The following is a 144179-nucleotide window of genomic DNA, read 5'->3' as shown; positions in this document are numbered from 1 at the left end:
CGCTGCTATAGCATGATCCCAGGCCGCAGTGTGTATTGGCAGTGCGCATGTCCCAGCCCAGGAGCAGATATGGCATGCACAGGGGCACATCCTACGTTCTGGAGGCTTGCTCAGTGTTTTGCTGCACAGAGCCCTTGGCTGGACGCAATTTGCGTAGTGCTTTAGACTGTGTAGGGTAAGACTCTTTGTCACACTGGCGCTAGGTGAGTGAGGGGTTTTCACTGGTTATTTTTACATAAATTTCTACGAATTTCAGACACTTTGTTGTTTTATATCTTTGTGATTTTAATTGTGCAGTTCAGCCGATGTGGGTCTTTTACTAGCGTGTGGTAATTGCGAAACAGAGCAATGAGTGTTGGTATTGTTCTTTTGAATAGGGCCTTTTGTTGGATAATGACCTGAGAGGCCAAAGGTCTTCATTCAGAAGAGCAGACATGGCAATCTTTCGATGATCGTCGTGACTGCTCATCTGAATGCAGAGAATAATTAAAATCAGTGGACTGACTAATAAGACTGACCTACTGTGAGGGATCAGAAATGAGACACGTACACAAAGTTGTAGTTTCCTCAATGTTTGCCATTTTATTAAAAGTAAAGAGGGATGAGATAAATGCCCATCTGTTCCCATCCTAATAGGAATGTTCCTGCCTAGCAAACTAAAACTAAAGAAAGATGACCTTGTGTCCAAATGTATCTGACCCTCACACTAACACATATAACCAATGTGTACAAGGTAAATAGATCTGATTTGGATTTAACAAAACAGTGCAAAAGTTCAAACTCTTATAACCTGCTTGTGACCAGGGTTTGATTCCTTTCTCCTGGCTCAATTGAGGAAGACCCCTGAAAAAGTTCTGGTTCAACAAAGTTCTATTCAATTCAACACAAAATGTCTTTTCCATCCAATATGTTCTTCCACTTGGCAAAGCAAATATCTCCTTCACAAAAAAACACATTCAAAACCAAAGCAATTCTTTCCTCCACAAAGTATTCTTCCCGTGACGTAAAGCAGACATAAGACTATCACAATTGTGTTTCCATTGGAATATTTTTGTCAGGCAAACATATAAAATGTCTTTTGTGATACAGTCAATCAGGATGATCACATTAATTTCTTTCCACAAATGTTTTTTTCTACAACCACACTTCTTCAAAGCAACTGTTTCCTTGATGGTATACTCGTCTGCCAGGACTAACTACCACTGATGCCTTTCTTAGTGTACTCACCTGCCAGGAAGAATAGCTCCAATTCCAATTGGTCACTTCTGTTATTGGCAATGCTTGTTTGAAGATTCTCCACACCAGTATCCCATGTGAGGAGGGGTAAAGAATGGTTGCCTGTTTTTATAGTCTCTAGATTGTTGGCAATATGGGTTAAAGGTTTCCCCTTACTGGTATCTCAGGAAAGGAGAATTGCTCCAGTGTTACCCTTTTATCTCCTCGTTATAGTCTCTTAGCTGTTGGCAATGTGGGTCACAAATATCCCCAAGTTAACATCTCAGAAAAGGAAAATTGCACCATGTTTGCTCCTTTACTACTTCTTTATGGCTCCTTGGCTGTTGTCAATGTGGGTTACAGATTTCCCCAAGCTGATATCTCAGAAAAGGAAAATTTGCACCCTTTTTGCCCTTGTTCGGTATGGTTTAAGTTACTTACCTGTAACTCTTCTTCTCCAGCATGGCCCTGGCATGGATTCACATGCTCATGAATATTCCCTGTTGTCAGGCTGGGAATCCTTTGTAAAAGAAAAAACATTTTCACTTTCGCTTGAAAACTGTACTTCTCCTCAAAACCAATCACTGTGCTCTGGGCCATACTGCTCCCATCCAATGACAGTCCTCTCCTTAAGCTCCAACCCTGGTGGGCATCTTCCAATTTGGTAAGCAAGTAAAGTGGCAGTATGAACCAAGAAGAGCCACAGAGGGGAAGGAGGGAGGGTTTCGCATGGGAATCCATGCTGGAGAACATGAGTGACAGGTAAGTTACTTATACCTTCTCCAGCATGGGGTCTGCCATGGATTCACATGCTCATGAACAAAGATTACACAGCAGTACAATTACACAACCATGTGAGGTGGCAAGGCTCAACAGAAGCAACAACACTTACCCCTGGAACAGACTCATCTCAAGTGAACAAGTTGCGTAGCACCACTTGACCGACCCGGGACTCCTCCTTGGAATCCATGTCGATGCAGTAAAACCTCTGAAGGTTTTCCTGGACCTCCACATAGCAGCCCTGCAGATGTCTAGCAGGGGCACACCAGAGAGATAGTCTGTCATTATGATATAAGTCATTTATAACGTGCCTGTACACAAGTGTTTCTAGGCGCGACAAGACAAGGAGGGTAGAGACAAAGGGAGGACAAAACAAATGATCTTACTAGGCCTTCTGTCATTCAGATCGTGCAAGTGCTGCTGGGATGGCCGGCTCAAGTGAGTGCAAGGAGGCAGGGGACTGTAGGGATGCAGATACAGTCCTTTAGTGCGTGGGAGGCCCGAAGGCAGTGCAGGGGGCTGCTGGTCGTGAAGGAGCCAGGTGCCTGTTAAGGTTCAGAGGGTGGCTAGGTAACCAGTTAGTGCAGCAGACGGGGGTGAGGGGAGAGGGGAAGAGGGTGAGAGAGGGATAGAGGAAGAGAGAAAATGAAGGTCCTGAGTTGCTTAAGGAACCTTAGGTGGTCCTGTTCCAGTTTGAGAGAGGCAGGGAGGCTGTTCCAGAGGGGGGCCCCAGCCGAGGACAGAGATCTACTCCCTACTCTCTGCCTGGAGAAGCATATGACGCTCAGAGAGAGTTGATGGTGGATGAGCGGAGGGCTTGAGAAGGAAAAGGCTTAGGAAGAGAGTTGGATGTTGTATGTTCCCCAGCCACAAAAAGCTTTGTGGACAATGCAGAGGGTCTTGAACTTGATCCTTGCAGCCACCAAGCGCCAGTGGAGAGATTTCAGGGCTGGAGCGATACAGTCCCTGGGCTTTAGGCCAAGTACAAGCCTCACAGTCCTGTTCTGATTTAGTTCAAAAGGCGAAGAGTAGAGGCAGGCAGATTTAGAAAGAGGCTGTTGCAGTAGTCCAGCCTAGAGAGAACCAGGGCTCTGGAGACAGTGAGCTTCTGGGGGAAAGTGAGAAAGGGAAGAATACCTCTGAGGAGGTGCAGTTGGTAGTGGGACTTCTTGGAGATGTCTGATGAGGAGAGAAGGAGAAGGTGAAGTCGAAGAGGACACCAAGGTTTTTTGCCTCGCAGGAAAGTGCAGGTAGAGGGCCCAAGGAGGGTGGCCAGAGGAAAATGGGAGCAGGGGTCCCAATGAGAAAGACCTCAGTCTTACTGGCATTAAGGCAGAGATTGCTGGAGGCACACCATTCCTGAATCGTGGATAGACAGTCAAGAATGAGCGAGAGAGAGGAGGCGGCTGAAGGCAAGCAGTGTGCCATCCGCATAACACTGAAAGTTAGGAGAGAAGGTAGAGATGAGTTGGGCCAGAGGTGCCTAGTAAAGTTTGAAGAGCCAGGGTGAGAGGTTAGAATCCTGGGGAACACCACATGTGGAGCGAGAGGTGGTGGAGAGGAAGGATCACAATTGGACCTGGGAGGGTCAGAGAGGAAGGAGATCAACCTGCCCTGTGATACCCAGGTGATACCAGTGCCCTCTTTGCAGCTATGGCTCTGGTAGAGTGGGTTCTTGGACGGCCAGAAAGATTTCTGTGAGCCTTATGATGACATTGCATGATGCACCCAAAGAGCCACCTGGAGATGGAAGACTTAGACAAGGCCTTTCTGTGATTTATAGGTCCAAAGCTGACGAACAATTGAGAAGTCTTACAAAAACTCTTGCATGCCACATAAAGCTTCAAGGCACGAGCAATGCCCAGCGAATGCTTTTGGTGCTGCTGGAAGAGGCCCTTTCCGGGCGCGGCTTGGCGGTTGACCGAGCTGAGGAACGCTTGTCTTTGGGTCCTTTCTTCTAACCTTCTCAGAGTGCAATCTGGTTCCTCCAAATACTCTATGAATACAGAGCAGGTGAGGCGCGGGGTTGCACAGTGGAGTGGGGACGATTCTGTGCAATTGGAGCTGGTGACCGCACACCTCGAGGGCCATAGAAGTGCTTGGTAAGCAGGGTTAATCCGAGGCTCGACAGGTGTTTTGAGGGGCTGACTGAGTCGTTGCAGGGCTAAACTGTTTTTGCCTTGAGGAGTGTGTTGGGCCCGCACGTGTGCCTGGCGACGTTCAGTACTTTCGAAAACAGTAGGACACATTGTCCCTTATCTATACCCAATATGCCCACCACCAGAGCTAAATATAAAAGAAATTCCACTTTCACAGGGCATTAGACACAACTCCTCCCCCTAAAAATAACCTTTTAACGGTAGTGCTACCCCTGAGTGCCCCAAGAAAGCTGAGATTGCAAGTCATGCGATCTTGCTCTCCTCAAGATGAAGCAGATTCCAGTGGGTGCCCAGTTGTACCATTAATTAATGCAAAAGTGGTGGATGAGTCATTGGCTCATATTGGAGAGTTGGGATGCCCTTCTCAGAATGTTACCTTGGATAGTTTGGCATGTCACCCTTACACACAGTAAACGACTGTGAAGCTAATAGTGGAGGATCAATCCCTGGACAACAATAAATAGTGCTCAGTTACCCACTGAGCTGTCTGGCCCCTCTTGATGTTCATAAATCCCAAGGAGATGGCAAAGACATGAGTGTGGAGGAAACTGGTGATACTTCCTGTCATATGAATCTGGAGTTAGGAAATACAATAAAGCCCCCAAAGGATGATTCTATGGACTGTCGGAAAGCTTTACCTAAGCCTCATGTTTTAACCACAAATGCATACACGGTAAGGGAGCAGTCAGCCCAAGTTCCTAGGTTAATTTCTCAGGCTGACTCAGGAGACCCGGTCCAGTTTTTGGTTCATCATCTGAAACAGCAAAACATCAATACAAACTTTGTATCCCGAAATGTCTACATGTCAGCAAGGGTTCTATGCCTGTAATTGCTGAAGACTCTGTTAGGAAACCTGTTATGGATCACAGGAACTTTATTATTTCTAATGTGGAGTCCTGTGGAGGTTTTGAACCAAAAGACTATGCTCTTTAGGGGGGGTTGTTTCTGACTGAATAATGGACCCGATTATTGTACTGACTCTTGCCGTTCTATCAAATGTATTTGAATGGATTTAAACGGTTTTGTTTTTTTTTTGTTTTTATGTCTATGTTTTTTGTTTGTAGCACCTCGATGCCTGCTGGCTTTTGGCACACTAATATATATATATATATGTAAGGTCCTTTCTGCTGACGACGATGGATTCGGGAAGAAGACGGGCATCACCAAAGGCTCCTTGAGGTGGAACTCAGACGGCACCTTAACAGGATATGGCGATCCATCCAATCCCTCCACTCCATTCGATCTCTTCACTCCATCTGTTCTATCCACTTGGTTTGTTCCATCCGCTCTATTCGTTCCATCTGGTTTATCAGTTCTATCCACTTCACCTTTCTCTCCACTTCACCTGTTCAATCTACTCCATCTGTTCCATCCACTCCAGTCTGCTCTGTTCGTTTCATCTGCTCTATCCGTTCCATCAATTCCAATTTTTCGTTCTACTCCATCAGTTCCATCCACTCCTCCTGCTCCATAAACTCCATCTGTTCCATCATTTCTACCCGTCTCATCGACTCTACCTTTTCTATTCATTTCATCTACTCCATCAGATCGATCCACTAACTGTTCCCTCCGCTTCATCCACTGCATCTACTCTGTCTGTACTGTCTACTGTATCCGTTCATCCACTCTATCCTTTCAGTCCATTTGATCTGTTCCATTTGTTAAAGTTACTAATTTTTCCATTCGTTCAATCTGCTCGGTAGTCTCATCCATTCAATCCACTAATCCATTTTATCTGTTCGACTCCTACTATCCGTTCAGTCTGTTCCATCCATTCATTCATCCGTTCCACCCACTCCATCCGTTCTAACCCCTCTACGTTTTTTGTCTGTTCCATTCGCTCTGCTAGCCAGTACGTTTACTCTGTTCTATCTGATTCATCTGTTCCATCCACTTCATCCATTCGTTTTGACAAGTAGACTTATTCCTGTTACCTCTTTGTTCCATCCTTTGCATTCACTCTATCCGTTTGATTCATTCTGTGCCCTTCGATCTGCTCTATCCGTTGTCAACTCCATCGGTTCCATCTACCCCCTTCGCTAAATTCAGTCACCTTTTCCATCCATTTCATTCCTTTGTCCACTTTATCTGTCCACTCCATCCTTTCCACGCGCTTGATCTACTTTTCTGTTTTGTTTACTTGGTCGGTACTTTATATTTCATCCGTTCGTTACATTTCATCTCTTCAGGATACTTCTTTTAATCCCTTCATCAATTCTATTGAATTCTTCTTCCGTTCTGTCCACTTATCCCGTTCCAACCACTTCTCCCGTTCGGTTCCATCCATTTCCTTCCGTATCAATTAACTTGTACCGTTCCATCCACTTCGTCTGTTCCATACACTTCATTTGCTCCATCTATTTCATCCTTCCATCCACTTCTTCGGTTCCCTCCACTTCATCCGTGTAAAGACCGGAGGTGGGTGTGTGTACTTATGCTCTCTATATGGTAGATGAGAGGCACAGAGGACCCCAGCCAAGATTCTCTATTATTGGTACATGGCCAAGCAATCAAGGCCTAGCTTCGCAGGCTGGTTTTTAGGTACAGTGTAGTCCCCAAGCCCACACAAAGGAATGTCTGCACACTGTATTGGTTAAAACACGGTCTTTATATGATTAATATACAAGGTTATGTACAATATCACAATAACTCACTTTGTACTCGGTTATCTATACAGTTCTACACAGTACCACAATTACTATTCGATCTCTTTAAAGTGCATCAACTGTACGGTTAAATGTCACACAAATCAGTTCGTAAAGTAAACCAACAATAGATAAAAGAGGAAAGCAGTTGGTTAGAACAATTGGCAGAATACTGGCCCCGATACCTAGACACCATTCTGTGTGGATATCCCCCACCTGGGCAACCTGTAGAAGATATAACACAAGCCTAGTCCATATATCGTTTACAAGAGTCTTTCCAATAGTTCAACAACAGCAAAGTACCAGGTGTTGTCGAGTTCCTCGTCAGGAAATCGAAGTCCCTTCTTGAGTGCACTCCCTTTAAGGCAGGAGCCACGGGTAGTCGAACATCCAGCGATGAACACGGTGAACTACCGCAGTGAAGTGGCAGCTTCGTTCTTAGAGGTGCTCGTTGACGGGGAAGCGTAAACGTCCTACAAGGAAGAGGTGTGCGGGGCACCTCGATGTCGATGGTTCTAGACCGCAAAGACTTTGAAGAACTGTGGCCCAGCAAGGGCGGCGAGTCGTCAGAGTCCCTGTGGTCTTTGGGTGGTGGGAAACCCACCGGCGGATGCTCCTCGGCGTGTCGACAACCTGGCCTTCTCCAGCGGGATAAGGCGGGCTGTGGTGCAGGCGAAGAGTGCCTTTGGATCAAATGAAGTTCTTAGGCAACAGGAGCATGGCAGCTTTGGTCGGCGACGGCGCTCGGCGTTGGTGGCGGACAACAGTCCGGGTGCTTCTCTTTGGCATTCCATGGCAGTTCCCGTCTCCGGTCGGCAGCCTGTCGTAGGTCTGTCTACCAGGGAGCTTTGGCAAAGATAAACTGGTGCATGATGGTCCCTCGTAGCTCGGGAATAGGGCGCCTTACCAGGTCCTCTCTGGATCAGTCCTTGGAGACACAGCAGCTTTCAGATTGATGAAGAAGGGCAACAGCAATTCTTCTCTTCCAGCAAGGCTTCAAGGTCAAGCTTCAGTTTCACTCCAGTTACTCTTCGTAGTTTGGTCATCAGCTTCTGAACACGAATTCTAGCAGTGAGAAGCCCCCAAATATACTGTTGATCTCCCATTCATTCTGCTGGGTCATACTCAAGCATCCAATCACTGCGAAGGGCATTCATGGAGGCAGGCAGCCAATCAGGTGCATAGTGCATTCAGGCCATTCACTTCTCTCCTGACACTCATAACAAGTTATGTGTATTGGGAAAAGTACCCCGCCATTCAACACACTTCATTCATACCAGTTCCGGGCAGGGCTGTCTCAGTCATTGTGTCAAACACCAGATACTAGACATCCCCAACACAGAATGCGCATTCGTCACACACTCCGTTCACCCAGGTCCCACCCACTGGGTGTACCCACAACATACAGTCGTTAGGAAGGTTCCAGCCAGTCTGGTCGGCACTTCCCCACACTTCTATATATGGAACTTCCACCCAACAGCCAGTCAGGGGGAAGGGACAGAGTCAGGACTTCGGGAAGATCAAGGTAACAGGCGATGGAAGGCAAGAAGCCACGGGGGCCATCTTGTTTCCATCAGGAAGTTAGTGGCAGAGCCTGGGTATCCCATAATGGAGGATACTCAGAGCACCTGTCAAAATTCAGCATGGAGCTGCCACCAGCCCATACCCTGCTCTGTGGGCCACACACAGGTGCCCAAAAACATACACTAAGGGCAGAGGGTTGTGCCCCCACCCATAAGGGTATCCCATGGGTCTGTATACCAAACCAAAAATAGGAAGAGCTGCACAGACAGGAGTCCCACTTGGACTCCTGGGCAGAAAACAATACAGAACACAAATAAAAAAGGACTACACAACAAGGACAGGGAGGCCCTGTCCCTCCAATTCATTTCCAGCATCACAAGCATTTTGGTTTTGGGGTTGCCGAAGAGGGAGAGCAGCGCTTGGTGGTCCATGATGAGACTGAATTTCCAGCCAATGATGAAATGATGGAACTTTTCACACACCCTGACTGCTGCTAGGCTCTCCCTCTCTGCCTGGGAGCATGCCTGTTTGATAGTGGACAGCGCTCTGCTGGCATAGGCTACTATTTCGGTCTTGCCACAGTTGTTTGGGTCTATTTGAGCAAGTATAGCTCCAAGGCCAATGGGACTGGTGTCAACGGTGAATTCAGTGTCCCAGTCTGGGTTGAAGTACGCCAGGCGCCAGTTATTGGCCAGTTCTGCCTTGAAGGTGCAGAATGCATCTTGGCAGTGTTCGCCCCACTCAAATGGGGAGTCTTTTTTGAGGAGTTCCCTGAGGGGGTTTGCGAGGGTCACGCAGGCACAATATCCCGCCATTCCAAGGAATGAGCGCCGTTCGGCGATGTCGTTCCAAAAGAGAGAGCTGCACCGCCAAGAGTCCCACATGAACTCCTGCACGGAAAACATGACAGAACACAATAAAAAGCAGGAAAGGACAAGGATATGGAGGCCCTGTCCCTCTGATGCATTTCCAGCATCACAATCCGTTACACCTACAGCATCTGATTCACCCTCTTCATCCATTTCATCTGCTGTATCTATTTTATCTGTTTCATCCACTGCATTTGTTTCACCCACTGCATCTACTTCTTTCCTTTCATCCACTTCATTTGTTCTATTCAGTTTATCAGTTTTAATTTACCTTAGAAGTTTTAGTTTTCCATTTTCTCGATTGGGTCTCGATGCTGGATTATTTTTGATGCAGCAACCATGGGCTACTGTTTATTGTTGCGGTTATCCTGTTTGTGTTAATGTCGATTTTTAGGGGAAGAGCCACATTTTCAGTAATTTGCGGAAAGACATGAGGTCTTCGTGAGTCGGATTTGGGGGTGGAAGTGCGTTTCAGAGTGAGGGCCAGAGCTGAGAATGATGATCCACCTAACCTGACTGAGTTGGTTTTTGGTACCACTTGGAGGCGGGCAGAGCTTGATCTTAGAGTGCATGGTGGATGGTAGGGTTTTAATTTGTCCTGAAGATATTGAGGTCCGGTTTTATGAATTGCTCGGTGAGAAATGCATAAGGTTTTGAAGGTCACCCTTCGGGCAACCGGAAGCCAATGCAGAGTTTTGAGAGCTAGGGAGATGTGATCTCTTGGGCCAAGTGCCAGTAGCAGTTTGGCTGTAGGATTTTGTGATCTTTGACGTTTAGTCAGGTGGTACACATGGACTCCGAGGTAGAGGGGTTTAGCATAGTCCAGTCTTGACATAACAATTGATTGGACCACGGAGAGTCTGTTGGGAAAGGAGAGGTATGGAAAAATGCACCTAAGAATTTTGAGGTAGTAGTGGCAGGACTTGGAGACATTGTTGACTTGGAGTGAGAGGGTTAGGTCAGAGTCGAGAGTGCATCCAAGGTTTTTTACTGAGTTTGAGGTTGTCAGGGAATTGCCCATGGCAGATGGCCAGGGTAGGGGGTGCGGAATAAGTTCGGTGTTGCCATACACCATGATTTTAGTTTTGGAGGGGTTTAACAGGAGGTGGTTTGTGGTCATCCAATGATCTATGTCAAGGAGGCAGGCAGTGAGGTTGGGTTGGCAGTTGGGTTTTGAATTAAGGAGTTTTAGGATTAGTTGGGTGTCATCGGCGTAGTTGTAGCACAGTTTATTGTGCGAGCGGATTATTCGTGGGAGGGTGGACATATAGAGGTTGAACAGGAGGGCTGATAGGCATGCTCCTTGTGGAACTCCAGTATTGACTGGTCGGGCGGGGGAAGCATAGGAGGAGAGTAGGGCGATTTGGTTCCTATTGTCGAGGAAGGATGTTATCCATTTGAGAGAGTTTCCACAGATTCCTAGGGAGTGGAGGCGGTCGAGGAGGATTGAGTGGTTGATTGTGTGCATGAACCAGACCAGCATCGGTCAAGGAAAGCAGGTATTGTAGGTGTTGCAGGGCTTTAACAAGCAGATGATTAATCTTCTGAGTCTGGCAGCACATGGAGAAACGCTTCAATTTATGGCAGTAGCAAGTCAATGTTGAAGAGGCTCCGGCCTTGGCCTGGATGTCCTTACATTCAGCAGGCAAAGATTAATGTCCGAATTCTAAGACTGCAGGAGCCAGGTTCTGTGGTTAAGCGACTCCCGGTCGGGATGTAGAACCGTCCCTCGTCTCTGGCGAGAAGATCATGAAGTATTGATAGCCTGAATGACAAGGCCGCTAACAGCTGCAGTAGGTCTTGGTACTAGATTTGTCGCGGTGATGAGTATCATCTTGTGGTGACACAATCTGAGCATACAGGAAATGTCCCTCAAACGGAAACGAGAAAGCATCCCCAATGCTCCTCGGCTGTGGGAATCTGCTGGCTTACCTCTGGCACTCCGATTTCGCTGCCGTCACAAAGAGGTCGATCTGGGGTTGACCCCATTTGTGGAACGTAGTTCCCTGCTGAGCAAGTCTACAATGGTGTTCTTGGTGCCCGGCAGGTGAAAAGGGACGAGAAACAGGTCCTGATGAATGGCCCAGTGCCACAGATCCTGGGCCTCCCTGGAGCATGCAGGAGAGTGCGTCCCGCTCTGCTTCCGGATGTAGAACATGGTGGTGGTGTTGTCCGTGAAGATCCTCACCACCTTGCCCCTCAGCGATGGCAGGAAAGACTTTAGGGCCCAAAAGACAGCCCTGTAACGCTCACCTGATTCCCACGGAGGCGCGGGTCTTGGCAGGAAGCTGTCTGTGACTCGAAAAGTGATGTGCAGGACTCGATTGGCTTCTGGGGTCGAACCTCTTCGCACGGTGTGTCGGACTCGAAGAGTGAGATTTCTGCAGGTGAAAGAATATGGGGGTTAATGGCCTGGGTTGTTGAATGTCCCTCTCTCTCTCTCTCTCTCTCTCTCTCTTCCCAGCTTTTTCGTAGAGCCCCCAGGTCAACGTGCTCACCTTATATAGGTGAATGCTGGGCTCTCCATCTGCGTCTGGTGCAGGGTGCCGTTGCCAGTTCCTTCACTGGTGAAACACAGGCCTCTTGAATTCAGAGGATGATTACCGTCGTTATCTGCACGAGCGGCGAGTTTCTGGACACCTTTTGTCTTTATAGTCTTTACATGCGTGGCACGTTTATATGCAGACTCTGTATAATGCCTTTCCCTTATTAATTGCAGGGCTCTTGAGATGAAAGATGAAGTGAATCGCTTGGAAGTTCGTAAGTATGGCAAGCGCTCTAACTGTCTCTTCCCTTGCAGCTTAGTTCGTGTTAAGAGATGCCAGAGAATTCGCAGGCGTTTTATTGCGACGAGCGTGATGGACGTAAGTAAATACCTGCTTAATGTCTTTTCTTTTGCCTTTCAGATGTTGGGTTGCAGAGCCGGAGTCCGCGGAATGCCAGTAAGTTGTTAACGATACTTTGTCTTCACAGGCGGCGATGCAGAACGAAGAAATCCGGAATTCACAGCGTGCCGGTAAGTATGGCAATGCTTTTGTTCTTGCAGGTGGAGATGTGGCGTGAAGAAACGGCCGCAGCCGATGGATCAGGTAAGTAAGCACTGCGTGTAAAGTTCGCCTTGCTAACCTGTTGTTTCTGTTCTTTGCAGGTGCTGATGATGTCTGGATACTGAAATGGTAAGTAGGATTCTTGCAGGTCCAGGATCGGAAGAAGAAAGGCCGGAGCAGACTCGGTGAGCGTTCTGCTGAAGATGCAGAATAACGCGAAGCACGCTTCATCTATCGGGTGTGGTTTAAATAGCCTTGGAGTGATGAGGCATCTTCTTCCACGGCCCCGCCTAGGTAAGAAAAGAGTTCCAGTTTCCAGAAGAGTGCCAGTGCTGTATCCAGGGAGTGGAGCTGCCCCACCCAGGTAAGAAAGTAGTCCCTGTTCTCAGATGGCTTCTAAGTGGCTGGTAAGTAAGCAGCATGGTCTGCTGCAGGTAAATCCACCCAAGCATCTTCACACCTATTATGAGCCCGGCGCTTCCAGTGCCGGGACCCATGGTTTTGATGAGCCTGGTGCCACCGGCGCCAGGACATGGTCCAAAAGGTCCCAGTGGGGACCGGCTGGTGCTTAGGATTAGGGTTACGGGCCTGCTTCCAAGGACGTTGGGCTGGTCCTGGCTCCTTGGAAGCAGTGATCATGACAGTACCCCCCCCTCAAGGCCCCTCCTAAGCGTGTCTTCTCCGGGGGTTTTGGCTTGTCGGGGTGATTCAGATGGAATTTGACCAGACGAGGTGCGTGGACATATTCTGAAGGTTCCCAAGACCTTTCCTGGGGGCCGTAACCTTTCCAATCCACCAGATAATATAACTTAGATTTAGAGATCTTGGAGTCTAGGATGTTCTTAACTTCGAATTCAAGTTCTCCATCTACTAAAACCGGTTCTGGGAATTCAGTCAATCGGGTTTCTGGTTGTACTGGTTTTAATAAGGAGACATGGAATACTGGGTGTATTTTCATATGCGTAGGTAACTCCAATTTGACAGCCACTGGATTAATTATGGCAGATATGAGATAGGGTCCAAGGTATCTCGGGATGAAGGTGCGGGGTCCCTTTAGAGGCAGGTGCTTAGTGGATAGTCAGACCTGATCTCCTACAGCGTAGTGAGGAGCCTCTTTACGGTGTCGATCTGCTCCTTTTTTGAATTGAGCTTTAGCTCTTTGCAGATAGGCCGAGGCTTCCTTAAAAGCACGGGTGATCTCCGAGTGCAAGTGATCCACAGCAGGTGCTTCGAATTCTTGGGAAGGATCCAGGTTAGAGGTTCTAGGATGGTGTCCGTATAGTAGGAAGAATGGAGTCTTCCCTGTTCCAGAATGAATCGAATTATTGTAAGCGCATTCAGCGATCCAAAGAATATCCTTCCAGGGGTTTTCAGTTTGTTGGACCATGCAACGTAGATATTGCTCTAGAGTTTGATTTGTCCTTTCGGTTTGTCCGTCAGTTTGGGGATGGTGACTAGTTGAAAGTCTTACATCAATTTGGGCTAGACGACAGCAACTGCGCCAGAAGTGAGAGATGAATTGACTTTCCCTATCGGAGACTAAAACCGAGGGAAAACCGTGTAGCCGAACGATGTTTTCTAAGAATTCTCAGGCCAATACTGAGGCTGATGGTAGACCCTTCAGGGGAATGAAGTGAGCCATCTTGGAGAATAGATCCACGACTACAAAAATGGTAGTATACCCCGAGCATGGAGGTAAGTCCGTGATGAAATCCATGGACAGGGTATGCCATGGACAGGGAGGGATGTCTAGTGGCTGTAATAGGCCGGCTGGTTTCTCCTTCTGACTTTTATTCTGGGCACACACACCACAGGAGATTACAAAGTCTCTAATATCTTTTTTCTATGCTGCCACCAGAAGTGTCTTTTAATCTTTTCCATGGTTTTGGTAATGCCAGGGTGACCCTCCATTAGAGAGTCGTGATAACAGGAGATTACTTGTTTTTGTATTTTCTCACAGGGTAAATGCAATCGTCCTTGGAAATATGGTAGGTCTTGATCCACTGAGAATTCTTTCCCCTTTAATTGCCAATCTTGCAAATCGCCCGTAGTTAGGAGTGATTTAACCATGGTCTTGATGTCTTCAAAAGATTGAGCGCTGACCAAACCCAAAATTCTTTGTTCTGGGATTATGGGTATTGGTTCTGGATTGGTCAAATGTTCATCTACTCCCATCCGGGAGAGAGCATCTGCTTTTCCGTTTTTACTGCCTGGTCGATAAGTAATTATAAAGTCAAATTCTGCTAGAAACAGAGCCCAGCGAAGCTGTCTGGAAGACTGAGCTTTGGCTGTCTTTAGATATTGTAAATTGCGGTGATCAGTCATTACGGTGACTGTGTGTCTGGCTCCTAGAAGATAATGTCGCCAGGCTTTAAAGGCCGATCTGATGGCCAAAAGTTCCTTGTCTGTAATTGAATAGTTGATCTCGGGAGGCAAAAACTTGCGGGACCAAAAGGCAACGGGATGTAGTTGGTGTGTGACCGGATCTCTTTGTGATAAAACTGCCCCCATAGCAAGACTAGAAGCATCCGTTTCCACGATGTAGGGGAGTTCTGGGCGAGGATGTCTTAAAACAGGTGCAGAAATGAATTTAGCTTTTAAGTCCTGAAAAGCTTGTTCTGCTTCAGAAGACCACTCAAAACGTTTGTTTTTCTTCAACAGAGCGGTGATGGGCTGGACTATCCGAGAAAATTCAGGAATGAATCTGCGGTAAAAGTTAGCGAACCCTAACATGCTTTGAACTCCTTTTACCGAGGTTGGTGATGGCCACTTGATGATTGCATCAACTTTCTTTGAATCCATATGGACTCCGTTAGGTGACAATATGAATCCCAGGAACTCGACTTCCGTTACATTGAAAACGCATTTCTCAAGCTTAGCAAAAAGATTATGTTTGAGCAATCTCTCGAGAACCTTTTTAACGTGTCTCTGATGTTCCTCTTCAGATGATGAATAGACGAGGATGTCATCAATGTAGACAACACCACACACGTCTATGAGTTCTCTAAGGACATCGTTCATAAAATACTGGAAAGCAGCAGGAGCATTACACAGTCCAAAGGGCATCACTTGATACTCGAATAGCCCGTACTTGGTGCGGAAGGCCGTTTTCCATTCATCGCCCTCTTTTATCCATACCAAGTGGTAGGCTCCTCTCAGATCCAACTTTGTGTATATACATGCATCTTTGACTTGATCCAGGAGTTCAGGGATGAAAGGTAACGGGTATCTGTTTTTAACGGTGATCTGATTCAGGGCACGGTAATCTATGCAAGTCCTAAGGTCTCCTTCCTTTTTCGGAACGAAGAACAAAGCCGATGAAGCTGGAGATTTTGAAGGACGGACAAACCCGTTAGCTAGGTATTGGTCTAGGTATTGTCTGAGGTGAAGATTCTCTGGCTCGGTGAGGGCATAAATCCTGCTGCAAGGAGGAGTTGTTCCAGGTATCAGATCTATTTGACATTCGTAAGACCTACGAGGAGGCAGGGTGTTGGCTTGATCCTTCCGGAAGACGTCTTGGAATTCCTGGTATTCGGGAGGTAATTTGGGCACCTCCTCAGAAGAGATTGCCGCCAGTGAAACATCAGGCCGAGGATAACAAGTGGTAAAACACTCTGGAAACTGAACCGTCTTTGCTCGCCAATCGATCTGAGGATTGTGCTTCTCTAACCAAGGGATTCCCAGAATGATCTGGAACTGAGGGGCCTTGATTACATCGAACACTATTTTCTCCCGGTGTCCATCTTGACTCACTAGCGTCACTTCTTGGGTGGCATGCGTTACTGGTCCGGAGGCTATCTCCGTGCCATCCACAGTAGTGATGACGTCTTTCACTGCCTTAGGGACAAGGGGTAGATTCATCCTTGATACCATTTCACGGTCCACATAGTTACCGATTGCTCCGCTGTCAATGTAAGCTTCAATTGCATGCAAACGATCCGGACGTTCAGGACTAATGAGGACCATGGGTATCACGAAATGCGAGGTCACGGGACAGATCTTAACGCTCGGCAAGAGGACCTCTACTCTTGTCGGGCGAGGTCATTTCCCTGCTCAGAATTTGTGGTACAGGTATCCGCGGCTCCTACAGTCTTCTTAGCTGATTTCACTGGACAGTCCCGAAGAAAGTGGCCTGAGTTTCCGCAATAGAGGCATAATTGCAGCTGCCTTCTTCTTTCCCGCTCTTTCTGGGTTAAAGGTCCTTTCATGCCCCCTATTTGCATGGGTTCCACAGTGTCAGCTCCCTTATTCGAGGTCTGTGGTTTAGAAAACACTCGGGTATCAAATTTGGAACGATCTGCCTTCCTGTTCTGTAGTCTATGGTCCAATTGGACAACTAAGTCAATATAGTCAGAACATTCTTGTGGAGGATTCACAACTTGCGCGAACACATCTTTGAGCTCTCCACGCAGGCCTCTGTAGAAAAGCGTTATTCTCTTGTCCTCGGGCCATTGTGTTTCCACTATGAGTCTATTGAAGGAGGCTATATAAGTCAAGAGGTCTTGATTACCCTGTCGTAATGAGAGAAGCTCATTGTCCAAGGCCTGCCCTTGTGCATGTGAAGTGGGAGAATGGAAGACCAGGCTCCCGTCCTTCACCTCTCGCGCTTGGCCTAGAGGGTCACGGCCCAGACACCCGCCGCGAGAAGAGTTTGTCCATTTACCAGACGACCAGGTACCCTGGTACAGGAACATACGGATGTGTCCATCTGCCTGCCCAGCAGCCCGCACTGGCCATGCCGACACCTGCGGCTCGGATCAGCTAGACTAAAATCCACACGTCGTTAGAGATGCCATGACGACCTAGACAACGGGAAGCACATCTGTACAAATATACACACTGAACATTTCCACACCAATCTACACGAAGAACATACTCAGTGCTCTGACGTAGGCGACAGGCATATTCACGGACGTGCATCTTTATTATTTTTACATAGGCTTTCAGAATGCAGAAACGCAAGACGCATCATGAACTCATCTATAACGCTTTCTCACGCTTCTCTTGAAACCCGTTACCACCATGAGAGGTATAATGGAAACACGATACTGGTCATGGAAATATATGCTATTATAACCTAAAAGCACCTATGCACCAAACAGACTACTTAAGCACCAGGCCCGAGTAGGCCTCAAACAAGAGCTTCCGTGGACATTAACAAAGCAAGAGTCAGGTTGCTGATCCTGCAGAAAGAACCCGGTGGAGCAACCAGCCAAGGTCGCAATGTTGCAAACCCACATCCAAGAACAAATCATCAAAGGCACGATGTTGCAACCTCGCACTCCGCGCCTCAACGATAAAGGCACGCCGGCAAATTAAACCAGACGCGCAGTAGAAAAAACAATATTAATTGTGCAGAATTCTGCCTCTTTCACGGTCCCTCCCCACGTGACCAAGCCGAACCTGACGAGATGCCAAAACCCAGGAGAGAAAAGGCGTCTGGGTCCCTCACTACGAGACACAGGCCGATACACTTGAAAGGCTCAATGGACATCTGCTACAGTGGGAGCGGTCAGCCTTCCACCTATGAATAAATCCTCACATTGTCTGCACGTACCCATTTTGAAACATTGTTGCAATCACAGGTACACCGAGAGCTGGGAACAACGGTGGTCCCAGGCTGGGAAGCTCACGAGTGCACCAATCAGAACATGGGGCTCTTATCTCAGACGTCAGTAATATTAGCCAATCCTCAGGAGTCTTCATGTAACAATTCTTATGTATCTAATTGCAGGGACAACCCAGATATACCACCTGACTACACCTTGTCCACTAATATCATTCTCTATATGTGTACTATACTAACCCTACCACTCGAGCAACCAATTAAGAGTGGCGATAGGTTTTTTGTTTACTTTCTGAAGTGACGCAAGTAGCGCGTCATAATGCAGTAAAAAGGGCCTGCGAGCCCCACGATTGTGTGTGTGTCAGGACGAACGCGTACGCTCCTTGACCCATCCCTGCCGTTTTGTCTAAATAAACAGCAGAGTCACCTTGCTCCTTGTGTGTGTCTCATACTCTATCTCATCTGGGATATACGGGAGGAGTTGGGGCCTCCCTGCCCGGAGGTCTGCGGACGGCCCGGCCGACCCCGGCAGAATTTCCCCCCGACACATGTCTTGCGAACAGTTTCTCCATGCTGGACTGGAAGGCCTGAAAATCATGTAAAACCGGATCATCCTGGGTGACTAAAGGGATCGACCAATCTGCAGCGCTGCCACTGAGATAAGAAAGCACGAAAGCCACCTTGGTCTGGTCTGTTGGGAATGCAGCTGGTCGACATAAGAAGTGTAGGCAGCACTGATTGATGAACACTGCGAATTTCTTTGGATCACCAGAAAAGCGTTCGGGCAGAGCCAAGGGAACATTACCGGGCAGATTGATTTGCACTGGATTTAAAGATGACGCAGAAGGAGAACTTCCTCCTGGAACAGGCAAAGGTGTCTATCCTGCCTGCGTTTGTAACAACTGCCTAGCAAGGTCCTCTGTTCGCTCCTTGGAAAGTATCAATTCTCTTCTTAGAGAGTTCATTTCCTGACGAGCTGCATGTACTTCTGCTCTTAATTCCCCGAGCAACTGGGCTAGTTGATCAGTGTCTGAGGTTTCCATTGCGCCTGGGTAGGAGTTTTGTGGTGGGCTTCGCGTTCTGTAACGCTCACCTGATTCCCACGGAGGCACGGGTCTTGGCAGGAAGCTGTCTGTGACTCGAAAAGTGATGTGCAGGACTCGATTGGCTTCTCGGGTTGAACCTCTTTGCACGGTGTGTCGGACTCGAAGAGTGAGATTTCTGCAAGTGAAAGAATATGGGGGTTAATGGTCTGGGTTGTTGAATGTCCCCCTCTCTCTTCCCAGGTTTTTCGTAGAGCCCCCAGGTCAACGTGCTCACCTTATATAGGTGAATGCTGGGCTCTCCATCTGCGTCTGGTGCAGGGTGCCGTTGCCAGTTCCTTCACTGGTGAAACACAGGCCTCTTGAATTCAGAGGATGATTACCGTCGTTATCTGCACGAGCGGTGAGTTTCAGGACACCTTTTGTCTTTATAGTCTTTACATGCGTGGCACGTTTATATGCAGACTCTGTATAATGCCTTTCCCTTATGTATTGCAGGGCTCTTGAGATGAAAGATGAAGTGAAGCGCTTGGAAGTTCGTAAGTATGGCAAGCGCTCTAGCTGTCTCTTCCCTTGCAGCTTAGTTCGTGTTAAGAGACGCCGGAGAATTCGCAGGCGTTTTATTGCGACGAGCGTGATGGACGTAAGTAAATACCTGCTTAATGTCTTTTCTTTTGCCTTTCAGATGTTGGGTTGCAGAGCCGGAGTCCGCGGAATGCCAGTAAGTTGTTAAGGATACTTTGTCTTCACAGGCGGCGATGCAGAACGAAGAAATCCGGAATTCACAGCATGCTGGTAAGTATGGCAATGCTTTTGTTCTTGCAGGTGGAGATGTGGCATGAAGAAACGGCCGCAGCCGATGGATCAGGTAAGTAAGCACTGCGTGTAAAGTTCGCCTTGCTAACCTGTTGTTTCTGTTCTTTGCAGGTGCTGATGATGTCTGGATACTGAAATGGTAAGTAGGATTCTTGCAGGTCCAGGATCGGAAGAAAGGCCGGAGCAGACTCGGTGAGCGTTCTGCTGCAGATGCAGAATAACGCGAAGCACGCTTCATCTATCGGGTCTGGTTTAAATAGCCTTGGAGTGATGAGGCATCTTCTTCCACGGCCCCGCCTAGGTAAGAAAAGAGTTCCAGTTTCCAGAAGAGTTCCAGTGCTGTATCCAGGGAGTGGAGCTGCCCCAGCCAGGTAAGAAAGTAGTCCCTGTTCTCAGATGGCTTCTAAGTGGCTGGTAAGTAAGCAGCATGGTCTGCTGCAGGTAAGTCCACCCAAGCATCTTCACACCTATTATGAGCCCGGCGCTTCCAGTGCCGGGACTCATGGTTTTGATGAGCCTGGTGCCACCGGCGCCAGGACATGGTCCAAAAGGTCCCAGTGGGGACCGGCTGGTTCTTAGGATTAGGGTTAGGGGCCTGCTTCCAAGGACGTTGGGCTGGTCCTGGCTCCTTGGAAGCAGTGATCATGACAGCCCTGAGCTCCAGGACTTTGATATGAAGTTCCTTTTCTTCTAGCAGCCAGAGGCCTCTGGCTTGCAATTGTCCAGTGTGAGCTCACCAAGCTTCCGGGGAAGCATCCGTGGTGACTGTCTCCTGGTGAGGAGTGACTTCGAATGGGACCCCCTTGCATGAGATGAGAGCACGCGACCCACAACTGTATTGCACGCCAGAAACGCATCATTGAGGGTGATCTTGTCCGTGCAGCATCCCGAGACTTGCAGTCAACTTGCATCCAGAAAGTCCTGGGGAGGCCTCATCTGTAGTCTGCAAAGGATGATGCAGAAGGACATCATGCCCAACAGAGACTTGACGGCTCACACAGTAGCCGACCATGCAGATGACAAGCGCTGCACCTTCCCTCAGAGAGATGCCAGGAAAGTCACTTTGCTGAGTCGGGCTCCCAGAAACAAAGCATTCTGCGATGGCTCCAAGCAGGACTTTGGATAATTTATGGAGAATCCCAGATCCATTCGCAGATGCAGTCCTCACCCTGTGCAGCCTTGCCAGAGCACAGGAGCAAGATTGAACTAGCCAATAGTCCAGGCAAGGGTAGACGTGGATGCCTTCCAGACGAAGATGCGTTGCCACCGGAGCCAAGCACTTTGTGAAGACTCTCTTGGCCGATTCCAGGGCGAAGAGAAGTGCCTTGAACTGATAGTGTCACCCCTGGACCACGAACCGCAGGAACTTGCAGAGCTTCCGATGGATGGCGACGTGGAAGTGGGTGTCCTCCAAGTCCAGAGATGCAAGGAAGTCGCCTTCCTCCAGTTGGCCAAGCACATGCTGCACCGTGACCATCCTGAACTTCCGGGACTTCAAGTACTTGTTAAGGCGTCCCAGATCCAGGATCGGCCTCCACCCTCCGGTTTTCTTTCAGACCAGAAAGTATCTGGAGTACACTCGGAGCCCCGGAGGCACTGGGGGGGGTCGGGCTCTATTGTCCCCTTTTTTAACATGGAGTGGACCTCCTGCAGCAGCTACGCAATGTGTTCTTGTTGAGTCACAGGGGGAATATGAGGACACCTACATTGGAACTCCAAGGTGTGCCCCTGTCACAGAGCATCCAGTACCCATGTGTCGGTAGTGATGGTGTTCCACACGCCAACGAACCTTACCTGTCGGCCTCCAACTGGGGTGCACAAGTGGGGGCCTGAGTCCACGGCCAATTCACGCCTGTTTTCGTGTGAGGGCTCTGCACTGCGGGCGGTGCCGACATTATCCTCAGCTGTCTTATGCCTGTGAGCAGCCTCTGTATACCTCTTGCATCCTGGAGTGGGAGGGCTGCTGATAAGAGTTGGTGTAGCCCTTGGAGGATCTGCCAGACTTTTCCTCTTGAGGAACGAAAGGACAATGACCGATGTTGCTGCAGGGGACCCATCGAACGTGTGTCTCTGTCAGTTTTGATGATCTGAAGAGACTTGTCGACCGTCTTGCCAAACAGGTTTTCCCCATAAAATGGCATGTCCAACAATTTACAATGAACGTCTGGCCTGAAGTTGGTGGATTTGAGCCCTGCCGACAAAGACACTCCGTTTCCCATCTTACAGAATCCATGTTCACCGCCACTGTGATGGTGTGGTTGGAGGCCACTTCCCCCTCCTGGAACAGCTCAAGAGCTTCTGCCTTCTTGTCGGGAACGAAACCCAGAATAGGGCCAAGCTTGTACCATGGTTCCCGGTCGTAGCGGGCTAAAATGGCCTGGGCATTTGCAGCTTTAATGGTCCTGGCAGCCATATATATAGAACCTTTTTTCCCCCTATAGCGTCCAGCTTCTTCCCCTCTTCGTCTGGGGGGACAGGGGGGAGGGGGGGGAAGGGGACCATGGCCACGGACAACTGGTTTGCAGCGCATTTCCTGGCCATGGCAGAGACTACACAATCTGGTGAAGGCTGGGACCTGAGGCACTTGGGGGCAGAGTCTGGGACTCTATTTTTTGTTTTTGAGCCTCTCCCCCTTTGGTGGGTGGTGCTAGGATTCTCAGATGTCATCCAACAAGGGTACGGATAGGATGGTCTTCCTCCTGGACTCGCAGCGTTGATAAAGGAACCTGTCCTTTTTCATCTCCCCAGGTATCAGTTTAAAAAGCTCAGAGGTCCTGAATATCATAGAATGGAAGGAACTGACCTCATCCGGAGGAGGGGCTCTGTGTGGGTCATCCACACCTGCCTTTTCCCCATCCGCTGTCACAAAGTCATCAGCGTCTATAGCGGTGTCCTTGCCTGTGTCTATGTGCGTGGCCAGGTCCCCCTACGGGCTTAGTTCCCGGGGTGGGGGCGGCGGTGGTGGTTCTGGCTGGCGCCTTGGACCAGCCAGATCCTTTGACTTGCATCTGCGCCTAGAAGGACTTGCGGTCTTGGAGGACTTCTTGTCGGAGAATGGGCCTGTGTAGGTGGCAGTCGCTGCTGTATTTAAGATACCAGCGTGTGCAGGGTGGTCAGAAGTCACGTCCCTAGGCTGGGCGTTGGAGGGGTGAGAGGAGGAGGCTCTGTGCCAGTTACGCCTCCACTGGGGAGACAGACTATTGAGTTCACCTCACGGTGAATCACTTTCTGATAAGTATCCTTGTCCCTGGCCAGAATAGTAGCAGTTGGGTAGGTCCTCACATTCTTCAGAGCTAGCATAATCGTGTACCCGTACATTTGGCTCAGCTCCTTGTTCTGCACCCCCACTAGGAGTCATAGAAATCACACTCCTTCCCCTATCCTGATTCTTCTGATGGGGAACGGCTGCTTTCCCCTTCCCAGGGGTCTTTGCCAAAGTCACGGCTGGCACCTCACGCAGCCCTGCCAAGGCCATCCACGGAGAAGTTGTTGTTGCGACTGTGGGCACCACATTCATGGCCGCCCCCACCCCCCTCAGTAATAGGGGTCGTTGACGGAATGGTAACCGACGATGCAGACATAGCCTTTGATGAAGATGTTGAAGGTACCTTCTTGGCTGATTGAGACGCTGATGCCATCACCAAGGGGGACAGTAAAGGGCTGACCTTGGATCTCTTATTCATCATCTCGTCTGTCGATGGCATGCAGACCTTTGAAAGTGTCAAAGACTTTCTCTTAGAGGGAGCACCCCGACCGGTTGGCTCACCGAGGATGTGGCCAGTGATGGTGACCTTGTCAATCCTATGTTGGCACCTGCAGCAGCGTCGAACATAGTGGGATCAGGGGCGACCAGTTTTGCCTTCTTTTGGACCCTCACAGGTGGGGCATCCTCAAAGGACATCAACCTCTTCTCTGAGGGAGTTCGCTATTGGAACCGGCCGGTCCTTGAAGCAGCATGGCCATGCCGAGGGGACGAGACAGTGGCCTTACCCGATTTTAGCCATGCCGCCAGCCTGCTGTGGTGATCCTTCTTGGACTTTTTCAAAAAACCATGGCAGACCTCGCCTCCATCTTCATCCTGGTCCAGATGCAGGCAATGTAGGCTTTTATGGTGATGATCTTCAACCAAAACATTCTGCAGTCCACATTTTGCACAGAGTTTGAAGAAGCATCTCTTCTCCTCTGTCATGTTGGAAAGGTTAGAAGTAGGCCCAAGCCTAGGCCTGGTCAAAACTTCAATTAAAGATCCTTGATCGATGTAGGTTATCTTTGCCAACAGCAGCTCCCTACAGCCGGTAAACGACCTTCGGTTGAACAATTAAGCAAAAATCATCCACAAAGTCAAAATTCTTTCGAAAATATGAATATTAGCTCGGAGAGCAGGAAGAGGACTCCCAGCACTACAACTACAATAAATATAATTTGTAGATGGCCACCGGGGGGCGGGGGGAGGGCGAGGAGCTTAGGGAGAGGACTGTCATTGGATTGGGGCAGTATGACCCACAGGACAGTGATTGGTTTAGAGGAGAAATACAGTTTTCAAGCGAAAGTGAAACTTTTTTTCTTTTACCAAGGATTCCCAGCCTGACAACAGGGAATGTTCATGAGCATGTGAATCCATGCCAGAACCCATGCTGGAAAATCAAAATTGTCTCAACGCCCCAGGGTTACCTTTTCTTTCAGGCCAATTCACTGGCTTCTTTTGCCATCTGTGTCACTCCCTGCTGCTGCGACGGACTCTCTGTGGTTAGCCAATGCTGTTGAAAGCTCTCCTGTAACTTGCACCGCCTTCCCGCTCTTTCTCTGGAGCTCCACTGTCTCTGTCGAGTCTCTGTGTCCTCCAGCACACATAAGTGACTCACATCGGGTCAGGAGTAGGACTGCCACACATCTGGGCTTCTCTCCCCGCTGCCGTCCACGACTCTGCTTCGGGCTGCGCATACTCTTCAAAACCACACGCCTTCTGTTCCTGCGTCGGCTCCTGCTAGCGCTCTCAATCCAGCTTCAGCTCCAACCACTTCTTGGCCGCTGGTGACTGTCCGGACTTCCTCAACCTCTCTCCCATCTGCTTCTGCTACTCCCACATTTAAAATATCTTGCTTATGTGCCATGACTTGAAACAACTAGACCTCACAGTTCTTTTAGCAGCACCTTTGATCCTCATTAACTCTTTGTCCCGCTTCCTCGTCCCAGGACCACAGGAATTATGGATCTTGAGGTCCACAGTGGTCTTGATTACCCCCTCATGTCTATTTAGTTCTGATTGATTTGTGAACTAAATGTCAGAGTTAGGAGAGGTTATACGAATATGTGATTTAACACTGGTGTTAGAACTCCCAAAACAGAATCAGGATAATTATAGGATGTCACATCTAATTCATGAATTCCTGAAGTAGAACACTAATTCCGCCTAGGTGACTTATAATAGAATGTTCTTTGGGTTTTCTCATGGGAGGGATTTGAGCATAGATAACATGCCATTAGATATTTGGAAATTTTAGGATTCTCATACTCATAAGATGAAGAATACCGGGTCTCTCTGAAAGGAGTCATTACTTCCCCCTAACAGCCATCTCCTCCCATGTGATCCTCCCTCATGATGCCACTCCCAGGGTTAGGATCAGGTAGCGGTTGTCTTCCCCTGGCCATATAAGATTTTAGACTCGGGTTCAAGGATGACTCAGCAGGATTCATCACAATACATAGTGCTGATTAATACACAATTACTCCTAAAAGGCATCTTAATTATAACCTGCAGCTTATTCAGCAAAAAACAAGCGCTAAGTGACTGAACAATGGATGGTTGCTGAATGAATGAGGAATCGGTTGTTCTCGTAATGTCGAAATGTTATTTAAGTAAATACAGTCTTAATTTAAAAAAAAATAAAACTTGGAACTACATAAATCACCGCATTATTCAGAACAGTGAACGATTTCTCTTGATTCCATGAATCACATACACTGCTGGAAGAAATAAATGAATACGTTCTAAGAGACAATGTACTGATCACACAGATGCATTTACTGAAAGCTCAATAAACACAGAACAAATAATTCAGAAAAGATGTCAGAATATGGCAATGTCCAAATGGCAAAGCATAATCACAATCCTTGGCCCGATGACAGGATACTGAATCAGATACAAGAAAAAAGATTAACTTGGCAAAGCACAAATATATTGCATTCATATAGATCTAACCGGTGTGCACGGTCAACACGGTAGTGTCTTCTAGTAAACCACTTCTGATGCATTCAGTCTGAACCATCAGATAATTGCCTCATTTCCCAATTGGCCCTGTTACTAGTGTCATCTTCAGCCAGCCTCAGCCTTTAAGCAACAGTGCTCTGTATGATTGGACTTGTAGGCCCATACTTAGAAAACAGAAAAAAGAAAAATACAAATCCCAACATGCAAGGTGCTACTTAATACCATTACTCCCAACGTTCGTTTACTAATTAGGAAACTAATTAAATGTGTTCAGTTGAGAACAGTACATATAGGTGTGACTACCACATACAATAACATATCAGCAACAGTGAATTTTACTTAGATTTTACAACAAAACCGGACACAATTTCGTGAAGTAGAAGTATTTCAGTTCAGATCACAACATGGAGGTACACATTGTATAACAGTCCTTTCTACGCGGCCAGTTTTACAAAACGTATTAAGAAAAACACAATGCACTTTGATTACAAGATATTGTTTACTTCGATGGCAAAAGGAGGATATGGTGTGCATGAAGTGTCATGAAATCAGAGGTCAAAGCAAGGAAATGAACCCCGAAAACAAATATTTAAAAAAAACATTGTATATGCGAGCCTAGATAACTGTGCATACAAAAGTGAACTCAAGATAGCTCCTATAAAGCAAGGCACTGCTAAATTAGATGGGCCCTGGTGGATCTTTCAGAGAAACAGTGTTCCACAATCTGGACCAACAGTGCACAAGTAGTTGAAATGCATGAATTTGGGCAAAACCCCAATACCGTATATGTAATGTTGCAGGTAAACACATACCAGAGCGAGAAGACCCAGGCAACAGGAATTTTTAAAGTAGCCCCTTAAAATAAATACTTCAGAGTCACTACAATTTACCATTATTACCAACTGTTCTAAAAGATGTAACGCTAAAACAATTACTTGTCCTTTATCCTTGGCTTCTGTAACCTGAATGGATCACGGTGGTTCACATAAGCTTGATTTGAGACCAATTTCAGAAATCTAGGGGATTCTTTACGTAGAACCCACAGAAGTTATCCACCTTGTTTAAATGATCTCCAGAGTACAGCACATACACACCAATTTTACAATTTTCATGCCCCCCTCCCCCACCCCCCAGTAAACACTCACACCATTGAAGGTTTTTGCAATGTTTGTGTGCGTGGATATTGCAACAGTGTAATACCAGTCTCGGATTTCATTTGATTCCCAAATGGCAATCAAAAATTGGACGGAACAAAATAGACAGCAAAAGTGTATGTTCCCTGTGGCGGTCTGCAAATTTACGTCTTTGGCTTGTGCATTGTCACAGGGGGTCGAACCCCTGTGAATGCGAGTGGTGTAGACTGTCTGACCCATCCAGGATAATTTTCTTTTCTGCACACTATTTCAAACGTATTGTCATTAGCACATGGCGAACTTTGCCAATGGGAAGAGCATGTAGTAAATGGGTTATCACCAAAATGTACATAACTAGGGACTGAACAGACTATCACAATGTAGCCATGTACACTGGGTTAATCTGTATAATGACAAGAGTAAGAAAGGGAGGGGCAGAGAAAGAAATCAGACAAGCACATGCCATTGGGTGATGCACAAGCAAATTATCTAGTTTTTATTTTAAACCGAAGAGATAGTCTTTCGACTACATCGTCACAATGGTGGTGAAGCTAGTACAGAGGACCAGTTAATTTTGGACATGGGTCAGTGTATGCAAAAAACAAACTACCCCCGTAGGAGCCAAGCCCATTACACACACAGCTTATAACCCCCACCTCCCAACCCCAAAACAAAAATGCTGCACCACTGTATTATTCTCTCACAAGTATTAAAATGTAAAAAATTAATTAAATAATTCAAGCAAGGATCTCCATTCATTTGGTAGCTCAAAGTTCGGCGTAATTCAATGGCTGGCCCAAAAACAGTGTCAGATCCAGCCTACATGCCATTAACTCAACTGCACTATTGGGTTAGGTCAGCCAATAGTTCATTACCTTTGGCTAGACCAACATATGAACAAATAACTTAATCAGTAGCAGAATGCATTCCAAACCATTTAGTGCAATATTTGGTGACGTGCCAAAACAGGCACTCATTCAAAAGTGGACTGCCCATTGCCATGGATGGGCAGGCAATGCAGCCCTTTCACTGGCTGTGCAAGGAGTACATAGAAGTCTAATGAGAAGAGCACCAGTGTAGACCTGAAAATAGACTATGGTTCTGTCTGTGACCGATTAATTTGCAGTAGTGCTCAAGTCAATTTAGAGAACAGGGTCACATTATGTACTTGGTCAGGGCAATATCTAATTACAAAACACTACTATGCATAGCCATCATGCACATTGGCATCTAGAGGGGCTCACATTTCCTACTTAAATGACAGTGTTCTTGGAAGAACGCACTCAGTTACTGTATGCCGAATTTTGCAATACCTTTTAAAAAGAACAAAGTTCCAAATTCCAAGCCTGGAATACAGAACAAAAACATGAGGACAACACGGTATGGCCACCTGTGGATGCTGTATTCTTCTAAAGACATTAAAACTAGTGGTAGCGGTAGAGGGTTTACCATTGCATCGAAACAAGAGCTGTAAATAAAATAGGTTAAATCGTCTAAGGCCAAATCAAAATTATTGGAAAGGAATACACCCACAATTTTTAAAATGATCTTCCATGGGCCAGCTTCTACTTTTTGTAAGTTTTCCCAGAGCAAAATTTGATTTTGAAATGTTTCCAGCAATTAAAAGCTATGTCAAAAAGTGAACACGAAACACGTGTCAAAATAACCAGAGGGTAAATAATTTCTAGCCTGCATGCGTGATAAACTATTTTAAACACAGCAAACTCTGCTGTGATATTTTGATACTAGCTTTAAGCAGCACATCACTGGTTACAAGCATTTCAGAATCTTGCAAGTCAATGGTTTCATGTTTTGCTTTGGATAGCTGTCATTTTGAAGAATGTTTTCTGAAGAAAAAAAAAAGTAGTTCACCGGAGCACTTGCAACTGTACTGAATTTGTTATGTATGCATTTTCTAGGTGAAAGGTGTTGGGGCTTACAAACTCCTATGCATTAATCACTGTTTCTGTTTCTTCAGTGAAGGCGAGGCAGCTACAAGCACTGCACCTTAACACAGGGAAGAAGTGCCGGCAGACAATGCATCCGATTGGTCGTTTCTTTAAGCTCGTCTTTCTTTTTCCAGGTAGCATGGGATTTGGTCACCTTTTTTTAAAGAATCAAAGTTTTTCATTTAGTGGTTGTGGCAAGGCAGTTGGAGTGGATAAAATTGTATCTGCTGCAACAAGGTCCTGGGTGTCTGTATTGAGGACTTCTGACACAGGGTCTGTCTGAAACCAATAAGAGAAAAGAAAATCAGGATTTTTCTTTACATTTGTACAGTTCACAGAAATGGAGTGCTTCATATCATTAAATAAAAACAGTAACAATACAACAACGAACGAACAAAATAATGCTATATCTCTGGTCTTTATTAAATAAAGCAAACTTTAAGCAGAGCAAAACAGCAGAACAGATGGCTGGTGCGCATGCGTAGGTCCGCCTCTACTTCAAACGTACCCATAAGCTCCAGCATCCTCAGTCCTGTTATCAGAATACTTACTGGCAATCCTCTCTACATCCACTCATACTGAAGCTCTTATAGCAAGGTATTAAGCCAATGGTGGTGCAACATTGTATTGAGAGTATACAAAGTTTTGCCATACTTCAGGGAGTTTGTAAGCAGTCTGCCGCATAGTAAAACCAAAGCGTACAGTGTTTTTTTCATTCGTTTTAGTATACCTAGATTATTAGAAAGTAATTCAGCATGCATTTATTTTGAGTATGTAGAATGAGCTTTATTAAGTGTAGTTGTTAGTTGTGGTAATGAGCAAGAGTCTACCATGTTAAAATGGGCTACTGTTAAAGGCTGCCGATTTTGCCAATTAGGGCGTTTGGTCGCACTTTTGAGCTATGTTCATTTGATTGAATATTATTTTTGCTGTTGGGCAGAAGGCTGCAGGTAGTCAAGGTTAGGGTGAAAAGGGATGCATAATTGTTGTGAGGGAGAACGTACTCAGGGGCCTGAAATGAGACTAGACAGCAAGTGCCTTCCCAGAATATCGACAAATACATACTTAATGGTTGTAAAGGACACAGTGAGATACATTAGAATGCCAGACAGCAACATTGCTAAAATAAAGAAGTAGGATTTGAGCAGAGCACCCCCACTGAAAGTTAAGGCACTCGGTCCAGTGGTAAAATGCCTTGGCAAAACAAATACAAAGTAGAAATGCATTTCCAGGAGCAGGGCCTCAACCACATTGTTTCATGCAGTTATTCATTGTGGGAATGCAACTGGTAGGTTATGTCCAGAGTTGGCAACATGTATTGAGAGAGTTGCAGAGTGAGCAGGTGTTAGGGGCAGGACACAGAGAGCCAATTATGGGGAAGGGATTGTAGTGTTGCAACAAAGTTTTGACCTTGTTGATTTCCACTCACTATAGGATTGATCAGTCTCAGTGGGATGATAAATTATGAGCTGTCACAGGTGTTGCTGTCAATTAGGCTAGAGTTTTTTTAATGAATTATACCATGAAAAGTGCCAACCAATTAAAATGTTGTATTTTGTTCTGACTATTAAATGTCATATTCAAGGGGTGGTATTTTGATGGTCACGAGAAAGGAAACTTCAATTATATTGTTTGATACATAGGGCCTCATTACGAGTCTGGCGGTAGCCGTGCCGGAAAAACCGGCAGGCTTCACCCAGACCCATAAAACCATTCCGCCTCCGTGATTGCCGGAATCACTGGGGCATTACAACCCTGGTGAGCCAGTAATTCCGGAGGCATAATTCTGTAAATCCCCATTCCCGTGGAGTCCCATCAAATGCAGCTCACCATACTCTAAAGTGCTTAGGCGGGTGGGGCACTCTCGCCCCCTTCGCAACATCCTCTAGGTTTTGAAAAAAGTCTTCTGCTTGCCATCTTCATCCAGTGGTTCCTGCCAATAATCCTTTGTGAGATCCAATGTAAAATTGAACTTTGAATCCCCTGTGGTCTCTGCTAATTCGTCTAGTCAAGGCATGAGGTAGGAATTTAGCCTTGAAATTTCATTTAATCTTCTAAAATAGATGTAAAAGCACTAGCTATTGTCAGGTTTGGGTACCAGTACAATCTGGGAGGACCACTCATTATGGGATCTGTCGATTGAGCCAAGGTTCAACATTTCTTTTCAGTTCTCCGACTATCTACTTTCTGACCTAATATAGATGGTATGGCTTTAACCTCTTATCACTCTTCTGGGTGGTTTGTATTTGGATCTTTTACACCACACTTCATACAATTCCTGGATTTGGGAAGAACACATCGGGATAACTTTTGTTTACAGGGGATGATACTTTGCATGGCCGAAGACCTGAGGATTGAGTCTCTCTACAGTGTTTACACTCCCCTACCTGATAAACACGGCTAAATAGCCTGCCCACTCGTGGAGCAACACAGGAGTGTTGAGCTGTATTGCGCAGGGTTTGTGGACTCTGGACTTGCCTCCTCTTCGCATTCCTTTCCCAGCCAACCCACTCCAAATCCACTTGCACTAGAACGTTTATTTCTTTATACAGCCTCTGAAGGTGAGCTTTGCTTTGTAACCACAACTGTGAATCTGCGGCAGCCCTGAACTGCGACTACTTCTCGTGCCTGTTCTGCACGCTCCAGTGACTTTGGTGAATTTAGCTAAACTCAGTGCTGAAGCTGCACATTCCTTTTGCACCACTTCCCTGAAGCCCCTCCCTTCCTTCCCGAGCCCCCACTTGTTCTCCTTCGCTGGTCATGCCTGGCAAAACGGATTTGTTCCAAGGCTTCGGCTTACTGCATCAAAAAGTCTTATGGTCTCCACTCCAGAAAGCATCGCGGTGCAGACACACCGGCCTTGGAAGTTGCTGGACAGTGCACAGCGATTGCAGCCCCTGCAGTGGAGGCGCAGGCTGCCCAGAAAGGTCCTTTAGATGCCTACTTTCCCCACTAAATTTCCTGGTGCCCCAGCTGCATTGACAACAGTGGAGGAGCTCAACAGCTCGCAAGAGGGAGATATTAGCTCTTTAACCTCTTGATCGTGATAATGACTCTCCGCTGCAGCTGTGCTCCGCTCTCCAAGGTAGGGCCCTGTCTGATTTGGTCCCTACGAAACCGGGTCAGTGGCCCTTTCCTGTGGCGCCTGTAGTTAACTGACTTGAAGCATGCTGTGGCTTTGACCTGGCAGCGGTTGTTTCAGCAAATAAGGCTGGAGTTTTGCGCTCTCCCCCCCACTTTTGACTCCCCCCTCACTTCCCTACCCCCGACCCTGTTGCCACATCCAAGTCTGCTGGCTAACCAGAGACTATCGGCTAGCCCACACTTGCTTTATGCGTCTGGAACTGTGCACTCAGACTCCGCCCTTGATGCCTATAGCACACATGAAACCTCTGGAACCTTACAAAGTAACTGAGTATTACACTTCGCCGTCAAGATACTACTAAAACTTTGCGGGGAAATGCATGAGGATCTTAAACATATGTTGTACCCCTCAATACCTCAGGTGCAATTAAATCAAAAAACATTGCCACAGATTACATCTCCATCCGCCCCACCGTTTCAAATTCCTGATGATGCTCAGGTCCTTGACAGTGGATCCTTAAACATCAGTGATGTAGAGGAGAGCACTTCAAATTAGTTTACCTCTAGGAAACAACTCAGATTGGCTAAAAGATTACAAGCAAAAGCAATTAAGCAGACCAGGCGGAGACCTACATCGCCTGGACAGACTTTATCCATGGATGCCCAGCCTTTAAATTCTATGCCTAGAAATCAACACAATGTTGAAGAAACCAAGGAAAAGAGTGGCACAGCATAAGAGAATGTCTGCTCAGACTGTGGGAACATTAATTAGCTAGCTGGCGGCGGAGGCATCAGCAAAAGATCTTATGTTGCCTAATCTGCAAACTGTCCCTAGCAGCGTCAATATTAACCTGTCCGAAAACAAGATTACAAGTGAGGAACGCACCACACCTAACCTGGCCCGTTTGACTTTGGTCAACAGCAAAGCCCTAGAAAGGACCCATCAGTTATCTTGGATGCAAAAAAACTCACTGTTACCCGGTGGACGAAGCCAAAGTGTCTCGCCAACTCGATCGTTCCACGCTAATGGCACTGTTCAACAAGATACTATTACTGAACATTTTGAATTCAGGGGACTTTGATTTTGTTGAACCTCTCCGATATCAGCACCGGAAAATTACTCAGATCCACTGCTGTCTGCCGAAGACTGCAGCACTTATTCGGCTGCATCAGACATCCTTGGTCCAATTGGGCTTTCTACTGGACATTGCATTGATTACAGAAGAGAGGTCTTTGCACTGTACCGAGTGCAAGTGTACAGGGGCTGGTGTAAAATCACCAACTACACGAAACATCTCCCAAGTGGCTGCAAAGTTTGATGACACCCAAGGATGGGAATCGCTCCAACGAATGATTACCCAAAAGGGATTGACCCATGACCCAGTGAAACAACAACATGTTAAACTGGAACACTAGGGGTTTCAATCACTGGCTTAACCAGGGCGGGTCTCGGGACCTCCTTACAGCATGTGAAATCTTTGTACTGCAGGAGAACTGGGTAACTTTCAAAAACAGACAGATGTTATTTAATATTCCAAACACCAGCCATAAAGGAGCCCGTGGGTAACCAGACGGCAGCCTTTTGATTGGAGCTAAAAATAATCTCAATCCAAGAATAATATATCTGAGCCCACCGGGTGGTAACATACTGGCTGTGGCAGTATCTGTGGAAGTGGCTTAGTTTGCGCAGTGGCTACTACGCATCCCCCAGACCACACAGGGTTATTTACTCCTTAGTCACTCTGGTCTCGTTAGCTCCCAGACATTTCTGCCCTCACTGGCACATGGCTGAATTTACCACGTGTCAAGACCACGTTTTACAGACCACATGTGGTTTCACACCCATCAGCAACTCAGGTCTCGATTCTTGTGCATCTCGGGACAGAGATGCCCATTCGACCCTCTGGACCTATGGTTATAGATCTAGCACCCAAAGGTGGCCCACTGTTATTTACCCCTCAGTGGTTGATCTGAGTGCTCCAAGCTACACCCCAGCTGAACCGTCAACCATGGCCCCACCCTGGACAGTTCGGCACAGTGAGCCGGGCGATTTGGGATTATGTTTGTTTCCGATTATCTGTAACAGATCTTCCATATTTAGCATGAATAGTGATCACTTACACTTTCTCCTTATTGTACAGGGTAGATACATCACTGAACAACACAGTAAGAAACTGAAGGTCAGTGTACTTCTGTAGGTGACATGTTGTAGGTTGTATGTACATGGTTAACCACTACACTAAACTAGTTGACCTTTTCTTTTAGGTATATGGCCGAATATGTATTTATTTTAATAAGAAAAAGATTGGAACATTAAGCTTAAAAGCCCAGAGGATGGATCTGTAATCCGAAACGTGTTGGTAATTGTTGTTGTCTTTTCAACATTTGAGCTTTTTGGTTAATTTACCTTACGTTAAATTTGGCTTCTGGAAATTGAATCAATGTTGAAACACATTATGTATTTTTGATTACATGCAGGCAGATTGTATCAACACAAGAGAGAACATTGGTGAGATGTTAAATTGAGATGAATTGTTATAGGTCACCTCTGGATTTGTACAAAACGTTTTTGTTTTGATTATTAGCTACCACTGTTTTGAATATCTTTGTTTCTAATTGGTAATGTTGACTTAGGGTGGGTAACTCACCCAGACAACATTAAATTTCAAATTTTGAACTTTCGAGTGAATTTTCTGAACTGCATTACGGTTGTCTCCTTTATGTACATAAATTCAATGGTGTGTTGAGTGGAGCTCACGTAGCGGGAACCACTCACCGTCACCGACCAATCTCACTGGACATTGCTCCCTTTAGAGTGCATACAGGGTTACCTGTTGGCAACAACGGGTTTGGTATGATTGTAGGTTTGTTATTTAGTCTCTGGAGGACTTGACACTACACCCTGCTGCACCAGAAATTACGGTTATGTTGCTAAATGTACAATATTTATTACCATTAGGTAATTCTATTACTAAGGTGAATCGAACATGTGTAGTGCCCCTCACCATCCTAGTGGAAGAATCTGTCCAAGAGAGGGTGGGGGCACGGCCGAGCATGCTGGCAGTAAACATCTATGATCCACCTGATATCTGTACCCTCAGAGGCCATGTTTGATGACTTGGATTTGATACGATCATCTTGGTGTAACGCTTCGACTAGCAACCCAGTGGTTCTTAATGGAGACTGGAACGCTAAATGCGTAGACAAAGATGGGAGCAGGGTGTATGAAAATGTATTTGAACACTGCATCATGACGAACCAAAAATTTAATGACAGGGGAAGGCAGTGGTTGGACTTCCTAAAATAATGAAATCTGACTCTACTAAATGGTTGCACTACTGGGGACCAGCCCGGTTGTGCAACCTGGTCAGCAGACTCTAAAGAGGCCACCTTGAACTACATTGCTGGCAGGGACTGTTTGCTGGAACGTGTAGCGTGTCTAAAAGGGACCCCTAATGACTACAACAACCATGCAACTCTCTTGCTGGCCAAGTCATCTGCCGATACCACAGAGACCTGCATGTGTGGGGACGTGATACCTAATCACGCAGGGAACCGGAATTTGTTGCATCCAGAATAAAATCGATAGGATGTGTGCCTCAGCTTTCCCCTTGGGGTCTGTTGATTGGAGTAGCCTCAGTGGTAAAGACCCAGATCCCATCGAATCTTGGACCCATAGGCTAAGCCATTCCATCGGCAGCTTGGCTGGTAAAAGTGGGGTTGATCAACCCTTCGATATAAATATATATCTGAGATAGTAAGCGAAGGAAGATTAGAGCTCTTATGGTGTATAGCCAGCGCCAGGGCTCTGCATCCCTGGTGCACCTGGCAATTAAACCTGTAAGGGTAAAATTCTGCACCTGGTTAAAACATTATCAGCTGTCAGAACTGAGGTTTGCCTGGCAGTGCTTTGTCCAGGTGATGACAACTTGAGACAGTCGTAAAATATGGAAGATCTTGGTGACTGTCAGGGGTGACCGGTTGACCAAGATCTTAAACCCCATATCTGGTGCTGAATGGGTTGCACATGTGACTGCTAAATTCTTTAACAACAAAACATCTACTCCAATGGCCCACTCTTATGGACCGTGGCCTCTGCCCATGAGTCGTAGGATTTTGACAGATGTCATCTTGAAGCTTAAGTCTTCTAATGCGCTAGGCCCGAACGGTTGGACTAATACAGTGTTGAAGAAAGATCCCGCTGCCGACTGCTCCCAGGTCTTGTTGATCTTATTCTCTCGAGTCTGTAGAGAATTTATGATACCCGCCACATGGAAGCAGTCGGTGCTTATTCAGGTTTATAAAAGAAGGGGGACTGGACAAATAACTACCAACTGCTGTCCATGTTGGATGTGACCGGAATTTATTTTGCATCTGTGGTACTAAAGAAACTGCTAATCCGGGCATCTAATAAGAACGTCCTCAATCTTGCAGACTGGTTTTCGGCCTGTCTCTGGCACTTCCCACAATATTACAGTTGTGGATCAGCTTATCCAGACTACTCAGTGTGGAAGGGATGTACCATTGTAAATCGCCTTCATGGACTTCAGCAGTGCTTTTGACCGGGTTAACAGGGATATACTCTGGACTAATTTTAGGGATCTGAAGTGCCTATACTGGCTTGTACACATACAGACTCTCCTGCACAGTTATAACCATACCAGAGTAAGATTGGACAATGAGAGGGGGGGGGGGGGGTCAAAAGAGGGTCACTGACCCCATACCCATAAATATGGGAGTTAAACAAGGGTGCGTAGCAGCCCCAATGTTGTACAATTTATACATAGCTGCCCTTCTCCCCCGTTTGTTTGCAAAGGCTAATTTCCCTTAACATGATACTCTGTTCATTTCTCCTTAATTGTATCCACTGTCGGCCTTTTCCAACCAGATACAACCTTGGCTTCTTGGCATGGTTACCGTCAGCTGAGTTTCGCTCCGTCTTAATTCTTGATTTGCTTGCTGCGACACTCTCCTCTTGAGACATTTAATAACCTTTGTTTAATTCTCTATATTCTCCTGTATAAAGTGCTTTTGAGGATATATATATATATATATATATATATATATATATATACACACACACACACACACACACACACACACACACACATGCATGCATACATACAAGCTTCACGATTTCTTTGCTTCTTGCGATTTCTTGCATCTGTACATGCTTAAACTAACTGAATATCTTCATCGTGTATATGGCATAAGTTTCTTTATCTTGGGTCTAAGATGTAATTTATCCATAGCATCTCCTTTTGACTTCTTTTTTCCATCAGCATTCTCTTGTCTTACATCATCTATGTGTGTGTCAGTCCGATGTCTTATGATGTCACCATTCATCTTCCTTTATTATTTTCTTGGCTTTTTCGGGTATTCCATTCTGACAACCATCATTTTGTCTTGACTGTAGATCTGCTTTTCTCAATGGGTACCTTACTGTCCAGGTTTTCTTAGGTGTTGGTACTTCAATAGGTGCGGTTACTCTAATAGGCACTGGGCAGAGCCCAACCGCTGCTCTTTGCTGGTTTATTTGTTCTTTTACTTTGGCGTGAAAGTACCGGGTACTACGAAGGGGGTGTTTGGAGTGTGTATGACACTTGGTACTTCCTCTTCAGCCCCCTCCAGGATATGAGATCTGCCGGTGGTGGGTATGCTGTATGCTGATTCGATCAGACCTACAAAGGCATGAAGAACATGCTCAATGAGTTGTCTAACTATGCCCACCAACAAGGCCTGACTATCAATCTGGAGAAAAACAGTAATGCTTGTCACTAGGAATAAAGTCAATAGGACCAGGATGGATACTTTAATCGGTACTATCGACTATGCTCCGTCCTACTCCTACTTGGGCTTAGAGACTAATGCCCGAGCCGATTATAGCCACCTAATCAACACCGAAATTAGACGAGCGAAACATCTGACCCTCCAGGTGTGCAAGTTAGCCAGAGGTCAAGCAGGATTCTCTATATCTGGGATTATCATGCTGTTCAGGAAATGTTTTGTTCCCTCTATGCTGTATGGCCTTGAGGAACTTTTCTTGGCTAAAGGGACACTTCTGTCGCTAGACATTGGGCTTAGGACCATCTTGCTCAATGGAATATCTGCGCCTTGAAATGCGTTTAACTTCTCTAATTGGTATGGCACTCCGGGCCACAAGGTGCTCTTACCTAAAATCACAATCTGGTGCCGTATGTAAACTATTAGCAGCCCTGGGTCAGAACTTCGATGCGGAAAGGGTATTCAGGGGTTCCAACTTTAAGACCCTAAATGAGACACTTCATGGAGATAAGCTGGACTCCTGACTTTAGTAAAAATATGCCCTAAATTCACTTGACAAATGTTTAGAGAGAAAGTTTAACAAGAGGGATTGGTGCGGGAATTACAACCATCTCTCAAAATTAAAGAGGCATAAAGCAGTCTCGCATGTGGCACATCATTATAGGAAAACTCAACCTTACCTGCTTTTATGCCTCTATCAGACTATAAAACATTTCTTGCTGAGGCTGCGCACAAACCAATTGCTGGTTCGGTCTGTTACAGGACCTCGATCGGGCCAAGCTGTTGAGACCAGGTACTGGCATATATGCAGATGAAAAGAAAATCTGGAATCCGCTAGGCATGTGCTCACACAGAGTATTAAACTGGGGCCTCTGTACATGTGCAATCTGGGTGGTTTGGTACATAGCTAGGAGGGAATTTTAGCAGATTCTTTTTGGGATTACTGCTTGAATGCTGATACTACTGCTGCACAAATTGCCTTATATCGCATATGGTTGCATGTGAAAAGCCATACTTGTACCCCTTAAATACATTGTGTTAGGCAGAATCCTGTGCAGTGCCCTTAGGGACCACTACACACAATTAAGACCACAAGTGGTAATACAAGTTCACCTATGGTACAAGCCTGTACTACACTGTTAAAGTGGTAGCAGTAGCGGAGCAGCCAGACTTATCTCAGAGTAAATGAGCAGTAGTAGAGATTACACAAATGACCACAATTACTGTGACTCAAGAAAACACTAACTCAAGGTTTCAGGTAAAAAATATAAGTACATTTATTTTTAAACCCTCTGTTCGTAAACCACTTCACTTCTATATATTCAAAACTACACGTAAAAATACACCACACACAAACACTTCTACTTGTTCGAGCAATTCAAGGTAAGTACATTAGGTTTTGACAGACCGGTGTTGCGATGCCAACGCGTACCCGTGAATAGAAATGCTCACGAAGTTAAAACACGCTTTGCACTTTAGAATTTCAAACAAGGGAAAAATGGATAAAACCACAGGCAATACTTTTGTTTAGGCAAGGGAATCGTAGGACTCGTTCAAAGATGCCGATTAAAGTCAATAGGCCTGTGCCAGTGTCACTGGAGCAGATGCTCAGTTGCTGAGGATCACACGTTGAACAGTTAGAGATTCGAGATGCCAAGAGTACTTAGATATTGTCAGATGGAAAGAAAAGTAATAAGAGGGAGGGAAGAAAGTATAAATCTTCGTGGAGGAAAAGGGTTCACCCCGATTCTGGATGGTCAGTCGGAGAGAACAACCAAATGTGCACAGTACATTATTCCGTTGGAGAAAAGCTGGTGCCACAGCAGTTGTTCCCGGTAGTTCCTGCAGACTCACGGTTCCTGCGGCTTCAGTGGTGGGGACAAGGAGGATGTCTGGAGCGATCTGCACTACCCAGGGATGAGGCCAGCAGCAGCGAAAAAGACAATAACGAATAAAAGGTGTGCTCCTTTAAATCAGGAGAGGGTTATTTTGATAGCTATCCGGACCACTACAGCACAGCAGTGATTTCCACCCAGGAAAGGATTCTCTGAGTGAAGAAAGGGTGAGCTGGTTGATCCCACCAGACTCAAGGGAAGAAGACTCCGGACTGGATCTTCTCTTGTCGTTGAAGGGTAGATAGCTCAGGACTGCAGCAGGGCTTCACCGGGATCTGGGGTTGCAGCAGCCGTCTTCTTCTCCGCTTCTCTTCTGTTCTTTGCAGTTCCAGTGGTGACTCTGCCTTCTAGCCCAAGAGTCCTGCCTTTTATGCCAAAATCCCCCATTCACACAGCCTAGCTGTCAATCACTCAGCAGGGGGGGGGATGTCCAACCCGGACGACCACCTCAGCCAATCAACACAAAGTGCGACTTGGGTCTCCCTCACATTCAGCCCACCTAGACACCCAGACACCAAAGGAGGGCTTCTGGTCAGAAGCCCGCCAAAGGTCGGCGAACAAAGGAGGAAAACCTGGTTTGCCACGCAAAGAAAGACCCAAGAAGGAAGTTAACAAAAAGAAATGGCGATTAAACCCAACCGGAGCCGAAATAAAAAGTATTTGGGCAAGCAGGTTTAAAGTTCGAGGCTACTAAAATAACCTAAAACGTTACCACGTTATATAATATAACTGCGGTAGGGAAATTAGGGTAGGTACCACTGCCACCAGCCAAGCCTTAATGTTAAGGGAGCAAAACAATGCTCCAAGCGGCACAGAAAAAAAGGGCTAAGAATTAACCCTTTCCAATACTCCATATAAGATGGGGGTGGTGGGGTACTGGATCCGTGGTTACAAGTGACTATGTAAAGTTAATGGCAAATGTACCCTTTTCTGGAGGACAGTAGTCATCCCCAGAAAATGGAGTTGGTGGGAAGTCTAAGAGACAACCCTGTGTCACTGCACTGAAGGTACTGTGTAACACACAAAGAGGGGGGCTACTGAAGTGGTGTGGGGGCTACTGAAGTGGTGTACTCCAGAGTCCACAATCACAAAAACAGTCAAAATACACAGGTTAGAGTGGGGGGAAAAGCTCACACTCTTACCAGGAGGAAAAAATGAACTCCAGAAATCCAGCAACGCTGCTGAGGGACTCACTAGGTAAGGGAAATTAGCCATTGAATGAGAATTTTCCCTAACACACTGGGGTACCCCCTGATCACGCTCAAACCTGCGTAAATACACCCCTTTAGGGAATTAAGGCCATGAGTCCATCTTGCAAGAGATAACAAACTTTAATCTTTATAAAGATGAGGATTTGGGGAATAGCAGAGGACTCTGCCATTCTGGCCAGCATTCGATCTTACTTGGCTGGCTCCCAACTCCTGAAAATTGGTGCTGGGCCTGAGGCTTAAATATTCTTGACTTGGTTACTGGATACTGGCAGAGCTCACCCAAAACGGTTCTTCTTGCCATAGTAGACCAACCTACTTTAACATAGTGCTGCATCTGCAGGAATCCATTGTGCTCTTACTTAGCATCATTTGCTGTGATAAACATTCACACATAAACACATCTTCCCGCCATTCTCTCAACTCTTCATTCAATTAAATTATATTTTATCTGGTCCAGTAATTTCTACAAAAAAATCCTGTTTTCCCCATAGTATTCTGTATGTTGTGCTGAATCTTTTTTAGTCTCAATTGGCTTGTGATGGACAGGAACAGCTGCTGAGTTACCTCGTGCTTTCTGCTAGAGCTAGCCGGGCCCTAGGCAGTGCATGTAGTCTATTTTTAGCACAAGCTACATTCCTTCTGGCAGAGAGCCCGATTTGAGATTTGATTTTAAAACTACACAGAATAACATTTACACGCGTTTTCAACTAATGGTTATTTGCACCTTTTATTTTAAATACTACCTACCTTTATTTAGTGGCTGGCCATGCCTTCGCAGGATTATTTTTGCATGAAAAAAGCTCTCAGTGCTATAGTGCTTGGAGAAGTATTGCCTCATTGTAAAGCGCTTGAGGGCCACAGGAAGGCGCAAGCCAAAGCGCTAGCTCCTCCCCAACATACCCCACTTTCGTTACTTCTACAGTAACAAACTCATCCCCACCCGACATATCTACAACCCCAGAAATATTAGTTTGAGTTTTGCTGTTTATTGTAGGACAAGGTGTTTTAGATCCCCTAATTGATACCATCATCTTTGCAGTATTAGGGACTATCGAAATACATCATCGGAGACCCCATTGGCACGTGCAGAAGAGAACCAAGAAGAACACGATCACAGGAACCAGTATTTTTACTGCTACCTCCACCCATGACGAGACTCAATCAAAGGCAAGCGATAGCCAATCTGTGTTCTGTTTCTTCATTTGAACACCTAGACTGTGCACCGCCTCATTGACGTGGGATAGTGACCCATTCTCAGCATCCTATGGGGGTAAAAAAGTGCAGCAGCTGCTTGTACCCCAGGAGCCAAAAAGATGAAAAAGAAAGTCTCTGCTGACCTAAAAAGCTGATACTCATCAGGTATTCCTCTGAGCAGTGTGGAACAGAATTTTTAGACAGTTTGAGCTCTTCTTTCTTCCCCGCCATTGAAATTGTCCTTTTTCTGGCAGCATACCAAATTCTTGTGTGATCAGCAAGCTTCTTCCGGCTTCTTTAGGTGCTAGAGTGGCTGTTGGCATTTCTTCTCCCTTCAGGTGTTCTTCCAGGATTACTAGTAGCATTGAGTGCAAGGTGGCCAGTGAACACTTGCCCCTCCAAGATGGTAGGAGTTGCAGGTAGGCTTGTCGGCCACAAACCCAGTAGTAATCCATCACCGCTGCTGTATCTTTTGTCATACCAGGGATCACAAGAGTGTGGTTGCACTGTTTGCGCCACCAGGAACTGTTCCTTCGTTGCTAAAATAAAGTTAAACTTTTTGGCTCTATTCGCACTGGCTTCTTCGGTGTTGCAACTCGTGTCAGCCTTGTGATGTGTTAGGACCGTATTTGCGCACACATAGTCTCTACTTGGATATTGCATTTCCGCTGTACTCGATCAGCCCATCTGCCAGGCACATCACTGTGGTGCCCTGCAATTTGTCATTGTCATTTATTTGAGTAACCTCCCAAGGAGAAATATGGTCCTTGTAGACACTGGCGGTATTTTGGGTTACCATTACATAATGCTGGGTATAGATCAATGCTCCTCAACTGCACACTGCGTGCCTGGAATGTGCCCTTTATCCCTTATAGTGCAAGACGTACCAAGCATTGTGCCTCAATTGGGACTGGATGTGGAACTAAAACCTAAGAAGGCCCGGATGTGTGAGGATAAGTGCACGCACGTAACAGCTTTCTTTGATTATATTCTTTCCTACAATGTGCATATCAGAGTACCAGCTATTCAATGTTTCTTCATTCTGGACATCAGAAATAGTATCAAAGCGCAACCCCTCATGTACATCATACGTCATTCATACTTCCCGTTTCATAAGCGAGACATTTTGTGATTGTGTTTTTGTTTCATACATATATTTATACTAACATTATTTTCCAACTGTCCACCCCCCTTTATATGGCCACCCCATCTAACAAACATCCCTTCATCCACTCCAACAACCACAACCACATACATACAAAACATAGTAATTTATATAATACATAGTTACTAGAACAAATTACATTGGTCTTAATCTAATCCCTACATAAAAGAGAGGTCGGTCAGCCATCTTTCCTTATTCCTGGAGAGGAGAATAAAAGGTTATCGAGAGAGAGAGAAAGAAAGAAAAAAGAGAAGGAGAGAAAGGGAGAGAAAGGGAAAGGGAGAGAAAGGGAAAGGGAGAGAAAGGGAGAGCGACCCTTTTTCCACCTTGGCCGCCCGGATCCTGGACCTTCCCAAAAAAACCACAAGAAAATGAAAAATCAAATAAAGTTGACAAAAGAAAAAACAAGAAAAAATGAAAAAAGAAAAAAAAAAAGCAGGCGTGTGCCACTGCACACCACCTTGGCATAGATCATCAAAAGACTCTTCTTTGGCTATGGCCTTACTAAACGTTGCCTTGTCTCAGGTGTTCTTAGGACATACGAGAGATACACCCAATATCCAACTCTTTCATACAGATGGCGAAAGGAGTACAAAATACCACTGCATATGGACCTTTAAACCTGGGGCTGATCAGTTCCCCAGATAATAAATGGTCCAGGTGTAATATGGGCAATGCTGTGCATGGAACTATGTTCTTGCTTTCTGCAGAGGTCGTCACTATTTCTCCCCCCAACCCCTTTACTGTGTCCCACTACTGCCCCTGTGCGTTTCCATCACATCCCCTGGTCAATTATTTATGACCTATCAACATATAATATGTCTCCTTCCGTCAATGCATGAGCCATTCATCGGAGTGGGAAAATAAATAAAACTCATGCATATAATCCGGGGTTGCTAAAACAGGGGCCGTGCAAATAGCTTAAGTGCTCAAATTGTCTAGTCATTTTGTCAGTCCATTCAAATGTACTTTAAGTCCTCTGTCCTTCCCTGAGACTTTGTAACAGTGGCCTTGTGTAGACTGCATAGTCTAGGATCCATGCCCTAAAATAATTACATAAACCCAAAAAACTGCTACATTTCCTTCACAGTACTGGGCCTAGGGGCGGTGCTGCGTACTGCTGCCACCATATCTGAGAATATTTTGTCCCCCCATTACATTAAATGAGTTGTTCCAAGTACAGTTCCTCTTGTTGGCAGTATTGTAGCTTCTTTGGATCTGCCTTGTACCCTTTGTGAGCCAGCAATTACAATAAGGCAAAAGAACCCCTCATGCACTGATGTTTATATTCACTACATCCCAACCGAACATCCACATACTGGATGATTTGTGCTGAACAACTTGCTTCAATGTAATCTTTTACTGGGGTCACATCTCTCAGTAACCCAACATCATATAGATTAACAGTCCATAATTGTGTTGGCACATATCGCATGTCCTCCTAAAAAAAATAAAACATCTGAGTTACCACTGCCATCAGGGGGCACTGTACCTCCGTATACTGCACCATGATATCATAGGGGATGGAGATTCCCAAAATAATCTCCCCATTTTGTTCACTGTCCTCAAATAACGCCTCCTCAGTCATTTGCTTTAATTACACTGTTGGGTCTATATGCCGCTCGCACCCGTCCTGGTTGTTCCAATCAGGACTACTCTTTTGTCTGATACGATTAGTCCTTATAGATCTAATGACAATATTGTCCCTGCCACCATCTCGGGTGGCACCATGGGTCGGAAAATAAAATCTGTAGGTACTTGCCAACACTTTGTCAAAATTTGAGGCACTGGATTTACTAATACCTTCAATGCCATAACAAAAAATATATCTGGGACCACAGGAACCCCATGTACTACTGACTCCCTTGCTATTGCATCAATTATTACCATTGCTTGAGTTATACACATCCCTGGAGTGGAAAACACTACCACTTGATCTGTGAATAATACAATTATATTTATTGCACTGAGCAGAACCCTTCCCAACAAGTTCACATGGGAACTCTCTGAATATAACAAGGGGGAATCGTACTACCTCCCCTCCGACTTCTATATTCAGCTCCTCTGTGTATGGAACTGTAGAAATAGCCCCAGAGAATCCCTGCATGTAAAGAGTTTTACCCGATAATAAAGTTCCCCTCCATGATGTATGATTTAGTTGCACCTTAATCAACCATAAATATAAATTGCCCGTTTCCTATTTCCACCTCCACCAAGGGCTACTCTTCAGGGTTTGCGGTTATCAATAGAATTGGAAATGCGAGTGCTTTCTGTGGGCTGTCCTAATCAGAATATGTATTTGGCCTGGGAATGAAAAAGGGCCGTCCCATCATTGCAACTCCTTGGAATGGGGTGCCTGTTCCCCCTGCCATCCTGTTAAACTGTGTTCCCTCACCCTGCTGTAGTTGTTGCCCGTGCCTGTCTGCCCCATAAGGGGACTGATTGTGGCCCCCTCGCCCAAATTGTTGTCTTCTTCCTTGAGGCCCTTGGAATCAATGCCCTGAGGTGATGGCCCATAATTGAATCTCATCCCAGGCCTGTTCCTTCATTCCCTTGCGAAATGCCCTGATTTTCCGCAATACCAGCACTGTGATGTTCTCAATCCTGCTCCACGGGGCCCTTACCCTTCCCCCAAAGTCTCCTGCTCTTCGAAATCCTTCTTTTCCCATTGTTGTTCCTTCATACTGCCACTGTGGTTGGGGTACTGTCCCACCCACCCCATTGTCCCCGTCCTCCTTCACCACATAGTGCCGCAGTTGTGGCATTCCCAATTTGTTGAGTATCTCCTGTCCTTTCCCCCTGAGCTGGTGCCTACACGGGTGCTTGAATGACCACCTTAGTTTCTTTTCCTAGTTTTGCCTCATCAGTTTGCCGCTTTTGTGCCGTCTCCCTGTCCCGCTCCTTGATTTGCTTATAATTGTGGATTATAACTTGCATTTCTGCCCACCCTTTGGCATAAATTCCCACAATTTTATCTAGTGCCTTCTGGACCTCTTTTGGTAGTCCCCTCTTTACAATCAAATAGAAAAATGGTGCTGTCTCAACTCTCCACATTTCCTGTAACTTAAGAATAAACCTAAATGGGTCCTCATCATCACCCATTGTGCACTGCATTAAAGAATGTAAGTCAGCGGTATCTGGTTACATCCTTCGTAGGGCAGCCCATATCCTTGCCTCATCAAAGGCCGCTCCATCATGTTCATTATTTGCAAGACTTACTCTAGCCCTTGCCCATATGTCCCCAGTCTGGTCCCCAGCTATGGTGACCAGTAAACGCTTAAAGCCTCCTACTGCTAAGGCCACCTATGCGGTTTGTTTTTCAAATTCATAAGCTCTGTCAATAAACTGGGGGAGAGCTTTAGTCAAATAATTTTTGTCCTGTGTTATATCTACTTCTTTATGTATTAGATGCATCAGCGTAGCTATTTTGTTTTCTACCCCTTTAGTATTCTTCTGATGTTGAACTACCATGATTAAATCTGGTCTATTTCTTGGTCTGTCCCGCCCCACTGCCTCTTGTGGCAGGGACGCGTTTCTCACTGCCTCCTCTTCTTGATCTCCTTCTTGCCCTGCCTCTTCATTATTTCTACCACCTTGATCTTCCCATTCATTTTCCCTTGCATGTTTCTACTTCTTGTTCCAGGACCATCGATACCCTCACCCCATCATCTTTTTCAACACAAACATTTCTTATTGCCCCAGGGTTAAACCTAAACAAAAAAATCTCCTGACTTCCAATATCCTGTTTTCTGAACCGGTACCCTTATTTCTGGTGATACTACTTCAGGTTCTTGTAACCTGACCAACCTTTGCTGCAATGCTCTGAACTCGATGTCTAGCTCTACTTGTGGACCCTCTGGGTACACCAAGGCTACGGGCATATTAGAGCTTGTGGATGGGTTATATGGAGGTGCAAAAGCTCTCGAGTCCCCCCCCTCCTAGTTGCTAATCCTGTTGACACCCACTCTAACACTGGAGGGTTATAGATAGGGTTTTTATACCCTACTGCAGGTTTAGGTGTTAGAGTATATCCCCTTACATTGGATCTCTTTTTCACCTTCCTGATCTTCGATATCCTCAACTAATTGACATATATCTAGAATCTCTTCTCTTTTTTTGTACTTGTTCCACTCATATATTGCGGCTACAAAGATGGACATTTTTTCTAGCATGTTTCTATTATGGGAGCCTTGCTCTGGCCAGGAGCAGGACGTCCCCCCTTCCTTTGTTTCTACTATAAATTGTTTATTTGTTCTGTTACAACACAGTGGCAGAACCCTATGCATGCATTTTATAGAAGTTTCTTCCTCCATAATGTTGCGCACGTCCCTAATGCTCAACTTAAAACCCTATTGTTATGCATGCTTTTTTGCACAAAAATACAGATCAACCCACATTTTCTTCCCCACCCTCTTTGACACTTTCTCCACTTTGATTTCACACATACACACCGCGACTCATCCACCTTCCTTCCTTCTTAACCACAAAAGACAGCAAGAGAAAATATACAAAAAATAATTGACTAACATCCAGGCCCATTCCTTATACCAAGCCACTACTTTTGTATTACCACTTCTTGCTTTTATCGTCATAAGAAGAATAATGTGTGGTACTACCTTCTCAACTTGTTATGACTGAGGATCCCTTACCTCCGAGTCCTTATAAACTGGGGATCCCTTTAATCTCAGTATTTTATAATATATGCTGATGTTCCTTTTCCATTATAAAAAGTAGAAAAACTGAAATACGCAATATTTCAATACATGACCCACTTTTTATCCAATCTACTCCTTTACACATCACCTGAAATCCAATCCATCCCATCCCATCCAATCCAATCTTATTCCTCATCACCAAAACTCCTATTTCATACTGCATCACCAACACTACATCACCAAAAGTCCTATGCCATATTACATCACCAAGTCCCATATCATCTATTCCATTGACCTCTTACAACATCCACATCACCATAATACCTTTCACATCACCGTAATTCCACACATACATGTTCCCATTTTGTTATCACTTGCAAGTGTATACTCACATGGGCGTTGTTCACTCGTTTCCTCCGTTCCAAAGTCCCATGATGGCCCGTCTTTCTGGAGCCACGCCTTGCTTCAGTGAGCGGACTGTATTTCTTTTAAAATGGCTTCTACTAAAACTGCTCAGGAGACACATGTTTTTTTGATTTAGGGGACCTCCACTATAGTTGGGTGTGGCTGCCTTGACCTGGGGCTTCGCAAAGTATGGGGGAAGACTGAGGTCACGTCAAGGGGTCACCACTGAAAGGTAGGCAATAATTGTACCCCTTAAATACATTGGGGTACCCCTGATCACGCTGAAACCAGAGTAAATGCACCCCTCTAGGGAATTAAGGCCATGAGCCTATCTTGCAAGAGATAAACTTTAATCTTTACAAAGATGAGGATTTGGGGAATAGCATAGGACTCCGTCATTCTGGCCAGCATTCTGTCTTCCTTGGCTGGCTCCCAGGTCCTGAAGATTGGTACTGGGCCTGGGGCTTAAATACTCTTTACTTGGTTACTGGATACCGGCAGAGCTCATCCAAAACTGTTCTTCTTGCCATACAAGGGATGCTGTATTCGCCAGTGTTGCATGGCCAGGTTTACATTTAGACCAACCTACATTAACATAGTGCTGCATCTGCAGGAATACATTGTGCTCTTACTTAGCATCATTTGCTATGTTATAAACATTCATATATAAACACATCTTCCAGCCATTCCCCAAACTCTTCATTCAATTAAATGTTATTTTATATTTCATCTGGTCCAGTAATTCCTACAAAAGAAAACCCATTTTCCCCATAGTATTCTGTATGTCATGCTGAATCTTTTTTAGTCTCAATTGATTTGTGATGGACAGGAACACCTGCTGAGTTACCTCGTGCTTTCTGCTAGAGCTAGCCGGGCCCCACGCAATGCATTTAGTCTATTTTCAGCACAAGCTGCAGTCCTTCTGGCAAAGATCCTGCTTTGAGATTTGATTTTAAAACTACACAGAACAACATTTACACAGGTTTTCAACTAATGGTTATTTGCACCTTATATTTTAAATACTACTTATCTTTATTTAGTGACAGGCCACGCCTCTGTGAGATTATATTTGCATGATAAAAGCTCTCAGTGCTATAGTGCTTAGAGAACTCTTGCCTCATTGTAAAGCGCTTGAGGGGTGCAGGAAGGCGCTAGCTCCTCCCCAACACGTCAAACCTCTGTTGACCGAATGAGGCAGTTCACTCGCCAGTACTCTTGTCTGTATAGGCTTGGGGACAACTGAGATTTGTTTGTAAAAGCTGCAGTATTGGCTGGAAATTCTTCTGGGAAATAGGTTTGGAATTGCTGATAGGCTTTGGCATTGAGGCATCTTTTACTTCTCACAGCCTTTGGGCTGGAATTGTCATAGCGGAAGGGTGACAGAATTAAGAAAGAAAACCTGTTAGGTGGGGTTCTATATCCCCACACTAGAAATAGGTGTTTAGGCCTCTACAGGTTTCATACATTTTACAGATTTCTAAATGGATCCTATGGAATTTACGAACTTATGTACTTTGATGAACTTCCGATTTCAATTGATAATTTGATCCACATTTAGTTTAAATCATGATGAACTTGAAGCAAGTTGGGGTGCTGTTGTATGAACTGTTTCATGTACTAATTGTTTTATGAGCAAGTTGTTTTACATAGGATTTATCCTTTATTTATCGGTTGTTTATTTGTAATTATATTTAGATTTTTTGATTCTGTGTTTTGTGTAAAGTTCTAGATTGAACTAAATTTCAATGAAGAATTGTTATTATTAATTGCTGATGGATGTTTTGAACATTTAAGGAGAAAAATATGATACCAGTGACAGAGTGGTCTGGCACCACGTGGGTGCTCAATCAAAGGTCTCTGTAAGGTATCCAGCCAAGAAGTGTCAGAAACGAAAGTAAGAACATTGTGTGAAGTGAATCAAAGTGGTCCTGCGACGGTTTAAGCAAAACCTATACATTCCAATTCGATTTTTGATATCAAGAGGAAAACATAGAAAGTGAGATTAAATGGTCCGAGTGAGACCAATTATGAACATTGTTTAAAGGGCTCTGAGCCCGAACAAGCGAGATCCATGGTCCGAGCTCGATCGAGGGAGACCAATTGTGAATATTCTGGTAAAAATTGGGGTACGAGCATAAAGGAGGGAGAACCACGATGAACACTGAAAGCGAGAACTTGTGAATGTGAAATTGTGATAAGCAAGGAACTGTGGTTCTCGTTTGTTAGGACAGGACCTCTGCAGTAAGAGACTGTTATTGGAAAATACGCTTTGGCAGAAGGCGCCGATACCCATGCTTTGAACTGTATCCTCATGGCAGAAAAGCCAGAGTGTGTGCAAAGCTCGAACGTGCCGCCTCACCCTGTGCTGAAAACATGGAGAAGGGAAGTCAACTGTTCTACTTCCTGACATATTATTTCTTGAACACATCATTTTGCATACACTATTGTCTCGCATCATTTTGTATTTAGAAGTAAGAATTGGCAATATGTTTATTAGTATAGGCCCTTTTATTTTCACAGTGTCGACTAGGACTGCATTATTATTTGATGATTGTTGCTTTCTCTCACCCTTAGATTTAGGTTTAGATAGGCTTTCAACCAACCCATTGAAGTTCAATAAACACCCTTGAACTGTGATCACTAGTGTCTGTCTTAACTGTTTGATAAAAATATAGAAAAAGGCAAACCCCCAGAAGACAACCACTTCTGAGGGAAGTAGTCTTTCTACCTTGTGATTCGAGGGATATGTAAACAAAAATATATAGAGCAACAAGTAAAACCCACAAGTCTACAAGGTTTACAAAAAATATATATCAAATTTTATTCATAAAAAAACATAAAAATCAAACATTTATAAAAAAGACAAAGTGCTTGTGACAAAGAAACCTCAATTGCAACAATTCAATTCTGAGGTCAAAATGACTTCGGTATCCTACACCCCTCTATAAACATGAACATGTAAAGATGGAAACTGATCCAAAACCGGATCTCAATGCGAAAAACAAAGTACAATAAGTCACTAGTATACTGCCTCGACATGTTTCAGTTCTTAATCTTGCATATAGAACTTTCTTCAGAAGGAAAAATCTCAATTCGTCACTTCAACCTCGACATTAATTTTTAAGAACATCTGTACTGGAATGTGACCATGATGCTGCACTTCAGATTTGGATATACTGTTGGTGAACACAATAAAAACACAAAAGGCAAAATCAGCCCATTGCTTACTTTAAAAAGACAGTATAAATATGCCTAGCACGAGGGGCAGAAAACATTCTTTACCTCGTGTGTGAGTGGGTGAAGTCTTCAGAAGGCGCTGGAGTTAAATGTACTGCCAGTTCCGACCCTTCCCAAGATTAATTTGGAATGGTTATCTGTAAAAATACACAGATTTAATATCAGACTTCTTCACAAGAGCCCATTATCTCTTAATCATCAAAACTCCAACCTCTTTAGAATGCCTCGCTTAACCAATCATTATTTGATAAAAAGACATATTAACACCGACACATCTCTCTCGAGTTCTGTTCCTAAATGGAATTTAGCCTTTAGCTCTACCTGTTGGCCATTACACACCTCACATTATTATTATCACATACAACCCAAATGTGGCCTTTTTTACGATCAATACAGTCTTCATTCCGCGGCTCCATTAGCACAATTACTAATGTCAAGGATTGGGGACATACGGACAACTAGCCCCTCTTTCTGTTCTCCACACAGTGTTTAGGCACTCGAAATGTGCTTACCTAAAGACTTTTTAAGGGCCTCACATCCCGCGCAGATCCGCTAAATGCATGTTCTGGGACCAGGCTACTCGCTCAAATGTCACCGGATCCTAAAGCCAAGTCGGCACCTCTCCGCATCTAGAAACGAGTCGTCCGGTTTATCACATGACCGTTATCATTCTCTCTAACCCTGGGCAGTGAACTAAAACTTCACACCAAACTCAAGCGACTCACCAGACCAGGGAGCTTTACTGTATTATTCGGTCCGCGATCTGAGGAATTCTTTTCCGTGCTCTGGAAATTTTCTACGGTGGTCCTTCCTTCGCTCTCGAGTCCACTGTGGTTAAATTTCGCATTTCCTCCCCATTGACACTTGCAGGCGCCATCTTATTGGCAACAATTTGAAGACGTTCCAGAGTCCAGGTAAAAAAACGCTACAGTCCCCTTGCTATGTTTAATTATTATGAGCCGGCCGACTGACTAGGTTAGACAATGTCGGACGGAACCAGAATCCCCAGTTCTATTAAGAAGACTCCCCTCATGAGGGAAACACCTCCTCATGGACCAAAATGTATATATTCTCAACGCCAAGATTAAGAACCGTACTAATCCTCCAAACAGTTATCTAGCATTACTCGATAATATAAGACCAGATATCAAACACTTGAAGCATATCATTTCAACTTATGCCATTCAATAGAATCATTAAGCCCATGGAGATCACGCTGTGTCTTAAAAATTAGGCTTTTATTTTTAACACTTGGGTTGTCCCCTGTAACTACCAACAACACAGTCAACACAAAATTCTCTGCACCATGGTTTTTGTCCATAAAGTGCTTGGCCGTGGGTGCTTGCAGAACTTTGTTCTTTAGACAACTTTTATATTCCGTTATTCGGATTTTAATTATCCGATTTGTCTTACCAATGTAGTGTAGACCACAAGGACACACGATCATGTACACTACATATTCCGTGTTGCAGTTGGAAAAGGACTTCTGTGTCCATGGACACTCAAACCTACGTTCACTTCTTTGCTTTTCATAGTAAATTTACAAACTGAACAATGACCACATGGGTAATGCCCTACCACTGGGGGTAAACCCCATTGCTTTGTGATACTCATGGCTGGAACAGAAGGCACTTAATACCGACTTGAGCTCACACAGTTCCCTATTGATGTCGATTTTAGGCAAACAATGGCAACTCTGGGTTAGCTTTTGTTGTTCTTAACAATCTCCAGTGTTTGGAGACAATGTTTCGAATGGCTAAACTGTGCTGAGTAAATTTATTCACGCAAACCATTCTTTCGTCCAAAGGTTTTTTGGGTTTTTCTTCCAAGAGGGCTTCCCTATTGTTATTAAAGGCACGTTTTGCCACCTTTTTAATCAATTTTCTGGGGTACCCCCTCCTCTTAAATTTGGATTTCAGATGGTGTGCTTCTTCCTCATAAGCTTCTTTAGTTGAACTGTTCCGTTGAAGTCTGAGGAATTGCCCATAGGGCAAGTTATCCCTCAGGTGTTTTATATGGTGAGAATGATAATGTAAAAGAATTCTTCTCTGTACTCTTGTGAAATGGCTATACCAGGATAGTACCGTTCATATGGTACAACATGAGATCCAGAAAGTCACTGTTTGATACTGTTTGATACCATGCTTTCTTTATAATAATAAGGGCTCGGAGGATCGGACACCCGGCCATGGTCTGCAAACAACTAAGAAAGGTCCACCCCACAGTTAACCCAGCGAAATGTGACGTGGATTAATTTTCAATGAAATAACTTGGGTTCCAGGTGTGGAATAGATTGATGCTGCCCCATCAAAGCAAGGTGGAGGCCGTACAGTGTCCCTTGCCCCATGACGTAATCTGGGGCCAGGAAGCTCAAACAGCCTTTGGAAAACTAAAAGCCCAACTTATTAGGAACCCAGTGCCGACCATACTCCACTTTCCATGAGAATTCTTACTCCAGACCAATGCCTTCTAAGGAGGGCTGAGGGCAGTCATATCTAAGCTCTAAGGTGGGGGATGAGAATCCTAGCCTGTACATCCGCCATAAACTCTTTGTAGGGAGAAAAACTATCCAGCAGTAAAACTAGAATGTCTGGTTACAAAGTAGGCCATAATACTATACTACTCTCTGACTGGTTGCTGGTTCAAAATAATTACTGACCATGCCCCTTTGGTATGGATGGCCCGGACCAATTCCTTGCAGCCTGAGATGGTCCCTGGCCCTTTCATCATACTCATTCACAGTAGAGCACAGGGTTGCCAAGTAACAATCAAATGTAGACTTGCTTTCCTGGAACTGCCAGGAAGCTAGACGCCCCGGGGAAGAAGAGGGCCCCATAGATTAGGGGAGGGACCTAGTTTCTTATCCCCTACCCATTTGCCTGGATACAAGTTTGAGCATGAAATAACAGCCAACTATTGGCCAGTGTTTGAATAGTTAATAATGGCAGGAATAGGCTGGTGAAGTATGGAAAGGACGGTATACGGCTAAACAGGCTTCAAAGAGTGCCAGTGGATGCCTGATGCTGCATTGGCAAATAGGTGTAGCCCCTCGTTTTCCAGGTGTTCCTGTCGACTATAGATTGTCCCTCTGAGATAAAGTATCATAAGCGCTCTACATATACTCATGTCTTTGATGAGGAGACATGGGCCAAGAAAAGGGCTATGCTTAAAGCAGCAAGGGACTTGGGGAGCAGAAGACTGGAGTTAGAGGGTTATAAAGCAAAACTGGATCATCTTAAGAGGGATTATAGGAAACGGTGTTAGTGCCGTAAAGCTCTCAGTTTCCAAAAAGATGGAAAGTTGATGTTTGGGGCACTGAGAAATAATAACTCAAGCAATTTTGGGGCACTCCTGAACCAACCAGGACCCCCTCAAATCAGTCTACAAGGCAATGTGGTTGCAGAAGCAAGGTGGTGTAACCACTTCAATCTCTTGTACAAAAGGGTGCCCACAAAGTCCCAATTTAAGTTCCCTAATACACACTGGGTGCTAGATAACAGAATTTAATAGCTGAATTGAATGGTGGGTCCTCGGCTTCCTGGGCGGCACGGCCGAATGGCCTGACCCACCTGGTCCTTTAGGGAAATATAGACCTATGGCCAGGACTTTTGGCTCTGCTCTTTAAGGAGAGAAGATTTTTCTTCTGATCTCTTTGGGGATCTATGTAAAAGAGAACGTCTTGCTGATAAGCACAGAGAAGTCAAAAGTACTGGTATTTAAACAACCTGGTAGAAGATTAACAGACTATCTGTGAAATGTGGGAGATTGTACGATTCCCGTAGTAAAGCAGGTGTTATATTTGGGATTTACATTACATAACTCCCCAAGAGTAAGCCAAATCGACCTGGATTTTAATGGAAAGACTTCCCAATTATAATCACAAATGAGGAAAGTCCAAGTGGCATTTAGCAAATTTTCCATATTGCCCCTGATCAACTTTCATATTACTAAAGTTATACCTGTCATTCTCTATGGCCTAGAGATGAAATCTTTGGCCTGGGAAATGAATTGGCCAAGACTGGAGGGTCGGATATGGGAGAAGGTTCTTGGCTTCACAATGGCAAGTATAGGCCCAAGATCTCAGTCCTTTGCAGAGTGGAAGCTCATTTTCCTATATCAATTGATCAGGGTACCACAGGCTAATTCACTCAGAGGACATTAAAATGCATTTAGAACAGCCATCTCCATTCCTGTCCAAACTGAAGCAGCTCGTTTTAAGGGTATTGGCGGAATGCGGCAATGATCTATACACACTCATGTTTAACCAGATGAGGGTTAAGAAAGCCATTGTACGAAAAGATTTGATCCGCACAATTGAAAGTATCTGTAAGCTGTCTTTAACTGGATCACTGTCCCCTTTTGATAAAAAGAGTGGCCTTCTTCCTAAATATTTGAGGTATTTTCCCAGCTGTAGTTTGCTTAAATCTGGTCCATACAGGTGAACTGCTGCCTTGTTTGGGTTGAAGTGGTGAAGTAATAAAATGCTGTCCTCATTGCAAGGTTGCTTGCCTGCAGTCCCTTAGACATGGTCTGATGGAATGTAGGGGGAGGTTAGAGTGAGGTACTTCCTACAGTTTGTGGAAAGCGAAGATAGATGGTCAGCGGATATGTATTGGAACAGGCAAATACTTGGACAAGAGACTTCATTGAACATACATGTTGTCCAAGTTTGCAGGCTTGTGGCGTAATGTAACTTTAAAATCCTTTGAGTAGAGGATTTCTTGCTACTTCAGTTGGGTCTGAAAGACTACAAATGTGTTTGTTTTACCAAAGAAGCGTGATTATTCATATTTTCTATGCATTTTTGTCTTTTCTTACATATTTTTTGTAACTGTGAAAAGTTGTTACATGGCTGTATGACAATTAAAAAAAGAAAGAAAAAAAAAAAGAATTGGTCAGTGTTTTCCCTCTTCCCTCCTAGGACCACAAGAACCGGAGTTCTGTGAAGTGAAGCCAGCAAAGTGCTGTTCACTGGCGAGAGAAACAGCAGCACACAGCGAGCAGACAGAGGGGTCTCTGCTACAGAGGAGCAACCAGAACGGCCAGCAGCAACCCTCTGAAAGAAGCGGGTATCAGCTCACTATACCAGGCCACCATCCAAGAACGTTGGAGGACCCTTGGTGGTAAAGTGGGCAGGTCTAACAATGAAATGTATGCTTTCTGTAATATGTAACCTAGACCTTAGCAGAGAAGGATGGCCCCGGGAACCAAATGGGTGACGGGACCAATGGGAGGATGAGTGACAGTAAGATGGCCATTCGCGAGACCCTTGTTGAAAATTCAAATGAAAACCCTTGAACTGCCTTCGAGACTTGGTGTGTTCTTGAAACCATCTCTGACAGATAGCTGATGATTCTGGATACGTAGCAAGGATGTGCAGGGAGTGACCAAGCAATCGAGATGAGGTAACCCGGGAGACTCCTGATCCATACATGAATGGTTTGCAAAAGTAGCAAGCTCGTAACAGTAGGCTGTCTGCTCTACCGGTCTCGCAGTTATGCAGTGCTCCTGCCTCTGAGGCTTTTAACCCACCTGGTCCAGTCAGGCCTTCTGCTCAAGAGAAGGCTGGGATCCACTGTTCCCATGTCACAGGGAAGGAACAATATACTCAAAACATATACAAGGTGCAACACAATTTCCTTTTGTGCAGCAAATAATCAATCCTGTTTCCCTTGGCATGAAAGAACAGCTCAACTAAACCAAGGGATTGAGGCGACCTGAAAGGTACTCCTTTGGATAAATCCATTCTCTTGGCTCCCACCGCCCCCTCTCTCTCTCTCTCTGAGAATCCCCTATCCTCCTGGCCAGTGGATTCCTTCAACTGAGGTCAGGATCCGAACTTAGAGTTGAACAAACATCAATAGGTTCTGAAGTATACCATCTAAAACATAAAAATTAATTTAATGGGAAAAACAAGTCAGGATGTAGAGTAGCTTCAGGTTTGTGTAAAGGATACTAAACTAAAAAAGGAACTAATGTTAACATCCAGTTGTTAACCTGAGCCACACAATCCTGGGTCATCTACACCCAGGAATTAGTCCTTCAGTTCACAAGCAGCCTCGGGTGGTTTTAGGTATGCCAGCACACCTCTTCATTTCAACTTCTTTCATAGGCACAGCAATGAACAATCCTCTGGTTCCTCATTGTCCTGCAAGGTACGCGTAAACAAGGCAAGGCCTGTAACACCCTCCCTCTTGCCCAGGGGATTCTGTAGCTTCTTTTACTGAACTGCAACTGTCATCTTCTTTACATAGGGGTACTTCTCGGTAGGATTTCCTTCCCTCCCTTTCACTCAACAGTGTAGGTGTCAGATTGAAGTAACTACGGCACCTCAGCCAAGTGCAATCCTCCTGGAATAAGGTCTGGGTAGGTTCTTCTGGTTAAGGTCATTTACTCTTATGGCATTGCTGCAGCCACCAGGATATGGGACAGCACACACAACAGGCGATTCTCACTATTGCACCCCTGCCAGCTACTGGGGGTATGGGACACGGCAGGCTCTTTCCTTTTCAATCCCTTGGCCACTTGAGCTTTCTTACAGTATATTCTACTTGCCTTAGTCACATGGGCAGGTTAGATTGGCAACCAGATTTTCTTTCTTAATTCTACTTTTTTTATCGCCAGCCTGTCACCACATTGAAATGCATTCCTAACTCCCTCAAACTCTGGTGACGTCTGCATTCTTTTATAGTCTGGCTTTGTAGACAATTGCTCTAATGATGGAGCTGACTGGTGGATCAGTTTCCCCATTTGATTTTGGTGTCTCCAATGGTTCAATCTCCTCCAAAGGTGTATGCCCCTTCTCAACATTTAGGGTTATGCTTGTTCGGATAATCTAATTCGGCCTCACCCAGGTCACCAGAGTCCAAGGTCTCAACAGCCTTTCTATTGGTACCAGACACTTGTGGCGAGGGGCTGTCCAGCATTCATTTAGGAAATTCTGCAAGTTTTGTCAAGGAATGCGCATCCATAGACTGTGCTTTGACCTGCTATTCCTTGTGGTCTTTGCCAGGCTTGGGTTGTGCACCTACAGTGTGCTTTGTGCTTACTACAGTCCCATTGTAGATCAGCGATTGAGGTCAAACTTGTTGTGGCAATTCCTCAAGGTACAGTCAGTCAGGTCAAATATACAAGAAGGTTGATTTTCTTTTGGTGATCTGCTGTCAAGCTGCTATACCTCATGTAACGGTAGACTTAAACACCCTGCCCTCAATGCTCATAATTCTTGTGTGCACGGATGAATACATAGCACAAGATGAAGGTCCAGTCAGGGAACTACGGATGCTTTGAAGATTCTCCATTAACTACCTTGAGACGTTGCATCATGGAGATGGTGGCTTCCTGGTCCTTGCATATGCGACTGGCACACACAGCAGTGCTTTAAATATTTAGAGCATGACGCTGGGCAGTATGCAGTAGAGCTTCCACTGTGTCTTTTCTTCTGGGTTAGATTGCAGTTAGATACTTCAAGGCTTGTCACAGAATTTGAGAAAGGAGTAGGTATAGATTTTCAATTTTTGGGAATCCTGAAAGGAGAGTGCCAATTCAGCCTCCCATCCAAATTATACATTCAAACTTTAACATAACCATCACACCCGACAGTTTCAGCTTCAAGCTTCTTGGCATACATTTGCGTCTTCCCCTCTCCCCCCACTTTAAATCGAGCTTCCACCTCAGTTCTTCAGACTTCTCTACTCTTGGGGTTAATCCCCTTCGCTGTTCTCGGGCGTGTCATATTCACTGGAATTGGTATGGGAGGATTCCGACAATGTAGCTACCATTTGTCTCCCTGCTATCCAAGGTCCCACTTCATTATCTTGCCCTCTGTTGGCTGCCTCATACCATACTACTGTCAGCGTCTGCCCATTTCAGGAGATCGTTCCACCATACCCCTAATCTGGGTCTATGGGCTGCTTTCCAGCTCATGGCTATTCTCCTTTTGGCCAGAACGTAGGCCAGGTCCTTGGGTTTGCATACGTGTTTCAAGTTGCGTGGTCTGGTAAATCATCCCCCTACCCCCCGAATCAGGCATGCCCACACAAATTCCACATCCAGCTTGATTCCCTTTTCAGATAGTCGTATCTTGATTTCCTCCCAGAATATTCCTACCTCTGGGCACGGCCAAAACATATGGATCATCCCCGGCATCCACCTCCCCTCACTTGGGGCATTTTTGTACTTCTGTGCTCCCAAATCTGGCGATCTTTCGAGGGGTCATGTACGCCCTATTGGCGACGTATAACTGAATCTGCTGTAGTCTCGCTTTCCTAGACAACTTTTTATATCTGAGCTCTTTCCCACTGCCCGTCTTGCATGGGTTCTCCCGCTTCCTCCTCCCAGTCCCGTCTCAATTGGAGCAGCTCCTTACCCACTCTAGACATCACCAGTTCATAAATCCAGGATATTTCATGCCCCCTTCCCCCTCCGAGATATCATACATAATTTCTTTGGCTGTGTCGGGTTGTTCTGCTAGTGCTATTTCGGACCACGTTTCCTTCACCCGTTTAACTATTCTAGTGTATGCAATATATTGCCCCGTATGTATCCCAGCTTCGTCCACTATTGTTTGGAAGTCCAGTGCCTTCCCCCTCTTGCCATATATCTCCCAAGGTCGATATGCCTACCGGCTCCCAGTGTTTCCAGATCCCTTTCCTCAGTTGCTAATCCACCCTGCATAGCGCCACAAGTTGTGCCTGCGGGGAGCATGGGACCGGGTTTCCCATAGCCCGGCATGCCTTGTGCCATGTCTTCCAGCAATCTCGATCACCCATGCATCTCTGGTTTGGGTAGCCATTTCAGTTCTTTTAGGAAGTAAGGGTCACATTCACCCCTCAGCAATCTAGATTCTGCTGTCTCGTCTTCCGACAGCCACCTAGCGACATATTGTAGCTGCCCTGCCAAGTGGTACATCTCCAAGTTCGGTAGGTTTATGCCCCCTCGGTCATACGTATTCTGTAACTTCCATAGGGCCACTGTTTCTGGAGTTGTGCCACAGGAAACCTCTGCATAAACTCTGGAGTTTAATAAAAAAGCTCTTGGGAAACATGTGTGGGATATTTACAAAAAAATGTAACCTAGGCAGGACCACCATCTTGAGCAAGGCCGCCCTCCACAACATGGCTAGGGGGAGCTTTGCCCAGAACCCCATGCTGTTCTTGATACCTTCTACTGCCCTTTCTGTGTTATATTTGTGCTCGTCTATGATCGTGTGGTGTATGTTAATCCCGAGGTATCTGAATATTCTGGTCTGCCAGGCTATCTGCAAGATAGGCAAATTCTCCTGTGGGACTCCTCTGTACCTTCCCAAGGGGAACATGCACGATTTTTTGGGGTTCACTGCTATACCCAAGAGAGTCACGTAGCGCTCCATCACCTCCAAAATGTATTGCAAATTTTCCTCTGGGTATCTCAAGTATAGCAGCATATCATCCGCATGCAATGATATCAAGTGCGGTCCCCTATTTCTTCGTACTGCTGTCTCAGACAGATCGCTAGTGGTTCTAGAGCAAGGATGTACAGCATCGGGGACCATGGACAAACCTGTCTCGTGCCTCTACCAAGTTGCCACTTGTCTGAAATTATCGCTCCCGTTTTGACCATGGCTGTTATGCTACATACCATTTTCACCCACCGCAGGTACCCTGGTCCAATCCTGTATTCTTTCAAGGCCGCCATCATCCAAGGCCACCTTACAGATTCGAAGGCCTTCACTGTATCTAGCGAGACTACCGCTATTTCACTTGGATTGCCCTCTGCCTGTTTTATGATATGGTGGAGCCTCCTGTGGTTATCGGATATGCTTCTGCCTGGGACATAACCGGTTTGACCAGGATGTACAAGTTTATTACCCGCTTGAGTCTATTCGCCAGCACAGACGTGAGGATTTTATGGTCCTGGTTTAGAATGGATAGAGGTCTGTACGACCCACGTTCTGTGCTTGGCTTGTCAGGTTTGAGGAGTGGAATAGTAACTGCCTCCCTCACAGATTCCGGCAGCCTCCCTTTCTTGAAGGCCTCCTTTAGCATTGCCAGTAGCGGGGGAAGCACTTCTTTTCTGTATGTTTTATAGAATTCGCTGGGGAGCCCGTCTGTCCCAGCGGCTTTGCTCGTTGGCAGATGTATTATCACTGTCTCCAATTCCTCTATTGTAGGTTCTCCCCGTCTTCCTCACTCAATTTAGGTAATCCTATGTCTTGTAGCGTCTCCTTGGTCTCCTGCTCTGCCGTCTCTCCTGCATTTTCATAGAGGCGTTTATAGAATCTAAGGAAACCCTCATTCACACCCTCCCGAGTATTCCAGACTTGACCCGCTTCTCCCATTATCTCTCTAATTGCCGATCTTGGTGCCTCGTTCTTGTATAGCCATGCAAGCAGCCTTCCTGGTTTGTCTCCCCCTGCATGTTGTCTTTCAATGTATTATTTATAATTCATATTGCATATCCTCTCCCAGAGCCCACAACATGCCAATTGTAATTGGCTCACACGTTCGGCATCCTCCTGTGAGGTGCCCCCTCTGTTCATGATTGCTTCGAGTTCCTTTTTTGTCTCCTGTAACTCTCACACTATACCCCCTTGGAGCCCTCTAGATTTAGATATGGCCGCCCCCCTTACTACCACCTTAAAGGCCACCCATAGGGTACCCTGTGACTCCACACTTCCAGTATTATATTAGAAGTACCCAATTATCTCCTTCCTTAGATCCTCTTGGAATGCGGTGTCGTGCAATGCCTCAGCTCTAGGCCTCCATGTTGGGATCCTGTCCCTGGGGGGCTGATGTCCCCACTCCAGGACCAGAGGGGAGTGGTCCGATAATATTCTCGCCTTATATTCTGAGCCTGTCATTTCCCCAACAAGTTCCGGTGTGACAAACATGTAATCCAGTCTCGTGTACAGGTTGTGTGGGGCGGCATAGTGAGAGTAGTGCCTGTCATTCGGGTGTTACTGCCTCCATATGTCTTCCAGCCTAAGTTTCTCAGCAGGGCTTGTAGCATTTTCACTGCGGGGATGGGCTTATCCAGTTTCGCGTCTGATCTGTCCATTTTGGTGTTCAGCGTGCAATTGAAATCCCCTCTCCATATAACCGCTCCTCCTATGTGGGGACTGACCTTACTACATAAAGTCTTGAAGTAGGCCATTGTATCTTGGTTGGGGTATATGTGTTTATGATACACAGTTCTCTGTTCTCTAGCAGCCCCTGAATCACTACCATCCTCCCATCTGGCTCCACCGTGGCCTGTTGCATCTGGAAGGGCACATGTGTTGCGACTCAAATGATTACTCCCCTAGCGTATGCCAAATGTGTTGCTCCTATGGTGGTCCCTCTCCACTTTCTTTACTACCTCTTGTTTTGCTTTAGTGAGGTGGGTTTCTTGCAATAAAGCTATGTCCACTTTTTTCCTTCTCAGGTACATCATTACCTTATTTTTCTTCAGGTAGTTATGGAGTCCTCCGACATTCCAGGTTACTATTCTAAGGTCTCCCATTATCATCTATATCCTGTCCCTTCTCCCACCCTCTTTGTCCTTCACTCCGAGTGTACTTGGCATGGATCAAGCGCAAAGGTGCATGGGTGCAAGCTCGTTCCCTAACAACTACCACTACAAACTCCCCAACTCCCCTCCCACACCCCCTCCCTTCCAGGCCCCAACTGTTGCCCAGCTCCATACCTGGCTCTCAGGCAAACCCGCATTTGGTCCAATCAAGCCGATACTAGGAACCCAGCAGGGGGTTACCGCACTATTGGTAACCCGACTAACCCATCTAGTGGGGTGTAAGTTTGGGTACTCGGTGTTCCCCGATCATATGCAGCGGCACCTTTTACCCGCCATCCTCTTGCATCACAAGACTAAAATGAAGTCCCAATATTACAGCTTATACAGCACCTCGGCCTCCAGAGACTCTGCATCATTTCTCCATGCCTCTCTCGTTCTGGTCGTTTGTCCCTTCCGAACAGTTCTGTGCGTACAGCCACTCTGTGGCCTCCTCAGGGGTATCAAAAAATAATGTTTTGTCCCTGTAGAACACACTTCAGCCTCGCCAGGTACATCATCATGTATTTATGGCCCGTTTCGCATAGCCTCCTCTTTACTGTTCCAAAGTTGAGTCGCCGTCGCTGCACCTGAAGTGTGTAGTATGGGTATGCAGTGATTGACGCGGAAGACCTTTGGATCATGCCTCCCTTTCTAAAGTATTCCAGGATCTTTTCCCTGTCACAGTAATTTAATATCTTGGCTATAATCGGTCCTTTAAGGGCCCCTTGCCAGGGCTCTATGCACCCTGTCCACTGCAAAACCTTGAGTTAGTGCTCCCCCTTTGATTTCTGCAGCAGCATGGTTTCAATATACTTGGTGGGGTTCAAGCCTTCCGCTCCTTCCGGAAGTCCCACAATCCGTATATTGTTTCTTCGTGCCCGTCCTTCGGCTTCCTCAGCTCTGTTTTCCAGATTACTCACTGTAGCTGTGTTTGCCTTTACTTATTTTTCCAATTCGCCTGTGCGCTCCGCTATAGTCCTTATGTCCTGTCTCAAGAGGTTCATGTCTATTTGTACTGCGTCGATTTTGAATTCCAGCATCTCTTTGAGTGCAGTCATGGCGGCCTCCAGTTTCATTTTCCATGCCACTTTCAAGTCTGCAATGGCCTCCAGGATGTGCCGGTCCCCCCAGGCTGGGGAGGCGTCCACCTGGGCGCTTCTTTCTTTACTCCTGGCGCCCTCCGAGGGTTGCAGAGTTTTCGTGAAATCCTCCATCGTAGACTGTTTCCCCTTGTCTTGGTCCGCTTGGATGCTATTCCGCGTATGTTACAGGTGCGGTTGGGTGAGGCCCGGGCATCTAGTGTTGCGTCTATACGCTTCTGGCCGGCGCTGGGCTCAGTGTGGGGGGTTGTCCACTGTGTCGTGTCGTGCTTTCCTCCGAGTAGGTTATTTTTTTAAGTAGCCTTTAGTCTCTTGGATCTCGATGGGGCGGTGCCTTTGATTTCTCTGTCCCTCTACACCGATGTCGGACGCCACTCATACAATTTCCCTTGAGGGTGGTATTCTATTCTGCTTCCTGTGGGTTATGCCGGCTCCGGTCCCTTTATCTGTTCCGCAGTGTTTTGGTGCCCAGCCCCTGCCTGCCCTTCAGTTCAAGCGCCATCCGTGTAATTTCCCCAGGTGCTCTGGCCTCTTTATTCTCCCCCCCAAGTGGTGGTCCCCTTTGATCGCGTTCTATGTGGTGCTGCCTGGGTCAGAATGACTTGTTTATGGCTTGCACTGGGAGTAGCCTCAGCCAGTCTTGCGCGTACCTGCGCCGCCTCTTTGTGCTTTGGCCGGTGTTTTTTCCGGCGCGGCTCCGGTGGGGTTATCCTACTGTGGCGCGGTGTGTATTCCTCCTGACTGTGTGGTGGTGCGCTTCCTATGGTGCATTACGTCTTGGCAGACCATCCTCCTCACATACCATCAGGGGTGGGCATATCTGTTTGGTCCCCTGGTTTGACTGTTATGGCGGTCAGTCCGCAGGTGCCTTGACCTGTGCAATCCTGCATTAACCAGGCACAGCCTCATATGCGGCCCCGTGCAGTGCGTGTATTCTACCTGTTCCTTAGTCCAGGCGGGCCACAGTGAAAACTGGCACTCGTGTGCCACTAGCAAGTGCGCCTTTACTGCTGTGCCATATTAGCAGTCTGCCCTTATTCACAAGCATTTATCTCCCAGGGCAGCCCGCACTTGGAGTTGGATGTCAGCTTGATGTTACAGGATGCTGGGGCTTGCATTCCATGGGCGATTCTTCTTGCCCTGTGGGTGCACCAGAGACAAGATCGTAGCCGGAACGAAAGAGGTGAACAAAAAGCCGGCTCCCTCTGGGTCATGTAACAGGGTAACAGTATACATTGTGCGGGCGGACCACACTGGGAGCTGGATGTTTGCGTGTTAGTTCTAAATGATGGATCTCACACTCCGTATCCACATCGCCCACAGCACAAGCACAACGTGAGGAGGACTCTAGAGGGGACCATCATACTCCCCGACTTGGTTTTATCCTGACCGGGGCCTGCAGTAATGTGGATGGCGTCTCAGTATATGAGACTCCTCAGTGCAGGCGGATCACGGCGGGCACGCTCGGCCCCTCCTTGCTTAGGAGTACATCCAATCTTTCGTGCCTTCAGCGGCTGCCTCTCCCCACACCACCTGTCGTTTCAGCACAGCCCGCACCCCGCCAGAGCACCATCAGAGCCAGGCCCAGTGCGCTCTACGCTTCGATGCTCGAGGGCACTGCTCCGCCGCCCAGTGTTTGCCTGCCCCTTTGTTCTGCGCCATCCCTAGCGTCTCCGTGCTTGTAAGTAGAAGTCGGCTCGCTGTCCTTTCTGGCGTGCCTATCCTTCCGAGCACATCTAGTCCTGCTGCTGAGCTCTTTCCGATGCCGGGTCTGCTAATTCTTCCTGCAGGACTCTTCTTAGCATTGCGGCATCCAGTCCCCAGGTCCTTTGTTTGGTGGTAAGGCGGCCATTTTGATTGGAGTCTTCCGGAGCGCTACTTTACTTTCGTTCGAAATAACTTCTGCAGCATAGATCGGATTCAGCTCTGGTTTTGCACATTACACGCTGCTTGTTTACCTATGCATGTGCCTGCTTTTTGGGTGAGTGTACTGCAGTTTGGATGGCAGGTTTTCGCAGGATGGTTATAGGATCCTTGGGAGCTCCAGAGCAACCCAGCCTTCTACATGGCCAGTTAGCCACACCCTCCCCCCCTTTGATAGCCCTAGTAACGTGCAAACAAAAGGGGTGTGGATTCAATATTGAAGTGAGCCATTCTATTTGAACACTCACCAGATCTGGTCTTGGTCACCCTTGCCTCATCTTCCTGTGCCAAAATTCCCACTACTATATACGCCACAACCAATATACGCCACAACCACTTTAGTTTAGCTATGGAAGTCCTTCAACATTAGCAATACAAGATCAGCATTTGAGACTTTGTTCTATGGGGCAGGTGTGTAAATCAAAATGTATGGCAAGTGCTTGGGTGACTTGTGTGAGAAACTGGAAGGTATTGTACCCCTAAATCCCCTGAATCCTCCTCTCAAGTGATATGATAAAATAGTTTATTTATATAGCGCTTATACACAATGTGTTTCAAAGCACTTCAAGGCAAGGGAGGGAACAAGGGAAAATACAATAACATTCTTACAGGCCATGAACACCAAGCATTTACAAGCGGTGTGGGGGGGGGGGAGGAGGGGGAGAAGGAGGGAGAGTAACAAAACAAGCGACTATCGTACTAGGACTGATGAAATTTCAGATAGTGCTGAAGGAGGGAGTGGGGTGGGAGAACAAGTATGGGAAGGGGGAGGAGACAAACAAGTGTTGCCATCATACTATGTTCAGGGACAATTCTGATAGAATAAGTGCATAGAAAAAGTAAGGGAGGGTGGGAGTAGAGAGGGAGGAGGAGAGAGGGAGAAGAGGAGAGAACAAAGAATAAAGCAATGAAAAGAGCAGAGAAGCAGAGGGAAGAGCGAATACAGTGGCAGGGGTCAGTAAAACACAATGTAGCAGGGAGCAGAATGTAGGCAAGGAATCAAGAAGACAAACGGCACAGCATGATTCAGGGCCAACCCAAGTACGAGATCCAGGGTAGTTACAGCAGTTGAGAAGGTGATGCACCAAAGACAAAGTGTCCATAAATCAATCCAAGCGTAGACAACAGGTCGGTGATGGTGAAAACCATAGTGAATCAAGACAACTCGTGCAGTGAAAGATGTAAGGGGGATGGAAGTAGGGGGAAGGGGAAGAAGAAGAAGCTGACAAAGCTGGGGGAATGGAGAGGACAAAGAGGGGTCAAAGGGAGGGGGGGCTTGGGAGGGCAAACAACTTCATAGGGGACCAGGGAGTGAGTGGCGGGGGACAATGAACATCACGTGGGACCAGGGGGTGTGGGGGGCAACAATGACCATCAAGGGGGACCAGGGAGGGGGTGGGGGCAACAGCGTATGTCACAGGGGACCAGGGAGGGGGTGGGTGGGGCAACAAAAACACAGGGGACCGGGAGGGGGATGGGGGATACAATGAACATCATGGGGGAACCAGGGAAGGGGGGAATACAATGAACATCAAGGGGTGGCCAGGGAAAGGCCATCGTTCTTGGAACCTGACCCTGGTGGTGGAGAAGCGAGGGAGAATCACCTGGGTGGAAGGTCCTCAGAGATTGGCATGCCAGCAGGCGAGACATGGTATCCCCCTTTCCTATTGATGACCAACCTAACCCTTCCCAGACCTTTACGGGCTATTGCAGGACATCTCCCCTCGTTTAACATTTGAAAGTACTGGGACGGGGAAGAGGAAACGATAATGAAAACTACACCTTCATTTTACCACTCTGGTACTGGGACGAGGAAGATGCCTTCAGAGTATGGTGAGCATCAGGCATGTCCCCTTAATCATAGTCAGGCAATGACGAACTAAACTTTTGTCTGGGTGAGATTGATAAAATAACTGCAAACAGAGAAATTTCAGTATGGGGGGAGATTTTTATCGAAGGAGAAAAAACATCCATCAACTTGGCCCTGGTCAGACTGTTAATAATGATCTTTAAGAAAATTGAAGAATTGGCAGATCCGAAGAGACCAGAAGAGAAATTAAATTTTGGATTTTAACTATATTATGTTATTTTGTAATGGCTTGAGGTTTTCAATTGTAAAACCATAAGATGCCAATAAAAAAAAATGTCAGGCAAACCTAATGAAGGATTCACACCTGCAACCTGTTAATTGGTTGCAGGTGTATAAAATGAGAGCCAGAGAACAGTACAGGGAGAAACAGGGAGGCCTGCAGGGGAGAGACCACCAGGGGACCCTTTCCAGTAGGAGGCAGTCTTGGTGGGACCTGTGGAGGTCCCAGACGCCAACCAGCAGCCCAGTGAGGGAGCCTCTGTGTTGTGGAACATTGCAGGAGAAAGAAGGATGACGTGTGCGTCCACACAGCGGCAGCAGAGCTACCAGTGTGTGCGAGGTGGGCCACGATGTGCGAGCGGGGCTTGCCGGAGCGGGCCCTCCAACCTGCAAAGAGGAAAGAAGCAGCAAGAGCAGCTCAGGAACAACGCAGAGGACCGGTGAGTGTCGTGGAGCGGCACTCCACAACCGTTCCTATCAGGCTTCGAGTTCAGAACGCACCCTGTTTAAAGAGTAGGCAACTCTGAAGATGTGGAGAGGCTTCTCTACTCCCTTTTAATGCATATTAATTACCTCACTGAACAGAAACTTTAAAATGGACCATAAGGAATTATGAATACCAAACTGAATAGCAACTTGAAATTAAACCTATCGGGTGTGTATTGAATACTGTGGGATATATTTATCCACTCAGCTGTACTCGCTTTCAAGACCAAGCTCCACTTCAGCAGAAGCAGCAAAATGGCTGTGCTGGCTTTTATGAATACCATTGCCTCACACCAAAACTGCGTTTTCAGTTACAAAAAGATGGCTGCACCATCTTGCCAAGCATCTATTGGGTAGGGTGGAACAAGGGGGCACACTGAGAACGCCTGCCAGTGTGTTGTTACATGTACAAAGGAAGGTGAGTGAAAAAGCAGCGCTGCTTTGCTGAAAGCCCAAAGTTCCCATTGAAAAAGGGAAACATTTACATTTAAAAATGATGCCATATTTTTGCTCTTTTTCCTCTGTTCGTCATCACAATACTTTTATTAATGGGACATTGCCGTGCTTATCCAAATTCACATTATGCTCCAGCAGACAAGAGCAGTGTTCCTGAATGACAGGCTGTTGTTCAGATCTGAAGAAATCAAAAGAAGCTGTACTTCAGCTACACGAGAAACACTTTAATTTTGGGCTACAAAATGTCAAGGATCAATGCAGCAAAAAGGCCCTGGTTTCGGGGCCTATGTCAATTGCAGTGTATCTGTGTTTTCACCCATTGCTGCATACCAGAAGCTAACTATGGCTACAAAATAATGTGGGAATTCAGATGAAAGAGAAAAATTGAATTTGCACGGAAAACGTAGTCACCACACGTTTAAATGTACTTTTGCAAACTAAGAAAAATACTTGTGTAAATGTGTATGTTGGATAAGGTCCTGTCCTTATCTAGCAATGTGAAGGGGTTTTGTGCTGTGAAACATACATGGGAGATCTTATTCAACAGGCTTTATTCTGATTTATAACAAAAATAAATAAAATAAGCAATTAAATTGCATTGGTTGCAGTGGAGGAAATCAGCCCAAACAGGTTTCTGCTTGGGGGTTGCAAGCAACAGAAGGCCCCTCATAGTAGACGCTAGAACAAACAAGTGATAATTGCTACCTTGGCAGACTTTCGTCTGGGCTGAGGCCTCTCACAATGGAAGCTCCAGGACACCAACCTGTGAAGTGGAAGCAGCCATAAACCTTCCATCAAACTGGAAAAACCTCTCCCCACACTGAGCTCAAGTGACAGCTGTAGGTAGCTTAAGAGAAGAAAATGATCCCAGTGAATGACAAAGGATGCCCATTTGTTTCAAAACACTATTTTATTAAGAAACTTTGTTACCAGTTATTTTTGCAACAGAAGTTTGCAGGAATGTAAAAAGTTCAGTTTTAATATAATTTTGAGGGTTGTAATTTAAAACGTTGTAGCCTTCGCTGCCATATAGGGAACAGAAATGGCAGAGAATTGGGTATTCCACGGAAAGTGTACATGATGCCAATGAAAAAAATCAATACTGACATGCCTGATGATAATCCATACGCAAGTGTAAAGTTATAGAGTTTTAGGCCGAATATTTCATACTAAAAATGACTAAAAATTATCAGAAGGGCGAAACAATGTCTTACAAACTGGAGAGTTGGACTGGCATGTTCTGCATAAAATATGTAACCTGCCTATGTAATTTGGTAAGATGCTTCAACTGTACAAATGTGCCATTTAATGCCAAACGGGATTTTAGCTAAAGTAACTGTGGGTGGTTCTGGACATTGTAAAACTCACATCATAAATCTGACATCATGCCCTTGAAACCCAACCAGCTGGTAGGAAGGCAGCAACTATCCCCCCTGAACAATCCAGTTGTTTAGAGGCTTGATTAGCTAAGCCTGCCCTGCCGTATAATTCTATGATGTCACCATGCTCTATAAAAAGGGTGGCTGACAACTCTAGACAGACTCTTTCCTGAATTTCCTGCGCCTGCGTTCCTGATCTTCTACATTCATCTTGCCAGATTCCACATCCCACTGCAAAGTCAAAGCATAGCTGATTCCAGATCCCACTGCAAGGGCAAAGCACTGCGGACCATCCCAGCAAGGCCTCAATCCAGAGAGTCCACTAAAAAAACATCCCAATAACCAAAAAGGGAAAAGCTGTGGTGTTCTTTTGGGAAGCATCCTGAAACCAGACTGGCTTTTTGCCCACTAACTGCATGGCTGCTGCAACCCTGCCATCCAGCTGTCCTGATTATCCAGTGACCAGACAGGCCCAGCTGTTCTGCTAGAAGAGTCCACCACTACTTGGTGACCCAAGTCCTGGAGTCCAGAACGCGGTTGACTTTTCCTAATCCCAAATTTAAGAGTAGACTACGAGTATCCCACATCCCAAGACACATAGTCTACCCCATCTTGACTTTTTTCTTTGTTCGACTCCCTAAGCAACCCTATCCATACCCTGGTAACTTGTCTAGACTGTTTTAATTCTCTGTGCAGCCTGTTTTTGTTTCTTAGTGTTAGCGCAACTCTTTAACTCACCTCACCTTGTAATTCATTAGTGAGATTTGGAGATTTAGTTTAAGTAAAATTTTCCTTTCTTTTTTAAAACCGATTTTCTCTTTTTAACTGCTCCATTTAAAACTAACCCCATTCTACCTTCCAAATCTCTCTCAATTCTTCACCTATAGCCCTCCTTTCACCTCTATATTGTCCCTGGGCTGTGCATCTATACCCCTGCCCAAAAACCACATTCCAATTCAGTGTTTTTCACCTGTTTTTTGGAAAAAATGTTTTTACATTTAAAACTGCAAACTAGAAAAAATGCAACTTTTCCACGTGTGAATTCGGCTGCACTGGGTTTTCAATGTCAATCCGTTTTGTGAACTGTATACTCTTGTGATACCTTACTTTATGGTTGATAATGAGATAACATCCCTAATACTGTGATAAAACATATGTATACCATTATTTGAACATACATATAATTAATTATTTGTCCAAATCAGAGTGTCATTTTTGGCCTTTGCATCTTATTTTATGAGGGGAAAGTCGGATTTTGATTCTGTTTGCGGTCTCTTATTCCTGAATACCTGATTCCATCTATCCATTCAGATTCGATAATTTGTGGGCCGAGGGAATATTGCAGGAGGAAACCTTAACGGGGGTGCTATCTAGCCGAATTCAAAAAGTGCTCCTATTCAATAGTGCTTTGGATATGTCCTGGTAGAAGTTTAACCAAGTGTATTCAGTCATTTTTATTGTAATTATCACCCCATTGGTGATTGCTGCTCAATAATAAAATGTGCGATTCTTGTGAAATTTAAAATAAATAATTGTATTTTCACCAACCGGCCTGGTTTCTATTGTGACCCAGGTATTTGTAAAAGGGGGTGCTAGGCAGGTCAGGTATCGGCTCAATTTGAATTCATTGAAATTAAAGCACAAGCAGTCCTATTGAGCGCTACATCCCAGGATAAGGCCAAGTGTCCTGGACCGGTGTGTGACGCTCGATTGGAATCTTTAACAATACCGAATTAAAGGAAACCTTGAAATCAAGCATAACGAATGCACAATGAAAACCGAAGTGAATAGAAACGTGAAAATAAGCACATTTCATATCTGTTAAATGCCAAACTGAATGAAACCTTGCAATTCAGCTTATTGAATATGGAACTGAGTAAAACCTTTACAAGCAAAGCAAAGGACAGCCAAAGATAAAGTACCCATATGAAAACAACAGAGGAAAGAGCGCAAGTGTGAAAGAGTGCCATAGAAAGGTGGGACATGAACAAGACCACCACAAAGTGAACTTTATGAGTAAATGCAGTGCGACAAGGTCAAAGACTGGCAAGAAGTGTGTGACACGTTATGGCAGAGCCAAGAAGCTAACCAGGAGAAGCCAGATTAGTGCAAATACTGCACATAAGCCAAGAGGCCAATAAAGAGAAACTAAGAGAATGTGACTGTACACAGGGACAAGTCGAAAGAACCTGTGTGGGCTGAGGAGCCTAGGTATCCTGGTTGCGCGACCAGTGATGGGTGGACCGTGTGGTCCAACAACTGCATCTAGACAGTGAGCCTGGAACTGTGAATTAAACCGGAATGAAATAAGAACCAAAGACATTGTGTAAATAAATCAAGGAGAGGCACTGCAAGTGAACTGGAGAGAAAAATCCAGAAAGGGGGTCAGGTTGAGTTGTGTTAAACATTTTGAAAGACTGAAACAAGTACAAGTGGCTGAACTAAAGTTTTGGGGAAGGGCACCCTAAGGCCTGAGGAACTGCAAGTATTGGCTTGAGAACAAAGCCTCAAGACCCTTTTCTTTTGAACTGTGTTGCTTGGAACTTGGGGAAGAGAACCCCATGGATTATGTTGAACTGTATTACCTTGAACATGAGAGAGGTAATTATAAGACTTGAGGAACTTTCTTAAACTTGGGGAATGGGAGCTGAAAAGGCAGCTAAGAGCTGGAAGAAGCTCAGAATGTTATGTTAATCACATTCCTTTTATTATTGACATCCCTAAACATTGTTTAGCTTTAGTTGTGAGGGCAAGCATAGGTTTTGGACACAGACAGACTTTTGTTGAACTCTTTGACTCAGACATTCATTAGTTTTGTTCAGGTTAGCAAATCCCATTTTAGCATAGGGAAAGTTAGGCCTTCTACCATTCTAACATTTAAGTTAATAAACATCTTTTGTTTGAACTTTAAGTCTGTTGTCTGTGTCCTGCTTCATGATGCTTTCACACTTGCCACAAATCATCGCTGCGACAATACCGGATTCCCAAAAACCAAAGTAGGCATGTTTACTCGTCTGGGAAAACATAGGAGACCTTTTGGGTAACCCTACACTTCGGCCGAAGGTCACACAGGCGGCAAAATGTATAGAGTTGCACCCTTAGTGAGGTCTGGGATGAAGACTCACTAGGAAACAGTGAACCTTTCAGGACAAGCAATAAGATCAGGTGCTTGTGTTCAAATCAGAGTGACAGCGCACAACTTTTTGCTCCAACACGGATGACTCTGTGCCCTGGTCAAAGTTTAGAAGAATGATCCCAATTATTCTGCTCATGTGGCGCATGTAACAATCTGACAAGTATCTACATCCTGATCCTTCTTCCCCTGTGTATGACATGTGAGGGGATTGGAGACCAGACTCTGACAAGAGGGGATGGCGACCCCTCTCACCATAGGGTGGGCAGGCCTGCATCGTAGGCAGAGTGCAGGAGTTGGAAGGGCCCCAATCCCTTTCACATGTGCCTGCAGGTTTGAAGAAAGTGTTGTTGACCCATACCGGTGTTGCACAAAGCTGGACAATCTTTTACTGGTTTCCAAAAAGAACCCAGCAGGCCTCATAACAGACAAACGGGTGTGCAACCAAGGAGAGAGAGCTGGCAAGGAACTGCAGAAGCGCGGAGCGAATCACATCTCAAACCGGCAATACAGAGGCTCCATGCAATGAGAACTGCCATTAAGATGATGCATTCAGCATGACCGCAGAACACTCCTCGTCCCAAATAAAAAATCCAAATGTTCTGTACATTTTTGCCATGAACATGAGAGCTGGAAACAGGTTGGACAAACCGCCACCATTGTCCAATGCTGGCATGCATGTCAACTCTAAAAAAACTGAGCGGGTCACCATTACAATCACAAACAGACCCATATACCAAGAGGGGAAAGAGGCTTAATGACAGCGTTTTGGCTTGCAATGTTTGTAACCCGGCCTCTGTGGAGAAGCAAGCCCATCGGGAACCAGCAGACAGGGGGTGGGGGACTCAAATTAAGTGACCTCCTAGGTATCTTGTGGTTACTCCAAGGTTTATTACCAAGTTCTTAAGTTACATGTACAGGTAAGTTGCATAGGATATAAGTAAGATACTTAGGGCAGACAAACACTGCCACCCATCACCCAGGCAGGGGCTTCCTAACTGCCAGGACTAGGATCCTTCACAGACATTCTCTCATACACAACCAAACACTCCAGATGACATCACAGCCTTCCATCATGCAAAGTCAAGCACATCACAAACATCTCCTTCCCTTACAACGCTAACACATACATGCATGTGGGACAGGTATCGGTTCCAACATTATACACTCACAACACACCCTGTTTAAAGAGTAGGCAACTCTGAAGATATGGAGAGGCGTCCCTACTCCCTTTTTGACAGGTTTCACAACCCAGAAGGTGCCCCTCCCTCTCTAAAGCCACTTATTCTGACTGGCCTAACTCGCACACCATCAGACTAACAATACTATTCATTTGGTATGGCCCACACACACCATACATTCTGACCTGGCATGACACACACACCTCTCTGTTCTTTTCCAACTTACTTGTGGTGGAGACAAGACCGAGTTGCTGGTGGTTGGCTCGCCCCCCGATCCTTCACTTTGGGTGTCTTCCTTTTGGCCTTCCTCTCTGGGTCCTCTTCCAGTTCCATCTGCCAAGGTCAAGAACCTTGGTGTAGTCATCTCATCCTCTCTTTCCATGGAGGCTCAAGTGTGGACAGTCTGCCAGGCGGGTCATTTCCATTAAAAAATACAGAAGGTGCTTCCTTTCATCCCAGTTCACCATCGCCCACCTATGGTCGCTGCCTTGGTGCTACGTCGTCTAGACTATATGCAACTCGCTCCATCTGGACCAGCCTAAAGCACTCATTCAGAGATTGCAGCGTCTTCAGAACATGGCGGCCAGAGTTGCAACAGGCTCCCCTTACGGGGCCCATATTTCGCCTGTATTGCAGTTTCTACACTGGCTTCCGGTGCCTCAGCGCATCATCTTTAAGTCGCTCTGTCTGGTCCACCAGGAGTTGCCTGATAAGAGGGCCGAATATCTGCAGTCCAAGTTCTTACGCTACATCCCAAGACGACAGCCATGTTCTGTATCTGCTGGTCTTCTTGTTGTCCCTCTTTCGATGTGCCTAGATTGGAGGTAGAGCCTTCTCGGTTGCTGCCTCCCGATTATGGAATGATCTCCCCCTGGCCTTGAAACAGTCTGTTAATCATCTTGCCTTCAGGAAATTGTTGAAAACTTTCCCATTTCAATAAACGTGGTACTTCTTCTTATCCCTCCTCTATAGCCCGATGATACTAGGTGAACGTGCGCTCAATAAATTACATTAACATAACATCAGACTAACCACACTATTTACTGACCTGGCATATATCTCATATACCATTCAGCCTGACCAAATTCTTAAACTGGCGTGACTATCACACCATACATGCTGACCTGGCCAAAACCATATACCATCAGCCTAACCAAGCTTTTAACCTGGCATGACACATGCACACCATACATGCTGACCTGGCATAACTCACATACCATTCAGCCCTACATGCAATCAATGTTGCGAGACTCTTACACGCCATACTTATTGACCTGCCTCATCACGTACTAATTTTGTGAAACATAGCTTAAACTATGCAAAACAATGCTGACAATATTACATTCCAGCATGTAATGCTATGCCACATAGGCCACACCATCTATTGAGTAATGAAACATTGGTTATATCAAGGAAACCTAAAAGACCATAACCTGTTAAATTTCATAGCCTTTAAATTTCTTTAAATTGTACTAACAACTCAATACAACCTAACAGTCCATGTTGTACCCTTTGCAACCTAAATATTTAAATTACCTAAAAATCCATGTCGCTTTCCAGCAACCTAACAGCTGCAACTCCTCAAAAGGGTTATACCTAGTCTTCACATGTGACTCGCATATCCTTAAAACACCCATCCGGATTCCTACTTGCAGCCCATCCACTCTTAAATGCCCACATCCCGTGCAACATTTACCCCATGTTCTTATTTACTAACACCGTGTTATAAACATTACCCCAAACACATTTAGGCAATACTACCCCATTGACTAAATTTCTGATGCCATGAATTCCTGACACCCAGACACAGTAGCTTTTATGAAGACTTTATTCGTAAGATATAATTATCAAAGACCCCCAGCATTGCGAGACACGGCTACAGACAATATTGCTGGACTCCAACTGTCTCTCCCCAGAACCCCAGCAAACGTAAACACATAAACATTGGTACAACACAAAGAGGGGAAACACTCCACTTGACATCATCACATTCTGGCCAAGCTAACACTATAACAAGTCCACAGTCCAGTGATCCTGCAACTTCTGGAACAAATCAGAAATTCCTACTAATATATAATCTGCCAAACATAACCATACCCATGTTTATAAAGGAAAGGATACACTGTAAGGTGTCAAACCTCCTGACACCCTGCAGGATACTGAATCCATATCGTCACATCGGCATAAATCCTTTCTTGCGGTTCCACCTAATGCATTTTCACTGACGTGATGCTGTCTCTCAGTACCTTAGACCTCCACCGTTCCGTTTTCGGTGAGGTTAGCAGCTAGTCCCCATGTTCCGTCGCAGCAACTTGTAGAAGCTCATACGCGCTGACTTGGGCCTTCTGCATGCCGTTCATAGCACCACATCGCCCACGTTTCTCCTGACACCTGGGGAGTGCGCTGGCGGAGTGCATTGGCAGCAGTGCACGAGGACACAATGTACTTTCTCCTTGCTGTGTAAACAGCTCCCTGAATGTTCAAATGACAAGCATAGTGTCTCTTTGCGTGTACCGTACCCCTTCAACGTCACACGGCTCCGAAATCGCTGCGACACTCACTGCGTTTCCGAAACCGAAACCTCTGGTCACCGAAATGCTACTTCCTGATCATGTAGCATGACGCTTTGGGGTTCCTTACTCGAAAGTCCCTACTGCCTTTACAGTGCTGCGTAGTAACTGCAGCATTCAAAATAGCAGATAAGCGGCCCTCAAATTCAGTGAGCGTTCCACCCTTTCGTCAACTCCCTTCAAGACAATGACGTCACCATTTGTCATCCGACTTAAGGCCATGAAGAACTCTGCTTCCCCAACCGTCAACTGGTGCACCTGCACCACCAGCCCCTAATGCTACAGGATAACCAGGGAACACTATGTTCCTTTGAATCCAGGTCCAACTGGGGTCCTTCCTCTCCGACATCTTTTTCTCCACCTGTGGTGTCCCCCAGGGATCTAATCTCTCTCCCTGGCTGTTCAACCAGTATCTGGCACTCCTTGCCCACCGCATCGCCGCTCTCTGCCCTAATTTCCAGTGCTATGCGGACGATACCCAGCTCATTTTCAGGCTACCCTCAGCCTCCCCCTCTCCTTCCCTCATCTCTGACTGTCTGTCTGCTATCCAGGAATGGTGTGCCGCCAATGACCTCTGCCTTAATGCCAGTAAGACTGAGATTCTACTCATCGGTACACCCACTCCCTCCTTCCCTGCAGCTCTCTGGCCTGCCTCCCTTGGCCCCCTCCCTGCTCCTACCTGTAATGCAAAAAACCTTGGGGTCATCTTCGACTCCACACTCTCCTTCTCTCCTCATATTTCTGACGTCGCTAAGAAGTCACACTACCAGCTGCACCTCCTCAGAGGTATTCTTCCCTTCCTCTCCTTCCCCCAGAAGCTCACTGTCTCCCGAGCCCTGGTTCTCTCGAAGCTGGATTACTGTAACAGCCTCTATCTTAATCTGCCTGCCTCCACTCTCTGCCCTCTGCAACTCATCCAGAACAGAACTGCGAGACTTGTCCTTGGCCTCAAGCCCAGGGACCGTATCTCTCCAGGACTGAAATCTCTACACTGGCTCCCAGTGGCTGCGAGGATAAAGTTCAAAACCCTCTGCATTGTCCACAAGGCCTTCTGGGGCCTTGGTCCTAAATACCTTCAACTCTCTCTTCCCAAATATCTTCCTTCCCGAGCCCTTCGCTCATCCGCCTCCAACTCCCTCAGGGCAGCCGCTTCTCGAAGCAACGAGCTGGGGGTAGATCTCTCTCCGCGGCAGGGGCCTCCCTCTGGAACAGCATTCCGGCCTCCCTGAAACTTGAGGAGAACCATCTCCGGTTCCGGAAGCACCTCAAAACCTTCCTCTTTGCTTCTGCTTTCTTTCTCCCTCTCCCCTGCTGAACAGCTAATATTCTTCACTGAAACTGCACTGATTCTGCAACTGGACCACTCTTAACGGCCTCGGTCCTGGGCCCAGCCACTCTCCACTTGCACTGATGCCCTGGAACCCCTCTGCACTGCGGGACTGTCTCTGTATCCCTACAGCCCCCCCCTTTCCAGCACTTGTTCTGCACTTACCACCAGCTGGCCCTATTTATTTATTACTTTACGCCACTTACCTTGTACTGCACTTCCCCCCCCCCCTCCCCTTCCCCTTGCACTTTTCCCCCTCCCCCACCCCTGCACTTGCGCGATCTGAATGACACCTGGCCTAGTAGGATCGTTGTCTGTCTCCCCTTGTTCCTCCCCTCCCTGCCTCGTCGCGCCTTGAAACACCTGTGTATAGGCGCATTACAAATGCCATATCATATCTTATCATATCATATCATGAATAAAAAAAAAAAAAAACACTGGTCTATACGGAACAGAGGTTGGCACTTGCAAATCTTTCATTACCAGTATTTGCCAGCTAAAGACACTGATTCACATACATATGTCGCTCCAGCAGGATCCCGCTTGCATATGCGTTTTCCTCATTCAATCCAGTCAGACACTTATTTCCCGGATCCTATACATGTCCATCATGCTGGCGTTTCATTACTTCCTCCGTTAGGATATATTTTAGAGTTCATTTTCCCCTGCCCCGTCTCCTTTTTCACTTTAAGGGGCTTACTCCCAGCTTGGTCCTGAAGTCTGCCCCTCTATCCCCTGGGTGATGGGTCTTCCTTGGTTTAGGGGCAGTTTGTCCTATTGTCTTCTCCTTTCTGCACCCCCCGCAGCAGATTCGCCAGCTTATTTTCTTCTCCTTACATGCAGGTTTGCCAATAAAATGAAGTGCCCTCTTAGGTATCTTGTGGTTACTCCAAGGTTTATTACCACGTTCTTAAGTTACATTTACAGGTAAGTTACATAGGATATAAGTAAGATACTTAGGACAGACAAACACTGGCACCCATCAACCAGGCAGGGGCTTCCTAACTGCCTGAACTAGGAACCTTCACAGACATTCTCTCATACATACCCAAGCACTCCAGATGACATCACAGCCTTCCATCATCCAAAGACAAGTACTTCACAACAGGGACCAATGGCAGGGACAGCGGAAGGATAAGAATGAACAGGAAAGTCAAGGGAGAGGGGGCTGTTTTTGTGAGGTCTAGCGAAGAGGAGAAGGAGGACCAACAGACTAGGCGTGGAGAGGAATTGTAGCAGGAGTGTGGAAGGTGTACCATTGGTTGGTGGGGGCAAAGTAGTACTTGAGTTTGTGTGTGCGTGTAAGCATAAGGGAGGGGAGGAAGTAAATGAACAGGCGATAGAGTGATGGAGTGAAAGGAGAGGGACAGAAAAGGTGTGGTTGGAGAGCGATATTGAAAGGAGTAGTAGTGTGGAGAGAGGAGTAGCAGTGTAGAGCGAGTAAGAGGAATGGTAGAGGGGATGAAAGAGTGGTATTAGTAGTGGGGTGAGTACCAGTGCTGTGGAAAGGGGAGAATAGCAGTAGAGGGGAGAATGGAGACTAGTGGGAGACTGCAGAGTAGCAGTTCAGTGGAAAGGTGAGAGTAGTGGTAGAGTGAAGAAGGGATAGTACTACTGGTTGAAGGAGAGTGTAAGATTGGAAGTAGTGAGGGGGTCGGGTGAGGGGGTCGGGTGAGCGGAGGGGAAGACGGGAGAGAATCATGTGAGGGACAGGAGAGGAAGTGTGAGGAAGAGAAGAGGGAGGAGTAGTTGGAAGGAGAGAAGTAGGAAGGAGAACAGATCCGTGAGAGAAGTACAATGGTGTGTAGGGGAAGGTCTGGCACCTATCCTTCTACTGAAATTGCATTGGGAAACGTGGATAATGGGCCACCAAGATTGTTCCCAGAAGGAGTTCAATCATAACCAGCCAGATATCTTCTCAAGATAGTAGGGGGTTACCAATCTCCCGAGACCATCTTGGAAAGAGACGTCTGGGCTACGGCGGGCCTGGGCCATCCTAGATGAGATGGGGACGGCTCTTAGTGAGCACCTCTTCCAGTCCTCAAATAACAATGGAATGGTCTTCGATTACTGGTGTATTCCTGGAGCCATCTGTGACACATACTACAGAAAGCTTATGCTTATTAAAGTGAAAAGTCTCAAATAATCACTATATGATAACAGCTCCACTCCTTGCTTCTTAGGATAAATAAATGAAATGGAGCTGTTTATTAGTACTTCATGGAGGTTGTTTTTCTTTTCTGAACGAATAAAACAGGATCTTGCAGAGATAGCATCTTTCTTAGGTTCACTATGTTTGTCTTCTAGCTTTCAAGACGACGTGGGTCTTTTGCTCAGGCAGTAATAGAACAAATGAAACAGAACCTTCACTTAAAGGGAACAACAGTTTTGGTACAAGCAAATACAGGAAATGAAGAAATATGCTTTCATTTTATTGTGTGCAAAAGAGGAATAGAATTTGCCAGACAAAAGGAAATACTGTTGGGAAAATGCTATTAACATAATGGCTCAAAAGGAAAGCAAACTGTGTGAAAAGGGGCACGTTTATTATACAATGGGTCATAAAGTGCAGCTGCTCTGCACACAAATGAACTTCAAAAGCAGGCTATTAAGGTATGAATTGTCCTATTGCTACATCTCTTGCATATTAATGGTGATGCTCTTACTGGAAAGGACAAAAGGAATGATTGATCAACTTTAGAACCTGGAAACCGTCTTCATCTGGCCACAAGGGTGGGAGCTACAGTTATTTTTTTTCAGTTCGTCTTTTGTAGTGCTTGAAGTTAGCGGACAGTCAAAACATTAAACTTCAAGATGGTAGTGAGACAAAGTCCTAGTGATTATTTAACCCAGTTTCCATTGCTCCAGAGGCTTGTTTCATTTGAAATTCAACTGGTTTTCTGCCTCTCTGTAATTTTTATTTCCCATCAAAGATTAAGCCAATTCTTAATGTCGAGGCTTCCTCTCCCACCGCCACCACCAAACTTAAAATCTGTGGGTAATGCATATTCATACATGTTCTGAGTGTCTGTGCGATTTCACCAAAAAAGCAAATCCAAGGTGGCCATTTTGAGCATGTAATTAGGCGCTCCATAGTGTTGGATGCAAAAGCAAAAGAACCACATATTTTTGAAGACTTGTTTCTTTTTGATAGGTTGGCTTTGCCCTTTGATATGATTTGTAGACAGGTTTTACATTATTTTGGGACCATCTCCTGAAAGTGCAAGAAATGATATGACCTTTAAGAATAGAGCAACTCTTCGGGCAATCAAAGACCAGTGAAATCTGATGATGCGGACAACGGTTCCACGGCTAAGCTGAGAAGAACATGTGAATTTTGTGACCTGTTCAACATGCGAGGTTAAGACACTCCCCCGGAAGGTTTGTATTTTAGGCCCACCATGGAGAGACGGATGAATCAGGATAGGTATAAAAAGCTTTTTAAAATAATGCTTCAATGAAGAAAGATGGAGTTGCAAGATCCTCCTGATCAATCCCGCAGTGCAAACTGCATGAATACAGGAGATTCTAGTTTTAAAGTCTCTGAAACGGCCAAGCAAACATAATTTAGGGCCAGAAATGTATACTTGCAGACGAAAGCACATTCCCAAGGTTGTGCTTGTCAATTTTAGATGCTCATAACTTCACACCTGTATTCTTGGAACTCTCCACTAGCCACTGCTCACTCACATATGCTTAAACTACCTTTCACCTGATCTTACAACCACCCAAATCCAAAGTCTTTAGACAAAATCACAGACTTCCTCACTGCAGCGTCCGTCAACAATATAACTAACATCTTCCTCATAAACCTCAACTAGCCCTGCAGCCATGCCACCAAGAAAACTAGAGACACTACTCAACACCATTAACATCAAGTAACGCTTCACAAAACCAACCCATAACAAAGTCTACTCTCTGGTATTCACCATTTCAACAACCATCATTTGTCTTGGCCGCTACGTTTGGACTGGACAGAACATGCAGTCATACCCATCTTGCTCGGCCACACATCCCTCCCCAACCGAGCTAATACCAAACCAACCAAGACACGCCATTTAAGAACTTCCCCATGGCCATACTGGAAGAAATCCTCAATCACCTTGACCTCCATATTCAACACCATGGAGAAGGTCAACCCACAGCGTGCTCAACTACACCGTAACCGACAACACAAACACTGATGCACCACTGAAACTGTAACTCAACGCACATGCGGGACACGGAGCACCACAGCCAAAATAAACAGTAAACCAATGCATCAGCAGCAACTTCTTCACAGACAAGGTAAGGTACATTATTGACAGTTCCAAACAAACCCAGATGCCCCACCACTACCAGCCAGCAACATATCCAAATGGAATTCGTGACAATCACTCCAGAATAACTTGCCAACACTCCCGTTGCTGCCCCACTGTGAAGGTCATTACAGGTGAAGCACTCCTACCACTTCCCAACATTATCAACACTGTATTTTAGATTTAGCATTAGAGTAAGCATTTTTCTCAGCCATTTATACAGTTTAATAAACACCCCTGAACTGTGATAACGTGCGTCTGTCTTTATTGTTGCCACCATGAGTTCCTTATTGTCACCAATTAAATGCTCAATTTAGGAATATCGACCTCAGAATGATGAGGAGCAGAGCCGACCCAGCCAGGATTCAAGCTTGTGATATGCAGGCAGACACCATCGAAAAAGGCAAGCACTTAATATGTAAGCTGTCATGTCGATATCAGTACAATGAGAACCATTTCACTGGGTACCAGCAGGTAGTACAGCACTTCCAAGCAGGAGGAAACTGGCATAAGAGGTAGGGGCCACAGCTAAAATTAAGCCATTAAACTTAGGGTTATGCACATCTTCAGCAGATGCTCAAATGCACATTTCTTAGGGAATTCACACAGCCTGTTCTTGAGAAAAGATGAGAAAATCCTGTAAGAATGATACATGAATTCAGTGCCAGAGTATGGCAGATGGTAATAGCGGGAGGGGTGGTAGGACTATGGATTACACCAGCATGAAGCGCTCAGTGTCTATGAGAGAAAACGGGTGTGTAGGATCCCACTTAAGAATGAGAACATGTGCACTCTATGCTACACTTTCCTATTGTGTCTAGTCTGCATTTTAAATATAATTTTAAGTTTGTTTGGGGAGGGAGATTAGCTTGAAATGTGAAGTATTGAGGAACACTTGCAGCTGTTCACTGGGAAATGTCTAGCTATAGAAGTGATGCAGACTTCAAGTAGAAATACATCGTAAGTACATCTGATATCACTAAAAACAGTAAAATAATGTCAAGAAGGTGGTCCATTTGAAATAAAAACTTACCCTGTGTTTCAGGTATGAGAGATAGGTGTCCCACCCCAAAGTAATCACATTCACATATATCACTCGATACTTTGGAGGCAGGAAGTAGAAATTAATCATCTGAGCTGGTGGCCATACACACCAGTCTGCCTATAAAGAAGAATAAGACGGGAAAAATTAAAAACGTGTTTAATGCAAATCAGTTTCCTGGCCTCTCATATACCGCAGAACCTACTAAACCATCAAACTGCACACCAACATTTTGGAAGGTGATGCCAATCACAAGTCAGATGTGCTTGAATATCCCCAAAACTATGTGTGTTGGGTTCTCCTTCATCCCATTGCCTACAAGACAACCAACATAAGCCCTCTGCCCTACGGCCACTCCCACAAAGCACCCATGTGAAAAAAGAATAATTTTCAGTCTACAAAGGTCTTTTGAACTACAAGCCCTGATCGAAAAACGACTTATATTAACAGATAAATGGGATCGAGGGTGGGAGGAGAGAAGGAGTAGCTATATTTAGGAACTTATCCACACTCCCCCCTAGGACGCCTCAAAAGTTTACCACCATCTCAGCACTCCCACTACACAGAAAGAACGACTGATGTTGGTTGATTTGCTCTAAAAGCTTGGTGACTCAACACCCTCTTGCTGACCTACAGGCTGCTACCACCAATGCCATTCTTCATCCACCCCCCCCCTTCTTAATCATGTTTGTCAATTCTTTCATATACCCTTCACCCGTCTCAAAGTTTTCCTTTTTAATATACATGTCATTTAGGGAGCCCACTCGCCTAATTGTCCCCATTCTACGCAAATCCCATGGCCTGGGGTAGCAAGCTACAATAATTAGATAACTTCTTATATTATTCAATTGCATTAGCTGGTCTTCAATAAAAAATATGTTCAATGGCTCAACCAAAAGGTACTCTTTATCGCAAACAAAACTTAAGCGCACCTTGTAAAATTCCCAGAATTTTCTCTTAAATTCTTTACAGCTTTCTTTCAAAGTGTGTCCTTCCATTGATCCCATACCTGAAATCAAAAACAAAGAAACATTTCATTTATAACAATGTGAAGTTACAAGAGTTCTGCATATCCATGGAATGTAAGAAAAACAAATCATTCTTACCCAAGAAATACCATCCTCCCAAGAAGGGAGAGGCTATAAGCTGATCGATGACCACCTTCTTTGCAACCAATTTAACTCCCCTCCCTGGAAACGATCGGTCCAACCACAAGTACCAAAAATGCAATAAGGGGCCCATACTGCAACCGATTGCAAACATTCTTCCTGGAAGATGAAGGAAAAAAACATGATTTACATAGATTTATTATGTAGCGCATGCTAGGGCCACAGTCACAAACCAAATACAGGCCAAAGGATGAGACCGAAAATGTAAAACATTAAAAAGGTTCACCTTCTAGTTATATATAAAAAAAAAAATAGAATATTACATATGATGAACATTACTTACTTAGTAATCGTCTTTCAGGGACTTTGCCGGCTTCGAATCAAATGCTTTGCATAAGCCGCCATCTAGTGGTTTCTGCAGTGTGTTACATCTTAACTTTGTTTTTTCATTAGAAACGGGGCGTCAATAGGAGAATCCCTGTTACACTATCTCTTCTCTTTGTCTACCAATGATCTCTCATTCACGGAAGTCCTAAGATTGATTTTTTTTTGCCCTCGGGCAGGTGCATATGTTTTTTTTTTCTACAGTGTCTTCACTCACAAGTGGGGGATGGGTGGGTTTAGGATTCTGTGCAGATACAAGGCATAGAACACGATCACTAGGCAAGTCATGTTGATCTTCTGAGGTCTTGAAATCTGCTTAGATTCACTTGCTTTACAGCAAGTAGTACTTGATTAAGGTCATGGGAGAGTCAATGGAACAGTAGTCAATAAATGATGTAAAACTGATTGTACCACCTGTGTTTGTTATTGATTCTGTAGCTACACAACGCTGTGTTAACCTGTGCACTTAACTACATGTCGCTGCTTTACAAATAGCTTTGAGTTGTACATTAGCAATAAAAGCAAGTTTATATCTTGTACTTCATGTAGAATGTGCCTTTGGTGTAAAAGGAAGAGACTTGATAGAAAGTGTGTAACAATGCTGTACACATCTAACAATCCATCTGGCACTAGTAATTTCCTGCAACTGGATCTGCCGCACGGCCTGTTGCCATTGATGAGTTTTACAATTGTAATTGTAAATTTGTACAGCGCTTATACACTAGTGAAGTGCTTCAAAGCGATTCAAGGAGGGCAAGGGAATACAGTAGTCATTCTTAGGTTTCCAGATGATCTAACAAATAAGTAACTAGCGTACTAGGCCTGAATGCATTTCTCCTAGTGCAACTGCATGAAGTGTAACAGGCGTAACCAGATTAGGGAGGGGAGACACAGGGGGACAAGAAAGACTTACTAGGCCTAGTAAATTCAGGTCATGCAAGTGTACAGGCGGAAGTGCAAGGTAAGGGGGTAGGGAGAACAAGTGTGCCCAGTACAGCAGGGCTCTGGGTTAAGTGCAGAGCAGTTGCCTCTCACATGAAAGGTAAGCTGAAAGTGCAGTAGGGGTTACCCCTCTCTTGGAACGAATGCTGAAAGTGCAGTAGTGCTGAGACTAGGGCAGAGGCCCGGAGGCAAGTGCAAAGATTGTCGAGGGAGCCTGGGACTTATGAGGCTCTGGAGGTGAGCTAGGCGACCAGTCAGTAAATCTGAAAAGAGTTAGGGGAGAGATGGAGGAGTGACGCTGGAGGGAAAGAGAAAGGAGGTTAGCAAGGGAGAGAGAAGGAGGAAGAGAAAAGGAAGGTCTTGAGAAGTTTCAGAAACTTGGGAATCTCCGGCTCAAGGCGGAGAGAGGCAGGGAGGCTGTTCAGGAGGAAGGCACCTGCAGAGGATAGAGATCTACCCCCAAATCTCTGCTTGCAAAAACGGCTCACACACAGTTGGAGGAGGCTGAGGGAGGGCTCTATAAGGAGAGTATTTAAGTAGAGATCATTGTATATAGGGTGGGTCCCAGCCTCGGAAAGACTTGTGGACTATGCAGAGGGTCTTGAACTTGGCCCGACAGCCACAGGAACCCAGTGGGGAGATTTCAGTGCCGGAGAGATGAGGTCCCTGTGCTTGAGGCAAAGGATAAGTCTTGCGGTTCTGTTCTGGGTGAGTTGTAGCAGACAGAGAGTAGAAGTAGAAAGATTGAGAAAGAGGCTGTTACAGCAGTCCAGCCCAGAGAGAACCAGGGCTCTGGAGACGGTGAGCCTTTGGGGGAAGGTGAGAAAAGGTAAAATACCTATGAGGAGGTGCAGCTGGTATTGGGACTTTTTAGAGATATCCAAGATGTGAGAAGAGAAGGAGAGAGTGGAGTCGAAGATGAGCCCCGGATTTTTTGCCTCACTAGCAGGTGAGGGCAAAGGGCCAAGTGAGGCCGGCCAGTGGGAAATTGAGGCAGTGATGGTTGGCAGCACACCAAGACTGAATTGCGGACAGACATTCAGGAATGAGAGAGGAGGAAGAGGGTAGCCTGAAGGAGAGCTGCGTGTCATCTGCATAACACAAAGATCTTATGTTCTGTTGGGGTAGTACATGACTGCCTTACACAAGTCAAGCATATGGAGTACCCTCTAACACCAGTTTCATGGGTTTTGAAAAAGGACTAGCAGTTCTATATACTAAGTGACATGAAACTTTCAAATATATTTTCGTGAATATCTAGGATGTGCCCTTAAAACCACCTTATTCTTGTGCATCGAGACAAATGGTTCTGACATAAACAATGCCTCTAGTTCATGTATTCTTCTGATAGAAGTGATGGCAATAAGAAAAGCAACCTTGTATGTAAGATCTTTAAGTAGAACTTTGTGTATTGGTTCAAACGGTTTACCCAAAAGCTTATATAGCACAATGTTTGGATCCCAACCTGGTGTGGGTATGCCACTGATGGGTATATGCCCGCTACTCCTCTCATAACTGCTTTGACCACAGGAATTCTCCACCAAGTGAACTTGTGTTGAGAGGTTGTGTATGCAGACAATTCAGCTAAATACACTTTAAGTAAATGGTAAACTAGACCGGAGTCAAGTAGAAGTAAGCAAGAACGTTCGTTGGGGAGCAATCAATCGGACAGACTTGTTCTTTAGTACACCAAATGAGAAATACTTTCCATTTATTGAAGTAACAGTGCCCGTTAGGTTTACAAGCCTCCTTTGGTATTCCCATACATCATGTAGTCTCTCTTCACATCTGCAGGAGCAGGTGCTCCCTGCCTTACCTCGTGTTGCAGGTGCCCACCAGCAGGATCCATAGCAGAGAGGTCTGGGAATTAGAGGTAAGGCCAGGCAGTACACGTGCAGCCACGCAGCCCCTCTATACCCACTGCCTACCCCCCACCACTACCAGCCTCCGGATCTACAAGGGCCGCTTTGTCCCTCTCAACTCCTCACTGATTGCAGGCCGTTCTGCTCAGCGTACGATTCCTGAATGAAAATCCAAGATGGCCGCCGCTGTGATGCCCAGATCTGCCTGACCTTGTCCCCAAGGCTCCAGGCATCCAGGAATATCCCCATTGGTTGAGGCCATCCACATTACTCAGGCCCAATCACCGTCAGGCGGGAGCCGGCGGGCGGAGTAAGGCCTAGGAAGAAGGCCAACAGCTGACTGAGCTGACAGAGCGCTACAGGCGCTCAGGGGCGTCATGCTGCCCAGGCACGCTCCTCCACTCGCAAAGGAACGTAGGCGAGTCCTCCACACGCCACTACAAAACTTCTTTCCGCATGCAGCCTCCAGCTAGCCAATGTCCCCCCTGGCCCTCTCACATCTCAGGCGTAGCGTCTCACGCCACCTCTCCCGCACTGCACTGCCCGCAAGCTCAAGTCTAACTTTCAACAGCCCGACTACCATAATTGACTACCATGCTACATGGCCCTGATCTACTGTGTTCTACTGTGTTAACTCCCCACCCTTACCAACAGTGTTATTGCCCACCTACCTGTACATCTCCTGTCTACAAATGCAGTCCCTTGGCATACACCCCAAAGTGCCTACACACCTCCCTTCCTCTTTATCCATCTTCTTCACATCCCTCTCCTTTCTGGCCATCTGCAGCATGCCGCATGCGCACCCAGACCAGCATGCCCACCCATGCCTTACCCCACCATATGACCTCATGCACACCACACCATCGTCTGCACTCCATTCCACACTCAACTACCATACCAATCCGATCGGACATCACCCACTCCACCTCAGGCTCTGTAGACTAAGAACATGCACCAAACACCTCCTGACTCTCCGCAGCACTCCACACTCCTTAGGAACAGACTCAGCTCTCGCACCCATACATCAGCCGCCCAGACTTACCTCTCCGACCACGCTCACTACCCTAGCACCCATCACGCTGCATCTATCACGCCCCAGCCACACACCCCCAAATACGCACCGCCCACCCCCAACGCCAACACACACACTCTACGACCAGACTTAAGATGCGCTCATCAATGCGCGCTCTGTCCATGCCCATGCCATTGAAATCAATGACCTTATCACCACCCACAATCTTGACCTACTTGCCATATCCGAAACCTGGCTCCATGAAGCTTCCAGTCCATCCATCCATCCATCCACCTCGCTCTCCCTCAAAACAATGCCATTCTCAGACATGACCGTAAAAACTCCAAAAGGTGGTGGCGGCGTCGCCCTCATCTTTAAAGACACCCTCTCCATAAAAATGTGTAATCAACAATGGGACAACAACGCTGATCTCCTCACTGCTAAACTAGCCCTCTCACCTAACTGCACCATAAACTTCTTTATCACCTACAGACCACCCGGATCACCCTTTGACTACCAAAAGCAACTCCTACAAAACATAGGAAACAACCTCAAAAGCACCACCAAAAGCATCCTTCTAGGGGACATTAACCTTGGTTTAGCTGACCCGAAGGACAAAACAGCTGCAAATTTAGCCAAAGAACTATCAAACATGGGCTTCGAACACAAAATTACTGCCCCCACTCATAACAAAGGCAGATCCATTGACTGGCTAGCTGATCACAACTGCTCATCTGCAATTACCTCCATCTCGGCCCTCCCATGGACGGACCATTACCTCATTCAATTCTCCATTCCTACCACGCCCACTCATAAAACCTTAACTCATGCCCCACCCACTAAGGTAAGAAGCTCCAAAAAACTCACTGCTTCCAACCTCGCCCCTCTCCTCGATATCCCTGAACTCAAGCCTCCATTCATCCATGACTCTACCTCTCTAGCCAACATCTACTCCAGCACACTCACTCAACCCATCGATCTCATTGCCCCTCTAGAAGAAAAAAAAAGGGGAAAAAAAAAATCAATGCACTGCAACTCTTGGTTCACTGAAGAACTATCTGACCTTCGCACCAAGAAACACAAAGCCCTATCCAGATGGCAGGCAGCGCCTAACCAATCCTCGCTTAAAGATTTTAAAGAGATCTCTTTGACCTACAAAAAAGCCATACTCCACGCTAAATCCAAATCCTACAACCAGAGAATTACTAATTCCAGCTCCAAATCAATAGAAATGTTCTCCATATTCAAAGAACTCACCACACCTGCCTCCGGCCCAGATGAAATCATCAAGGATGAAGCATGGTGCACAGGCATCCAGGCTGCCCTCCTCAATAAAGTTAAAACATTCCAAGACAAAATATCCTCCCAACGCAAAGCTCTCAACACCCCCACCACCTGCTCGCCCACACCTTCCACCAACAACTCTCTCTCACAAACACCCCTTTTTGCTTTTAGAGAAGTCTCAGAGACGGAAGTCAAGGACCTCCTCAAAAAAACAAAAAGAAAACAAAAATCAAACCTTCCACCTGCAAAGGGGATATCTGCCTACCCTCCTTAATCAAAGAGTGCTCAGAATCCCTCACCCCCATCATTACAGCTTTCATCAATGCCTCCTTCGCATCTGGAACTGTGCCACAATGCCTAAAAGAAGCCTGGGTCCACCCGCTCCTGAAAAAACCCTCTCTCGATCCTTCCTCCCCTAACAACTATCGCCCCATCACCACCGTCCCCTTTCTCCTCAAAATCCTAGACAAAGCCGCACACAATCAAATCCAACACTACCTGGAAACCAACACCATCCTAGGCAAAAGACAATCAGGTTTCCGCAAACGCCATGGGACTGAAACTGCCCTTCTAGATTAAAAAAAAAAATCAAATTACCAAAATAATGCACACAGGCAAACCTGCTCTCCTCCTTCTGCTCGACCTCTCTGCAGCATTTGACCTGGTCGACCACAGCATTCTCACATCTCACCTCTTCAATGCTGCACAATTCTCTCACAAGGCAACCACTTGGATCACATCCTTCCTTGAAGGTAGGGCCATGAAAGTGTACTCTGACCAGGACAGCGCCCCCCCCACCACTATAAATTGTGGAGTCCCACAAGGGTACTGCACTGCACCGACCCTTTAGAACCTATTCACCAAACCCCTCTTTGACTTACTGGACTCCCTCAACATAGCGTACACAAACTACGCAGATGACGCGCAAGTTCTCCTCCCCCTCTCCGGAGACTACGACCTAGACTCAGAAGCCCTCCTCAAAATCTACTCGACTATCCAAACCTGGATGGCTATCAATGGTCTCTGCCTAAACGGAGACAAAACCAAAATCATCATCCTAGCCCCCAACGAAACACTAACCAAACTCAGCCCCGATTATTCTCACATGATCATCGACAGTATTAGCATACCTGTCTCCTCTGCCGTCAAGACCTTAGGAGTCTACATTGACGCCACACTCTGAATGACTAGACAAACCAGCGCCTCAGCTTCTGCTCTGACCACCAAACTCATTTACGCCATAAAACCCTACCTCACCACGCCCAACTGCCTCTCCATAGCCAGAGCTACTATAGGAGCCAGATTGGACTACTGCAACGCCCTCCTGGCAGACACAGTCAAAAAACCTAAGCAGGCTCTAAATAGTGCAAAACAATGCCCTCCGCGCTGCACTACACATCCCCAAAACTGACCATATTTCACAGGCCAGAAGACTTGTCCACTGGCTCCCAGTCAAGGAAAGAATCAACTTTAAAATCCTCACTCTCACACACAAGTGCATCAATCACAGCACCCCCCTACCTATCTGAAACTATAACAAAGAACTCTTCCATCCGTCCCAGAAGAAGCCATCACGCCAACCAACTCCGAGTACCCACTGTAAAAAGAGCCAAAGCCGGCGGCATTGGCTTCCAACACATAGCACCTAAGCTCTGGAATGCCCTCCCTAACTCACTCAGAGCAGAACCTTCTCTGTATTCCTTTCGCAAATCTCTCAAAACCACTCTATTCAACTAACTTCATCCTTCCTTCACCCACACCAGCTCGCATACGTCTGATACGAAATGTGTCTGATACGAAGTCTTGTAATGAAAATTGTTTTGTAACCATCTTCCTTCCACGGTAACCAGATTATGTATGTCTTCATGTAACAGCGCCACGATGCCCCCGGGCTGACGTGCGCTTTAAATAAATCTGAATAAATAAATAAATAAATAAATTGCAAAAGTCCAAATTCTATGACCCCCAGGAGCTAAGCTGCTGAGTTGGCTGTTTGAGGTACTGGGTGTGTGATCTGCTGCTGTTGTGTCAGCAGACTGCATGATATTGGAAGCCTAACTGGAGGGCATACGGTCAGGTTCAGCAGGTGGCAGTATCACAACTGTCTCACCCGCATTAGTGCGATGGGAATCATTTTCAGGTGTTCTTGATGCAATTTGTGTAGTAGTGGTGCAGAGGGTAAAAGCGTATACAAATCCCAGACCAACTCATCCATAAAGCACTGCCTAGAGGCCCCTGTTAGAGGCCCCTGTTGGAAGTACCTTGAGGAGAAAAGCTTGGGCATTTGGCATTTTCTGTTTTTGCAAAGAGTCCACTGTTGGTAGATCTCTTTGAGCAAATCTGTTTGAGCATACTGGTGTTTACTTCCCCACTCGTGTTTCTGGATCATGACTGCTCATGCTGTCCATTAGCGAGTTGTGCTCTCCTGACACATTAGCCTGAATGTGAAGGCCTCTTATTCTTAGGAGGCCACTGCCATAGTTTTTAACTAACTGGGCCAACTATCAAGTGTGTAACCCCTCTCCCCGTTTGTTGATAGAAAACATGGCTGTTATGTGTGTGCGTGTGTGTTCATGTGAATGCTTTTCCCACCAATATTTTTTTTTAAGAGCATAGAGCCATTTGTACTGCTACAAACTCCAACACGTTTTTTGTGATGCTTTATCTGGTGCGCCGACCGTATCTCTGTGTAGTGACGTGGTGTAGACAATGAGCCCCTCACAACCCTGTAATGGATGAATCTGTTGCGATTGTTGCCTGAATTAGTGGGTTGACAAAAAGTCTACCTGTTCTCTTTTGTTCACCATTTTAGAGTTTTTACTAGTTTCTACGAAACTGCTAATACTCACTGAACTGCTCCCTGAGGCCACTGCTGTATGTAATGCATTTTAAGTCTTGCATGTAGCACTTTGTAGATGCATTATGCCACCATGCACAGTGGTTTCATAACGTTTATGTTATCTGACAACTGTCCACATAACCAGGGATTTGAGATATAAGTGATTGCACTCTCTCCTAAGAGGGATAAACTATTGTCCTCTTTGTATCTAGCAAAGCCCGTAGGAATTTGTATTGACTTGGATGTAGAGTTGTGTGTGCAGGAGATATTGGTTTACGCTCGCTCCTGTTATCAGCCAGTCGTCCAGATAAGGGAACATTGGAATTCCCTTGCTGCTGATGTGTTGCTACTATTGCAAGCACCTTAGTCAACGCTCAAGCTACCATAGCAATTACAAAAAAAAAAATAATAAAATTATATATATATATATATATATATTCTTTCAATTGAAAATGCCTTTTGAGTATCTTAAAGCAAAGGTTTTTGTAATGTCCTGGGGCCATTCCAGTGTTGCCATATAATTCCCCCCCTTTTTCTTTTTAGTAGTGGAATGAGAATGACCTCCTGGAGGGAATGTTTAGTGTTTGAAATGTGGTTGTAGGTCCTGGCTCTAGATGTCGTTTTTTCGGGAAACTAGGGAGTATTTTAGTTTTTTTTGGGTTTCCAGGCATCTCCCTACAGTAAGAGGGCACGTATCTCTTCTTGAAGTACAAGAAGTTCCGACAATAGCTTATTGCACCTTAAGGGTACATTGCATATTCCTTTTAAGGAACTTAAGACAATCCTCCTGGACTGCGGTTAGCACCTACTAGTCTGATGTTATTGATTGATTGATTTATAGAGCGCTTTACACCTCCCCTCCCATCCCATGCGTGGATATATGATGTTCTTCCACCACACCCCTACCAAGGTGACGTGGAAGAGGGCCAGTACCAGAGAGTCATTGTTTAGAGGTAGTGGCTGCTGCCACACCTCTTGACGATATGCTCCAGATAATGTTGTATGGGCAACATATCACATACTGCTACCTGATGGATACGTGTTCTGCAGTGTAGTATGTGAGGACTGAAAAGGGAGCCATTTGGCAGATGCCTCCTTCGGACGAAATGATTAATTTGATATTTGCCCGAGTCCTTTGACAGTCTGTTGCTCCTTTTTAGTTTTTTAAAGAGCCATGTCCACTGCTTTTCCAAAAAAAGGTGGGATTCCTCAACAGGCATGTCCAGTAAAGTTGCTTGTGTCTCGGGTCTGAATCCATGCAGGTCTTTTAATGACAGTGTTTTCTGCTAGCAGACACCCTGCAGTCTCAGCTGAATCTAATGTGTTCATAATTACTGCATTTGCTGACCATTTCCGCTCAGCCATTACTTTATTTATGTCTGATCTTAAATGACGTCATTTATGACATCATCCATTTGATCCGATTGTGCCAGATTATTTCTTGCCATTAATGTGGTGGCATTTGCGATGCACACCTTGTAGATAGCTGATGAGGAAACCTTTCTTCCCGTAAGTGTCCTGCCCTCCTTACCTGGGGGTATTAATTTGTAGATAATGATGCATCGCCCCTTATCCGTGTGTTAATGACCACCAGAGAATCGTTAAAGATGGATCTTTAATGGGGAGGCCTGGCCAGCGGGCGAGCGATGTGGACTTAAACCTCTGGAGCTCCAGCAGCCGCCCATAATTATTCTGCCGAAATCCTGCAACCAGAGCTCCAATCTTGGAGCACCGCATATTTTCGTGAAACAGAGCACCACAGCAGCAGAACCATCGTTATTCCGAACCAAAATTAGGGGTCCTGAGCCCAGATCTGTCCTTCGGCACTTCAGGGGGAAGGCACAGCCTACTGACAATAAGGTGGCCACCAACATGCATCGCCTAACGGTTATCCGGGTGCCTGAACAGGACCCACCAGGCAGGGTGAGAAGTGGCCCACCCGCCCTTCCCGGAATAAGAGCGATAAGGGTCACGGCCTGCAGAGGTGGAGGTGAGGACGCAGCAGAACAGTGCCTGCACCACAGGCTGGGCCCTGGCAGGAGTGGCGGTGAGCCTGATGGCTGGCAGCGGACCCACATGCAGATTGCTGCGGGCTGGGGACCTGCTTAACTAATACATGGCACACGAACAGTCGCAGGCGACGGGATCACCTGCCGACAGCGCTGCAGCAGAGGCGGGAACGGAGCGGTGGCGAGAGCGGACGACAGTGGGATGGTGGCGACTTCTGGACATTCGGAGCTGTGGTACAGCAGGTCTGCAACCCCGGCCCCCACTCCCTCCAACAATTGGAACAACATAATGGCCCACAACAGGCAGGCCTATCGGGCAAGCAGCTGCCTCAGCAAAATGTGGAGTGGCGGTGCAGCAGCCCCCACAGGTATTCTTGGGCCCTTCCTACAGGCGCCCAGGCTGAGGCTGCTGCAATCCGCCTGGATCAGCTCCTACGTGCACCTAATGTGATTTTTGTTTTGGCGGACCCCCCTCCCCCCCCCCCTCCGCATAAAACGCCTGCTGAAAAACACTTCATGACAGTACCTAGACAGCACCTCTACAATATAGGTGGCTGTTACCAAGCAAAAAGGAGGTGAAATCCTGCAAGTCTGTTTTTTTTTTTTTGAACCGGCAAGAAGGCCGCTGCAACAGTTGTGCAGGAGAGCCGGAGGGGTGGGGGGCAAGAAGTAAAAGCGTGACAAGTAAAGAGTGAGGGGTAAATAGTAAAAGGTGAGGGGCAGAGTGGGAAAGCCATAAGAGTCATCATGACAAAGGACAAGCCTAAAAAGGAGGTGTCCAAAACAAAATAGACCAGCACACGGTAAGTGGCCCACCCACGGGTCAACTTCCACCCCGGCGGAAACGGGTAGCGAAGGAGACACTCTGGAACCCCAGCTGTCCCTTAAAGATGTTAACACGGTCAACCATGTCATCCTGCTATATCGCCTCTGTGACAACCTGGGTATCACTGGACAGGCCCTGACCTGGTTTACCTTTCTCACCGACCGACCGACCTTCCCAGGTCGAACTGGGGTCTTTCCTCTCTTCTATCCTTCCCTCTACTTGTGGTGTTACCTAAGGGTCTAACCTTTCTCCCTGGCTTTTCAACCACTACCTGGCACCTCTTGCCCACCACATTGCTACTTTCTGCTCCAATTTTCAGCGTTATGCGGATGACACCCAGCTCTCTTTCAGGCTCCCCTCAGCCACCTCTGCTCCTTCTCTCACACCACACTGTCTGGCTGCAATTCACCAATGGTGTGGCGCCAACAATCTTGCATTCATGCCAGCAAGACGGATCCTCCTCATTGGACACCCGCTTCCTCCTTTCCCCTCTCTCTGGCAGCCCACCCTGGGCCCTCTTCCTGCTCATTCCTGGGAGGCTAAGAACCTGGGTGTCCTCTTCAACTCCACCCTATCCTCCTCTCCTCACATCTCAGACGTCTCTAAGAAGTCACATTATCAGCTGCACCTCCTCAGAGGTATTTTGCCTTTTCTCACTATCCCCAGAAACTTACTGTCTCCAGCGGCCTGGTCCTCTCTAGGCTGGACTATTGCAACAGCCTCTTTCTAAATCTGCCCGTCTCTAATCTTCTACCTTTACAACTTACCCAGAACAGGACTGCAAGACTTATCCCTGGCCTCAAGCCCAGGGATCATATCTCTCCAGCTCTGAAATCTCTTCACTGGCTCCCTGTGGCTGCAAGAATCAAGTTCAAGGCCGTTTGCATCGTCCACATAGCTTTCAGGAGCCTGGGACTGCGCTACCTCCAACTTTCCCTTCCTAAAGATCTTATTTCTCGACATCTCCGCTTCGCTAAGCAGAGAGTGGGGGGCAGATCTCTCTCCTCGGCTGGGTCCTCCCTCTGGAACAGACTCCCTGCCTCGCTCAAACTTGTGCAGAACCACCTCTGGTTCCGGAAGCAACTCAAGACCTTCCTATTTGCTTCTGCTTTCTCTCTTCCTTTCCCCCTGCTGATGTCCCCGACTGTTTCGCACACTGGTCAACTGGCCACCCACTGAACTCTGTCCCAGGCTACCCCAACACTTAAGGGTCTGTATCTGCAACCCTACAGCCCCTTCTCTTTGCACCTATCAGCCACCCTCTGGCAGCCAGCACTTATTGAATTACCTGCACTTCTCCCTCCTCCCTCCTCCCTCCTCCCTCCTCCCTCCTCCCTCCTCCCTCCTCCCTCCTCCCGGCACTGTTCCCCTCACTTGTGCGATCTGAATGGCACAAGGCCTAATAAGATCGTGGTTTTGTCCTCCTTCTGTTTCTCCCTCCTTGTCTAGTCGCGCCCAGAATCATTTGTGTACAGGCGCGTTATAAATGACTTACCACATCCTATCGTGGGAGCCATTGGGAAGTCCAGAGCCTCATTGGAAGTCAGAATTGACGGCCTTGCCTCGGATGTGGCCTTTTTGAGACAGGACTTACGGGACAACGCATCTCAGACTCAGAGGACTCCCTGAAACGCCTGGAAAAACAAATGCCTGTGGTCTCCCAAAAGGTTACCCAGCTGGAGCGAAGGGTGGCATGCAGATCCACGGGATACCTGAAAGGAAAGAAAGCCTGAGCATGGAACCCTTCCTGGAACAATGGCTGGTGAACCTATTTGCACCAAAGAAACGGTCAAGGTTCTTCTCTATTGCACGGGTGCACCGAATCCCAGTTTACTGCCCTGTCCCAGGGCCCCCACCGCGTACCATTATAGCCCGGCTTCTAAACTACAGGGAACGGGATGCTGTGTTGCAGATGGTGAGGCTAACCAGCCCGATAACATACAATTGCAACAGAGTCAGGTCCTTCCCGGACTACACAAGGGATGTCCAGAAGGCCCGACAATCTTTCAACCTGATAAAACAAAAGCTGGCGGCCAGAGGGGTCAAATATGCCCTTTTCTTCCCGGCACAACTGATAGTGTATCACAAGGGGACAGTTGACATGTTCAATAATCCTACGGAAGCATGAAAATTGATGGAATCCCGGATTCCTCCCAGCTCTGGTCCTAGACCACCGAAAAGAAGACCCGAAGCGGAGGCAGTGCGGAACGCATCTCTGCTTCCGTTCGATTCGCAGCTGATGGAACAACCTCCTGAAGCAGGGATGAGCGAGATTGCCTCTGGGGGGCCCCAGGTGATCTCACACTTAAAACTGGAAAGAGTTTGGTCAGACCGAACGGGGACCAAAATGCAGGGTGTAGCTCAATGCGGGCGGTGGACGGAGAAAGAGGGGCATGCATGGACCGTTTGGATGCATACACCACACGTAGTTGGTTATGTTTCGTGTCCGTTTGAAGCGGGATTGGGACGACAGGTGCTTCTGGTTGGGGGGAGGGGAGTTATGGGGAGGAGGAAGTTGAGTTGTTTGGAGGGTTCTGGTTAAGGCAATACACAGGGCACAAGGATGTCTCACAAAGATATTGGGAGGGACAAGGGGGCGGGGATGGGAGTTGGGGGGGGCGTACTGGGGCAAGTCACCTGAGCTATGTTAAGATTTCTCTGGATTGATGGCTCATAGTGGGAAGTTTTCGCTGATGACCTGGAATGTCAATGGGTTGTGTTCAAGCGTTAAGCGCAGACTGGTGCTGCAATATCTAAATAGGCAATCCCCAACACAGTGTTCCTCACAGAGTGGCATTCTATGTGGGCTTCTCACGGGGTTCACATGGGATTCTCATTCTCCTGCATAAGAGGATTCCATTTCAGCTTGAAATGGTGAAGTCCGACCCAAGGGAGCACTATGTGATGTTCATGGGGCAGCTGTGGGGTGCCGCTTGGGGCAGAATGGCAACGTGAATCTGATGCTCTGTACTAAACTGCGTTCCTTTGCCATGCCCATAGATTGTGTGGATGTAGGGAGATGGCTGCATATCATGGAGAAAGGGTTCTCTTTTTTTCCCCTCGGGGGTCCATGCCTCCATATCAAGAATCAACAATTTTTTGTTATCCCTTCCGACATCTCATAGGTTGTTGTCTGCTAGATTCCTGGTCAGGGTGATATCTGATCAATCCCCACTATTCATTGAACTCAAAAGTAGGCAGTCTAGGCCCTCTGGGCGCTGGCGGTAGAACACCTACTACCTGGGGACCCTTAATTTGTGGAAGATTTGTTCACCAAGATGGAGGAATATTGGACTATTTGACTATTAATGCAGGGATTTTCGATCGCTCGGTTACTTTTTTGGGGAGGTCTGTAACACTGCAGTGGGAGGTGCTTTCATAGGTAGCTGCTAGGCGCACGAAGCATGCGGAAGCGGTGGAGGAGGAGGAGCAGACGGTGGGGCGAGCAGAGGAAGAATCCTTATCCTCCGAGACACTAGGGGCATAAATGGCCTGGACCACAGCGCAGGAGTTCCTGCGCAACATGGCACTGGACAATGCCAGGGAGGTGCATCGGGTGACACAAAGCCAGATATATGAAGCAGGCGACAAGACAGGGGAAATGTTAGCTTAGCTGGAGAGAAGGGACAATGGGAGTGGGCACGTCCATTTTCTAAATGATGCACAGTGGAGGGAACTCACCAATCACACAGAAATCGCAAGTAGCCTTCACTCAATTCTACGAAATACTCTACAGCCCTGTGCAGGGGTGCCCGGGTACTGGCGGGGATGTTTTGGATCGGGTGCCTCTCAAAATTCACGGGCCAGCAGGACTTGGACGTGGAGGCAGACATCTCTGAGGAGGAGATCTCGGCCGGTGCAACTACAGATGGGTACGGCATCAGGTCATGGTGGAAGTGTGGAAAAGATTGGGGGAATGGGTGATCAGACCAATACATCGCCTTTGTCAGCAGTGCAGACAGGATGTGTGCCTCCCACCGGATCGCCAAATGGCGAATATAGTGGGTCTCCCGAAGTCAGGTAAACCACAGGAACAGTGCGACTCCTATCGGCCGACCTCCTTGATCAATGGGGAAGCCAAGATACTTACCCGGGTCCCAGCTGATCGCTAACTTCGGCTAATTGGTTCTCTAGTTCACTCGGACCAGTGTGGGTTTATGCCATCTAGAACAACATGGGTGCAACAAGTCATCGGCTTGGCGGCAGAGACGCAGGATCCACTCGCCCTCCTGGAAATCGACTTTGAAAAGGTCTTTGACTGTGTGAGTTGGGACTCACTCTGGGAGATCATGGGTCGCATTAGGGTTTGGGGGAAATTTTTGGCCTCGGCTTACTTTACAGCTCTCCGGTGGCGCCAATCAGAGTGAACAGAGTCACTTCCCGAACGTTCTCCCTTGGAAGGGGCATGAGGCAGGGATGCCCCTATCCCTGCTATTGTTCACACTGCAGTAGAGCCGCTCGTGATAACGCTCAGGGAGTATCCAGACTCGGTTGGATTCAGATGGCCTTGGGGAGGGGAGGAAAGGGTTTTGATATATGCGGACAACGTTTTAATTTATATGAGAAATACAGGAACCTTATGCCCAGTATTGACCCATATATTGACGGAATATCAAAGCTTCAGCTGGCTCAAAGTTAACTGGTAAAAGTCAGTTCTGTTCCTGGTGTGGGGGGGAGGGGGGAGAGGGGAGCAGACGCAATCCCTCAAGACTGCCCATACATCCGCTGGGTTTAAATAGCTAGGCATCCACTAGAGTACGAATTGCTCAGATTTCTCTCGGCTTAACCTCTCCCCAGTGATGAATAGGTTTGCACCAAATATAGTGCACTGGTAACTTACTGTAAAGGCTAACGACCCATCTTAAAACATGAAAGCAATAACGAACATAACCTTGAATGCTTCCAAGTCCGACCACTGAGAAGGTTGTGTACCGAGAGAGGCTTATCCACTAAAGGTACCAAAGGTAAAATGATCCAAAAGATCATGGATTGGCAAGAGGCTCAGCGCGATGCCATTATCTCGGATGAGAGTGCAGAAGGAGGTGGAGCTGCTCTCACTGACAGTTCTAGCAGAGCTATCGCTGCCCTCATCCATGGGATCCATGAAGACAAGGATGATGTATAGTCTCAAGTTTTATCTGTTGGCTCTGATGCTGAACCCATACTCGAATTCAAGAAGCAAGAACTGCAGTTTAAGCAGAAGGAGCTCGAGTTCAACATGGCAAAGCTGAGAGTCGAGCAAGCAGGAAAACAAAAAGGACAGGGTTCACCAGTTGGAGCTGGCCAAGATTCAGGTTGCAACTGGCACCTCCAAGGGATCTGGACATGGATCTGGGTCCTCCTCTCATCCATGGTTTCCTAAAGATCTGCTTAGTACGTATGATGAAAAGAATGACATCATGGACTGGTTAACTGCATTAGAGTATGCATGAGAAGTACACAAGGCTGTGGATGTTGACAAGATTGCATGGCTGCTCAGTCGACTACCCCATTCTGGTTGCAGTACCATTATGGCATTTGAGTAGATTATGGAAAATTGAAGCAAACACACATCTTAACGTTTAGGAAGACTCCTGCTCAATATAAAGAGATTTAGAGAGTACAAAAGAAACACTTGGGCGTCCTATGTTACTGATTCCTTGAAAAACTCGACTGGCTGTGTTGAAGGCTATAACGTAACCACCTTTGAGGGTATGACATGCTTGAACATATTTTTGCATCTTGTTCTCCTGCGCTTAAGCAGCACTTGGCTGATTCAAAGGAGATAGATCCTAAAAAGCTGGCTAGTGCAGCAGATTTGTTTGTCACACAGAGTGTCCCATAAGGACAAGACTACTATTGGTAAGCAGGAGGCGGTAAAAAAGAACAAAGATAAGGAGGGTGTGGGGATCTGATAAAAACATCCTCCCAAAAGAGTCACAAAAAGAAAAACAAGGGTAAGTCCCAAGAGAATGTTCAGGGTAGTGGGAGTTATACTCCCAGACAGAACTGTGGTTATAGTAAGCCTCCCTATGTCCCAAGACCCAGTGGATCTTGTGTGGCTTGTGGAGCATATGACCATGTGAAGGGGAACCAGACTGTAAGGTCAAATCCTTGGGGGTCCACTCCAAGTCTGGCCTTCCCCTCCTATGAGGAGGAAGAGATCACAGAGGCATCCTTCTCCTCAGACTCCTTCCTCAGTGGAATAGAATCTGAGATAGTCCTAGTTTCCCTGGGTTCCTGGCAGCCTAAAGTTTCAGGGGCTTATGCTAGCATTCCAGACAATACCGAGCACTATTTTAAAGGACAGTGTGCTAATCAATGGAGTAGATACGCCTGCCCTTAGGGATAGTGGGGCCAGCAGAACCGTGGTGGATTCCACATTGGTAAACCCAGAAGAACTTGCCAGAGCTCCCCTGATGGCGACCAAGTTAGCTGATGGCCCATCTCTCAAGTTCCCAGTAGTGCCCGTCAATCTTACTATAAATGGTACTTTGGTCAGGATTCCAATGAGCATTCAGAGGCAAGTCCCAGGTAAGGTCCTGCTGGAGAATGATCTCAGACTTTGGTCTTGTGTGGGTGATATAGCAGAGAGACCATGCACAAGGTCACAAACAAGGGTTGCCTTAGCCAAGTTCAAGGCAAAGCCTTAGCCAAATGGTAAACCCAAGGCTAAAAGGAGTCAAAAGAGACAGAGAGGGAAAGAAAAACATTCCCCCAAACTCACCTACCACTGAGGTGGAAGTAGTTGGCTAAACACCTGAACCTGCTGAGAAAGAGGTGTTGCCTGAAATTCTCAATCCACATGACCATCCTGCATTCCAAAGTTTTTTGGTTGAAGGTGGTCCTTATAGGGTTGAGTTTAGTAAGGGCCAACGGGAGTGCCCATCTTTGGAAGGCCTTAGGAGGCAAGCATGCTCCCAGTTTGAGGGTTAACCTGCCGAGCATAGGATTTTTTGGGAAGGTGGGCTCCTGTACAGTGAGCCCACAGAGTCTACAGAACAAAACCATCGGAGGTTGGTGGTTCCCCTTCTTGCAAGACCATTTCTCTTGCAGCTGGCGCATGAAGTCCCCCTTGCTGGTCACCTTGGCACAAGAGAACCAAGAAAAGGTTAGCCATGCACTTCAACTGGACCAAGATGGGGGTCTAGGTAGAAAGTCACTGCAGGAGTTGTGCTACCTGCCAGTTATCGGGGAAGAGTTGCACAGCAATCCAGGCTCCATTGGTACCACTCCCAGCTGTGGGGGTACCATTTGAAGGGCTAGGGATTGACATTTTTGGTCCCCTTGACCCTCAGACATCCTCCGGCAATAGGTTTATCCTGGTGCCGGTCGACCATGCCACCAGGTATAATGAGGCCATCCCATTAAAGACTAACTGCCAAGTCAGTTGCAAAACCTTTGCTTGGCATATTCACTAGGGTTGGCTTCCCTCAGGAAGGTGTGTCTGATAGGGCAGCAACTTTATGTCCAAGTACATGCAAGGCATGTGGAAGTTACTTATAGATTTTCATCAGAGTATCACGCCCCAAACCAATGGCTTAGTTGAGAGGTTCAATAGAACCCTCAAAAGCATGATTGGGGCTCAGAGGAGGGAAGGGGATCCGCTTCTTCCATGCTTATTGCCTACAGAGAGGTAACTCGAGAAGGGGTTGGCTTCAGCCCCTTTGAGCTTCTTTTTGGTCACCCTGTTAGGAGACCCTTGGCCTGTAGTCAAGGAGGGTTGGGAGATGCATACTCCACCTATCACTACCAATGTCGTGGACTATGTGCTAGAAAGGAAGAGAATGGTGCTCCTGATGGCTCAGGCCAGTGAGAAGGTGAAGACCTGGCAAGCTCTGGTGAAACACTCGTATAACCAGAAGGCTTCCCTTGTCAAATTTACACCAGGCCAGCAAATTCTGATCATGAACCCTATAAGGCCTAGATCTTTATAGGATAAATGGTAAGGCCCTTACTCAATAGTGGAGCCACTGGGTGAGGTAAACTAATTAGTGGATCTTGGAAGGGCTGGACAGGCTCCCAAAGGGTTCCATGTTAATAGGCTGAAGGCTTTCATCCCTAGGGTTGAAATAGCTGCACTGCTCTTGGCATCAGATGTAAAGGAGGAGGAGGAATCAGAACCTCTTCCTGACCTGCGGCGTTCCTTCAGACGGCTCCATTGAGGGTGTCTTCTGATCAGCAAGATTAGGTGAGAAGTTTGCTGAAGCAACTCCGTCCCTTGTTTTCCCTAGCTCCTGGTTTTACACCTTGCTGCAAACATGACATTGACACAGGAGATAGTGTCCCTACTTAAAGTAGGGGAACCAGGATGGTGAGATCTTACATCAAGACAAAGGTCAAGATGTTAGATCCTGGGGTGATTGAACCCTCTAGTAGTCCTTGGTCCAGTCCTGTGGTTCTGGTACCAAAAGCAGGTTCCTCTGAGCTGAGGTTCTGTGTGGATTACAGGGCTCTGAATGCTATGACCAAGACAGATGCACACCCCTTACCCAGAACTAATGAGCTGGTGGATACCTTGGTTGCCTCCAAGTACCTTAGCACATTTGACCTCAATGCAGGGTGTTGGCAAATAGCTTTAGCATAACATGCCAAGGAGAAGACAACATTCTCAACTCCAGAAGGCTTTTACCATTTCAGGGTAATGCCATTTGGATTAAAGAATGCACCTGCCACTTTTCAGGGGCTTGTGAACCATGTCCTTAATGGGCTGAAGGAATTCCGTCTTGCATATCTGGATGATATAGCACTCTTCAGTGACAGCCCTGGGAGGATCATGTGAAACACCTCAGGATTGTGTTGCAGGCCCTTCAGAAGGCCCACTGGACCGTAAAGTCCAGCAAGGGCCAGATTGCTCAAGGGTCAGTGGTCTAGGTGGAGGGAGGATTCGGCCTCTACCCAGTAAAGTACAAGCAGTACAAGACTGGCCTAGCCCCATAACTCAAACCCAGGTGAGCGCCTTTTTAGGTTTCACTGGGCATTACAGAAACTTCATGGCAGACTATGGCACCATAGCTGCCCCTCTGGCTGCTCTCACAACTCCTAAGAAACCCAAGGCAATCTCTTGGTCAGAGGAGTGTGGGAAGGCTGTCTAGTTCCAATACACATCCTGGGTGCCAGGATGTCTGGTGTGCTGGGATGACTGGCCCACAGTGGTCCATGATTGGTCCACCTCTGGGATAGCTGAATGTGAGCCAATCACTTATTGGTTTCTCTACGTTTTGGCACGAAGGAGACTTTGGATAAGAGAAGGCACTCCAACACCCATTCCAGGTCGATCTTCTGAGTTTGCACTAGACTTAGTAAAGGAGCCAAGTATCCTGAACCGAAGAAGCAGATCAGTGGAACCGCTGGTGACCCTCTGTTGGGTTTGGCACTGTGACCCCACTGTTGTCCTGTCGGAGCCCGTTTCTGATCGACCCTAGAAGGCCTGCAAGGCTGCTTTGACCCATTACAATAGTGGGACTAACTATTCTCGGCACCTCTTGCTTAACCTGCAAACGAACCTGCTCAGAAGTGTTCCTGGACCACCCACTGACCAGCTTGTACGGGACCTTTGCCCTGGAACCGCCGCCATCTTGAGTTTCGACTTGAGACTTTGGAGACTGTAAGCTCTGTGTATAAGGCACTCTCCCGCTGAGTTTCGTATACCTAGCATTCCTATTTCTGGAATTAGGAGAGTACGCCTGAACCTCGAGCATACACGGTCCCGGTGTCGTCCAGCTGTGGCGACTATCTTCGCGGGTGCCTTGCTGCTGTGCCCCCCTGTGCCGTAAGGCGAACTACAGTAGAACTGGCCTGATCCCTTCACCAGGAGCAAAGAAACTGCCACTGCCCCGCCACGGACTGAGGTCCCGGAACACAGCCCCTGAAAGACGCAGAGACGCGTAACTAAGGGATTGGAACCCGACGGGCAAAGTTTGTTCCGAAGTGCGCCGAGGTTCGGTAAGTACTTGCAACCCTTACCGGTGTCCCCTGGCGCATCCATAGACTTTCACGCACGAATGTCCCCCAAAGGCGACTCTCCTTTGTGTAAATAGCCTGTGTTACTAAGCTATTCCCGATTCTTTTAAAAATCGATTTGCACTCTTGTGGAGACTCTCCTCAAATAGTGAGACCTTGTTCTTCATCACCTCACCCACCTTCCCGAGTTGCTACAGCCCTTAAAGAGACCCCGTCTTGAACTTAACAGCACAATCGCATGCTCCGGGACCGAATGTACTTTTGAGCTCAAGGCTCCACTCATCATAGGGAATGGACTGCCTCTTAGGGTTTGAATTGTCGAAGGACTGCCTAAAGTATATTTGCACTGTGTGACCCCTTTCTTTGCAGGTTGTGGATCTCTACTTGTGTAATATAAGTTACTATGTATATGTTTCCTAGTTAGTGTTGCGTTTGTTTTGTTAATATTGCTTTGATTCTACTTTGTGTTTGACTTAAAAGGCATTTAATAAATGCATATGTATTTTTGATATATACACCCGACAGAGTAATTTGTGGTGTTTACTGTGTGTGCTCATTGTGGGCTTTCGATCACACTCACCCCTTCTGAGGCCTAGTCTTGACCGCCACCAATGCTACCTTGATTGGTCTGGCTTGTCCAGAAGAATACCCTGTTCCAAATAACTAGGCTGGCCTTCTGAACCTCTGCCCACCAGGTCAGAGTTCAGAAATCCATCTTAACTATTACTTCAATGTACAAACAAATACATGGAAAATCCTTTTACATGTCAAAGAGAACTACATTTTTGCAATGTAACATTCCTACAGGGAAATAAGTACTGTGGCGGGATGGCAGAAGTACGCAGACACTTTCCAACAATGGTTTATTTAAGAAAAAGGCCTTTCTCTCCATATGACTATGGGGTGTTCCCCACCTATAGAATTAACTAAGGTGCCCGCCCGCAAGTCGGCCGGAAACATCCAAAGCAAGAGATAGCACTGTGTCCAAAAACTATCCTGATCTGACGCTACCACTATTCAAACGAACTAAGGCCAGGAGAATGACTCCCTTCTCCTGGTGAAGCAGGGTTCTGCTTTGTTTTTGAGTGCTTTTAATATATATCTTATTTTCCAACAGTCTCAAGCCACCTTCTGTAACAGGGCTTGCAATTCTTGCATAAGGTCTTTAGCTCTTCCCTTATCTTGTCACATTATCTTTCCAGGGCCCTTTGGTTAAGTTGGTTTGATACTTAAATCCACATAGTTTGCTTGTGTACGACCTCGGGTAATCCCTTCAGGATTGTCATCATGTCCCCTTCTTAGATCAGACTTATCTTGGTCATCAGTGCGTTTATCCGCTTCTCTTGTTCGTATTTCAGATTCTCGCGTTTCTACTACCCTCCAATGAATCCCATATTCGGGTTGTGGTCTTCTCCCCTCTTTCCTGGATAGTCTTATCCACTGATTAATATTCTCTTTCTCAGGTTTACAAATGACGTTCCCTCTTACTTTGTTACAGTTCATATTTATCAAACTATTTAGTTTTAGTTTCAACAGTTTCACTGGGATGGGTTTCCGACTCCTATAACGATTATCTTTTGGCTTTCCGGTCCTCCATTTCTCCCAGTTACCGTTCTCTTCATGGGGGAACGTCTGAGGCCTGCGGACGCTCGGGACCTTCCTGCTTGCCTTCTCTTTCTTGGTTGTCATCTCCGTTAGCATCTCTTTGACAGTTTCGCACTTCCTTTTCTTGCTAAAGTCTGGTGTCCCTCCTGGCTTGGGCGTCGGCTTAGTTGGTTAGGCTCCCTGCCCACCATAAACTACTTGTGGTCATGGCACCAACTGGTTTTGGGTTCTCAGACCCTCGGTTTCTCAATGATTCAGTATGCGGTCTTCTCAGTGTCTGCTCCTCTAGGTGAGTCATTCTGAATTTCGCAGGCTGCACAGGTCTTGTTGACTCCACCTCACACTTGCGTTACGCTACATGAGGGGCTCCCCTGCTTCCATAGGATTCTCTGCCACTCATCTCAGTGTGTCTTCCTCCTTAAACGAAATCGTCAGAGTGAAGTCGAGGTTTGTCCTTAAAGAGGCAGCTTCTTTTCTCCAATACTCATGGTGCATTTTGACATCTTCAGCCAGGTCTTGGTTTTTATTCACTGTTAAGCATTTCAGGAAGTCCCATGTATGCCATCATAGGAGAGGGGTTAGGGAGTTCCTTAAAGGAATGCGAGTCCTTGTCCCCTAAGGAGTAGTCTCTCCCAGTGAGTTCCCACTTGCCAAGACCCCTAGGGAGGGTGGTGCAGAGCAGGCTCATCGCCCTAGACTCAAAGGGGGAAGATCCCCCTTGGGGAGAAGGGACGAATTCCCTCGATTCGTCACAGTACCCAGTGTAAAGTAAATAGCCATGACATCACAAGGTAATGGATGAGCAACCAAAGCTTACAGGTGACCCCAGCCATAAAGCTCTAATTGAGGTTTCTTAATCATAGTTTAGGTTTAATAAGAACTTTAAAAAAAAAAAAACAAAAAGTACCCCCTGGGTCATTCTCTTTCTGTAAATGACAGTGCAGTCATGTCATGACACCATGTAGTCAACTGCATAGAGGTCACGTACAGGCTACAGCACATTTACCTTGAAAGTACACGGCAATTATTCAACCCCATTTTCCAAATGTGCATGGGCTACTCTCCAAAAGCAGGTTCATTACACCCAGAAACTGCAAAATGTCCAACTGTGACAAGATCCCCTGTCTGGTTCTGAGAACCACCAGGTCAGCGTGCATGGTGCCACCCCAAGTCAGTGGATGTTGGGCACAGGTAAAGCATGGCGAGTATCCCCTAGTCACTTTTTCTTGGTCGCCTGCAGGGTTATAATCACAAAGGCTCACCTAGTCCACATGGCAGGCCTTTGGGCAACACACCCCCAACCCCGCTACAGCCCATCAGATGATGCTAAAGCTCCCCCCTAGCCAGAACCAAAACTGCAATACTGAAAGAGAAGACGTTCCATTTAAAACAAAACTGCTTGGTGTGACCAACAAAGTACATGCAACGCTCCGGTTACCAGTTTGCTTGGCACATCAAAGAAGTTTTTTTTCTGATAATTTGCAGAACTAGCAAGGAAAACGACGAGTCTACAGATAGAAGGTTTCCCACCTGCAGTACCTCGATTGTGGAGAAACCAAGCGGCAGGTCAGCATTCCGGATCCTATGTTCCTCAGCAGTTACACCTTTTCCCTGGAAACCAAAGGTCCCTGATCCTCACACAGAAATGGTTGAGATTAAACCAGAGTGTTTATGGTTCACACACTGGGGCCGCCGTAGGACGCAGCTCACTACAGGCAGCCTCAGGAAGAGCCAAAAAGGACAAGTCTACATTCAAAGAGGTCTTCACCATCTTTCAGGCTACCCTTAGCCGCATCGTCCTCCTCGCTCATATTTGACCATCTGTCCGCCATTCAGTCATGGTGTGCTGCAAAGTACCTCTGCCTCAACGCCAGTAAGACCGAGATTGTTTGGACTGGGACCCCTGCTCCCGCTTTCCCACTTTCACTCTGGCCGGCCCTCTTGGCCCTGCACCCGCACCTACCTGCGAGGCAAGAAACCTTGGGGTAATTTTCAACTCCACTTTCTCCTTCTCCTCTCACATTTCAGACAGCTCTAAAAAGTCTTAACTATCAGCTACACCTCTGCAGATGTACTCTAGCTTTTCTCACTTTCCCCCAGTGGCTTACTGTCTCCAGAGCCCTGCTTCTCTCTAGGTTGGACTACTGCAACAGCCTCTTCCTCAACCTCCCCTCCTTGCGCCCTTTGCAGCTCATCCAGAACAGAACCGCAAGACTTATCCTTAGCCTCAAGCCCAGGGACCGCATCTCTCCAGCGCGGAAATCCCTTCACTGGCTCCCTGTGGCTGCAAGATCAAGTTCAAGACCCTCTGCATTGTTCATAAGGCTTTCTAGGGCCTGGGACCTACCTACCTGCAATGCTGCCTACCTAAATACTGTCCCTCACGATCCCTCCACTCTTCTACCTCCAACCTTCTGCAAGTGAGCCGTTTCTCCAAGAAGGGGGGGGGGGGGGGAGATACTTATCCTCAGCAGGTGCCTCCATCTGGAATAGCCTCCCTGCCGCTCTCCGTTTTGAGCCTGATCTTCTTAAGTTCCGGAAACTCCTCATCTCCTCTTCCATCTCCCTCTACCCTGCTAACCTAGTTCTCTGCTCTTCCCACTCTCCGCCTCTTTCTTACAGCTTGCCGACTGGCCGCCTGATGTACCTCAGAGTCTCACAGGTCCTTGACACCCTGCCAGTCCTCTTCCGCACTTGCCTCTCAGGGACCTACTCACCACCCAAACTCACTCCACTTCAGAAATAACCCAAGAGAGTGGCTCCCACTCCCTGTGACCATCTGTGCACTTGCACGATCCATACGCACTGTGCCTGAAGTTAGTCTGTCTGTCCTCCCTGTCTTCACCCTTAATTTCACTGTTAAAACTACAGAATCGCCGCCAGGCCTATTTACTGCATCTCAAACTGCCTGTGCAGATTATTACCGTCTTAGAATTTCAATTACTCTGAGCGACTTATTTTTCCATGTTCCCCACCCTCCTTGAGCGCTTTGAAACACTGCCCGTTTATAGGCACATTATAAATAAACAATATCATACCATAACACCATGGTGGACCAGGCAGATCTAGGCTTGATCGCAGCCCATGAAGCCAGATCATCCCCAAATGCCTGTGACGAAGCTAACCAATCCCAGCCCTCACCTAATCACATTGTGCAGACCCTCAATAACCAACCAGGGGAATGGGGAACAACAGTATAAAAGCAGCTGGCTACCTGAATTGCAGGAGCAGAGGGCTCCTACTTGGCAGAGACCGGAGAAAGAAAAGCAGTGGAAGAAGAGGGGGCTGAGAGATGGAGCAGGGCTCAGACTATAATTATAATTGTTATTTTATAATGCGCTTACTACCAACAAATGGTTTCTAAGCGCATGATTGGGCTGTGTTGTCTTGCTTCGAAGACAAACGTGTTGCCCCGGAGCTATCCTTCCTCCTATAAAGTAGGAGGTTATACCAGGAGGAGGAGGTGATATCCAAAAGGAAGGGTGGGCAATAGGAGTTGGTGGTTAAGACCACCAAGGAATAGGTAGTAAAATCAAGAGGGGAGTGTGAACAGTAGGTTGTAAAGGGAAAGGCGTAACATAGGGAGAAAGTGACCAGAAGGAGATGACTGCAGGGGGCAGGAAGGGGGTACAACAACTGGAAAAAGAGAGCGACAAGAGCAAGGAGCCTAGACCAGAGCAGCTCATGGAGCCAGAAGGAGCATGGCTCAGGTTTAGGATCTAGCAAACCAGTTCAATGTCCCAACCTCCTGCGAGGAAGAAAGTGCTACAGAGGAAGTAGAAAGCAGAATAGACCGAAGAGCATAGGAGAGAATAAGCCTAGGTAAATCAGAAACATAAATAAGGTTCCAACATGCCAGGTCACCCTAGGCAGGAGCAGAAGATGATAGGAAAAATGAGAAGCAATACACAGTCTAGGGGGTTAATGTCAGTTCAGAAAGGCTAAGGAGAGGCATCAAAGGTATACTCTGCCCAATATCCCCTCCCATGCTTGCTATGACCAGCGACACAGCCATCCACCCGACTTGATATATTATATACTGATGACATAGGGGATAACTAGAAAGTGTTCAGGCACCCTGAAATCTTACAAAGCACAGTACGGAAGGAAGGAAACATACAGCGAATTACAAAAAAAAGATTTGTACCGGAGGCCTGGCAAACCAAATCCTCAAGTGACATTTTCTTTGGAGAAGGCCATTGTGGCTAGTGTTATTTCTTGTCAAACATTCCCTGGTTTTAACATTTAATCATGGTTATACACAAAATACTTTAGCTGAACAAATAAGCCTGGAGTTTCTTGAACTAAATCATAGCCCCAAGCTATTTTATTTTATTCAAGCATGCTAGTCCCACTGTATTTTCTGTGGGCTTAGTTGAGCATTAGTTTGGGGGTTATTTAGTTGGGCATATTAGTTATATTATCGATATCTCACACATCTGCCGATTGTTTGGCTTCACAGCACTACAGTGAGCGTAGTAAAAAGCATGTTGCTGGGGTTAGACATACTTTTGGCCGGCCCTAGAGAGAAGGGGTGTATGGGACACTTTTGCTGGGAAAAAAAAAAAAAAAGAACCAAATCCCCCCAAAGAAGAATAGGGAGGAAGATCCTCTCGACAGAAAATAGGAAACCGACAAATGGAAGCGTGTCATCCTGCTTTCATGCACCCAGCTTCATTGATATGTTTGGGCATGTAGCACACAGAGCCACAGGTAGAAACATTATGATCTGACGAGGTGAAATCTGTACCTTTCAATATGAATTACAATAGGGTGTAAATAAAACAAAAACATTTACGGTTAAAACATTTTTCCTAGCTTATAAAATAATCCCATCGGGAATGAGCCTTCTTTTTTCCTCCCTAAAAAAACATTTTACTCCAACTTAAAGAGGGAACAAATATTCCCACTTTTGATCACCCTGTCTATTTTAAACTGATATACTTGTTTAATACATTGCCAGAGATATAATGCCACTTATCCCCTCCCTTTACTCCAGTTATTTCAGTTTGGTAGTTCTCCAAACAAATCTTCCAGTCTATATCTAAATATCCAATCAATTCAACATGTTGAGATCCAGACAGATGGGAATGCCTTTTAGGTATCACTAATAAAACTTACTGGACCATCTACAACAATAACACCTGACCGATTTAACCACATCATAGAAAACGTCACACAATCAATACATTCATGTTTCAATGGTAACAGTTTCAAAGCAAGGAGTTAAAAAGTAGCAGAGTTACCTGTCCGTGTCCAATCCCGTTTGTGGGTAGAGTTTTTCCGGACTTCGCGAGTTTGTTGGAGGATGTCTCCAGTTGCCAGCAGAGCCCCACAACTTACTGTATTGGTAACGATAAGCAACCTGCCTTTAAAGAAAGGCCTCCATAACACCGAAAAACGGGTTCCAAGTGCTCTACCCAGGTGAAGCATTCTTCCAACAACTTAACCTCAACCAATGACAAAACCACATTGACCAGGAAACAATATCCACACTGCTGGTTACCTGCATTGTAAAAGAGAATAAAATGCACGAATTAGGAAATACTACATATTAGTCTTGCTCAAAACCCTCATGCAAATTAAAAGTAGAGCGGAGTTGAGCTACTTTCTGTGTTCAACGGCTTGGTCAATAATGAAATGCTCTACCCACCCCCCTCGCCCTTTCCATTTTCAGGCATTACCCCATTGAATGCCATCAGGCAGTATGCATATGCCCTTAACAGTCATTTTCCTACAAGCCATAACAGAAGTAGGGATTGGGACTTTCTGTCTATGGTTAAGTTTGACTCCCCTACTGGAAGATCACTATTTCAGATACTACCAAGTTAGCTCCCAGTTGACAAAACTGCTAATATTTCCCACCCAATAAACTCTGAATATTTTGTAAACTCCACGTGTTTTAGTACAAGTCCAACGCAAATCATACTGGAGGTATTTACACCAAACCTGCACCGTGCACGAGAATCTGGCATCTACTTCAACTCTATTCAGTGGTTTTAAAAGATAATCCTAAACGAGAGGCAGAAGGAAGTTAAAGAAATGTTAAGCTTGCTGACTAGTCCGTGGACCGACATGCTACTATTGCAAAAAAACTGTTTGGTTTATTTGGGTCGCAGACTGCAAATAAACAAAATTTGATCGGTAAGTGTAGGACTGACATTTTTTAATCAGCCAGCTCTCTGGTCAGTAGACTTTTAGCATTGTCTTTGGATTCCATAAGAAAATAAATAAATTGGACAAGGGGTACATCAGCAGCAGATTCTGAGGAGCATAATCCAAAATAAACAGCTGGTCTGTGACTTGTTGCAAAGTGCACAGACACGGTGCAGGGTTTAGGCACCAGTTTGTAGCCTAAAAGAGTATGGTAAGCTTGATGCCAACAGCTACCTTCGACTCCCCAGGCCAATCTGTGTCATACAAACATACTACCCGACATTAACTCTGTAGTTGGTAATGTGTTTGAAGGAGCACTAGGACAATTCTATACGAAACCTCAAAGCACAAAGGGCCTTGTTTAATAGACAAAAGATTATAATGTGCATCACACGTGAAAGATAGATTTGCAACATTCTATCTACTAGCTCCAAGTTTCCAAGAGGTAGCTCCTGCTGATTGGATGATGCCTGATACCCAAGGGCAGCTTTTATCCCCCGCTCAGCAAATCCTTGTTTCGATTCCCTGCTAACACACTGAAAAAGGATATGAAATATGGCACTGATAGGGCTGCAGCAGGGTTCGAAATTGAGGGAAGCTATTTCACTATTGCTTGTAGGCTATAAGGGCCTGGTAAACCTGCCACCAATGTTAGCAAGAGCTAGGTTTAGCCCCATAGGCCAACTGATGTCCTACAAATATACCTATGCAAGATTAACTCTGTGCTTGGGAATGTCTATACATAAATATTAAGACACATCTAGTTGTCATCTAAAGTAGAATGGGTCATAAATAATGGGAAAAAGTTATCCTTTGCATCTTGTGCAGGCATACATTTGGGAAACTATGCATGATCTTTTCCTTTCCGCAGATGTAGCTCCTACCACTAGTTGATGTCAGTTACCCAGGGACTGCTTTTAGCGCCTGCTTATGCAATCTATATTTCTATCACTATTTTTGGTTTATTCTGATGTAAGGGAAGGCAAGAAAAAGAGTTAGAAATGCATAACATTGTGTAGGGTGGCAAAAGACAAAAAGGCATGTGTAGTGCAGGATTCATCTGACTCGCTCTGTATATCCAAAACGCATGTGAATAATTTGCAGATCAACAGACACAACATTGACCATATACGGAGCATGCTGATCACTGGGCATGGTTTACAGCCATTGCAAGTCGGCACTGTGGATGTGTTTATTAAGCCCAGGGCTTTGTTAAAGGCAACGGGCCATGCCCAGTGTAACCTTCTATGTGTTTGCTGTGCCTGGGGTATTGACATAGGGCACTGTGAGTTTGTTAGTGTATCTATGAAAGAATAGTTGAACACGTCCCTCTGAGGTGGTTTTCCTCCTTTTTGCCCAACCGGTTTCAAATGGTTTCTCTTCTCCCACAGCCTTGAACTGTCGGGTTCCCCATGGGTTCGCTTTATCTCCCCTTATGTTTAACATATACATGTGCGCCTTGGCCAATGTGATTGCTAGCCATGGAGTAAATTTTTTCTCATACGCTGGTGATATGCAGATCCTTTTTTTCGCCTCAATGTCCCATCTTCTGATACCGCCAAAAAAATGAAAGACTATCTGCGGTTGGGGACTGGGTGGCCAATAATTGGCTTAAACTAAACAGGGATAAAACCGAGGTCTTACTGGTCGGGTCTAACAACACAGGACAACCTTGGACTTGCGAGTACTGGCCTACCTCCCTTGGCCCATGCCCTGAACCTACCCCGGTAGTTAAGGGCCTAGGGATCAAAGTAATGACCTCAGACTCTGGAGAGGCTCAAATCTCTGCGGTCTGACACCTTGACTTCACTAAACTGAAAATATTGAAAAAAGTCCTACCGTTTTTACCATCCGAGTCTAGGACAAAAATTGTAACTGCATCCATCATTCAAGTTTGCTTTTGTAATTGTAACTGTCAAATTCCGGTTATTTTAATGTTTTTCACAACTCAGCCAGTTCCCATGGTAGAGTTCCTCCTAGGAGGCTTCCAGTTCTAGATACTAAACCCAGTGTTCATGGCCCTATTACCTGTCTGGGTGGACATCTTAGGAGGTAAAGCACTTATCGGACATGGGGCCGACAGCACTTCGAAAGTCCCGCAGCAGAGTCAACCCAGCCCTTCCTCCTCCCAGGGGATAATACAGATACAGTGACTACTAACAATAGATCGGATAATAATTGCAGCTGTTATTTTAGCACTTAGAAGCGTGCAGATTCCAACATGGAGCGCTGTACAAGAACACATTTTTGTTATACTCCAAGATGCAGAGACTCACGGCGAAGGTGGCAGCATAGTCAAGTGCGTAATAAGGGTAGCAAAAAGGAAGGCTGGGGGTAGGACAAGTGGTACCTCCTAAAACGTGAAGCCCTTAATATATTGATTTAATGCGTTCATTTAGCGCAGCGTTACCCCGGGTTGTTTCAGTGCTATTCTTCTGCTTGACTAGGCCGATACCGGTTCTTTAGAGGCCAGCTCGAAAGCTGGAGAAAGAGCTAGTGCGAGATTAGCGCCATCAATTGGAATTGGACCATCTTTCTAATTTAAAAACCCTGCCCTGTTTTGAATAAAGCTGAAAATAAAGTAGAATCCCGAAGGGAGAGTGGGGGAGAGAGTGTAGGGGCGGGTTGGTTGCTGGTAGTTTACTTTACTGGAAGTGCAAGAACTAACCAGGGTATGCGAGTGCAGTGGGAGGAAAGGGATGAAAGGCAGAGCGAGGCAGAGGAATACAAGCAACCTAAATTAAACAGAAAGGGAGGAACGGATGGAGAGAAGAGGAGAGGCAATGTAGGGAAGCCAAGATGGGGTCAAGAAAATGTAACGAGCGACAGGGGGAAATGGAAAGACGTAACAATATATGCTGTGATCACATGGACCCAGCAGGCAGTGGGAGGGTGCATGCACCAGTAGAGCATTTAATATCACATGTATGTTAGTTCACATGGGCCAACATACAGTTTGAAATATGTCTCATTCTTCTCCCCAGTGGGAGGGTGCGTGTACCAGAAGACCATTTAATATCATACGTCTGTTAGTTCACATGGGCCAACATACCGTTTGAAATACGTTTCATCCTTCTGCCCAGTGAGGGAATACACGCACCAGTGGGCTGTATAATGTGTCATCCCACATTGAAGAGAGGAGCTTTGCTAGCAGTAATTTATTAAAGAACATCAGGGCGTGGTGAAATACATGCTATATTTCACTGGGCACAGGTTACTCACGTCAGATTTGCCCAAACGATCAAAAAGATGCTTTATAACGCTGTTTGAAATGAACGATTTTCGTTTGTTTCAAAATGCATGCTTTCCAAGAAAAAGCCTGTTCACTTTGCATTCCGATTGGTGGGCCTGATGTAGTGGGTGGGGATGCAGGGGGGCAGATATCAGCCAAGAGAATAGATGGATAAAACGTTGGTTAAAATCACAGCAGAAAAGCAAGATGTGTGTGAGGGACAGGGATTGTGAGTGCAAGGGAAGGGCCAAGCACGGGCGCACAATGGGTTAGGGGCAGGAGTACCGCCAGTGGCTTGAGGGTGTGTAGCTCCTCTGTAATTGGAGTTCTCTCTTTTCTGGGGATGATTAACCAGCCAAACATGCAATTTACATGGTGATCGCTGGAGTGACTAATAACACCAACACTTACCTATTGCTTTGCCCCCCCCAGTCAGTCCTTTCGGCGATGGCGGGGGCTGGGACCGTGCTCCCCCGATACACACTCTGGCCAACTTCAGCCACTTCAAGCAGAGGCAGCCCGAGATCCTAGAGGTAAGACCTCTTTGTGGGCCACACGTTGCCACTTACCAGAGCCACATGCGGCCCCTACTGTGAATGTTTAGTAGCCATGTGCACCCTCTCTAAATCTCCTGCATGTGTACATGCACGTGAACAGCCACATGTGGCAGTGTCTGATGTGTGCACTAATTGCAGCACGCTCTTGCAGCATTTGAACAGCTACTACTACACATCCTGGCACAACGAGAATCGCTGGAGACAACAAGGGACACTCTGGGTGACTACTAGCCTATAAGCAGCACTACCTCATGTGTGTTTATTATGTTGCTGTGTCTTTGCATACTGCTATAGTGATATTGTATATGTGTGTAGAGTTAGAAGCAGGAACATGTGTTTGAGTGAAACAGCTCGCTGGAAGCGTGCGCAGTGGTAAAAAAGTTACCCTAACATCCCCAACCTATTCATAACCTCTCCGTGAACCTCATTCCGGCTTCCCTACTTCCCCCCCTTCCTAGCCAACCACTGTCACCCTAACCCTCCTTCCCTGCTGGGGTTGTGGAGCCCTGTATAAGCATTGACTTGCAGCAGTTCCCAAAACCGCAGGTGTGTTATAATGTAATATTTGAGCATAACTACAACTGGCAAGGTACTTTCCGGTGTCATCATTTGGCTGTACTGCTTATTAAATGCAACTCTATTTTTCATTACTGGTGGCAACGAGTAGACATGCCTTGAGCCTGGTTCTTATTTAGCTATGTGATGATTTCTTTTTTTTAAACAAGTACAAAAACGCAATGTTATCACTTTCTCAAGCGTTTACACAAAACATAACATGCAACGGACACATGAACACTCCATAAGTAGCATTTTCTGTAAAGTCATGAATTGACTCGTTTTATGGATGATGGTTTGAGGGCCACTTTTTTTGAGGCAAGCAGTGGGCCACTTTTTTTTTGAGGCATCCGGGCCCATTTCTTGTCCCAGTCCGACCCTGTTCTTCACCTCTGAAACCTTATTTTGAATCAGTCCTTGTTAAGGTGCAAGAAAGAAAACAAGTGCCAAGTTTATTAATTCAAGACAATTAAATGCTGCAAAACAGGTCGAAATACGGTCTCCTGTCACTTGAGTTAAGGATGGAAATAGTAGTTGGGGTGTACCGACCAGAACTGCGATAAAAGTGCGCCCATACTCTTTTATTCTCTGGAGCAGTGATACTTTACAAGGACAAGTTTAAAGGCAATCTGAATGGCAGACAGCGTGAACAATGAGAGATGTGGGGCTAATTGGGTGGGGAGACAAGGTCAAGTCCACCCACTGACACCTGGTGTACCAGCTTCCATGCTGCTAGTGAGCCGAATGTTCCAGACATGACACGAGTATGCCAACCAATTGTAGAGGGCCGTATAACAGAGGGCCTTATAGTTTACGAGCCAATAGTATTCTGTGTACTTAAGTGTTGAGGATGACTTGCACTAGAGGCAGGCTTAAGTTGTCCACCTGACAGTAGATGTCCTATCCAAACCCGTCCCTATATAGAAAGTATACTTCGATGTTCCCCTGAGTCCAACCACAACTCTGTGTAGGTTTAATTAGTTTGCCACGTAGTATGATGTCACATATGATGAACTTTTACTATATTAATGTATTTTTATGTGATTTGCGCTGAGAGCACCAGCAAACGTCTGTTGATGTCCGTTTTAACTCGAGAGAGTGGCGCCTGCTACCATTTTTGTATTTTAGGAAGGAACTTGGGGTTGGTCACCCTAAATTACCTGGTGGCACCCAGACATGGACTCCCTGCTCACTGTGCTCAGAGAGGCACTGCTCCACCTCACTGAGGAGGCCCAACAAGGCTGAAACACGCGTATGGAGTTTCTGTTGGTAGTCTTGTTCAGAAGGGAATTGCCATAGCATTTCGGTGCTGGACTGCCCATGTGGGCGGGACAAAGACTGATATGCAAATGGATATTTCACATCAGTGAAAGGTACAGTGAGCAAAAAGCAGATAGCTGTGAACCCTCAAAGTGGTTAAAAAGCACTGAACAGGTTATCATGCAGTGTTTTTTTGAGAGAGGGGAACCTGCTACCTTTTTTGGGTGTGCAGACCAGAACTACGATAAGAGTGTGCCCATACTCCCTTTTATTCTCGGGAGCAGTGATACTTTACAAGGACAAGTTCAAAAGGCAACCTTAATGGCAGACAGCATGAGCGATGAGAGAAGTGGGGCTAATTGGGTGGGGAGACATGGTCAAGTCCACCCACGGACACCTGGTGTACCAGTTTACATGCTGCTATTGAGCCGAATGTTCCAGACATGGCACGAGTATGCAAACTAATTGTAGAGGGCCTTATAATTTAGGAGCCAATAGTATTCTGTGTACTTAAGTGTTGAGGATGACTTGCACTAGTCAGGCTTAAGTTGTCCACCTGACAGTAGATGTCCTAAGTAGATGTCCTATCACAACCCGTGCCTACATAGAAAGTATACTTAGATGTTCCCCTCAGTTCAACCACAACTCCGTGTAGGTTTTCTTAGTTTGCCACGTAGTATGATGTCACATATGATGAACTTTTACTATATGAATGTATTTTATGTGATTTGCGCTGAGAGCACGATCAAACGTCTGTTGATGACCGTTTTAACTCCCCTTTTAAGACAATTGAAAATAAAACAGTCGGAGAAGGCTTTTTGCCAACTTCCTGAGTCGGTCTTATTATTTGGTGTAAGAGTTATTCTACATCCCATCCCGAGTATGATGTGTTACTGATTTAAAGGGCCCTCTAAGGGTTTATGTGGTAACAGAGGATGGTTCAGATCCGTCGACCCGTTAACTCCAGAGCTTTGGACGATTCGACATCCTGCGCAATCTAGCTGGAAGATTGCGGGTTTCCTGTGGAGAGCGGCCGATTACAAAACTTGCAAGTGAAATCGAGACGGTGGGCAGGGTCCCTCTTTGACGAATTCCCTACCTGGTTTCCGCAGCTTTGCAAACGGAAGGTGAAAGTGGTCGATTGGAAGAGGAGACGATACCAAAGGCTTTGAGCAGAATGAGCGAATGGTGAGTAGACTGAGGGGAATGGCCAACTGAGGGAATGGGGTTGTGGTAGTTTAAAAAGTAACAAAAAAGTAACAAGAGTAACGACAAAGTAACAGGGGTAACAGGAGATTTGTTTTGTGTGAAGAGAGAGATAAAAATGCCCAAAAGTCCTAACCCAAGGGGGTTCTAGAAGAGATCGTCTTACACTGCAGTCCGAGTAAATTCGGCTACGTGCAGGAAAGGTCCGCATAAGACGACAATCTAAACTCTGTGATCAGGGTATTATTAGGAGCAAGAAGATAAGGGGTGATCACTGTGGTTTTTAAATAAAGAGTCGAGTAGTCTGTCAGTCTATTTATGTTTAAGTTTAATTAATGTGTAAAACAGCGACAAAAAAAAGTGTACAAAGAATTGAGAAAAAGTAAAGAAGTTATGCTATCCATCTAAGGGAATGGTTGGTGCCAACCCATAGGAAGACAAAAGATTGGAAAGGTAAAGGATTTGAGCAGCGATTGCTGGGGTGCACTCATATTCGTTGTTTTTTTAAAGTAATATGTACATACTGGTAAGTATTGATAGTCAATTGAGATTCGTCACAATGGGTGATATTACTCTTCTGATGCATTTATGTAAGACATTGCCAAAACATATGCCCAAGCTCACACAGTATAGTGCGGAATGGGTGAAAGGCACTGCAGATAAGATGTTCATGCAATGGCCACAAGGAGGAACACTGTCAAAAGCAGCATTGCAACACATGACCACATACTTGCACAATGCATACACGGGAAATAAATTAGAGAAAAGGTAAGATATTTTAGAGCTCTGGAAGATGTACCAGGAAGAGAGGGAGGATCCGCCAACTAAGGAGTGGCTGCTTAATCAGTGTAACAAGGAAGGTGTTGAGCCCTCAGCTACCCTTACCTCACCAAAAGTAAAAGGCGATATTATGGAACAAATGGGGTTGCATGTAGGAATTGAAAGCAGCGACGGGGTATAGTAATCCAATATACAAACTGCCCTCTTATAGCAGCGACGATAGTCTAGAAGAGAGTAAAAGAAAAGAAGGGATCTTTAAGATTTTACAAGACAAAGAGGGGAAAAGTGAGCGATCAAATGTATCAACCAAATTAGAATACAAGAGTAAGAGATGGAAAGGAGAGAAGGATAAATCTGTCGAGGTAACGCTCGTACAGAATTAATGGATGGGAGGACAGATATTGCTCAAACTAGATGGGAAATGTATTGAGGAAGTAAGGCAAAGAGAAGATCAGGACAAGCAGGAAAGAAAAGACAGGGAACGAGAAAAAAGTTTAAAAGATTAGCAAAAAAGGAATATCAGACAAAGGTGAGAACAGATGTATCAGGAGGAGCAACAAAAGAAAGAAGAAAGGGCAGAGGAGCAAAGGAAACATGATAACGGGCAGAGAACAATAGAAGAACAGGATAGGCAACAAAGGAAAAGAAGAAGGAGGAAGGGCAGAAATTAAGGGACAAAAGAATAGAGACGAAGAGGAAGAAAGAGGAGCAGGGGCAAAAAGAAAAAAAAAGACAGGAAGAGGAGAGAGTTAGATGGGGAAGCGAGAAAGCGAAGAGAATTAGAACGGAATGAGGTCTGCGCCTGGATTAGGGCCTTGGATGGGATACAGAGATGCAAAACACCAATGTTGATATTGTTTGAGCTAGACGAGCAGGATGGGGGGTATATAAGATTACCGAAAATTATGCAGTCTGATTTAGGCTGGGCGGGCTTGCCTGGCCACACAGTGGAAGAGGAAACTCCCCCCAAGTAATAGAGAATGGTTCAATAAGGCCAAAAACCTATACCTGATGGAACGCCTGACAGCAACAATACATGGCGACTATGGCTCAGTGCAAATTAAATGGGCTGGCTTCTGTGAAAAGCACACCTAACAGCCTTGGAATGTGGTTATTTGTTGTGTTTTACATCTCCTCCCTTATACAACAAAGACATAAAACAGAGGAAAGCCAAGGACAATGCAAAAAAATACAAGAAAACAACCACAAAACTTCCCTCCAAAACCTTACTGCCAAGCAAAACGCTCCGAGCAATAAACTCTATCCCCTCTGCTCCTTCAACGGCTAAAACATAGCACACCCACACCAAGACAACGCAACAGTTCTATGGCTGGCCTACCACAAAACTCAAATCAAGGGACCAGCCCTCCTTCAAGCATACACTCAAAATCAAACCAAACACACACAGCTAAACCATCCTGCTCCATTCACAATCAACTGAGAGTTCACACCCTGCTAACAGCCTGAAGCCAAAACACAACGGGCACCTAATCCCGCAACAATTGGTAATGCAACCACAGGGAAAACACCCCTGCTGACCAACTGGCAAATTAAACTGGCCATACACATCCTGCACATACTTTGCAGCTTGACACAACACATATGCGGGTATCCACATACCCACAAAACACTTTGCACCAATACACCGGGCAACCAAATCCCGCAAAACTTGGCACAACCATACGGGCATCCACATCCCGCAAAACCTTTGCACCTTGGCACAACACATACGGGCATCCGCATCCTGCAGAACTCTTCATACTAATATACTGGGCATCCACAACCCGCAAAACTTGGCACAACACACACGGGCATCCACATCCCGCCAAACTCTTTGCACCTTGGCACAACATATACGGGCATACACCTCCCGCAAAACTCTTTGCTCCAACACACTGGGCATCTTCATCCCTCAAGAATTACTGGCAACGAAAACCCGGGCATCCAGAACCCGCAAAATTTAGCACACAACTGGGCATAACAACCCACTAGTCAATTGGCATTACTCTGTTAACATCTGCACAACCACTTGCACCATACCACTTGCGCCACTCACTCACATTCCCCAAACACCAGTTAGACACATTTGGCAATGAAATATGGTAAACCCATGTTAAGCACTACTCTAGAGACCAACATTAAAATGTTCTAAGTCCTTCAAGGTTTTGTACCTGTGGGAATATTAACTTTGATATTTGCAAGAAGACACAGTGCTGAGAAGAACACATTAAAATCAGTTCTGAAATCTCACATCCCGCAACACTCAGCACATTATCGAGCAAATCAACATTAAAGCATACTTAAACGCTGCCAAATATCTTTAAAACATAACTACTCAATAATGCAGCAATCAACTTCATAAACACTCTTGCCACACATCACACTTCCAACATTTCATCACAGGGCACTTAATACTCTCTTTTTGGTAACATGAGAGCTCTTTAAAAAAGTTTAGGAAGTCGGGGTCAAGCTCTTCAAGAAAACTAATGGCATTTTCCACTCTCCAGTCAATATCAACTTCCGCCTGCGACTCCCGCCTCCACACAGGTTCCGAATCGGAGAGGAACAGTTTGTTCCATTTAACTTTCACCAGCAAAACAGTTAACAACCGGCTGTTCAGCAGAATATTTTTTCCAGACTCTCCCAACGTCAGTTTTACCCTTTTTCTCCAAGGTTCATCTGTCATCTTTCCCTCCGTTTGAACTGCATTCACTTTTGACACAGTCAAATCCTGCTTGGAATTCACCTCAGCAGATCTCCGTCTACGATTTTGCACAGAAATGGGAGGCCCCCCAGGCACTTCAGATCCTCATCGCCAATGAAACGTTTAACCCTTGATGTAAAGACTGCACCAAGCACTTAGGGTTAACGCATACGTTTACTGGATACGTAGGTTTACAAGTTCACAGGACAGCAGCCAAGTACAGAGAAAACAGGTAAGTAAATATTGGTCAAGTATTCATATGGGTTAAGATATTCTTCAGGGAGACATCCACCGGTCCCTTATCCACTTCACCACCAAGCCCAACTGACTCTTGATAGAATTCTCAAGAGTCAGAGACCCAAACATTCCACGCTCTAATCACCATGAGCACAAACACACTCACAGGCAAGGGGGATACAAATAAAGCCAATGAAGAGAAGACAAATGTAAAACACAACATTATTCAGCGCAGTGACGTGAGGCGAGATGTGCCTCCACCCCCACGCTCCCCCCACCTTCTTAACAAGCGGTCTAGCACGAATGGACTGAACTCTATACCTATTTTGCGGACACAATATGCCCCCAAGAAGTGTTATGCCATTTAAGTGAACATTTTAGAGCCTGTTTCACTGTTAAGCAGGTTAGGGAGGTGGGGGGTGGGATTAGGTATGGGAGGGAATGGGGGTAAAGTTGAAATGGCAAAGTCAGAGGTCTTTGGTTGTGATTTCTCAGACGTGGTCTGAAGATACTACTGTTTTACCATTCGTCTGTCATTTTTACTTACGTTTAGAGGGTATCAACAGAATAATTTATATTTCTGTTTCATGTGTCTTCAGTGTTTTATCAAAATGTATGTCATCATAATTGTGGTTCTGGCTAATTGTCTTCAGGGCTTCACTTTTTATTGAGATAAAAAAAAAATCCTCATTATACTCTAGCGTCTACGACTGCACGCCATATAAGTTAAGACAGGATACAGGGATATTAAAGAAAGATGACTTCTCTAATACAAGTTGTAATGTAATGATATCAGGATTTACATTCAAATCCATAAAGAAAATGAATAATTGAAAAATTATAATAGTCACTGACACATCTTATTTATTTACAAGATGTGTGAATAAACATACTATTTGGTTTGATAAGGTATCTTTAAGTGCAGTGCCTTCCTTGTGCAGTCTCTTCCTTTTCTTCACCAGTTTATTATCAGAATGGTAGAGATGGGTTACTGGGGAATGAGCGTGCTGCTACAGATCTAAATGATTAAGTTACAGCGCCTTTTGTTCATTGCCATCTGTAATTAATATATGTAATATCGAAAGGAATATATTGCTGCGATATAAGACTGGTAACTTGAAATGGGGGCATTTCTGAAAGGACAGTCAGTGGACACAGCCGTAAACTAGACAACGGGCAGCCGCCCCGAGATCTCTATATGAGACTACCCTGTGTATATGAAACATGGATTGAACGTAGTCGTTTTCATGTCAGAGACACCAGAAATCACCTTCAGCCACCCACACCCGCCCCATATCTGAAAAACAAGGCAGTAACCATTGCAACTAGGAAGGCACAACTGGCCCAAAGAGAAAGCATTACTAGACTATTCCACTGATGTTCATGTTGTACACCCAACGTCCACAGAAATTACCACAAGGTCCTATATAAAACGGTAGTTGCGAGGGTTGTAGTATCGCGAGTCAAAAGTATTACAACGCTTGCACGGAAATGGCAGCAAAGGGAAGAAATGCGCACCTTTTTTGAAGAGTTGCACAATAATTTAAATCAAGCTGAATGTAAATGAACAGTGAACATTTCACGTAGTTACTAAAATAAGTATTCATCAAAATATTAAGAGTCCAGAGTTATACATACACTACCGACGGTCTTGTGCCCCACGTTCAAATGCAGATTCGATCATTTATGATTAGGTGGATCAACTAAATTATTCAGGTTCAAAATGATGGTAACTAGTTCCTATTAGAAGAACGGACCCAGCAACGTAATTTATCACGTGTATTCGTCGTTTCACCAATGAACAGCAAAGTAGTTTGTGATCTAATTACGCAAAGGTACGTTACGTGCACCGTGGCTTACTCACAGAGCTCTAGCCTGGGGCTAGCTCATGAGCACTCATGATGAGTAAAACGCGGAATCCATAAAAAGCATCGTACGTGTTACATACGTTCCTTCAAGGTCGAGAGAATAGAAGCCAGTTACTTGCCCTGCGAAAGCTCCTGGTGGATTTTCAATTAACTAAATTGTATTCAGGGTATTAACTTAACTTGGTCTGTAATATTGAGGGGGGTGTTTTCCAACAAGCAATGTGGTGTACACCAGAGATCAAAGCCGGTGGAAACTGAAGTGCTCTCTGCATTTTGGTATATTCAGCCATAGTTCTCTTTTTGCTTCACAGGGCAGACTATAACGACACATCAACTATCGCCCCCCCTCCCCAATCCATCCCCCAGTGGGAATTTGAACGTTGTCGATGGTGGATATGCTCCAACGTCACAACCCGTTGGCTGCTTGGGACATAAGGCACATTCTTGAGCCCTGCTCCCACATGCTTAAAGCACAATTAACGTGAAAATTGGAGGGGCGCAAATACATCCTCCAAAATAAGCTGAGCAACAGAGTGTAGCATGAGAGTCTGAACCAATATACGACAACTCCTTACCCTGATCTGGCTCATTGGTGTTTCGCCCCTCGCCACAACGCTCCATCGTATCCTCTCCTTCTTCCTTCGCTCCGCTCACGAATGGACGGACCCTCCTTCCACGAACGCTGCACCCGGAGCTCTTCCATCCCGGAACGGCAGCAGGATCAACTCGAACCAAAACGAAGTCCTCTGAAGGCGGGCGTCCCACTGGAAACAAAAATGGAAGAACGAAAATCCTCTCATGCTTGGCGGGCGCCCGGCTGCTGGAAGAGCTGCAAGTGCTCCTGTGCCGGGCGCCTGCCGCTTATGAATCCCAAGCTCCTCCCCTTTCTTTTGTTGCCCTTCGCGGGCTTTTGCAGCGCTTGGCGCTCTTTTTCTGCCTCTTGCCGCCCTCTCCCCTGCCCCCGCGGGGGGAGGGACGAGAGAGAGCGGAAGGAGGAAGGCCCCTGCCCCGGTTATCGGGGTGCCTCCTCCATTTCCCTTCGGGTCTCCGTTCGTCACCTTCATGAGAGTCTGAACCATCCAAGAGGAGTGTTAGGGAGAATTCTCATTTCTGTGCTAATTCCCTTCAACCTTAGAGACCCCCAGCTCTTTTGCTGGTCTTTAGGAATTTACATTTTTATCCTGGAGTCAGTGAAACCTTTTTCCCCCTCTCATGTATTTGTATCGGATTTCTACTATGTGTTTCCTTTGGTTTTGGAGTCTGACAAACTCCGTAGGCATCACTTTTTGTATTGTGACACACAGCATCTTCAGTGCAGTGTCACAAAAAAGTCCTTTGGATTTATCTTAAGGTTTAAATACCTTCTTGTTTAGACGATGCAACGAGACGGGTAAGCTTTGTTTTCTTTATTAAAGGAGCCCCACGGAGCCACACTTAACAAGTTCAGCCCGTCTCTCTAACTGCCTCACTCTGGTCACGCGGCTGTTCACTTGAATCACAACAAAGACCGCGTGACCACAGCAAGACACGGAACGAGAGCGAGACATGCAATTCTCTACACATCTTCCCCCTTCAATAAAATTAAGTAACATGTTGACCTGACTAATTAAAGAATAGTGTAACAAAACAATGACTATTAACAATTGAATAAAAGATGAGGAGAAAACAACTAACAAAATAAATTAATATACGCCTTACCCGAACATCATACACATTTCCAAATTAATCAAAGACAGAACATTGGGGAAGATACTACTGAAGGATAACTAACACTCAAAATCCTTCATCCACACCGGCTTTGATCTTGTTCTATGAGAGCTTTCCCCATTCAAGTCCTCATCTGCACCCACAGCGGCATTACTATTTTCACTTTGCACTGCTACTTTCCCAGATTCTTCTTCCACATCTACCACTCTCGCCAATCTTCCTTTTGAACGCACTTCTCCCCCCTCTAGGATGACCACACTCTTTTTCACTCACATACCTTCTTCGGACCAAGAAACATACTTTCCACACTTTTATTCACCAGCCTAGGGTTTTTAACATACACCATCTCCCAAACCTTCCACACACGATCCTTCACACTCATCCTGGCATCAAACAACTCTTTGTTTCTTTCCTGGTTCAAGTTAATACGCCTCATAATGCGATTCCGATCTACACAAACAACTCTGGCCATTCTTAGCCATCCCGGGCAGAGCCTTGTCCCCGGCTCCCTACCTTTCATGGACACAAATGGAGAAACTCCTGTCGCAGAATGTGGTGTAGTCACATAATTCCAAGTCAGCATACTCAACACCTCCCTCCAAGGTAGTCTCAACCTCATTGCCATTTGCAAACCCCCTTTCAGATATCTGTTGACTCTTTCTACAAGACCATTCGCCCTGGGATTATATAGTGCTGTTCTAGTGTGTCTTATTCCGTAACTAGCAAGGAACTTTCTCATGGCCTCAGACACAAACTGAACTCCATTATCCGATATAATAATAATACAATCTCGGCAGGTACTCCTTTAAGAAATATTTTCTCTAGGAACACAATAAGCTCCCTGGCCGTTACTTCCTTAACAGCATCCCACTCAATCCACTTAGAGTGGAAGTCTACTACAACAAACAAAAATCTTAAGCCTTCACCTAGGCCCGCAACCGGGCCCATAATGTCCACCGCCAACTTGGTCCAAGGCTGGTCAGGTATGACATTGGGGACTAATGGAGTTTCTCTTACAACTCTGCTCTTGTCACAGGTCTGACAAGCCATACAATCTTTGACATACCTCTCCACCCGCCTGTCAATCCCTGGCCACCAATAGCTCTGCCTTAACCTCCTTTTCATGGCTCCTTCCCCTGGGTGTCCCTGATGTGCCAGTTCTACCAACTGAGATCTGAGAGATTCTGGGGGAACTACACATTGTCCTCTTCTTAACTTGTCCTCATATAAATTCAACTCTTCCTTAATCTCCCACCACACATTGAACTTTCTATCTAGCTCTTTCTTGTCCGGCCATCCCCTCACAGTCCACATTTTGATCAACTTGAGGTCCTCATCCAAATCCTCTTCCTGTGCCCACTTTTCCCTACTAATTGCACCTTGTAACTCAGCTACCACCGACTCCTCCTCTCCCTCATTCTCGGTCCTGTCTATTACCGTATTCCCATCTGGCAGTCTGGACAGGCAATCTGCCACCACATTCCTCTTTCTGGTCAGATAACTCACATCAGAGTTATCATTTTGCAGTCCTAAGCCCCACCTACTTATCCTAGGGGAGCCCATTGCCCACCTCCCGCTTTCAAAAACCTGAACCATGGGTTTGTGGTCCGACCTGACAATGAACCTTCTCCCCCACAAAAAATATTTAGTGACCCACGGCCCAGAACATTGATAACAGAGTACTTACACTCTGCACCTCTTAGTGTCCTAGAGGCAAATGCAATGACTCTTTCTGTGTTGTCCCTGTCATATTGTACCAAAGTCGCACCCAAACCCAATATGCTCGCATCTACCACCAAGACAGTCTTATCTTTGGAGTCAAACCTACCAATTGACGGTGCTTCACTTACCGCCTGCTTAATGCAATCGAAAGCAGCATCACACTCTGAAGTCCATTCAAACTTTGTACCCTTCTTGAGCAACATTCTGAGAGGTATGGACACTTTGGCAAAATCCTTTTATAAATCTATGATAATATTCGGCTAACCCCAAAAATGATCTCACTTGATCTTTATACACTGGCACGGGAGCACCTTTCACCACCTCTACCAAATCTCTCTTAGGTCTCACCCCTCCTTATCATTCTTGTGCCCTAGATACTCCACCCTGTCCACAGATATCTTACATTTGCTTCTTCTCACAGTCAGACCAGCCTCACTCAATCTGCCGAACACTCATCTCAGGACCGCAGCATGTTCTTTCATGTAGCTTGCATATATCAATATATCATCTTGAAACACAATAATATTATTTACTCCATTCATTACAGTCTTCATCGCCCTTTGGAATACGGCCGCCGCCGAAGCAAGCCCAAACAGCATTCTGCAATACCTAAATGCCCCAAATACCATTATAAATGCCGTTAAATTTTGACAATCTTCCTTCAGGGGAATCTGATGATACGCCTGAGAAAGATCAACTACTGAAAAGACCTTGGCATTATTAAGCACAGACAACTTATCACCAATTATCGGCAAGGGATGTCTATCTATTAAAATCTTCCTATTAAGGTCCTGCAGATCTACACTGAGTCTAATGTCTCCATTTGACTTTGCAGCGACCACCACCGGTGACAACCACTCTGAACTCTCACTCTTCTCTATAATTCTTTTCTGCATTAATGACTCAATTTCCAACTTAAGTTTCTCGTTCAGATTGTGAGGCACTGGTCTCACCTTGTGCACCTTAGGACTGGCGCCAACCTTTAGTTGTATCTCATGTTCAAATCCCTTCAGCATCCCTAATTCCTCTTGAAACACCATCGGATACTCTCTCTGCCATTTGTCCCTCAACTCAGCCACAGCAACAGGTTCTTCGGAACTTGCTTGTATTCTGATTCCCAATTTGTGCTGTTCACCCCACCCCAGGAGAGACGAACCTTCCTCGGTAACATATACTTCTGAATCACAGCTCCTCCCCTTGTATTTAATAGAAGCTTGGAACTTCCCCAGAACTCCAATTCTCACATTGCCATATGCATACAGTTCTATTTCATGTTCCTTCAACGCTCTCACATCACCCTGCATGCAACCCTCAAATGTTGCCTTCGACATGAGGGTCCAAGGTGAACAACCAGGGACACATCCTTTGGTGCATCTCCTTTGAGTGAAACCTCCGATACTTCCAGCACATGTTTGACCTGGGTGTTTTGTAACATCACCAAACTTTCCTCTTGTTCAGGTACTCTTCCGCCGGACTCGATGTTTTGTACTTGCCCAGATTCTCGACAGACCTTCGCGAAGCGTCCCTTCTTTTTACATTTCAAGCAAGAAATGTTTCTCGCAGGACAGAATAGGCTTGTAGATATGTGACGATTGCTCCCACACTTATAGCATTTAACGTCTTTGTAGGAATTCCCTTGCGAAATCCTCTTACTGCAGCCACTTCACCTTCCTGCTTGTCTCCTTTCATAGATGACATGTACTCGTGTGTCTGTTCCATTCCTCTTGCCGTTTCCACAGCTGTTTCCAGTGACACATCTTTCGACAATAGCCTCTCCTGTATTTTCAGATTATTGGTACATTGGACCAATTGGTCCCGAATAAGTGAGTCTGTTAATTGTCCAAACTCGCATGTGTGATTGAGCGACCTTAAGGCTGCAATTAAGTTCTCCACTGACTCCTGATGATCCTGCGCCCTCTGAAAAAACTTGTGTCTCTCAAATGTAATGTTTTTCATGGCCTCAAAGTGGATCTCTAACTTCCTCCCAGCCACCGAAAATTGATCCATGTCCCCTTGCCCCTCTTGTGGAGGTTCAGGTAGCCCATCATAAACCCTTCTGCCTTCTGTCCCCAGATTATGGAGCAGATTGCCTCCTTCCTTGCTGGAGCAAATTTTTCCCCACCTATAGCAATCAGGTAGGTGTCAAACAGCCTTTTCCATCTGTCCCACCTCACTGGCGGAATACCCGGGTGCCCTGACAGAAAGGGCGGTGGAGGGGACATGCTTGCTGCAGCCATTATTGCTGTAAATGTGTAAGTACTGTGGGGAACAGCAAAACTACACTTTGTTAACAGCCCACTGGTGCTTGCACCAAATTTGTATCCTTTGAGTCTTTCCTCCTACAATGTCAATTTGCACAGGCCCTCTCTATGTCCTGCTTAAGCTTAATCAGTTATACTTGGCAACTTTGCTTGTTTTGCCGGGCAATTGTGCCTGTTTTCCCTGGCTGTTGTGCTTGTTCCACCCGGCAGTTGTGTCTGTCCTGCCTCTCCCTTATCCAATGAGATGCGGCTCGCGAAGACCTTGAGTGGACCTCCCCCTCTGGTTGAGCCCAACCCTCTCACTCTCTTGCTCCTCACCTTGGCATCCAATGGGAGCAGGGGTGGGCAGCTCCCAAAACCGGAACACTTTCCTTGCGCTGGATGCTTGGAGCGGGAATGGGGAGAGTGTCCCCCTGCAGCACCGCTCGACCGTGCTAGCAGCGCTGCTCCAAACAGCTGCAGACTGATCAGAGAACTGAGCTGTGCCGCGGAGTCGCTGTGCTCTGCGGCTCCGCTGCCTCTCCGTTTCGCTGGGAGGTCCGCTTCGAGCGCAGCAAGCCTTTGCTGCTCATACTCCGTGGCAGCTCCTGTACTTCCTCGTCGCCAATGTGAAGTCGATGCAATGAGATGGGTAAGCTTTGTTTTCTTTATTAAAGGAGCCCCACGAAGCCAGACTTAACAAGTTCAGCCCGTCTCTCTAACTGCCTCATTCTGGTCATGCGGCTGTTCACTTGAATCACAACAAAGACCACGTGACCACAGCAAGACATGTAACAAGAGCGAGACATGCAATTCTCTGCACTTCTCTTAGGTAAACTACTGTTCCAAAGTGTAGTAAAGTGAAATTGACTTTACTTACCAGTTTTTTCCTATGTAGGTCCAGTACAGCCCATCTTATGTAGAAGCACATGGGGGTTAATTAGTAGCCCCTTTTCTTACTTACTCAGGTAACAACGTTACCCTCACTACATTTAATGGCTGGTGGCAGTGGTTTAATTTTCCTACCATTGTGTGTTTTTACCACAGGCTGAATCCTCAGCTGCAGTATTGCACCCATGGTTGCCCATTTTATCAAAATGTCCCCAGTCTTCTTTTTTCACCATTTCTTGCTTGTGAGGTCTTTCTTGGGTTTTACTCTGCACGCCAAACGAGGTTTGATCCCTTTGTTCTTTTGTCTTAAACTGGCTTGAGTGCTGATTCCCGCCTGTGGCTCCAGCGTGAGGGAAAGACGTGATGGAGGAGCCCGAAGCTCCCTGTCCTTAGTCCCCTTGGTTACATGAATGCACCAAAAGGTGAATAGCTGGCTGTCCTTGAAGGACAGCCACCCTGCTGTGTGAATGACAGCTAGGCTACGAATGAATGAGAGAAACCTGCATAAAAGGTGAGGTCCAACTGACCCCAAGACGACCTTCACTGGAACCCTTCTCCCTGCTGGCTGTACTTCCTTGCTGTTGGTGGAACCAAGGGCCAGGGGTCAGGAACACCAGGAACTAGTGAATCGTCTTTAAGCCGGACCCGATCTCCATGAAGATCCTGAGGACCCTCCCGAAGCAGTACGCCCCAAGCCTGAGCCACCTCAACAGAGTGCTGGACCCCATAAGCAAGGGGAGCCCACAAGAGGTCCAAGAACCACGGTGGTGCTATTTACCAGTAGCTAAAACCGCAAAGTGGCGGTGATCTGAGGTAAGCCCATTTCTGCCACTGACCTTCTAACTGTAGTTCAGGAGTCCTACAGACATGCTCCCTCTTGTCCACATGACTGAGGCCCAGGAACGGCAGGACTGCAGCCAGAACAGAAGCCAGCGGATCCTTTTATACAGACCTAAGGTACTGTCTTAACTAGGGGTACTTGCATCCTGTTCCTTGTAGCTTGCATGCCCTCACTGGAGACATGCAGTAGCTGCCTTTTGCAGAGTTGCTTGCATCTTTGCTTTTCACAAGCCTCCCAGCTTGTGTCCCAACAATGATTCTTTTCTACAAACTCTCTGTATAATAGTGTGCAATACTTTTGTGCTATCTACAAGAAGTGCCTCAGCTCCACTAGACTTTGTTCAATTGAGATTGGCTGTCTTGTCTCCCTTCAGACTCTTCTGACCCTCTGACTTTGGGTTTATCTGTCCCTCATAGGTGGTACATAATTTACTTGTATTGCTGAGAAAGGGTTAACCTATACTTCAGTGGGGGATTGTAAAGTACTCACCTGTTCAGAGAACTTGTTAACCTTTGTTTCCTTCCCTAACCTTTTCCTTTTTCCACAACCTCAGCAGCTGCCTTCTCCATCAACGATTCTACCTGGATACAATCATTCCTGTCCAATCACTCTACTAGGGTCTTCGCACCTTCGGCCTCAGCGGACCCAATTCCCATCCACTGCGGCATACTGCAAGACTTGTGCGTCTTGCCAACGCTCTACAACATCTTTACTAAGCTCCTTTTTGACCGTCTTGATAACCTGGGTGTCACATACACGAACTACTCCGATGACACCCAGGTTCTCATCATGCTCTCGGCGCTATGAAGATGACTCTAAACGGATTAACGAGATATACTTGGAAATCCAGGCATGGATGGCAGATCAAAGCCTCTGTCTCAACGACGAAAAAACTGAGCTCCCGATCGTCGGCTCCCAAACATGCCTTAACAAATTAGACGGCCGCTATGCATCCATCAACAACGATGGAAACCCGATCAAAGTTACCAAAGAAATCAAAACCTTGGGGGTATACTTAGACTCTACCCAATGTCTCAAGAAGCAAGTGAATGCCACTGCCTCCTCCACGGCCTACACTAACAAGCTAATTAACGCCTGCAAGTCATTCCTATCGTCCAGTAGTTGCATTACCCTAGCCAGGGTACTTGCGTTGTCCAAGATTGACTACTGTAAGACCCTATACCTAGGCACTTTAGAAAGGAACCTCAGCAAACTCCAGGTCCTTCAAAATAATGCCTTAGGATCAGCATTAAGCATAACGAGATCTACACACATCACTAGCTCCAGACAGGACGCTCACTGGCTACCAATATGGGATAGAATTGCCCTTCGCACGCTCGTCATCATCCACAAGTGTCTCTCAAATTCCGCCCCCAAATACCTGGCTGACAAAGTCAACAAATGCCAACCAACTAGAGCCGTGTACTCACACTGCCTTGCCATTCCAAGATTGCTCTTAAAAAGAGCGGGGGGAGCAAGCCTCCCGGTGTTAGCCACCAAACAGTGGAATGCCCTACCCCTCAGTCTTAGAATGGAATCTGCATTTTGGACCTTTAGAGCCAAGTAAAGAGCTGGCTCTTCGGTAAAACATAGGAGTGATTAGCTATCTCACCGTGCATTTACCCTGCCTGCTTATTCTCTTTATGTCCTTTGTAACACTAGCAGCCTGGTATTGAAACTGGTTCTCCCATTCCATTTCTCGACCCCCATGTAACCATGGTTGACATGCACTTATTTCTGCTACGGTTATTCTTTTGTTGTTGTCTATAACTCTTGCATAAGCCTTGGATGCCCAGTTACCTGAGGGTTCGGTGCGTGGTACAAATAAAGAAACTAAACTAAACTCAGTATTGCATTAAGTGTCAAAAGTGATATATCAATGTCCACAGTGTCCTAGCTATCAAAGTCACCTCAGGGTGCAGGAAGTGTGTGTGTGTGTGTGTGTGTGAAATCCCAAAAGGGTATCTACTTACTTAACTTAAAGATGAGGAAAAGTATTTTGAAGTGTGCTTTATTGTTGTATATTGCCCTTTCTAAAGAAGGCTTCTTTTTTAAACTGACGGTTAAACTAATAAATAATTATTTTACTAGAAAACCTTGAGTATACGTGTTATTCGAATACTTGTCATTGTGAATCTCTATGTTGTACCTCTACAGCTCACAATTACCCCTTTTGAGATAAGTCTGGCTGCTCAGTCACTCTACCAACTTGTGTAGTACAGACCTATGCCAATAGTTGGGTATATATTGTCAAGAGGACAAGGCTGGTGTAGTCTCTGACAGGGTTACTACGTACAATCCTGCCTAACACTGGTGGCAGGCAGTCAGGGTTAGTGTAGAGTTGTTATATTGAGTAATTTACTGTGCTTGTGTTCAACTACACCTCCACAAAGCTAAGCTCCATCAGAAAAGTAAAAAGCAATTGTAACATGCCAAATATGGATAACTTCAGTCAGGAAGCCCTGATCATTCTAACAGTAAATTAACTGAAAAAAATGTGTAAAGTTAGGGGTCTTACTGTAAAAGGAAAGAAAAATGAATTGATTACAAGGTTGTTGAATCACCAAAGTGTGGGTAGTAGGCCTGTAACACCTACTAATCCAAGAAATATGGAAAAGTATGAGGATGAAGTTTAGAGTATAACTCCATTCTGCAAGAGGAGGTAGAGGAGTCTCGGGAAAGGAGCCCCTCTTTGCCACAGCCTGCCTGTTTGCCTCAACCCATTTCCATTGGGACCCCACAGGGTCCAACATTGAACCCAGAATGTGTTTCTCTTGAGACTAAGAGAATAGAATTGGAAACCAAAAGAATAGATGCTCAAAGAGAAGCCAAACATCAGGACATCAGACTCGAGGAGATGGAAATGCAACATGCAATAGATATGAAAAGATTATCTCTTGAATCTGCTTCCCTCCCAGGGTCCTCTAGGACCTCCAGTCCCAAGAGGCCTCGCCTGCCCAAAGAATCAGTGAGTATTATGATGTGAAACTTGATATATTGGATTGGGTGGGTACTTTTGAATACACTCATGGGATTCACAACTCAGAGGGAATGATTTAATTCTCTGGCTTTTGTCTAGGCTCCACCAGAATGCATCTGAAGCTATAATGGTGTTGGATGTCCTTGAAAGAAAAGAGTATGAATCTGGGAAGCTGGCATTAATAGCCAGATTTCGGAAGACTCCTGCCAAGTACCTTAAGAGGTTTAGGACCCTCAAAAAGACTGATGGTACCCCTTGGGCTACCTGGGTATGTGAATGTTTGAAGAATTTAGATGGTTGGGTTAAGGGTTACAGAGTGAACACCTTTGAAGGAATGAGAAATCTGTTTTTGTTAGAATCTATTGGCTGACTCAAAAGAGGTTGATCCCAAAACGTTAGCAAAGGCAGCTGACTTGTGGGTTGCCAACGTTGCCCCTCACAAGGACTCTGGGGCACTCTCAAGAAGGATGTGGGGAAACAGCACAAGAAAGAGGGAAAAGAGAATTCTAATTCCAACCATCCAACAGAGGGCCACAAACAAAATAAGGGTACATTCCAAGGGAAACCTAAGTCTAGTTAACCATCTGGTGCTAAACCAGAGGGAGGCCAGCAGAAACCCCCATTCCAGATAGCATTTGGTAAATGCTATGCATGTGGGTCTACTGACCATGTAAAAGGGGATCCCAGATGTAAGGGTAAACCATCAGGGGTCCACACTGCCTCCTTAGCCTTCTTCCCAGAGGGAGAAGTTCATATGGCAAGTGGTACATTTCAACTATTGGCTGAAGACCCCATTAGAGTCTCAGCCAGTGTTTCTTTAGTGTCCCTGGGTCTTTGGAAACAACAGAATGTGGATGTGTACAACTCAATTCCAGATAACACAAAAGAATATTACAAGGACAGTGCACTTGTGAATGGTCAGGAGACCCCTGCCATTAGAGACACTAGGGCAAGCATTACAGTGGTTGATGGAACGTTTTCCCAAACCTGAGGATGTGGCTAAGGCACCCAAAGGTCCAACTAAACTTGCAGGAGGCCCAATCCGAATGGTTCCAATACTGCCAGCTCTCATCCAGTGCAACAATATGACTGTTAGACTACCTGTCAGTGTACAAAATGGGAAGCCTGGGAGAGTCATTTTGGGAAATGACTTAAACACTCTTGAAGTTGTATCACGCACCCCCAGGCCTCCCAGTAAAAGGAAGCAGGAGCCAACAAGATTGGCCACAGAGGCAACTCTCAGTAGGAGGTTACAGATATTCCTATAACCCCCAGTCCACAGGAAGGATACCCTTTTAATTCCAGTCCAAAGAAAGATACCAAGAGGAAACCCACGGTCTCAGGAAGAAAGAAAGGTATAACCCCTAAACCTGTTCTTAGGACAAGGACATCCCCGAAAGGACAGTCCAAGGTCACTTCAGTGACCCCTTCCCCAGCAAAGGCTGAGTGGGAGGATAAGCCAAACTTGGAAGAGTCAACTACTGGTGAAACAGAGCTGGAGGAGAACCTTCCCTATGTTGCAGATCTGGATCTTAAAGACCATCCTGAAATTCACACTTTACTTGCAGAAGGTGGACCCTCTAGTGCAGACTTCAGCAGAGGTCAGAGAGTGTCCTACTCTGGAAGGTCTCCATCAACAGGCAGCTTCCCAGCTGGATGGGCAAGAGCCAGGGGTAGGTTTTACTGGGAGGATGGCCTCCTCTACAGTGAACCTACTGGGTCCACCCAAGGAGACTACAGAAGACTTGTAGTGCCCCAGAAGGTGAGACCCCAGTTCTTACAGTTAGCCCATGAGATTCTTCTAGCTGGTCACTTGAGCTTCAAGAAAACCAAAGAGAGACTATCTCTGTATTTCCACTGGCCCAAGATGGGGTCTGAAGTAGATTCATTCTGTAGGAGCTGTCACACTTGTCAGACTTCTGGCAGGAGTGGAGCCAAGAATGTGGCACCTTTAGTGCCCATTCCAGTGGTGGGAGTTCCTTTTGAGAGGGTGGGATTGACATTGTTGGTCCCCTAGACCCTCCTACTTCTTCAGGCAACCGATTTATATTGGCCATGCTACCAGGTATCCTGAAGCCATACCCCTTCCTCCCTCTGACCCTGGAGTGTCCTTCCTTTCTCATCCTGTGGCCAGGAGGCCCTGGGATCCTTCTCCTACAATGCATCCCTTCGAAGGTAAGCCCCTTGTGGCTTAATCGATACAAATGCTTTGCTGGGAGCAACAAGCTCTGCATTTCACTGCAACATTGAATGACTTATTTTAATATGTGAGCCTCCTGCTACGTTTTGCCCCTCAGCTCATTCCATTACGGGCTGTTTATTTGCATTTCAACATTACAAATAGTGACGATCAGGCCTTCCAACATGGCCGATCCCTTTCTTGTGGTTCCAGTGGCCTCCCTGAAGCTCTCCCTGCCTGTGATTGGTGCACCTACATTACATCTGCACCAATCAGGCGAGCCGGCACGTGAATGCCAGCCCGCCTCCAAGGCCCGTTTTAAGGCCCGTTTGTTCACTGTTCGTTACCGGATCGTGAGGTGGGCCTCCTCTGTGATGTTCCCTGCTCTCCCCCACCCCCTCCGTTGCCCTCTGATGTTCCCTGTCCTTCCACCACCCCCTCCGTTGTCCCGTGCTGTCCCCTGCCCTCCCCTGAACCCTCTGCTGCCCCTTGATATTCCCTGCCCTCCCCCCACCCAATTACCCTGTGATGTTCCCTGCCCTCCCCTGCCCCTCCGTTGCCCCTTGATGTTTCCTGCCCTCGCCCCTCCCCCTCCGTTTCCCTGTGATGTTCCCTGCCCTCTCCCCACCCCCTCTGTTGCCCCGTGATGTTCCCTGCCCTCCCCTCACCCTGCCCATTGCTCTGTGCTGTTCCCTGCCCTCCTCCCACCCCCTCAGTTGCCCAGTGATGTTCCCTGCCATCCCCACACCCCCTTCTGTTCCCCCTGGATGTTTTGTATACCCCTGCCACCCCTGTTCCCCCCTGATGTTTTTTATCCCCCCCACCACCCTGGTCCCCATGATGTTTTATACCCCCCACCACCCTGGTCCCCTGTGATGTTGTTATCCCCCCACCACCCTGGTCCCCGTAATGTTTATATCCCCCCACCACCCCTGTTCCCCTGTGATGGTTATATACCGCCCACTGCCCTTGTTCCCCCATGATGTTTATATTCCCCCACACCACCCTGGTCCCCCGTGATGTTTATATCCCCCCCCACCACAACTGCTCAACTGTGATGTTTGTATCCCCCCCACCACACACTTTTCTCCACATCACTGTTGCAGATTTTGTCATGTTTCACCTTCGGTTCACTGTCAACAAACATGTTGTAAAGCTTGGATTTGTCTCTTGACACTTGTCTTGGTGCCTCACCTTCCGACTCGTATGTTTGGCAAGCTGTCTTCATTGATTTCTGGACACTTGACTTTTTGCACTTCGCCTTCCCAACTAAGTATGCTTGGTCGGACCAGGTTCATGTTTGTGTTTCACTTTGGCCATCCTGATTCCTTGCTTCATTCTGCTCTCTGTAACACTGTGATTTACTGTCCTCTTGAAACTATATATCTCTCCCTCTGCTCTCCCCTTCATTGCTTACTCTCTGCTCGCCCCTCCCCCTCTTTTTTCTTTGCACTTATTCTATCAGTATTGTCCATTGGACCTATTATGATAGCACCAACTGTCTGTCTCCTCTCCCTTCCCTACTTGTTCCATGCCCTCTCCACCCCCCGCCTCCATGACTATCTTAAATGTCGTCAAGCCTAGTACGATACTTGCTTGTTTTGTTCTTCCTCTTCTCTTCCCCCAAACCACCCCCTTTTGTATTTTCCGACTCTACCAGAAATGTCATTAGGCCTAGTTTGGTAGTTGCCTTTCTGTCTCCTTCCTACTCCCTCCCCCTTCCTTCCTTATCAGTTTTAGCACTTACACTATCTGAAATGTTGACAAACCGAGTACGATAGTTATTTCTCATTCTTATTGTTCATGGCCTTTCAAGAATGTCTCTGTATTTTCCCTTGTTCCCTCCCTTGCTGTGAAGCGCTTTTAAACACATTGTGTATAGGCGCTATATAAATAAACTATCATATATCATACATATATACTGCTCAGGCAGTGGCTAAGACCCTCTTTGGTATTTTTACCAGGGTTGGTTTTTCTAAGGAGGTCATCTCAGACAGGGGGTCACATTTTATGTCCCACTACATGCAAACCATGTGGAAAAACGGTGGGGAGACTTACACGTTCTCAACAGCCTACCATCCCCAAACCAATGGGTTGGTGGAGAGGTATCACAGAATTATTAGGAGCATTATAGGTGCTTTAGAGGAACCCCTTAGAAAAAGTGAGACCTTCTACTGCCATGCCCTCTCTTTCCTTATAGAGAAGTCCCTCAAGAAGAGGTTGGTTTCAGCCCCTTTGAGCTGCTCTATGGTCATCCAGTTAGAGGTCCTTTGGTCCTAATCAAGGAAGGGTTGGAGAGTGCTCCTTCCCTCAAACCAGTGAGAGTCACTGACTATGTGCTAGGTCTCTGGAGGAGAATGGCACTCGTGATGACAGAAGCTTTTGGTAACTTGAAAGCAGATCAGGCTCTGGTCAGACATTGGCATGCCCAGAAGGCTGACATGGTGGAGTTTATTCCAGACCTGCTTGTTCTAGTTATGGTCCCTACAAGGCAGAGGGCCTTACAGGACAAATGGATTGGACCCTTCGGGTTGTGGGCAAACTTGGAGAGGTCAATTATTTAGTGGACCTGGAGGCCCCTAGAGTCTATCACACTAACCGTCGAAAGGCTTATGTTTCCAGACCAGAACTAGGAGCTTTGCCTTTAGCTTCTGATCAGGAGGAGGAGGAGAGTGAACCTCTACCTGACCTCCTCAGGGCACAACCTTCAGATGAGATAATTGAAGGAGTAAAACTCTCTTCAGATCTGACTCTGCAACAACAGGAGGAGCACAAGGATCTGTTGAATCAGTTGGCCTCCCTGTTTTCATTGACACCAGGCTTGACCCTTGGGGCCAGCATTATATTCTCACTGGTAACAGTCTCCCTGTCAAAGGCAGGGGTTACAGGATGTCAGACCATGTACAATCCCACATAAAGGAAGAGGTCAAGAAGATACTTGATCTTGGGGTAATAGAGCCCTCTACAAGTCCATGGGCTAGTCCAGTTGTACTAGTGCCAAAAGCAGGAACCAAGGAATTGAGGTTATGTGTGGACTATAGAGTTCTTAATGCAGTCGCCAGGACTGATGCCCATCCTTTACCAAAGACAGATGAGCTGGTGGACAAATGTGGTGCAGCCAAATTCCTCAGTACATTTGACCTGCCCTCAAGCTATTGGCAAATAACTCTGATGGACCATGCTCAGGAGAAAACTGCCTTTTCTACCCTAGGAGGCCTCTACCAGCTTAAGGTTATGCCTTTTGGACTCAAACATGCACCTGCTATATTCAAGAGTATGGTGAATCAAGTTCCGAATGGGATGTATGACTTCTTTATGGCATACTTGGATGGCATACTTGGATGGCATTGTAGTGTTCAGCCCCACTTGGGAAGAGCATCTTGGCCACCTTGTATATGTTTTGCAGGCTCTTGAACAGGCCCACCTGACTATAAAGGCTAGTAAATGTCAAACTGGTCAGAGCAAAGTGGTCTGCCTTAGAGGCGAGGTAGGAGGAGGTGAAATAAGGCCATTGCCTAGCAAAGTACAAGCTGTACATGACTCTACAAGACTGGCCACCACCACTACTCAAACCCAAGTGAGAGCCTTTCTAGGTCTCACTGGGTACTATAGGAACTTCATTGAGAATTATGGGACCGCAAGCTCTTCACCCAAAATCCCCAGTTGGAATGAGGAGTACACTCAATCCTTTGACGGACTGAAGAAAGCCCTTTGTCAAGCTCCAGTCTTGAGAACTCCTGACTACAACCAATCATTTATTGTACAGACAGGTGCTTAATAATACAGGTATAGGTGCAGTTCTGAGTCAGCTGGATGGGAAAGGCAGGGAACACCCTATCTGCTTTATAAGTAGGAAACTGAAGGACTGTGAGACAAGATGGGAAACTAATGAACGTGAGTGTTTTGCCATTGTGTGGTCTCTGAAGAAGTTTAAACCATACTTGTAGGGATCTACATTTGTAATTCAGACAGACTACCAACCCTTGAGATGGTTAATGCAGATGATGGGGGAGAATGCTAAATTGTTAAGGTGGTCAATCAGCCTCCAGGGGTTTGATTTCACCATAGAACACAGGCCAGGGTGTAATCACCAAAATGCTGATGGTCTCTCCAGAAATTATGATGGACTGGATTAGGAGATTCATTCAGGAGTGGATTATATCCTCCTGTCCCTTAGTCTGGGGGAAAGAGTGTTGGAGAGAATTCTCATTTCTGTGCTAATTCGTTTCAACCTTAGAGACAGACCCCCAGCTCTTTTGCTGGTCTTGAGGACTTTACATTTTTATCCTGGAGTGGGTGAGACCTTTGTCTCACTCTCTCATGTATTTGTATCTGATTTGGACTCTGTGTTTCTTTTGGTTTTTGAGTCTGACAAACTCCATAGGCATCACATTTTGTATTATGACACACAGCACCGTCAGTGCAGTGTCACAGAGAAGTCCTTTGGATTTCTCTTAAGGTTTAAATACCTTCTCTTGGGTAAACTACTGTTCCCAAGAGTAGTGAAATTGACTTTACTTACCAGTTATTTCCTACATAGGTCCAGTACAGCCCATCTTATGTGGAAGTACTGGGGGGTTACTTAGTAGCCCCTTTTCCTACTTACTCATGTAACATATTTTATGTTACCCTCACTACATTGAATGGATGGTGGCATGCAATGCCACAATATGAAAACATGTCCCAAATGACTGCACCAAAAACCAGTCTAACTACATAATAACACATGATGCTTGCTTTATGATAGATTCCCAGTAAGAAATGCCATGCAACAGAAATAGCTAGACTGGCTCCGCCAAATTGCCAGTCTAACCAGGTAATAACACTTATCATGCCTGCTTTATCATAAATTCCCAGTAAAAACAATTCATGCCACAGTAGGAAATGGCTAGAATGGCGAACCCAAAATCCCATTCTAGTCACGCAATAACACTTAACATGGTTTCTTTATCTTAGATGCCCAGTGAAAAATGTCATGCCACAGTATGAAATGGCTAGGCTCGTTGCCTAAAAATGCCAGTCTAGACACGTAATAAAAGATCAGAATTTCTTTTGTTCACATTTTATCTGCCCATCTATGATAGATGACCAGTAAAAAAATGCTTGTGTTGCAGTGCCCCACCTACTTCCCAGCCCTGAACAAACACATTCAC

The 144179-nt window shown here is 46.0% G+C and overlaps 1 protein-coding gene across 2 annotated transcripts; it reads right to left on the bottom strand.

Annotated features, from left to right (window-relative positions):
- Positions 1 to 25665: 25665 nt before the first annotated feature.
- On the bottom strand, positions 25666 to 126364 carry MPV17L2 (MPV17 mitochondrial inner membrane protein like 2). Of its 2 annotated transcripts, XR_011303899.1 has the most exons (7): positions 126237 to 126364; positions 113158 to 113417; positions 85204 to 85365; positions 85030 to 85106; positions 84089 to 84217; positions 51630 to 51721; positions 27471 to 29233 (listed from the first exon to the last, which is right to left on the bottom strand). XR_011303899.1 is itself a non-coding variant. In XM_069649255.1 (6 exons), exons 2-6 carry the CDS (start codon positions 113342 to 113344, stop codon positions 29123 to 29125), a joined length of 666 nt encoding a protein of 221 aa, XP_069505356.1. In that variant the 5' UTR covers positions 113345 to 113417; positions 126237 to 126364; the 3' UTR covers positions 25666 to 29122. The 2 variants fall into 2 exon arrangements, 1 of the variants encoding a protein (XP_069505356.1); XM_069649255.1 differs by lacking the exon at positions 51630 to 51721 and having other exon boundaries at positions 25666 to 29233.
- Between the last annotated feature and the right edge of the window lie 17815 nt (positions 126365 to 144179).

This window comes from Ambystoma mexicanum, chromosome 1p (assembly GCF_040938575.1).
Source record: "Ambystoma mexicanum isolate Mex_15411 chromosome 1p, UKY_AmexF1_1, whole genome shotgun sequence".
Classification (NCBI taxonomy): Eukaryota; Metazoa; Chordata; class Amphibia; order Caudata; family Ambystomatidae; genus Ambystoma; species Ambystoma mexicanum.
This window is presented reverse-complemented; position numbering and strand designations above follow the sequence as displayed.

What these genes read in the sequence shown, in the direction of transcription:
- MPV17L2 (XM_069649255.1), bottom strand. Translation starts at nt 113,344, where the DNA reads ATGCTTCACCTGGGTAGAGCACTTGGAACCCGTTTTTCGGTGTTATGG. An exon ending in AATTCTGGGAATTTTACAAG is followed by an intron (nt 84,218 to 85,029) that starts GTGCGCTTAAGT and finishes TCTTCTTTATAG; the next exon opens with GCAGACTGGTGTGTATGGCC. An exon ending in TCTCATACCTGAAACACAGG is followed by an intron (nt 29,234 to 84,088) that starts GTAAGTTTTTAT and finishes TATTGGTTTCAG; the next exon opens with ACAGACCCTGTGTCAGAAGT.